The sequence below is a fragment of the Histomonas meleagridis genome (genome assembly GCF_020186115.1).
Source record: "Histomonas meleagridis strain 2922-C6/04-10x chromosome Unknown contig_145, whole genome shotgun sequence".
NCBI lineage: Eukaryota > Parabasalia > Tritrichomonadida > Dientamoebidae > Histomonas > Histomonas meleagridis.
The window spans coordinates 1-125,293 of NW_027150774.1; the positions used below are offsets into that span (position 1 = coordinate 1).

A 125,293-nucleotide genomic window follows, 5' to 3' on the forward strand; every position below is an offset into this window, starting at 1 on the left:
CATAGCGCTGTGTGTGTGTGTCAAACGTCGGAGAGTAATTATATTTTTAATTGTGAGTATTGCCATCGGTTTTGACATTAATTTTCGATACATAATCTAACGTCGGTGTTTGCTTTAACTAACTCCATTTTTTATTATCGCATGATAATTTTATTAATTTTCTTTTTTCCGCTATGACATATTTACAATCAAATGATTATTTTCTACTATATCTAAACATAAAACTAACGCTTGTATTAATAAGTCTTTGTCGTGAATCATATTTTCGAGATTATTTAAAGTTTAATTTGTCGTTTCAATACTTCGTCTTTCAATCTCATATCCTTCAGACGTTTTTTGATATTGCATCCGTACTCCTTTAACAACAACATTAATGTTTTGGCTTTGACTTTGTTTCGGAGAATTTAAATTTGTTCCAACTCTTCAAAGACATCCTCGATTGAAAGATTAAACACTACTTTTAGTAACTGACATTTTTTAAGTGATATAAAATAATATTCACTGTTATTGAATGAAAGTATTACTGATTACTTTAAATATTTTCGATTACATCAAACATCTAAAACTTACAAAAAAGAACAACAAAACAATTGTTTACCGTTCATATAAAATCTTTATTTCTACATTAATGATTGAGTAATATATAAATATGTGATTGCTGTACGTCAAGAGATGTTTGGTTTAAAATCATTATATAATGTTTATTGTCAAGTGTTTAAAATAACCTAAAAGTGAACAGTTACGAATAGGTTGACTTTAACCCTTAACATTTAGAAGTGCTTTTTCCAAAAATAATACATCAAACGAACCAATAATATTATAATCTTGCCATTCCTGCTATATTATTCAACTAGTACTGTACCTGTAATTGATATTCCACCCAAGAAGTCCTCAACTTCAGCGAACGGTAATCCAATGAAAAAATTACTGTTATCCTTTCCTTGCCATGTTCTTGTTTAAGTATTAACACCATTCTTATAATAATACGGTTGAACTGACGTTTTAATATCTTTTGCATATGAACTCAAAAGGCTTACATTGCATTTTCAGCATCAAGAAGCATATTAAGATTTTTCGAGTTGTCAACGGTTTCATTAACTTCTCGCGGATAGATTTTACCAAAAGATACTGATTTATTGAATTATTCAAATATATGAGACGTGTTATGAAATATAACTCTATTAACAGTAATTTTAAAGAAATAAATGAAGAGTTAACAAGAATATTGAATAAACACGATTTTAATAATTAGCTTTACATAAATTTCTACCTGCAACTGTATATTTATCTGTATGTAGGTGTTAAAAATATTGTTTAATTTAATTTGAACTTTATTTTTTATTAGCATAACAAAGAAACCATTAATATTATTTAAAAAAGATCATATGAAAGTAGTCTAGAATAGTAATGAAATCGTTATATCAAAAATTTTCACACTAACAAGTTTTACATTGAGATAAAGAAAATTTTTTTTACTCAAAGAAAAATGGATTAATATGTTTAAACACATTGTCCAAACCCACATATACAGAATTACCAAATTTTATTCACATATTAGCTAAAATTCCAAATTCCTTTTTTGATTTTATGTTATTTCAATTTAAAATTATGAGTAAAGTTTCTTTATTTTTAGGTGAAATATCAAGAATTAACATTATGTGAAGTTCAATAGTGCGCCTGAAATCTTCTTGGCGATGCACTTCTTATTCCGAATTTTTCCTTCCTCAGCACAGGCAGGATTCCTGTGGACATTGCCACAGATATCCTTCTGTTATCCATTGCCTTCGATCTGTCTCGTTTTATGCAGAATGTGTCGTGGAGCCATTTCGGATATCTCGCACATCTCCTCAAAAACTCAATGTCGCTTTGCATAGGGAACCTCTCGATGCTTACCTCTGCATTTTCGTTGATATACGCAACTGCAGCATCATTTTCATTATCGCAATAATTACTTGTACTAAAAATCGTAAGGCACCTTTTGCGATATGACTCTTCCTCTTCATCTTCAAAAGGCCATTCTGAACCTTCGTCACAATATTGGTGTGATCTGATTATCATTGTCAAATTATTTGAATCAAGAAATCGATTAAGAGAGTCAATCCCAAAGAGCCATCCGCATCCACGACTGTTAGATTTGAATTCGCTGACATCAGATGATGGATCACTCCATACCATATCTGAAAATACGCAATACCCCATCAAATAGTTGGGCTTAGGAAGTGGTATAAGATCTTTGACATTTCCAAGCTTGGGAGAAATGCCACCGTGGACACAAAAAATTTTGTTGTCTATAACTGCACAAAGTGGTAATTCATCAAAAACATCAATAATAGCATCTAAAGCCTTTTCACTATATTTGCCAAGGATTTCATCTGGAAAACAGTAGCTCTTGCATAAAGGAGACTCATGGTTACCTCTTAATAAATATATGGATTCTGGATATTTAACTTTAAGAGCAAATAAAAGCATTATAACTTCTGTACCATGGGATCCACGATCAATATAGTCCCCAAGAAATAAATAACGTGTTTCTGGTGGATATTTAAAACGCTCGAAAATTCTGATTAAATCTTGAATGTTGCCATGTATGTCTCCTACGACAACAATGTTTGGATCAAGAAAAAGAATTACATCCTCTTCCGTAATAATTTCGTCTAGATCTTTTACCAATTTCATTATTGCATCTTCTGGCACATGTCTTATATATTCTTTCCTTATTCCTGCATGGCTTACGATGCATTGAAAAATTATTTCGTCGAGTTGGTCATTCCGAAGCAACATGGGTATCTAAAATTAACCGTTTTTATGCCTGAAAAAGCTGTATAGAAAAACGCGCCATTCCATTTTTGTGAATTGAATTCAAATGTAATAAACGAATTATAGTGCTTTTTCAATATATGCCGTTTGTGGTTTCTGTTTTTTAAAATAATTTTATTGCATTTAATCCATCAAAAACCAAACATCTCAGAAAAAAATGTTCTTTGTCCAAATAATAAAATAAGTGTTGAAGAAAAATTGTTGGAAATCATTTCCGTTTAAACCGTCAGTCACCAAAATCAATTGGATTTAAATTGGTTTAAGACATACCGTTTAACATTATAGCCTAACAAAATAAATGTAAGTACCTCTATACTTGTTTCTTATGCATAATTTTTTTCAAAATCCAAATTCACATGTTTTCAGCTTTGGAAAAAAAATAAAATAAACAAACTTAGTGAAAATAATGTGTAAGCGTTTTTTCATCAAACAGACTTTGTCAAAACACGATACTCTCAAAAAGTGATTTTATGAAGATAAACCAATCAAAAAAATATTCTAAAATAATTTTTCTCAATTTAAAATTGAAACCAAGAATCTACAATCACAATAACACATTTCATTTTAAAAAAGTTCACAAGACAATTTTTTTGAAAATCGTCTAAATTTAACTTTGATTTACGCATAAAAAAATCAAAATAATCTGTCTTCTGGAATTTCAATGGAAGTTTGAGAAATTTCTTATATTAAAATATGAATTTCTTATTACAAAATTGATTTTTGACCTATGCATTGATTCGAATATATCACACTATTGTGGTGGGATTTATTTATATTAAAAGCTGTAAGAGAACCTCGATCTGGACACTTAAATTTTAAAATGGCTTCAAAGACAACTTATATTACATAATATAATGAAAAATCGAAAGACATAAACAATTTCTTTCCCAATAAAATGAAATAAATTTATGTTCACATTGTTAAATAAAGAGTTTATTTACAAAAATTATCTTTATTTAAAGTTGTGTCTTTCCATTTATTTTTGATGCTATAACATCCGATCTATAGCTAATCATTTGTCCATATCCCACCAAAGGACTTTCTACTTCTGTTTGTTCAAACAAAACGAATTTATTATCGTCAATTAATTGCCCATTAAATGTTAATTTTGCATTTTCGATTGGTCCAATTCCATCGATCATTCCCTTTACAATTTCAATAACTTTATCAGTGCTTAACTCGAACGTATTTGCGAGCAGATCAACCGATACATTGTCATAAAATTGGTTGGCGGTTAGTAAGACGCAGGTCATTGAAATTTGTTTTAAACTTTCAATGAAACCGTCATTTTCATTGTCATATTTCTTCAAGTCGTCTTTGAACATATTATATGCGTTTTTCCAATCACCGTTTTTAGCTTTATAAATTGCCACCGCTATTCTTTGGACGATTGCTTCAGGATGGAACACTATTGGGATTTTCTTTAACTCACGATGTAAGTTATTATCAATTAAAATATTTTCCGTCTTTAAAGTTACAGTCAAATAAGGTAAATCCAAAAGTAACACTGAAAGGTAGTTCAGTAACAAAAGATAATTTGGCTCTATAAGTAGCCATGGCGGATATATTAATGGATTTTGTCCAATATTTTTCTTGATGTAGTCAATGTTGCTAAAATTACGTAAGCATTGATAAGCCAAAAGATATTTTCCTTGTTTAAACGCTTCAATTCCAATAGTTGCAAGAACTCTATTTGCTAAGATTTGTGTTGTTGGATACTTATTATTGATATATGGAAGCCTACAATAAAGTTTGGAGGCTTCTACAGGATGATTTCGAATTGCTAAATTAATACATAAATATAATGATGATCGAATCTTCATATCAAACGCTAATTTGTTACCAAATATATCAGGCGTTGATGCAGTTTCTATTATAAAATATACCAAGTTTGTGATATCTTCATCTTTTTTGTGATACAAATGTTCGACCAATATCAAATATATTCTTGCTGCATATGGTTTGTCGTTAGATTTAATGAGACATTCTGATATCTCTTTGAGGAGTTCAATAAACTTTGGTACTATTTGATGTAATTTGCTAACTTCTGGTGTGAAAAGATGTTGTGGATTAACTGATCGTGCCCAAAAATCTTGATTAAGACGTTCAATTAATGGTAGCAAAATTTTGCCTTCATCTATCAAGTCAGGAAGATAACGGAGAACAAGTTCCCAATCATGAAGTGGAACAGGTGAAGTGGACGATAGAGGAGCGACCGTTTGGCATAGTTCTAATTGAACACTTTTTGCGAGCTCTTTGTCGACACCAATAACAGCATCATACATCTCACTAAGGTGTTGTGTAGTAGTGGAAACTTTTCCACTTTCACGCTTTTTGATAAAGACGGGAAGTTCGGCCTTAACGGTGTTGATATCAATGACTTTATTAGATTCTGCTTCAATACGTGCTTCAACAGAATCAGCAAAACTAACCTCCTTACGGCGTGCAGATTGATGTGGTTTGGCTTCTTGTTCAACTTTCTTTTTGATAGTTTCAACTTCATCATCATCAGAACTAACAAACCATCCTCCGCCACCAGACTTGCCGGTAGTTACAGATTCCTCTTCCTCCTCTTGGAATTCATCCATATTGTCAAAATCATCTTCTTGGAAATCATCAGGGTTTTTCTTATATTCCTCAAGAATGTCATCAAACGCTTTGCAAAATGCTTTAAGATCTTGTGAGAAACGTCTTAATTCTTTTTCGGTTTCTACTAATTGTTCAATTTTTGTGACAATTTCATACATTGAACGAATAAAGAAATCAGGATGACCATTTTCTTTAATTGCTTTGCTGGCTTTGTAGTAGCTCTTTTGTAATTGTTGGAAGTTTTCATATGATTTTTTGTAATTACCTAATTCAAGTTCATCTAAAACAGAATTCAAAAGGCCATGAAGTTCAATCCAACGCTTTTGTTTTTCAGACATAAATTGACGTTTTGTTTCTCTATAGATTGGGGTTGAGTCAAAAAATGATGACTTATGTTGTTTATTTTCTTCCTCAACAACTGCCTTTTCCTCTTCTTCTTCAAAATCTTCCTCGTCGTTGTCACTACTTGATTCTACAAAGAAACGGGACATGGGCCGAATGGTCAGCCCTAATAACCGTTTTTTGATCTGACTGAAATGTTATGTGAAAAATTTATCGTTAAAAATCAAGAACGATAAAATTTACACGGGTGTGTGAATCAACTAACGTGCGCATCAAATGTAAATCTCTCAAAGAAGAGGTTTTTTGTTTTTAAACTCAAAATTGCTTCTTTTTTTTTCCCTAATCTATAGAATTGTGGTATACAAAATATATATGAATCAAAAAATATTGTAGCGAATAATGTCATAATATAGAGGTAATAATCTAATTTTTCTAGAAAACCGCATGATTTGACTGTGTTTGTTTGATAAAAAAAATCACATCACACAATAAATAAAAACTAAAATATTATTATACATATATTATATTTTTTATAAATTATATAAATAAATAATTTTCCAGATCATAAATTATACAAATATATATATATATATATATATTAAACAAGAGTATTACACCTTTTTACCCAAAATTTCATACAATTTGAAAGTTCTATAGGCGAACCGATAGAAATTTAGAATTTTCTCATATAGTTTGCGATGAACAAATAATTAGTGACTAATCTTAATGCCCTCCCAAAGCAAATTAAAAAATATGTCTTATGGACGAATATATTAAGAATTTTTTTCGAAATTATATTATCTGATATCTGATTTATGATAACTTAAAATAGCCAAAATTCATTAATTAAATAACCCTCTCTCACAACATATTGTAGTAAACACATACATGCATGAAAATAAAATCAAAAATGTTTATTGAAGTTGAATTTGGTAAATTGACCAAGCTTCACATATTACATCATACTAATATGTTCCCAAGCACATATTAGAATCTGAACTGCGTGAATCATTCCGATTTTTATACCAGGATTTTCATGAATATATTTTTGAATATTTTTCTTTGCGACATTTTTGAGGCATCCAAATACTCGGCAGTCAAGTGGTTGGTATTTGTTCCTGGCATTAGCAGGGATAAAAAAACAATTCTATCTTCAATGCTTTCGCCATTTGTTTGGTTTTTTCTGTCTGGTGCACTGAGTACTGGTCGGGCATTAGGTATATCGGATCATCATCAATGTATTGTCGTGTTAAAAACTCTAAATATGTCTCGAAATTGTCTTATTCCATCCATCCTGATTTGCGACGTTATGACATATGATATGAAATGTCAATCTGTGTTCGTTCGACCAAATTAGTCGTTCCTTTAGCTATAAGGAACAATGGAAGCTTGGTACCAGCAAATGTAATCGAGGCCATACAGAGATCATAGTTTTTTCGGAATCATGAACATTGATATTCACAGCATCTGATTCAACATCTTCCCATGTCTTTAAGGAAGAAGGCAGAATATACCATGATGTTTCATCACCATTGATAATTCGATCAGCAGGTTTTGTTTGGATCAATTTTCTTACGGTTTCCATCCACTCATCAATTTCATTTTCATTAATCTTGTACCTTCTTCTATACCTTGCTTTCCTGCTGCTCAGTTTATTACGTTTTTTAAAATCAGATACAAATTTTGGGCTAAACATCACATCTGTAATTTCTTCATCTTGAATATGTTTTTTCAAAAAATCCTTGTGATCCTATATTAATAAAGTCTTAATTTTGAAAGAGAATATCATATTGAATAAAAATAGTTTGAATGAATTCTGAAATTGATTTTTCTTCGTTATCTGTGAGAATTCTATGATGTGCACCATGAATAGACCCATCATAGGGTCGCCATTTTTCATTATTTCCCCAATTGTGGTACCACTCACGAATGGTTGACTCAGGAATGTTATACTTTTTTGACATTCGAAGAATTGTTCTGATATTTATTATCGCGAATAAAAAGTATGATAATCATTATAATTTTGCAAAAAATATGATATACATCAAAAATAATTAAGATTGGACTTAAAAAATATATATTTTGAAAAAATTGATTTCGAAATATCCATTTTTAATTTGAAAACAGATTTTTACATAAGCGATGATAAGGACTTCATAAAAATCAAAAAAGGAATTGATATTAATGTTAAAGATATTTTCATTTGATAATTTGATGATTCAAAATAACATTTGGAAATTAATTTCTTTTTTTATTTTAAAATATTTGAAATATATCGGATTCACTTTTTCTATTTGAAATACGGATTGTTTCAAAAATGACGTACTTTTTATTTGAATGTATTTGATAATTAAATTCAATGTAAATAAATTTAACACATAATTAACCACCAAGTGATGTAACTCAAGTATAAATCATATATTTATTATGCTTCCAAAAATAAAAATTATTTCAGACTGTAGCTGGGTATATTATATTGGTAATGCTGATGAACTTCAACGTGACAAATCTGGTAAATGGATGTATTTTTTTAATGATAGGGAACTTGCTGAAAAGATCTGTAAAAATGCCGTTGAAGGTAATTATGTAGTAGAAGCAAAACATAGTAACCTAAGTATTGGTGTTTGTTGTTTTTATTTAAATGGTGATGACATTGAAAGACATAAAAAAATATTAAATTTTTTTATTGCAAATGGACTTGTACGCAAAACAAACACTGGAAGGTATTATAATATTTCATTTAAATATAATTACCAAACAAGAGCCAGGCAATATGGCAGAGACTTTCATGCATTGATTCATTTTTCCGATTTTTTCGATTTAAACACAGGTGAATGGATCTATGATAAATAAAATAATCCATTATTCCAACAAAATAATTTTTTGCTTTAATTTTGCTTGAAATATAAAAGGGAATGATATAATTCATTGATTACATGTAATAAAGGTAAAAAATTAGCATAAAATTTTTCAATAACATTTCACTATTCGTTAATTCTATCCTCGAGAGTATCCCAAAAAACATATTGTTGTTCAATAATTCAATTCATATTGTTGTGTTAAGCATCAAACCATGCAATTTTGCTACATATGATAACCTCAATTACGCCCACGAAATTCAACAATAGATGGAATAAAATTATTATTTATATAAAATCTCATTTATTTTGAAAATATTATATAAATAAATATATAGTCGATATTTTTTAATGGTTTTATTTAATGAAATAGTTACTGTTTATTGAATTATTCGGTTCAAAATGAAATCTTTCAGATAATCAAATTTCTTCAATGAAACATATCTAAAAATTTAAAGTTAAGACACAAAATTTAAAAAACAAATGAATTATCACTAAAGAATCAAAAATAACATTACAGTAATTGACACAATAAAACATTAAAAATAATTTAATTGGTGAAATTTTTTAAAAATTTAAGTTGATTCTCATTTCGGAAAATCATTTTTGTTATCTTGATTTCAAATGATTGCAGCAAACACCATCAAAATCATTGCATAAAACAATGATTTAGAAATATGATTTCGTATTCCTGATGATGGAATGTCAATATCTTCAATGCATTCACTTGGGAAGTCAACTTTGTAAACAGGTAAATTACCAAATGAATCATCGGCATATGACGTGGATGTAATTACTGCTTTGCATGGAACTTTGTGGAATGAAGAAGTGGACAACTTCGGACTTTGGTCGCCGAGATATATTATGCAATTCAACTTTTTACATTCAGAAAATGCAAAGTTTCCAATTTTGGTTAATGACTCTGAAAGTGTAATGTTTTCCAAACTTGAGCAATAATCAAATGCAAAACTTCCAATTGTTGTTAAAGATTCAGGTAAAATAATACTTTTAAGTTTAGTGCATTCTTGAAATGCATTCGATTCAATAGTTGAAACTGAGTTACCAAATGTAATGCTTTCTAAGTTTGTACATTGATAAAACAATTTACTAGGAATAGTTTCAAGTGAATCACCAATGATAACAGTATTTAATGAAGGTAACCCAGCAAATAAATTTGATGATAATGTTGTAACTAAATTACCAATTTCGATATATTTCAATTTATTGCACCCTTTAAATACATTTGATTCAATACTTTGAACATTATTTCCATTAATAAAATATTCTAATGATTCACATCCATTGAACAAATATTCTGGAAGTGTTTTTAACTGAATCTCCAATTGTAATATTTTTGTAAATTTAAACAATTTGAAAATGCATATTCTCCAATTGTTTGTACTTTATTAGGAATTACAATTTGTTTGATATTCGAGCAATCAGCAAATGCATAACTTCCAATTGTTGTTAAAGATTCAGGTAAAATAATACTTTTAAGTTTAGTGCATTCTTGAAATGCATTCGATTCAATAGTTGAAACTGAGTTACCAAATGTAATGCTTTCTAAGTTTGTACATTGATAAAACAATTTACTAGGAATAGTTTCAAGTGCATCGCCAATGATAACAGTATTTAATGAAGGTAACCCAGCAAATAAATTTGATGATAATGTTGTAACTAAATTACCAATTTCGATATATTTCAATTTATTGCACCCTTTAAATACATTTGATTCAATACTTTGAACATTATTTCCATTAATAAAATATTCTAATGATTCACATCCATTGAACAAATATTCTGGAAGTGTTTTAACTGAATCTCCAATTGTAATATTTTGTAAATTTAAACAATTTGAAAATGCATATTCTCCAATTGTTTGTACTTTATTAGGAATTACAATTTGTTTGATATTCGAGCAATCAGCAAATGCATCATTTTCAATTGTTTCGAGTGAATTTGGTAATGTTATTTTTTCAAGATTTGTACATTCAGAAAACGCATATCTTGAAATTGTTGTTAGACTTATTGAAAATATTATGGTATTTAATTTAATACAATGTTCAAATGCATAAGATTCAATAGTTGTAACTGATTTTCCAAATGTAACTTTCTCCAAATTTTCACAATAAGAAAACAACTTACTAGGAATAGTTTCAAGTGAATCACCAATGATAACAGTATTTAATGTTGTTGATTTCGAAAAATAAATTAACATCAATAGATGTAACTTTGTTACCAATTACAAAGTATGTTAATGAACTACAAACTTCAAAGTTTTGTTTCGTAAGAGTTTCAATAGAATCGCCAATAACAACATATGATAACAATGAACAGCCTTGGAAAAATCCTGAAGGAATTTCAGGAACTGAATTACCAATAATAATTTTTGATAACTTTGAACATGAACGGAACATATAACCACCAACAGAATTAACATTATCAGGAATTGTAATTTCAACAAGACTTTGACATTGCTCGAAAGCATAATCACCGATTGATGTTAATGATTCAGGAAGTGTAACTTCAGCTAAACTTTTACAATATCGAAATGCGTAATCAGCAATTGTTGTTAAAGTTGTAGAAAATTTAATGGAATTTAATTTGGCGCAATGTTCAAATGCTCTTGTTTCAATAGTTGAAACTGAGTTACCAAATGTAATGCTTTCTAAGTTTGTACATTGATAAAACAATTTACTAGGAATAGTTTCAAGTGAATCACCAATGATAACAGTATTTAATGAAGGTAACCCAGCAAATAAATTTGATGATAATGTTGTAACTAAATTACCAATTTCGATATATTTCAATTTATTGCACCCTTTAAATACATTTGATTCAATACTTTGAACATTATTTCCATTAATAAAATATTCTAATGATTCACATCCATTGAACAAATATTCTGGAAGTGTTTTAACTGAATCTCCAATTGTAATATTTTGTAAATTTAAACAATTTGAAAATGCATATTCTCCAATTGTTTGTACTTTATTAGGAATTACAATTTGTTTGATATTCGAGCAATCAGCAAATGCATAACTTCCAATTGTTGTTAAAGATTCAGGTAAAATAATACTTTTAAGTTTAGTGCATTCTTGAAATGCATTCGATTCAATAGTTGAAACTGAGTTACCAAATGTAATGCTTTCTAAGTTTGTACATTGATAAAACAATTTACTAGGAATAGTTTCAAGTGCATCGCCAATGATAACAGTATTTAATGAAGGTAACCCAGCAAATAAATTTGATGATAATGTTGTAACTAAATTACCAATTTCGATATATTTCAATTTATTGCACCCTTTAAATACATTTGATTCAATACTTTGAACATTATTTCCATTAATAAAATATTCTAATGATTCACATCCATTGAACAAATATTCTGGAAGTGTTTTAACTGAATCTCCAATTGTAATATTTTGTAAATTTAAACAATTTGAAAATGCATATTCTCCAATTGTTTGTACTTTATTAGGAATTACAATTTGTTTGATATTCGAGCAATCAGCAAATGCATAACTTCCAATTGTTGTTAAAGATTCAGGTAAAATAATACTTTTTAAGTTTAGTGCATTCTTGAAATGCATTCGATTCAATAGTTGAAACTGAGTTACCAAATGTAATGCTTTCTAAGTTTGTACATTGATAAAACAATTTACTAGGAATAGTTTCAAGTGCATCGCCAATGATAACAGTATTTAATGAAAGTAATTCAGTAAATAAATTTGATGATAATGTTGTAACTAAATTACCAATTTCGATATATTTCAATTTATTGCACCCTTTAAATACATTTGATTCAATACTTTGAACATTATTTCCATTAATAAAATATTCTAATGATTCACATCCATTGAACAAATATTCTGGAAGTGTTTTAACTGAATCTCCAATTGTAATATTTTGTAAATTTAAACAATTTGAAAATGCATATTCTCCAATTGTTTGTACTTTATTAGGAATTACAATTTGTTTGATATTCGAGCAATCAGCAAATGCATAACTTCCAATTGTTGTTAAAGATTCAGGTAAAATAATACTTTTAAGTTTAGTGCATTCTTGAAATGCATTCGATTCAATAGTTGTAACTGATTTTCCAATTGTAACTTTCTCCAAATTTTCACAATAATAAAATAATTTACTAGGAATAGTTTCAAGTGCATCGCCAATGATAACAGTATTTAATGAAAGTAACCCAGCAAATAAATTTGATGATAATGTTGTAACTAAATTACCAATTTCGATATATTTCAATTTATTGCACCCTTTAAATACATTTGATTCAATACTTTGAACATTATTTCCATTAATAAAATATTCTAATGATTCACATCCATTGAACAAATATTCTGGAAGTGTTTTAACTGAATCTCCAATTGTAATATTTTGTAAATTTAAACAATTTGAAAATGCATATTCTCCAATTGTTTCAAGTGAATTTGGTAATGTTATTTCTTCAAAACCTGAACAAGCAGAAAATGCATAACTTGAAATTGTTATTAAAGATTCAGGTAAAATAATACTTTTAAGTTTGATACAATGTTCAAATGCATAAGATTCAATAGTTGTAACTGATTTTCCAAATGTAACTTTCTCCAAATTTTCACAATAAGAAAACAACTTACTAGGAATAGTTTCAAGTGAATCACCAATGATAACAGTATTTAATGTTGTTGATTTCGAAAATAAATTAACATCAATAGATGTAACTTTGTTACCAATTACAAAGTATGTTAATGAACTACAAACTTCAAAGTTTTGTTTCGTAAGAGTTTCAATAGAATCGCCAATAACAACATATGATAACAATGAACAGCCTTGGAAAAATCCTGAAGGAATTTCAGGAACTGAATTACCAATAATAATTTTTGATAACTTTGAACATGAACGGAACATATAACCACCAACAGAATTAACATTATCAGGAATTGTAATTTCAACAAGACTTTGACATTGCTCGAAAGCATAATCACCGATTGATGTTAATGATTCAGGAAGTGTAACTTCAGCTAAACTTTTACAATATCGAAATGCTGCATTTCCTATTGAGATTAAACCTTCTGAAAGAGTTACATAAGTTAATTGACTACAAAGATCAAATGCACCCTCGCCAATTGATTGAATAGGAGCATCGAATGTTACATTACTTAAACCATAACAACCAATGAATAAACCTCCAGTAAGTTCTTTAAGATTTTGACATAAAAACACAACTGTTTTAAGGTTTTGATGATATCCAAAAACAGAACTATGTATTGATGTAACAGATTTTCCAACAACAACATATGATAATGCTGTACATCCATCAAAAATCGCTTGACCAAGAACTTGAACACCATTACCAATAATAACATCTTGTAATTTCTTACAAGCTTGGAAAAATCCGAATTCAATTTCAGAAACTGAATTTCCAATAACAGCTTTAATTAATTCCACACATGAACGGAATACACATTCACCACATGAATTAACATTATCAGGAATTTTAATTTCTAAAAGGCTCGAACATTCTTCAAATGCATAATCTCCAATAGTTTTTAATGATTGTGGAAGTGCAAATGATGTCATATTTGAGCAATATTTAAAGGCTTCATGTCCAATATCTGTTAAGGCTTCCTTAAATTCAATATCAGTCAAACTGATACAAAACAAAAATGCATCAGAGCCAATTACTTCTAATGATTCAGAAAGTATAATACTTTTCAATCCTCGACAATTCATAAATGCTTCTGCATAAATCAATCTAACTGAATCAGAAAGAATTACAGAAGGTAAAGCTAAACAATTTTCAAATGCATTATAACCAATTATTTCAATCGATTTTCCAAATGTAATACTAGTAAGACTTTTACAATAGAAGAAAAGTCCATCAGAAATATTTATCAGTGCATCCCCTAATATAACTGTTTTCAATTCATAAAAATCATGGAATGTATATTCATAAATAGTTTTACAGGCATTGCCTATCTTACAATATTCTAATGCTGTACATCCTTCGAAAAATCCATATGGAATATTTGGAACTGAATTACCAATAATAGCTTCTTGTAATTTTTCACATTTACGAAATACACATTCACCAACCGAATTGACATTATCTGGAATTGTAATTTCAACAAGATTTATACATTGTTCAAATCCATAATTTCCGATAGTTTTTAATGATTGTGGAAGTGTAACTGTTGCTAAACGATCACAATAACGAAATGCTGCATTTCCGATAGAGATTAAACCTTCTGAAAATGAAATTTGTGATAATTCTGAACAATGTTCAAATGCAGTATCTGCAATTCTTTCAATAGATGAACATAATGTAAGACTACTCAAACCATAACATTCAATGAACATACCTTCACTAATTTCTTTAAGATTTTCACATTTAAATATAACAGTTTGAAGACTTCGATGACGACTAAAAGCTGTAATATGTATTGATGTAACTGATTTTCCTACAACTACATATGATAATGATGAGCATCCATCAAAAACACTTTGGCCAATACTTTGAACAGAATCACCAATAATCACTTCTGTTAAGCTGATGCATCCAATGAAAGTTTGTAATTCGAGATTTTGAACATTATTTGGGATGGTGATTTTTAATAGATTTTCACATTTTTGAAATGCTACAGCACCAATGGTTTGAAGTGGATTTCCAAGTGTTATACTTTTTAGATTTAAACATTGACCAAATGCATATTGACCAATTGATTGAATTACATTGAGCGTTAAGCTTGTTAATTGTGTGCATAACTCGAATGTTTTATCACCAATCTGTGTGACACTATTTTTAATAGTTACAGTTTTTAGTTTTTGGCAATTATAGAATGCATATTGATCAATTAAACCTATAGAACTACCAATTGTAATTTCTTGTAAAGAGCTCCAATAGCTAAAAGCACCATTTCCGATTGTTTTAACATCATCGCCAATAATGATGCATTCATCTTTTCCTTCCGATTTCTCAATAGTTTCAACCCCAGTAATTGTTCTACAATCTAGGCAAGAAATAAATTTGCCTGAAAATATCGCAAAAAGAAAGGCCACCAACATTTTAATTGTGAAAAGGATTTTTAAAAAAATGCCAATCAAAAGAAATTTGGAAGGATGTTAAGTTCCATAAACCAATCAAACCCAAATTCCAACAAATATATTCAGAAGGAAGTATTGAATTTTGATGGTTCAAGTATTCAAATCCCTGGTTATTCAAAAAAAGGTGGCCTTAGTCAGCCCTGACTGAATCAGCGCGATTCTTTCAGAAAAATTTTCTCACGTACTAAAGACCAAAGAAATTTTGTCTTTTAATCAAATTCTAAAAATCAAAGAATCATCATGATTTTTTCCGACCTTCAATAATTATCTCTATGAAAAAAAAATTATTTATAAAGATTTTTAAAATCTGAGATGGTTTTCACTATAATTCATAATTAATGATATTATTTTCATTTTATAGCTAAAACTGATTGATTTCATATCATGATATATTTTATAATGTATTGATTTCTAAACAATAATGAGCAATAAAAATGGTAAGGTGTAATTCATTGTATGGTTTTAATTCATTGTATTGATGCTCATATTGAAAAGTTAAAATAATTTTTATTTTTTTAATACTTTTACTTAAACTCAGAATTTTGGACAAAAATCAAATACATGAACATTCCTCTATCAAGTTAAGAGGAATCCAATGTGTATCTATCTTTTGCAATAGGGGATTAAATTGGTTAAATTGGCGGTTATGGAATTATTTGGTACACCCCAAAACTGTTTCTAAGTAGTTTACAAAAAGTATCAGTGCATGAAAGCAGAAGCCAATGATTATATAGAGCAAATATTTTCATTTGCAAAGATCATAAACAAGGATGCTTCCAAGTGCTGTGTATTTTCTTACACTGTAAATGAATTTGATAAACAAATTCATCAATTTGCAATGTGTTTAAAAATCTATACTTTAAATCCAAGCCTAACAGCAAATATTAATGCTTATTCATCAACCTTTTCTAAAATTGCAGATATTTTAAAAGATTTTTCAGTTTTAATACAAGATTTTACCCAAAGAAACTGGTTTGAAAAAGTAGTCAAAGAGTATTCCGAAGATCTAACACGTCCAATTATGAATATATATGAAATACGAAAACGTTTTAAAGAAGAAATTGATAAATCTCTTATAAAATTAGAAAAAAAATTCAAGATAAAAATTGATCCAGAGCAAGATGATATCAGTCAGTGTTATAATTACTGTCAACTATTTAAATTAACCAATGACATTTCGGTTGATCCATCAGATCTCCCTTTTAAAGAAAAAGCACTTTCATTTATCTTTTCTAACAATCTCTTTCTCACCAAGAAGCAAAGGGTCAACACAGAAAAATTTCTTTCAAATCTCCAAAAAGTTAAATCAGATATTTTCATTAAAAATGACAATGAAATTATTATACTTGAAACTACTGGAACAGGTGCGTTCGGCGTTGTTTACAAAGGCATATTTAAGAAAACAGCTGAAATTGTTGCAGTTAAAGAAATGCGAATTGCAAGAGATGGATATTTGGTCAATATCTTCAATTCCTTTTGTACTGAAATTCTTGCAATGGACAAAGTAAGAAGTATACACTCAGCTAAACTTGTTGGTGCACATATTTCATATCCTTTTCGAATTTTAACAAGATATTATTCAGGAGGATCTCTTTTTGACAGACTTCACTCTGGCAACTCAACTCCTCTTACTTCTACTGAACTCACAAAAATAGCATACCAAGTAGCATCAGGAATGGATTGTCTCCACAAAAACAATTTTGTTCATCGTGACCTCAAAACTTTGAATATTTTACTTGACAGTTATAATAATGCCAAAATTTCAGATTTCGGTTTATGCCGCAGAATTAAAAGTGACGATGTAATCAATAGAAAAGTTGGGACACCCCAATACATGGCGCCAGAAATTTTTGCAGGTTTAAATTATGAACGAAAAGTTGATGTTTATTCATATGCAATAGTATTATGGGAGATGCTACGTAAAAAGCTACCATTTGAAAACAAGAATCGTGAACAAATATATGAATATGTTGTCACATGTAATTGGAGATTAGAACTTAATAAAGAATGTCCTAAAGGATTAAAGAAGTTAATAACACGATGTTGGAGTAAAAATCCAGATGAAAGGCCAACATTTGAAGAGATTGTTAAAATGTTTCGAAATAACCAAATATATTTTCCAGATTCCGAACGAATCGACTGGGATTCTGTTGAAAACGAACATCATTGTCCACTTTTAAGCGCAGATTACCTGTTAACCGTATTACGAAATCCAAATGATGAGTATTTCAATAGTGTCACCAATTTTATAATCAATCATAAAGATGACAATTTGATTGAATTATTATCCAAAGAGAAGATCATTTTCAACTTATCCAAATCAAAGACCAATATTCCATCCATATTATTATTAGCTAGTGAATTTTTATTAAGTGATGAAGAGTTTAGTCAATTTTTAGATTCCGGCGGAATGCAAATGTTTATCTCTGCATTAGAAATGCAAAAGAAAGATTCATATGTTGCAGCCTTATCATTTGCTACAAAAATTTCTAATCAATTATTAACAACACGTTCACTTGATTACTTACCACAAATCATTGATTTACTTGGTGATCATGATCAAACACCCAATAAATATATCTTACAATTTATTGATAAATTTGGAGATAACTTATTACAAAATCATTTAGAGAAAATATCAAATGCGTTACCCACAGTTTTATCTACTGATGTTGATGATCAACGTACATTTGATTCTATTTCACATTTAACATTATTATGTCAACATATATTATCTAATTTTGATGTTACGAAACTTCGCGTATTTGCGGAGTTTATTTCACCGAATTATTATATTAATCAAAATTATATTGATTGTATCTTTAATTTGATTGGTAATAGTATTGATATTCAACCAATATTAGTTATAAATATTCTTCAAGCGATACCATTAAATTTAAATTTATCGGATAAATATCAAAAGTTCTTATTAAAAATCGATCAAAACAATAAACAAGATCATATATTTGAGAAAGTATTAAAAGATAATACAATATTAAATATATTATCGAATTATTTACGGAAAGATAAACCACAAATTATTACTTCATCATTATTCTTATTATTTTGTTTATCAAAATTAGATATATCACCAAAAATTATATCACAACATGAAGTCCTTCAATCATTATTAGAAATGAATGGTTATATAGCTTCTCGATTACAAATACTTGTAGCGCTTACTGATTCTTCTGAGTTTTGTTTAAACACAAAATATATGGATGGAATCATTCACATTTTGGCTTCTTCTTTCTCTGGTGAACAAACGGTATTAAATGCTGCTGTTCGTTTAATGTTTTCGATGTCATTCCATTCAATCGGATGTAAAATATTATCCGAAAATGGAATATTTGATATGTTTGTACAAATGTTTGTATCTTCTTCTTTAATCGATACGAATTCTTCTTATACAATTCTAAGAAATGCTATGAAATTCCAAATAGAAATTCCACAAATTCCTTTAATCGCTTCTTGTTTATTACATTCGTTGTTATATGAATATACTTTAAAAGAGAAAATTTTGGATACTTTGGTCGCATTAGTAAAGAAAAATCCCGGATGTGTACAAGTCCGAGATTTACAAATATATATCTTAAAGTTAACAATGCAAGACGTCCCATTGATAGTATTACAATCATTTCGTTTACTTGCAGCTGTTGATGATGCGAAATTAGCTCAAATCCCAAAGGATTTATTGGCGGCTATAAACCAAGTTTTATGTGACGAAAATTATCAACACCCGAAAATTATTAAGGCTGCAATAATGATCTTGAACTCACTAAGGAAACATGTCGACTTGTCAAGCTTCATTCAGGCAACTGAACTATTGCCATATCTGAACAGAGTCTGTGAAATGCTCCCAAAGGATGACAAAAGAGCCGTCGAAATTCAGAAGTTTATACAGATAAATACAAAAAGATTAAATTTACAAATGAAAGGAAATATATGAAAATAATAATAATAAATGTGTTTGTGTTTGTATACAAAAAAATGGTTTTCAATAAAGTTTTATTATTTTATTGTGAAATGTTTTTATGATTTGTAATTTTATGTGAAAAAAAAAAGAAAAAAATTTAGAGAAATTTATTGGAAGATTTCCTTGTGTTGTTCCATTAGTTGGACCATTTGATTCCAGGCATCATTATCAATGGTTGATGTTATTGGGACTGACATAACTTCAACAATGGCTCCATCTGCTTGAACCCTTCCTGTGACTTCAACATATTCAGCTGTAAATCCATTAGATGATCCATTTGGATGTATTAAAACAATTTGTCCATCTGTCGTTCTGATTTTTTTAGGTGAACCGTTTCCATCAACTACAGCCCCAACAATCCTTACAACTTCTCCTTCATATTTGCGATATGTTTGGCCATTAACACGCGGTGTTGCCATTTTGTGTTTTTTCTAACGTCTTTTGGAGTGACTTCACGTTGCAAACGGTTATTTTCCGTTTAGGAAATTTTAGAGATGGAAGATGAATATGCAAAAAAGATACAAAAATGGTGGAGAAAAATCAACACGTACCAAAAGATTGTCTTAAAGACAAGAAATGAATTTGAAAAATTATGTGAAGAAATTGGAGATCAAAAACCAGAATGGAAATCAGAAAATTTCTGTCTTCCTTCATTTCAAGAAATTCCTAAAGAAGTCGATGTGTTTTGGACAGAAGCTTCTATCTCACATCGCATCTCAATCCTTAAATATCAAAGTTCCTTAAAATGAAATTATTACATTTTCATAACATTAAAATCCTTGTTTGCTTATTGATAATTTGTATTTATTTTTTGTGTGTCATAAAGTGTTTACTCAAATTTTTTTCTTGAAATTATAAAATCAATATCATGTTAATTTCTAAACTCATACTAACATACTTTCTAATATTTAATTTTTATTAATGCATTAATATAGCCACAAAGTTAAGACAACACAAAGATAACTTTATTAATTTCCGAAATTCTTGAACGCTCAAATTTAATTGAAAAATTGAAAGGGAATTCAATATAAGCCAAATGGAATTTGTCCATCATTTTTTTGACTTCACTTATGACTTCTGATTGCTCTGATCCTGAAATTATGCAAGCCTACGAAGAAGTTCGTAGCGACAAATCCCCAATTAATTGGATGCTCATAACATACAAAGATGGATCTAACCAAACTGTTTGGACACTCCATGGAAAGGGTGAAGGTGGTCTTGATGAAATGAAGGCTGCAATTGATGATAAGTTCATTGGTTATGGTTACCTTCGTGTAACTACAGGTGATGAATTATCTATACGTTCTAAATTTGTTTTCATTAAATACATCGCTAAAGGAACACGTATGAACACAAAGGCAAAGATGAACCTTCACAGAGGTGATGTTGAAAAGGTCATCAACCAAATATCAATTGCAATTGATGCTGATTCACTTGATGAATTAGATGAGCAAGAAATCAATGCTCGTGTTTACAAAGCCGGTGGTACAAGGTAAGCAACCATGAAAGATGGACTTAAACATTCCATTAATTTTTTTTACATTTTTTAATCAAATATTTGTGTGATTTTCTTGAAAATTTCAGTCAAGAAAATGTAGGGTGGATGTGACGCGCGTTTTATACAGCTGTGAGATTCCTTGTTAAAATATGTTGTTTCCATCAATCCATCAAAAAGATGAAATGAAAAAAGTGGCAAAAATGCCTTACTATTATTTGAATAGTTTATTTGATTGATAGCAGCGGTTATGGCCATGATAATTTGGTAATGCCACAAGTCAAAAAGAAGTGGACAAAGACTACAAACAAGGAAAAGAGGGATTGGGCAACAGTCCTTCTTTCAGAAGTTGCTGAAGAAATAGAAAAGGCTGTCCCACGCAGCAAACTCATCACACCATCCAAACTTGCAGATCGTTATAAGATTTCCCTTACAGTTGCTCGTCAAGTTTTGAAGCAACTCGAAGCTGACGGCAAGATTGTTTGCTTGATCAAGCATTCAAAGCTTGTTGCTTATGGACGTCCTGCCGGTGCAAAAGAAGAAGTAGTTGAAGAAGCCCCAAAGGCAGAAGCTGCACCAAAAGGTAGGAAAGGTAAGAAATAAATATTTTTTCTATAATATTTTCAACTTTATATAACTTTCATCATTTTTTTATTTACTTCTTTAACATTTTAACTTCTGTTTGGAATTAAAAATGGCTTTCATCATTTATTAATTAATATCATTTACTTATATATTTTTATTATGGGATTTGTTGGGATGTACATTTCTTTAAAATAATCTCAGGAGCTACTGCACCTTTTTGATATTCATCTGCGCCCTTTGACCAGTCATATCCAATAGCTACAGCATAAACACTATTTGAATAAGCAAAAGCAGCAGCTGTGATCGGCTTCATTTGACCTGGTACGATAGACTGTTCGACGGTTTTGACAGCGCTCGTTTGGAGGTTGAAAAACTGAAGACACCCATCACCGCCTGCAGAGAGCCCGCCTTTCTTCTCATGCGAGATAGCAATGCAATTCGATGGGTAAACCTCTTTGGCTTGCTCTTTTCTGTGACAATTAAGAACATTATATGTTGTACCATTATGATGTTCAACACATCCATCAACTGTTCCTGCTAAATATCCATTTCCTGCAACACCAATTGATGTTAAAGCTGTGGTAAGTTTTGATTTCTTCTTTTGTAACGTTGGATTCTTAACATCAATCCAACCAACTTGATCAAGCATTGCAACTGCAATAAAATCACCTTTAGTATCCAAAGAAACGCATTTCTCTGGGAGGTCGATGGTGTTCGTTGCTTTATTAGGTGATTTTGGATCCCAAAAACATAATTTATAATCTGTTGAACCTGAAACTACAATATTTTTGTTATCATTGAACCTAAGACCTGTTACAACTCCTACGTGGTGTCCAATAAGAGTACCAGTGGTTTCTCCTGCTTTAACCATTTTAATATCCCCATGTGCCATTCCATAATATAAATCAGAAGAACGGCTAAAGCTACAACGTAAGGTTGCATCCTTTGATTGTTCTTGGATAACTAAAACATTTTTTGACTGAGTTCCATTTGGTTGAACTTCCCAAACACGAATTGAATTGTCCCAGCTTGTGGCAGCCAATAAGTGCGGTGATCTTTCGCAAAAAGAAAGATCAGAAACTGTGTCTCCAGGTAAATTTTCCATGATTTTCACATTTCCAGCCATCTGTAAACTAACAAAGTATTTTTTAACAGACCTTGTGAAAATAAACTGGAGTACGTTAAACAGATTTGAATTGAATTGGCGGTTGATAGCGGGCTATCGGTGTTGGCTACGTCACTTTTTATTTCATGTCTAGCGAAAGAGAATTGTTGTTTTACATGGCTCGTGTTGCGGATCAAGCTGAGCGCTATAAAGATGTTTTAAAGTATATCAATAAAATTATTGATATTGATCCAAATTTGAACGCTGATGAACGAAATCTTTTATCAGTTGCCTACAAAGCCCTTACTGGTTCATGCCGTTCTACCCTCCGTACTGTCAATGCATTTCTTGATGATGAAATGGTGAAAACAATTCCAGAACGTGTTGAAAAACTTACAGCACTTAAAGAATCTCTTGAAAAAGAACTTGATCAATATTGCGATGACGTTATAAGTTTAACAGATAGCAAGCTCATTGGTGCTGCTACAAATGCCACAGCAAAGGTCTTTTATGAAAAATTAAAAGCAGATTATTATCGATACTCCGTCGAATTTAAGAGCGAGGCAGATCGAAAAGAAAAGGCGCAAAAAGCTAAAGAGTGTTATGAGAAGGCTCTTGATATAGCTAAAGAAGAATTGAAGAAATCTGATCCAACATTCCTCGGATTAGCTCTCAATTACTCAGTTTTCCTCTACGAAATTCTCGGTAAGAAACAAGAGGCAATTGACTATGCAGATACTACATTTAAGGAAGCTGTTGATATCCTTGACATTCTTGACGAGGATGAATACTCTGAAGCAACACTTATACTTCAGCTCCTTAAGGACAACGTATCATTGTGGAGTGACGAACAAGCAGAACAATAAAAAAGAACAGATAATTATCATTTTATGAATAATGTTGATATCGAAATCAGTTCTTCTTCCCTAAATATGTAAAAGAAAAAATGCGATATTCAAATGAATGAATGATAATCATTAAATACTATAATCTAAATGGAAAATTTTCATCATTAACAAAATCTAAATAAAATCGATTTGTAATATTTGGTAGCTGTTTTAGTCTATAGTTAAGGTGGACCTTGTGTCATTTCAAAAGCTCTTTTGTCATGTAAAAAATGATCAATATATCATTTGGCTAATTCCAGGGAAGCTATAGCTTTTCGATAACAAAGTTCGGATAATTGGACTGTTTTAGATCGAGTAATTACAACAAATGAGAGTATGTCACTCGGTGCAACCACTTAAATACATAAGATTCTTTAATGAAATGGTATTAGAAGAAAAGAAGTTTCGATTTATGCATTTCAAAAGGTGATATACATCTTGGCAGTGAAGACTTTGATAATAGTATGGATAATTATTCTACAGATCGTTTTCAAAATAAGTTCAAATGTGACTTAAAACGATCCCAAAGTGCATTACGTCATTATGAACATTATCCACCGGTGGTCATATCTGCATCAATTGTGATCATTATTTGAAGGCTACGATTTTATTGATAACAATTCACGTACTATGTTCCAGAACTTAAATGATGAATTATTCAGATCGACAATTACTCCAGTTACACTAGTTTTAAGAGATGCGAACATGTCTAAGTCAGACGTCACCTATATAATGTTAATAGGAGCTCAGTTACAATCAAAGTTTCTGAAAGAGAACGTGTACAAACATGTAACAACAACCTCCTTGACATATTTGATTTAAAAGGCAACAAGACACGTGAAAGAGACTAAGAATGAGAAAGGATGTTACTCACAAGCAGACACAGATAGAAATGGTTGCAGAAGCAGAGAAGTACAAGGCACAAAATGAAGAAATAAGTAAGAAAGTCGAAGCAGAAAATGCACTCTAAAGATACTGCTTCGGCGTATGTAACTCATTAAGTCAAGAACAGTTCGTTAACTCATTAACACAATCAGATAAAGATACAAACAACAAGGAAATCAATGACACACTCGCATGGATCCAATCAAACAATACGTAGATGTTGCTACATTCGAAGCTCAGCCATTACACAAGCAACTTATCATTATGCAGCAGTCGGCGCACAAGTCGGAATGCCAGGCGCTAACACTCAAGGAAGAAATGACCATCAGCAAGTAGTGGACATTCATCAGTACCACGTGTTGAAGAATTCGAATAAATGAATAAAATGTAATACAATGAATAATTTTGTTTGGTAATTCAAATAAAAAAAATTGTAACATAATTTAAATTAAATATTTAAACAAAAATTATGTAATGTGATCACATTCGTTATCATTAACAAATTATTAAATTAAAACCTTTTAAACTCTGCTGTTTTATTCACAAATATTATTTTTGCCTTCATCATTTATTCTCATTTGCTTTCTTCTTTTCATTATATTTCTCTTCTAAGAACCTAAATGTCGACAAAAACTGTACCAGGCTGTATTCCTCCGCATGGTCAACTGGCGAGTTGCCAGAGAGCAGTGGCGAGATGAATTCCGCAATGAAATTTCCGGTCGATGCGAGACCTAATGGATTTGCATAAACTGTCGCAAGCAGTGCAAAAGGTACAATTTGGTCAGCGCCTATCTCACCTATGTCCTGAAGGCGCAGAAGTCCGCCCAAAATTTCATAGGCTGAATGGATATGTGAAATACGTTCAAATGGTTGAGCACATTCAAAAGCAAGTTTGAACTCACTGTTGAACATTTCGAGCTTTGATTTGTCTTCTTTGTAGATATCGAGAAAATCTAGTTGATGATAACATAAAAGTGATTCGGATTCTTCAGAAACAAAACGTTGGATTTCTTTGTCATACTCAACAAGAGAGGGTTGCGAAATAAAGGTCTCCCATGCTTTAGTGTCATACATGAGAACATAAAATAAATTCTTGATCTTTCGACTCGAGATTTTCTTCTTCTCAATTTCGCTGAATTTTTCAGAGCATTCACAGAAAAAGTTGACGAACGTTTGCGGATTTTGAATGATTTCATCTGTTGATGGGCGATGTTCCCTGATCTCACTAAGAAGCTCAAAGTATACACGGTACATGTAGTAGAAATCATAGGTATTGCTAGCGCATTTTCGGATTTTAGCTGCAATTTCTTGAAGTCCTTTGATGTATTGTGATTGTTGACTATATTCAGAAAGAGTATTAAGTGTTTGTTCACCAGGATTGGTTTCATTCGCCATCTCATGTTCAATGTTTTTAGAAATTTCAGAAATTGTGGTTGGAGAACTTGAAAGTTCATCTAAAAGATCGTAATAACATTCTTCAAGTTCTGGATTAACTTCAAATGAAGAAAACGAAGCAATGTCCTGGAAATAATTAGAAACATTATCATAAGTTCGATCGAGTTTAACAAGATATGAATGAAGAAGAAATTCTCGAACTAAAGAATTTAATGTATCTTGTTTCTTTGTTACAGATACAGTTTCCTTTTGTGTTTCGTTGTTGTCGAGAATAAGTTGAAACAATGAAGTTGAGATAATTGGTTTTTGAATCACTCCTTCAGTTGCTTCGAAAGACTTCAGATTAAAAACAGTCATACGCTTGAATTCTGGGTATACATAAAACAACAAATTCTCACTTGGAAGAGTTGATACTGAGTCTTGACAAGAAATAATTTCTGTAATTAAACGGTCACCATCTTCACTTGAAAAAAACGTTTTTAAACGGTCAACAAAAGCATTTGATTTTTCAGCATAGAAAAGAATAAAATCTGGATTAGTAAGGCCAAAAATAAATGGTGCCGTAACAAAAGGATGGAGAATTCTTTCAAAAAATATCTGGCCATTTTTTTCATTTTCGGTATTGAGAATCTCTTTAAGAAAACTAGGGAATAATGGTGCATATTTTCTCATACTAAGCTTTAAATCTTCCAGTAGCTCTTCAACATTCATGCTATGGAAATGGTAGTATACATTTTTAAGGCAATTTTTAGAATAGATAATTGTTAATGGATGAATTGTGAAGCAGAAATAATACATCTGTCTTTTCGCTAAATCTGTTGTTTGAAGAAATTTGAGAAATGTATTGATGTGCTCAGCAGACCATAAAAATTGAAAGTTAGATAACGTAAGCAAAAATAGTTCGTACGAAATGTGATTATCATTTTCATGATGAGTAGTTTTCAGCTTATTCCCAACACTCTTGAATTTGTCCATGTATTCTAGCATTTCATCTGTTTTGTTTAGAATAGGAATATCTTTTTTCAAAGTTATCTCGTTTTTTAATACTGCTGATGGCTGTTTAAAAGAAAATTGCCAAATAGAGCAAGCTGCATGATATAAGGAAAGTAAAAATTGATGAATTTGAGTTTCATATGAAACTTGAATTCTTTTTGCTTCATCACTTGATCTTTGCATATTCATGTTTTTGCGTTGAATATGGAGTTGGAGATCATACAATATTTCGTTCTCTTTTTTGCTCATATGTAATTTTCTTTGAATTTAACCGGTTTTGTCATTTTTTCATAATTCTTTTAAATTGTGATATGTCACGTGAAATGAAATGATCCAAGAAATCAGAATCAAGATTAAAAACACAGGGAAAAATGCATATATACAAATATATAAAGATGACACTATTAAAACTTTAAAAGAAGAATTTTATGAAATATTTAAGAAAGAAAAAAATGATGATTTGAAGTGGACATTAAACGGAAAATTTTTATCTGATGATAACATAATACGATCTTTAAATATTAAAGATGACGATGCAATTGAATTAGTATATGAAGAGAATAAAAAAGAATCTACAAAAAGTTTATTTAAGGAATTTCATCAAAAAACAAACAAAAATTTAGGAGATAAAGACTGCATTGTTGTAGAATGAAACTGTTGTGGTCTTGCAAAAAAAGAATTTCTAAAGATTTTACACAAAATGAATTCGAAAAACATAGCAATGTATTCCCAACAGGAACTAATTATAAAACAATGAAACAATGCTTTTGTAAGTTCTTGTAGACTTCTCTTTAATTACGTTTAATTTAGAAATTTGAAATCAAAAATGTTTTTCCTTTTTATTAATTTCTAAACTCACCCCGATGTATGATTTTTGATCCCATGGTACTCAGGGATGCCATCAAATTCTTGGCTACAAATAAAATCAATGAAAGTATTATTATCTTTTGTTGATGCTTTGTTTTTAGACCAAAATTGTACCTCAAAGAAATCTATGGTGACCCTTCCATCGTTACTTTTGATGGTTTTCCTTGTAATGATCACTCCATTCAATTCAATTTTGTCTTTAAAAGACCCTCCAATTAAATAGACGAGTATCTTTTCCCAAATTTCATCTACTTTTTGTGGTGCTATTCTGAAAATAAATTCGCATCCGTTTTGATTTTCTGGATCTTCCCATGCTGGTTTAATTTTTCCACGGAATAATGCTATGCTTATTCTCTTTGTTTCTGTGCATTTTATTTCGCTTACTTTAGGAAGACTGTAGAAATAACGGAAAAAATTCTCGGCCGAGCTGACTGCAACAATTTCTTCAATCTGATACAAAGCCCCACTGTTTCTAGTTGGTTTTGTGTTCATTACGAACCAAAATCTCCAATCTGAAGGTAGCTGGAAAATTACGCTATCAGACATTTTGGGTGGTCCCTTAGTCGAAAAGTGACGGAATTAAGTCACAACCGCTCAACCTGTCTATATTTCGCATCACATGTCAAATTTTTTTTGCTAAAAAATGATGTTCAGAATTCCTCATGAATCACATTTATGTCATATAGTGATCTCCCATATGAATACATATTTTTTCTTATGAATCTTTATCTGATGATGAATAGTTATTAATTATGAATCCCATATTTCTGGTGATAATCACGATTTTAAGTTTCGATGTTATCATCCGGCTAAATCTAAAATCAACATAATTATTAAATATTTTATTTTTAAAGAAAGAAATTTTTAAAACAAATTATATATATTTTACTTAGAAATTAATAATTTTAAATTTGGTCTTAACAAGTGCTTTTGTATGTTATTATTAGTTAATGTTGCTTCTTTTGCTTGCAACTGTTGAATAAATCCTTGATTCACTGATATCGATGGCCTTTTTTCTTTTATACATTTAAACGCACTTTCGAAAGACATTTTTTGTTCGCGCATTAAATATGCAATACATAATGCAGCAGAACGTGACCGACCTTTTCTACAATGGACGAGGACTTTCCCGCCTCGTTGTATTGCCTCTTTAATGAATGTTATTCCGTTCCAAAAGTCTTTATTGAACTCTTCGAAGACAAAATCGCCCAATTTAATCCGAAAATATGTGAAACAATCAAATCGACTTGAAAATTCATTTTCATTAAGGGAAACAATATCTGTGATTTCAATGGATTTAAGAAGCTTTAAGTTGTTAGCAACGTTTTCATTACCGATATATAAGTTATCAGTGATTTTGTCATAATCATTTTCTTTTTCTTTGCGTTCAATTTCTGTTTGTAATGGACTCGAATTGGTGGCAAATGTGGTCTTGAGTGACGTAGTTTGATAAGATCTTCTGTATTTTAAATTTGTTGTTATTGGATTTGAATTTGTAGGCAAAGAATATCTGAAATTATTTGAGGAACGTAACGCTAAATGAACCGATTTGACGTTTTCGCAATCATAAAATAATGACGTGGGATCAATTCCCGTTTTACAATAATAATTATCAAATGGATAACTTCTTGATATCGAAACCAAATCTGACCTTGTTGCTTGTGAAATCATTGGAGATGTGATAAACCATAAACGATATGTTTTGAATTGGTATGGACATATTTCGAAATTAGAGTTAATGAAATGAACAGTATCAGATAATGATTGTTTTTGGATATATGGTTCATTGTAGTTCGGCTGAGGTCCATCAAACCTTTCAATCATTGCCAATGGGTGACTTTGAAAAGAAATTGGAGCATTAAGAAAATCAAGGAAGGAGATTGGTTTGAGTGAATCATTTTCGAAAACGAACAAAACTAATGCTTTGGGAGGGTTTCCAGTTGCATTTAATTCGTATTCAACACTCAAAGGTTGCCCCATCTGAAGAAGAATGAAATAACGTGTTTGACACTTTTTAAAGCTTTCAAAGTTTTTGGGTAATCTCACATCACCTTCATAAAAAAACACAAAAACTTCAAATTTTTTAATTTAAACATTTATGTCTACACGACATGAAACTATTTTATTTCGATTTTCATAATAAATTATAGGAATTATTTCTTAACATGTTTGATCAGACATCTAATTGCTCTGTATGTCATTCAATGATTATCATTTTTGTATTAGCTATTAATCATTAAAAACTCTTCCAAAGTAATATTTGATAAAAAGGAAAAGATTAATGTTTGAACCAGAAATAATTTTTGGAGATATTTAAGTCTTGATGTTATTTACATAATGTACACTATGTAAAAATTCATATAGAAATTCATTTTCAAAGTAAGAAGAAGTTTTTCATTAATTTAATCAAAATTCTTAATATTTAAATCATTATATGTTCATTATTCACAATTTTTGCGTTTACTTCAATTTCATATCATAAATTGAAATCATTCTTTATATTAAATTATATTTCTTTTTAATTCCATTATAAAGTTTTTACATTTAGTTAAAAATTATATATTTCCACAATCCCTTTAATTAATGAATTTAATTTCTTATTTTTAAGAATATATTTATACACAATGAATGAATATTAATCAGTTGATAAGCTGTAGATTTTGAACTTTTATTTTTTTTCATTCGGAATTTATGTTTCTGATTTTGGTGGTTTTTTACAAGAGTTTCTTTCCCATAACTCCTTTCTGTCACGAAGTACTAATGCTTCTCGATAAAAAGGAGATGCTTGAACTTGAACTGTTTTTGTTCTTCTTGGAGCTCTTTCGGATTTTCTATTTCTAAGCACAGTATACCATCTGTTTTTTACTGAACATGATGTTCTTCCTGGCAACTTTGTTGCAATTTGTGTCCATCTATTTCCAAGGTTAACTCTTTCATTGATTATTAATGCATCTTCCCATGGTTGAAATGGTGATTTATTAACATCTGGATGTAATCGGAATTGCCATCTTTCGCGACATTGTTTTGCCGATCTCCCAGGAATTCTTTTTGAAAGTTCTTCCCAACAAATATGTCCTGTGAATGATGCCATCGCTTCTAATAAAATTTTATCTTCTGCAATTGTCCATTGTCCTTTTCCAGGAGTAGTAATCTTACTATTTTGCCTTTGTTTTGTTATCTCAACAAATAAAGGAATTCTATTTTGAAACATATTTTCAACTGATGGAGGAAGAGGCAATTCAGTAATAGAAGGAAAGTGAATTTGATGAGTTAACATTAAATCAACAAAAATTAGAATGAATTTTTGAATCAATCTCTTATTTTATTTTTGCAAATCACTTTGAATAAAGTGTTTGCATACAATGTTAGATAACGTTTGAAAATGTTAACCCTCAAATCTAAGAAAATTATAACATTTTTTGAATCAAGGAGATAAATCAAAAAAGATCACATTTTTATAAAGGGATTTTAGTAATTTATTATGACGCAGATATTTAGTAAAGCTATTAATAAGAATCATTAATTCTTTCTTGTGATTTCTTGCCATGTTTTTGAGAATGTAAATCTAACTCAATTCCAAAAGCAATTATTCGTAAACATCTTTTAATTGGTTCAATTTTGATAAGAGTGTTGAAAAAACACTCATTCAAAAATGAACAATTATTTTTAACATTCGATCGGGAAAACTGTGAAATTATTTTTTTTTAAAATGTTAAGAAAGTTAAAAAAACAATTTTTGAATTCATTATACAAAATACCCAAAATGTTGCCAATTTTGCCATTTTTCAATCATCTTCTTTTATGTTTTCAAAGAATATCTAACAACATTTTTATACAAGAAAATATAAGTTCAATTTTAATAAAACAAACTTCTCTTTTCTATTATTGTATAATTTTATCTAAATATTCATTTTATTAAATTAAAAAAAAATCCAAATCTTCTATAGTTTAGAAGGTAGAAATGCTGTCTTTAATATATATTACATATGTACAAATATCGTTAAATAGAAAATTATAAAAATTAATATAATTTCATAAACTTAACTTTAAATCAATTCTTTATGTTTAACAATTTCATTACGACCTTATAATTGCGCACTTTAAGCGCTGATTAAAATGTTTTATATAAATTTCAACATTTTTTTATATTTAAAATTTAGAAATTAAATCATAAAACTAATAAAGATATATTTTTAGCATTTATATCAATTGTTTTTTGTTTAAGAAGAACTTCTCCTCTTTCAGCTGCATCTGTATGTCCATACATTAATGGTGTCCAAAACAATTTGAATTTTCTTCTTGCAATTTCATTAATAATATCTTCATTAACAGTCATTCCTTCTTTTAATAAAAACATTTCATAATTATAATACTTAATACATTTCTTTTCTAATTCTCTATAGATATATTTTTTTCAATTTTGTTTTTAAATAAATAATAAAAGATATTATTTCGATGAAATTGCAGTTTCGCATGGTTTGTAAAAGCATGAATAATTTCTTCGTTTCCACATATTAAATTAGAGACATTCATAAGCAAATTTTTAAAACATTTTATTGATACAAAAAATGCTGCATAATCAATAAATGGATCATTTTCTTGATTAATAAATAAATATCTTTCATAAAGTGATGGGATAATCTCTTGATTAAAATCAAAATTTGTATGTGTTGATATATCTTGAAGTTTTTCTATTTCATCATTTCGAATTATTTTTGATATTTCATCTGGATTATTTCCTTCTTTAATATATTTCAAATGAAGTTCCCAATCATTCTTTGAAAGCTTTTGATAATTATGGATAAAAAGGATCATTCGGATTACTCATAATATTTTATATCTCTGATTTATAATGCCCAAAAAATGGCGTTGTTTTGTTTTTACATATCTTTGAATCAATTAATTTATATTCAACCATTTTGCTGAGAAGTTAATTTAATTCTTGTGTATTAAAGAAACATTATTCATCAAAACCTTTTAAAACAAAATGCGAATAAACAATCCAACAAATAATGTGATTGAATGAATATGGGAATTCTCTGAAAAAGTAAGCAAAGGAAGGCTTTAAAAATTTGTCTATATTATTTTCATTTAAACTAAAAATAATTTGAACAAGTAATTTTTTGGTTATGTTAATTTCATACTTATATAAGTAAATATATAAACAATTCAATCTGTAAAAGTGATTAAAATTCCGTTTATATAATTAATAAACGGCCTTAAATGATTGAAGAGGAAGAAAGGCTAATTTTAACAAAAATAGAATTAAATAATTTCAAAACATACTTTGGAAAGAAGACAATTGGCCCATTTCATCCACAGTTCACATGTGTTGTCGGACCTAATGGTTCAGGAAAATCAAATTTAATAGATTCTTTACTTTTTGTTTTTGGCTTTAGAGCCCAACGAATTCGTCAACCAAAACTTATAGATTTAATTCATAAAAGTTCAATGCATCCAAATGTTGGGCATGCTTCAGTTAAAGTTCATTTTGCCAAAGTAGATAAAAACAACAATATTATTGAAGGTAAAGAATATAACATTAAGCGAGATATAAGTGCGTCTGGTTCAAATTATTATATAAATGACCAAAAATCTTCAAATGAAGATGTCACAGATTTTCTTCGACAAGAAGGAATTGATCTAGATCACAACAGGTTTTTAATTCTCCAGGGTGAAGTTGGTCAAATTTCTTATATGAAACCTAAAGGTCGAAATAAAAAGCAAACCGGGTTATTAGAATACATTGAAGATATCATTGGCTCTGATGAGTTTATCCCAAAAATAGAATCTACAGAAGCTCTTCTTAATCAGATCAATCAAGATCGTGAGATCATTGCAGATAAATTATCAGCAAGTCGAAAAGATCGTGATTCTCTTGAATCTGCCAAAGATGAAGCATTACATTATCTTAGTCTTAAAGAGAAACTTAAGCTTGTCGATGCCAAACGTCTCTTTATTACTAAAGAAGAAGAAGAAGCAAAACTTCGTGAAGTCATCAGTGAAGTTGAAACGATGAGACAACAAATTGTAGCGAACATTGAAAAGTACAATAATTTAGTTATAACAATCGAAGAACTCAAGAAAAACAATGAAAGCCAAACAATTATACTTAAAAAGTTTCGTAAAAGTCGCGACAAAATGCAAAAAGATATAAACAAAGAGAAAAACTTTATCTTTAGTAATAAAATGCGAAATAAACATTTACAAGAAGTAATTGAAGAAACAAATAAACAAAACGAAAATCTTACAACAGCAATTCAAGCTGCAAATATTACATTAACTAAATATAATCAAAAAATATCTGACAACAAAATAAAAATTGAAGAACTTGAAAGTAAATTACCAGAAGAAAAATCGAAACTTAATGAACTTGAATCTGAAGTCAAGAAAGAAAATGAAGAAATTCAAATGGAACTTGAAGAAGTTAAAAATGAATTATCACTTAAGAATAATGAATTTCGTGAAATAAACTCACGAATTACACAAGCAGAGAATGAAATATCGACAATAAAACAAAAATCAATTGATGCAGAACGACGAAAGAATGAGAAATTACAAGAATTAGAACAAACTCAAACAATTGTTAATACATTAACAACAGAAATTAATAATATAACAATTGAAATTGATCAAAGTAAAATCGATATCGATCGCTTAACACAAGAAATTGAAATAAAAGAACAAGAAACACAAAATCTACAAATACAAGCTCGAGAAAAAGCGCGAAAAGTTAATGAAATGCGACGAATGATGGATAAACAATTAGGGAAAAGTAATGTAATTAAATGTATAATGGAACTTAAAAGAAGAGAAAATATTAATGGAATATATGGACGATTAGGAGACTTAGGCACAGTTAAAGAAGAATATGATGTAGCTATAAGTACAGCAGCAGGTAATCGACTTGATTCAGTAGTTTGTGATACGACAGAAACAGCAGAAAGATGTGTCGAAGAAGTTAAACGATGTAAAGCAGGAATAGTCACATGTATCATCTTAAATAAGATACCTAGAGTTCAATTACCTAAAAGGATACCAAAGAAATCGAAAATATTATTGAATGAATTAGAGCCAAAAGATCCGATATTTTTACCAGCATTTTTTTATGCTATTCGAGATACATTAGTTACAGCAAATATTGATGATGCTAAAAATGCAGCATTAGATTCAGGTGAAAGACATCGAGTTGTAACAATTGATGGTAAATTAATTGAAGTATCAGGTACATTCTCTGGAGGTGGTAATTATATTAAAAGAGGAGGAATGAAAATTGTTGATGAAGATGAATATAATTTAATATTAGAAGAATCTAAAAAGGTTGATGAAGAATTAAAAAGAAGCAAAGATTATTTGTTTAATCTTAAATCTCAACTTTCAGGTATTAATATCGAGAAATTAGAAATGAATTTAAGGAAAATGGAAATGGATTATGATAGTAAAACAAAATTATTAAAAACAATTGAAGAACAAATTAATGAAATGGAAGAATTTAAAGAAGATGAAGAAGATATACGAAAAGTTGATGAATTAGAACAATTTATATTCGAAAATAAACCAATTCTAGAAGAAAAGAAAACAATTGTCGATACATTAACAAATAATAGTAAATTATTAGAAAATAAAATTCGAGAATTATTCGAAATTAGAATGAAACCTCAAACAGATATAATACAATCAATCGAAAAAGAAATTGCGAAACTTAATGGAACACAAAATGTTCTTCAAGTAAAAATTAATACTTCTGAACGTTCAATTACTAAAAACACAACACAAAAAGAAGAAAATGAAAAAATAATTGAAAAAAGTAAAAGAGAAATTGAACCACTTGAAGATTTAATTAAACAATCACAAGAAAAAAAACGAAAATTAAAAACAGATATCAAAGAATTAATCGAAAAAATTGAAAATTTAGAAGAATCACATCAAAAACAAGATGAACAACTTCGTACATCAAAATCAGAAATTAATGAATTAACTGTATCGATTGCAGAAGCTAAACAAGATGTAAAGAAACGTGAAACAGATCGGAAAGAAATTCAAGCAAATATTTTTGGTATATGTAAACAATTCGAAAGATTAGGTATCAAAGAAGATCAATTTGATCAAATTCAAGAACGTACAGATGAAGAACTTGAATTAGAAAAAGCATTAATCGAGAAACAATTAAATGAACTTGATCCTAATCTATCATCTATACAAGAATATGAAGAAAAAGATAAAATATATCAATCGAATATGGAAGAGTTCAAAGAAATTGATATGAAAAGAGGTGAAATTATCGAAAATTGTAATGAATTAAAACAAAATAGATTAAATATGTTCATGGAAGGATTCGAAAAAATAGCCGCAAAACTTAAAGAAACATATCAATTATTAACACTTGGAGGTGATGCAGAATTAGAATTCGTTGATCGATTTGATCCTTTTAGTGGAGGTATTAAATTCTCTGTTAGACCACCTGAGAAAAGTTGGAAAAATATCTCCAATTTAAGTGGCGGTGAAAGAACTATTTCATCTTTGGCACTTGTTTTCTCATTACATCATTTTAAACCAACGCCATTTTATATTATGGATGAAATTGACGCAGCTTTGGACTTTAGAAATATTTCAATCATTGCAAATTATTTAAGAGAAAGAACAACAAACGCACAGTTCATTGTGGTGTCGCATAGAAATAATATGTTCGAAATGGCTGATAGATTAATCGGAATATTTAAGACAGAGGATTGTACGTCAACTTTGGCAATAAATACAGAACATAGAGAAAGGAAAATAGAGGATGAAAATAACGATGTCGAAAATTGAATTGTATTTTCTTAACAATAAATTTTGAATAATTAATTAAACTTTTTGTATCGTAAAATGACACCGCAACTGCAATTTGGTGATTTGATTTCGAAAAATTGGAAAATAAAATTAAAAATCAATAAATATATTTAAATATGATAAATTTTTGTGATTTTATGACTAAATCTCTTAAATTAGCTGAAATTAATGAATTTAAAAAAGTAACCGGAATTTCGGTTGGGTGAAAGCAATTTTGAATAAGCTTTGAAATTTCTGCTGAAATTATTGTTAAGTTGTGAAAAATCTCGGTTTTTTGAACGTGAAAAAAGATGGAATCAAGCCAATCTTCCACACAAAGCTCTTACGAAGAAACTAGTAGCAGTAGCAGCAGTAATAATTATACAAGCGATAAAAGTGGTGACGATTATACAGAAACATTAACAGAAAGTAATAATAGTAATAATAATTCGAGTGAAAAAAGCAGTGATAATAATAGTGAAACATCAACAGACAGCAGTACCAGTGATAACCAAACAAGTGAAAAAAGTAGTGATGATAGTATAGAAACATTAACTGAAATTAGTGATTCTAAAAAGAAGTTTATTTCATATGTGATAACAAATAAAGAATATTATAGTTTAATTGGATTGATAAAGTATAAGCGTGGGCAGATGGAAGTAATTTATGAAGGTGTAAATTTCACATTATCATATGATAAATCACTTAATCGAATAATAGCCCAAAGTTCTGAGAATACAGATGAAGAAGTAACGTCAACATTAAATAAGCTCTTAAATCGTGAATATATTCAACTTGATGTATCAGATGAAATAAAAAAAGAAGAAAACATATCACAATATATTCCATCGTATTATAAAGTTCTACAAGATAGTCATAACAAATCCTATACAAGCAAAGCTGTAAAATGGGTATTAACAATTCTTCAAATCTTTCGAATTTTTTCTTCATTTTCCAAATTTTTATTTATATTTTATAACTTTGCCCAATGCATAATCTTTTTCTGTATGTTTATGATGATATGGATTGAGTTTTCTACTATTGGAATTTATGAGAATCTTGAAGAATTTACAGTTGGGTATTATATTTTATCATTAATTGCTATATTATATAGTATCTATTTCATTAATTTACTTTTATTACCATTTCGGAATGCTTTTACGTTTTCCTCATTTTCTAAACTTTCGACGATATATCGCATCATAAATTCATTTATGATATTAATTAATTTTAGTAAAAGTATTTTAACTGGGAAAATATTCTATAAAATATCGACTCGATTTAAACTCATTTGTCATTATATTAATGAAGTAATCCATGTTATTTTAGGCGGAATTACATTAATAAGTCTTTTTTTATTTTTAACTGATTCAAGTTTACGAACATTTTTACCGAATTATTTAATGATCTCTGGGATATATATTCCATTTGCATTAATAATTCTTCAATATGTATTATATTTCTTTCATGGAATTGTTTCGATATTTATAGATGAGAATACTCTTATTGAATATCATGATTTTGATGATGAGTTTTTAAATTGTATTTATTTAAATCATACGAATCAATTTATTCAATCATTCTTTAAGAATCCTAAAGAAATGTTAAAAAAGTCTTCTAAATGGACAATATTTTCTAATTTATTTTATTTAATAGTAACAATTTTATTTATAATAATTTTAATTGTTTTCATTGCTAAAGGCTTTATAACTGCTTTAGGTTTTATTCTTTTAATAATAATAACAATTCTTTCAATGTTTATACATTTTCCTTCAGTAATATTCACAAGAATTAAACGTAATAAGAAAATTAATGAAGAAACATTAAAAATGAAAATGTATTCTTCATCAACACGTGAAGAATTACGAATTTCATTTCGTAAATATTTAATGTGGGGAACCAAATATCGAATCTTTCGTTGGGTCCGATTCACAGCATTTTTCTTAGCAATTGGAATATTTTTTGTATTATTTTATATCTTTGTATCACTTCGAGAACCTGAAGTTAAATTATCAACAATTTATTCACAAAATAATAATTTAACTAATAGTAATAATGATATTAATACAATAATTGGAAATTCATTAAATATAAATATAAATCCAAATTATACAACGAATTTCGAATATAAAAATTTAGTTCAACCTTCAATATGTTATAATAAAATTAAAGGTTTAGATGTGATGCAAGCAGTTTATTTCGCACAATTAACTTATCAAGATGATGAAGAAATTGAAGAATATCTTTTATCAGAAAGAAGTGTCTTTTTGGGTGATTTAGTCCATGTCCAAGAAGAATATGTTAATGGTACATTTATTATTAGTTGTAACACAACTAATTCTGAAGTTTGTACATATGTTCATTATAATGATCGAAGGTTTAATCGGAATTGTGAAGAAGTTATATTAGAAGGAACATGTGAAAATCAATTAAATATATATAAAGCGCAAATTGTTGAAGATTATCAATGTTTAAATGTACAACAAAACAAAGACTTATATTATATCGAATGTAAATCAACCACAAATGAAACTTTAATCTATAATTATACAACAGAAATCCAAAATTATGTTATGGATAATGATTTTCCGAATCGTTCATTTTATGGTCGTTATATGCGACGATTTCGTGTACCAAGTTTAAACTTAACTATTTTTGGGTTTAGAGGCACAACTGCTAATGTTGATATAATCACTGATGTTGAGTTATGGTTACCATCAGTTTTCATACGATTTTTCGATTATTTGTTTCCATTTGTATTGTTTTCAAGTGAAGAAAACATTGGGAAAATCGGAGATTTGATGTTATTTCCTAAGACATTATTTACTACTTCAATAATTGATCGATATATCAATGATTTCTCGAATTATATTGACAAGAATATAAATGAAATTAAAGATTTGGGTGATGACGTATTATGTGTGGGACATTCTTTAGGAGGTGGTTTAGCGAAATTAGTTGCAATTAAATTCGGTTTCGCTGTGTTGGCTATGAGTGGTGGAGGTGTTGCAGCATTACAGAACAAATATAAAATGAAAAATCAAAACGTGCAATTGATATCAATCGTTGATATAGTGCCTCAAAGAGATTTAATTCCTCAAATCGATTTTCAATCTGGTTCAGTATATCGAATTCAATGCGACGAGGGATATTTCGTATGCCATTCTTTGAGAAGAAATCTTTGTCAAATGGTGGCTTCTTGCGGTGAAAAAGACAATCTAAGATTAATTAATTATTGTAATAATTATTTGATGGAAAATGAAAATTATAATTTGTCACATTTGATAAAACCTTATCAAATATTCTCTGATTTGTAAATATATATAAATAAATAAATAAAATTGGTTTTATGTATTAATAATTTGTCGTTGTTTCTATTGAACATTTAAAGTGTGGAATTTGTTGTAATAATATGTTTTTGCGAATTAAAGGTTTATATGAACTATTTTTGACAATTTTTGATGAAGAAGGATCTAGAATATAAATTTGTTCTTTTCAATAGAGAAGAAATGAGGATTGAAAGAAGATTGTGAACTAAAATTTAAGTATCACTGGCACATACTTACAAGGCACATCTGCCACATTGTTTCAATGCACATATTATTTATATTTTCACATTTATTTATTTGTTTATGAAGCAATATTTTTGCATTTGTATATTTGAGAGTTACAATAATTACATTTAATATGCTTACCAACAATAATTTATTATTATAAATTTTATCAGAATATAAATGACTGAAACAAAGATTGAATTAGAAAATACCGATTTCAGATAATATTACTTTGAAAAATTTATATTACAAAGATTGTAATAAATATATATATAAAACAATCTTATGGTTAATAAAACAAATAATTAACATATAATTGATGTAGTTTCTAAAAATAATATGTATAATGAAATTAGATTAAACTTTATTAATGATAAGTTCTAAGAAGAATGTGTCTTCCATTAACATATGTATATTAACATATGTTTGGCTATATTATCGAAATATTCAGGATGTGTGGTTGATGTTTGAAGAAAATATTCATAAGAAGTTGGGGTTTCAAAGCCAGCAGGTATGGGTGCTTGAACGAAATAAATTGGCAATTGTGAGGATACCCAAAATTCAAATGGTTACAAAAAATATCTTCATGTTGGCTTTGAATGTGCTACAAATGTGTCAATGTACTTGGTTAGCAATATTGTGGATAGAGCGAATTATTGCAAGTCCATTACTTGAGATCATGGAAATGAATTCAAATAATGAAGAAAATGCATTTTTAAGTGTGCCAGGTGTGATGATTGAAGAGCACATTGTATGTTGAAAAGTGGCTCAAAGATTGGTTTTTTATGAAACCCATTTCTAAAAGCTGTTGGAATTTTTAAAATGAAGCGGTCAAACACTTTCCAATAATTTCCATGAATTTTCTCAAGAAGTATGTATACTGAGAGTTGACTTTTAATTAACTAAATTACTTTTAGAATTAGTAAAAGTATTTATATTTTGAAAGAAGAAAATTTTAATTCAACAATTAAACAAATAATTAAATTGTTTGATTTAAATTTTAAAATTTTCACTGCTCTTGATAAAAGCAATTTGATTTATTTTGTACTTTTTTTCACAAAAGAATGTGAACATTCGCCAAATGTAGCACAATTTTCAAAGTCTGTTTCAGTGAACTGTATACAGTCTGCGGATGCTTGTTTACGATAAGCATTTTCTGTGTAAATCTATCGTTTTGCAGTCATCTGACAAAAAGTGTTATAAATTGATTAAAACCGTCACATATAAGATGGAATTTTGCTATGCTGCAGTTATGCGCAATGATGTTCCTTTAGTTCAACACTGTCCTAGGCCAGGTAACTTTGATTTGTTTTTCCAAAAATATTCAGAAAAAAACAAAATTTCTGTTGGAAAAACAATCGTGATCTCTGAAGACTTTTACTGGGGAATATTAGCTATGGAAGGAGGCCTCACATTTTTGTGTGTTGTTCGTGGTGTTAGTGATCAAGAAATTCTTGACAAAGCACTTGAAGATCTCAAAAATCGTTTTCTCAGAGTTCATGGAAATGAATGGAAAAATGCCCGTCCATTTGCATTCCAAACTAGTTTTGAACAACAGCTTGTGTCAGTTAAGAAATCCCTTCTTGCTATTTCCCAGGTTAAGGAATCAATGAACAATTCAAAGAACCAACAAGTTGAGCCATCTCTCTTAATGCAAGAATTTGATTCTATGAATCTAAGCGAGGTTCCTCTTGAAAATGTTGGTCAGAACAAATTCAAAACTGTTTTCCTCATTATTGCAATTGTTATTGTTGCATCCCTTTTCATTGTTGCAGTTGTCATTGCCATTCGCAATTAATTATTAATATTAAGCTTAACATTATTATGTAAAATAACCATTTCATCATTTTTGAAATTAGAATAAAAAATTTAATATAAAGTCAAATTTCAATAACTAATTTATTTGAAGCTTTAAGGAATCAAAGATTTTTAATGTAATCCTCGGATGGTGGCGACACAACTCACACTTTTTATGGGCTATATATGCATAAATTAAACTATGTATTAACTGTGCAAAGGCTTAAGAAAAATATGATGGACAATTTTGAGATACCAAAATGGGTGATTTAACCTTCTTCATTCCATTAACGGTCGTTCAAGATTTACTATCGTTCATAATTCTAGAATTCTATTTGAATGAGAACATCAAAGATAAATTCCCTTTCAGACTTAATTGCACTCACAGAAATAATTTATTACATAAATATAGACAATATTGATACATCTATTTCATCATTATGCAAATTTTATGATAATTCACAAACATATTCATTCAACTTGATTATCTGCCGTTTCATTTATACTTTATTTGTAGCAAAACTGAAAGACATAGATATAATTATTAAGTTTTTGAATTTAATTGAACGAGATATTAATAAAAATCAAATTAAAATACTTGACATCTTTTCTCAATTCCTTCGGGCAAATAGCTATTGTGAGCTCACAAGAATCTAATTATCTTATCGGAAAGTTGATAGAAAAAGGTTTAGTTAACTCATCAATTACAAAAAATATGAAAAGTTTATTTTTCTCACATTTTAAAGCACATTTCGTTTTAAAACATAGTTATCAATTTTCTGAATATTTCTCCGAAAACCTTGAAAAATTTAAAGCGAATGATTGGGAATTACATAAGAAATTAATTAAAGAAGGACATAATCCGAATGAAATTGCAAAAATAATTCGAAATGATGAAATAGAAAAACTTCAAGAAATATCATCACAAACAAATTTTGATTTTAATCAAAGAATAAAATCATCACTTTATGAAAGATGTTCATTTGTTAATGATTATAATGTTACATTAATTGATTACGCAGCATTTTTTGGATCAGTTAAATGTTTTAAATATTTACTTATGAATAGTACAAATGTAGAAAACACAGGTAAATATGCAATTGCAGGTGGAAATGAAGAAATCATTCATTTATGTGAGCAGAATCATTCATCATTTGAAGATGCATGTGAAACAGCAATTATGTTTCATCATAATGATATCTTTAAATATTTTTATGAAAATAAATTAAAAGGTGTTAATGGTTTAGAAAAATTAGGAAAGCTTTGTATTTTATATCATAATTATGAAATATTTTCATTTTTAGTTAAAGAAGGAATGAAAATCAATGATAACATTATTAATGAAGCAGTAATTGTTGGTAATATTATTTTAGTTTTATGTTTTCTTAAAGAGCATTCAATTCCACATGATATATTGGTATTTTCATCTGGATCAGGAAATATCGAACTTGTTGAATACGTTTTAAAGCAAAAAATTGATATTAATGCTAAAAATTTTAATTTGTTGTATTTTATATTTATTTTAATGATTTTATATTTCAAAATAATATTTGGAAATTATTTAAATTATTTTATACAGCACTTATGTTTGCATCTTGGAATGGTCATACTATAATAGTTAAATTACTTCTTGAACAAGAAGAAATTGATATTAATGCTAAAGGTATTTATTTGTTTTATTTATAATTTATTTTAATAATTTGATATTTCAAAATAATATTTGGAAATTATTTAAATTATTTGATACAGCACTTATTTTAGCTTCTTCCAAAAATTATACAGAAATAGTAAAATTACTTCTTGAACAAGAAGAAATTGATATTAATGCCAAAAATTTATTTTATTAACTTCTTATTTAAAAACAACATGAAATTTATTTACGACCAGTTGTAAAAAATCAGTAGCATTCAATATACTGACACACATAGTGAATTTTTTCTGTATTAAAATTTTACAGTTTTTCTATTCTTGAATTATAAACCGTTTTCAAATGGAAGCTAAAAAGCGTATTGATGAAGCGATTCAAAGAATGCATGAGAAATGGTAAACAAATTAGACATGAAAGAGGCCTCTTTCTCAAATATGAAATTACATATTAATTAATATTATTTTTGTTCAAAAATCAGAAGCATGTAAAAATCATTTTGGCACTTTTCGTCTGAAATGGCACCTTCATCTTGCAGGATACAAAATCCCTATAGTTTTACATTAAAATTCATACTTTTGAACAATTGTTTATTTTTCCTCCTTTTCAATGTTACCCATTATTTGAGGAGAATTACCTCGTAAATAACTTGGTATAATATCTTTATAAATTTTTTGACTAGGAACTTTAAACAATACTTTATATCTATTAGAAGTTTTAACATAACCAAATATTTTACTAATTTCTCCATTATTTTTACCTGGTATGATATTTGTCGTATTTAGGTTTATGTTGATAAGTGTTATTTGCAATAACTTATGCCAATGTCTTGCCATAACAGTCCCGTCTCTAGCAATTAATACAGGGGGGTGAAAAAGTACCCGACCCACCCCTGTAATTCTTTATTAGATATGAATTAAAACATAAAATGGTATTTATATATAAGTATTAACTCTTGTGTATTTAAGTATATAAAAATTTTTAAAAAATATAAATTCAGTAAAAAGTTATATACGTTCAAATTTTCGAACGTTTAAAATAATTGGTATTATGTCTATTGAGCAAAGGTATGTCATTCATTTTTTAATGCTACAAGGCAAAGGTTGCAGGAAAATCAAAAAGCAATTAGATGAAACGTATAAGGAGGAAGCATACTCTGAAACTTAAATAAAATATTGGATTAAAAGCTGGAAGGTCGGTAGAACCACAGGCGAAGATCTCCCAAAAAGTGGAAGGCCAAAAATCGATATTAAGGAATTAATTTTAAATTTTCTCAATGATGAACCTTATGCATCAACCAAGGTAATGGCAAAAGCTCTCCACGTTGATAAATTTGTTGTTAAGGAAAAATTATTAGAAATAAATTATAAGAAATATTCAAAAAAGTTGATTCCTCATTTACTCACTAATGAACAAAAATTAAAAGAGGTCCAAAAATCAGAAGAACTTTTAAAGATATCTTCTAAGGCAGATGAACCAAACAATTTTGCCAATATTATTACTGGTGATGAAAGTTGGTTTAATATGCACAATGATCATGCCTTTCAATGGGCACCAAATTTAGATTCTGTTAAACCAAGGTTGAGACGAAGTATCTATACAAAAATACGGATGGTTACAATATTCGTTACTGGTGTTGGCCTTGTAACAGTTAAGATTTTGGATCCAAGTTTAAAATTTAATTCAACACATTTTTGTGGATGCATTTTATCCAGCATCGTCATATATGGACGAATTGGTACTAGAAAGAAAAAAGTTAAGGGCATGTTTATTCATATGGACAACTGTCGCATTCATAATTCAAAAGTGACCACTGATTGTATAAAAAAAAGCGGACTAATAAGAGCACCCCATCCGCCATATTCCCCCGATATTGCACCAAGTGACTTCTGGTTTTTCGGATACTCGAAAAACAAGTTCGCAGGTAAATCATTTCACGATGAAAAAGAGTCAAAAAGTGCCATCAGAGAAATATGGGACAATCTTACTTTCGAAGACCTTCAAAATGTGTTCCATGAATGGATTAACCGATTGGAAGATGTCATTAGAAACAATGGTTAATACATTGATTAAAAACATTAACTAAATTAATTGATATCAATATTTGAGCATTTTTGAGGGGTGGGTTGGGTACTTTTTCACCCCCCTGTATATTCATATTTCCTTTTTCATTAAAAATGGAATATCGTGTTCAAGTCAAATAACATCATAATAAGATATACATATTTGATTCATTGCATCGAATATTTATCTAATTTTCACATAAATATTTTTTTATATGATCTGATACTAATATAAACATATATCAACTTCGGTATTACATATGCGATCAAGTGCTGGTTCTTAACAAAATTACGTTTTTACTATTTTGTATTAAATTTATCAAATTTTAAAACATATCAAAGTTTAATGATGAATACAACGATACGAATTGTTGATTAAAAATTGAATTAATTCAATACCAAAATGTGCTTGAATTCAATTTAAATATTTATAGAAAATACCTTTTCAATGTTGAGCTATTGAAAATTGTATGAGTATTAAAAAAGTTTCTTTACTCAAGTTTTGTTTAAATATTCATCGATTTCCACTCAAGAACCTAAGGAATACCTGTAACTGTTCTTGTGTCAACTCTATATCATCCACTTCTGCTTGTTTTGGTAACTCTCCTCCATAGCTTGAATCTGCAATTTCGCATATGCTTTCAAATTTCATTTTTGCAATTTCGCTAAGTTTTTCATCCACATTATATTCTTCTTCCTTTGCTGTTCGTAATGTATTCCATGCAAATGCCCTTTGTTCAACTGTAGCGTTTTCATCAGTAATCATTTCATCTGCAAGTGGTATAAACTCTTCGTAGAAACTATTACGCAATGATTCGACACTAAATGTTTGTTTGTGGAATGACAAGATCGCTAAATGTGCATTAGAATGCTTTGGAAATTCACGAACTAATTTCACAAGTTTGTTGCAAAAGCCGCTGCCGATAAGGCGATCGGATATTGCGGGAACGTGAGCAGAAACGCGCGCCAAAATCAGCAAAATAAATTCATGATATGACATAAACGGTTTCTGTGGAAGTTTTTCGAGGAATTCAAGAAGACGTGTTACATGTGTCGCAGCGACGTCAAAAAGAGTGGGGTCAGTAAGTGATGAATAAATTGCGGAGAATTGAGAGGTAAGAAGGGAATCTGATGGATCTTTAAAATCACGAAACATGATTTCGACTTCGGATTCGGTTATAGACTTTTGGAGAACAGATGATTGTTTGATGTGAGGAATAAGCTTAAAAAGATTCGTGATAATTAAAGAATTTTGATCAACAGTTAAATCATCTGGAATATCTTTGATAATATTAGCAAGGGCAGGAGTGAAGTTATTTTCATTAAGATACTCTTGGAGTTGAATTAATGATTGGTTCGAATCATTATCGATTATTGAAACAAAAAGATCAAAGACTGATCGATTATAAGCAAAATTAAGAAGTTCAAAAAGATATTGAGAAATGTCTGTACCAGAATGTTTTCCTTGAGATATAATCATTTGGATGATCATAGCAAATCGATTAACTTGAATGGGATCCTTAGAAATAAGAACCTTTTCAAAGTTATCGTGAAGAATTTCAGCATTGTTTTCGAGAATTGCATCTACAAGATCTTCGTTACTTGTTGTTAATAAAGTGAAACATTTTGCTGATATTTGATGATTTTCTTCAGTAACATTTAAAGCATATTCAAACATTTGCTTAATATTTTCGGACAAACTGATGTTAGAAAAAAAAGATACTATTCTATTAAAGGCTTGTGATTAGCACGAAATGCACGAAGGCAAGATGGGTCCAATACGATGTCAGTGAAAACCCGTGTTTCTGCATTTAATTTATCTGCGAGTTCGGGGGAAACTGGGGAAAAGAAGAAGTTGAACATGGAACAGAAGGGCAAACGTTTTGGGGTACCCTTTAAAATTAGCAAAACTTTTGTATTTACATTTTTTTCAACACTTGGTGTGAGCTTTGGAAATTGTAATTGTATTTGTTCTTTTCTCATAGATGAATTCAATAAAAATGATTGCAATTTTTCTATTTTTATCATAATGATTACAATTTTTCATTTCTTTTTTCTCAGAATGACCAAATTTTTTCTTTTTCATATTCATTAAAATGTTTAAATTTTTCATATTCATTAAAATGTTTAAATTTTTTATTTTTCATTAAAATGTTTAAATTTTTTATTTTTCATTTAAATGTTTAAATTTTTCATATTCATTTAAATGTTTAAATTTTTCTTATTCATTAAAATGTTTAAATTTTTTATTTTTCATTAAAATGTTTAAATTTTTTATTTTTCATTTAAATGTTTAAATTTTTTCATATTCATTTAAATGTTTAAATTTTTATTTTTCATTTCACACCACTGAAACAGTACATTAGATATAATGTTTTAATGATTATTTCCTTTGTTGTTGGCTAGTTTCGGTTTGCACGTTATATGGTAAACTCTGCTGTCTGGTGCCACTGCCACCCACCCGTCTCCGACTGGTCTCTGGCAGTTTTGGCATACAGTCGTGTGCTGTATTTCTACGTTTCTTATTTGCGCCTTCGTCAGTTTATAGTCAGCGTCCATTTTCATTGATTTTGCAATGTTCACTTTTTGCAGCATCATTCTTTGCTTTTGTATCAAATAATTATCTGCTGTCTTCAACAAATTCTCCACCTGAGCCAGCGACGCGTTTTCAGGTATCCAATCCAACATTTCTTCATAGTTTACCCATTGTAAGTTTCTAATTAAGAAGTCGATATAAGCCAAATCGAATTTGTTTTTGATCATTCGATTAAATGCTACAGAAAAAGCCTTTTCACAATTTGGTGAATTTCGACAAAACTCTTGTAAATCCGTATAATTCACTGGCGTCATACTGAATATCAATTTGATTGCTTCTTTATACATTTCTCCGATTTGATAAAACTCGAATAATAACTTCAAATGTTTCGTTTCTTTCACTATTTTGACATAAGGATGTAAATCAATTTGTTGTTTCGCGACATATGTCCGAATGATATTTGATATCTTTTCTTCGCATTCTTGCCCTAATTGATCGAGCATCTCTGGATGTGGACCTGGTTTCGCTGCAACTGCATTCATATTATATGTAACTACACGGACATTAAAGTCCGGCTTCTCCAAATCTTTAAGTAACTTACAAAATGCCATTAATGCTTCTTCTACAAGTGGTGTCTTTGGTGGTGGATTAGTTTGTTGGACCATATAATCATAAAACTTGATCATATAAGTGGGACAATTCTTCTTGATCCATTCTGTAGCATATTGTGTATCGACATTAGGATGTAATAATGCATTAACTGCATGTGAAACATTCTTCTTTTTAATCCACGCAAGGTTTTCATCTAATATATTCTTTTGACTAATCTCTTGTAATGTATATGAAGCTTCTAATGCCCATCGATCACTTTTATCGGCGTTACTTAATGTTTCCCAATAACTTAAAGCTTTGACTTGTTTCTCAGTACGTGTATAAAAGATAGCTAATGCTGGATATAAATGCATAGGCTTAAGATTTTGTGCAAAGTATTGACTAACAAGTTGAATATCAATGGAATTTTGATCTCGCATAAATGCATCAAGTTCACGTGTTTGATGAAATGCTGCATAAAATTGGAAAATGGCAGTATCGACTGTGGACAATTGTGATATTAATGAATTATCATCACTAACTTTATAATTCTCACTTGTAAATAATAAGAATTTGCCTAATTCTTGTAATAACTCTTTGCTTGGATTTTCAATCGGCTGTAAACCTGTCAATATGACCCGGTTTTCTAATGGTATTGATAACATGATAAATGGAAACAATGATAATACTTCACGAATATCCATACGCCATAAAACATTAGATAATAATTGGATTGCTAATATTTTCCCTGTTTCAGTCTTTTGTGTTTTATCTTTCGGTACACGAACCCATAAATCTCGAAACATATCAACAATTACATCATTTTGATCTTGTATTTTCTTAATCTTTTGGATAGCTACGGATGGTATAGCTATGCCTGATTTAAGTGCTTTGTCTGCTAAGCGAACACCTGGACTAACACCTCCAATTGTATACATTTCATCATCAGTCATAATTAATAAGTCATCTAATTCATAACGCTTACAAAATAAGCGAACTTTAGATATTGGTATACTCTTAAATGGAACATGTGGCTTGTTATATGACATATCAGGTGCAACTAATGTCATGGCATTATGGAATTGAAACACTTTCTCTTTGTAGTATAATAATGAGCGTGGCCTTTCAGCTGGGACATATTTGGCATATCCTTTGTTATAAGGAATGGAGGATGATGGCTTTTTGCCAACTTCACCGGTGATAATCATCGTTCCTGTGTTACCTATCAAAAAGTTGACGGGTGAAATTGGTAATGCAAATGGTTTCGGAACATAGGCTGATGATACTTCAACAAAACTACCTGTTTCAATCCAATAGGTTCGATACTTACCATTGGAATATATTGCAACTGCATTTTTGTTGATTGCAATTGTTTCAATATTACCACCAGCTTCTTTGGTAGCTACAAGATTAAAGTAGTCAAGTGGACTTTTAGGTTCTTTAACATCATCTTTAATTTTGTAGATAGAAAATTTCTTTTGTACTGCTACGACTAAATTTGGATAATTATCTTCATAGCTTAGTGAAAACATATTGCACTTTGGTACAAGAACCTCAGATTTATTAGGAATAGTTTTTTCATTGAAAATTAAAAGCTTATCAGGTTCATTTTTTGCACCAATACAACTGATGAACAATAAACGAGGTGTTAAAATCGAAGTCATGGCCTGAATTGTACAGCCTGGGTTTGGTTTGTATGTCTGGAAATTATCTGGAAATGAATAAGGCGCTCCTGTAGAGTCAGGATTATATGCTAAATAAAAGATATCTCCGGTACTATAGGCAATCCATATTTTCCCGGCAAGCTCACACATGCCGACACAGTTCGTGTTAACGATTCCTTCGGGGCATTGGATGCTGTGGGGAGTGAGATCTGTCATAAAAAATGTTTTGGATCAAAAGTGACGTATACTTTTCATATGAATAACGATCAGGTTTACAAAAAGTTTAACAAGGGAAATAATTCAATGGCAAATTCACAACTGAACGATAGCAAATTTAGGGTGCTCTAAATGCTTGAACGCTAAAGCTATCAAATCGCCGAACAAGCCTTTTACAGGATCAAATGAAACATGCTTTGATTATATAAAAATGTAAATTTGTTTATGCGTTTTCTCTCACCTACAAAAAACTGAAATAATTTTTAATTATCAAATATTATTGTCGTAAAAGTTTTCTTGGGAATTTTATGGAAATGGATCTGTTTCTATATGATCAGGGATATCATATGGAGAAGAAATAACATTATTTGTTTTTTGAGAGTTAACTTCGTTATAAAATCATAAATAAACACTAACTAAGCTTCTTATTTAATTTTAATATATCTTTTTGAGAAAATAATACTTTTCGTTTGTTATCTTAATCATTTTAAAGTTGTGCATTATTGATGTGCACACTTAATGAACAAGAGATATTAATAAATTTTCAAAAAAGCCTTTGCCCATTCGGTAGTGAAGAAAGGTCTGAAGCAGAATTTTGGGTTAAAGATTTAATCTCGCAACAAATTCGATTATTTGATTTAATTCAAATTTTATTTTCAAATCCTCTAGATCCGGATTGTCAGCTTTTTATTGTTTCGCTTATTAAGAAATTTGTTAAAGTATTTCAGCATGAATTAACATTATCATCATTATTTACATTTTTAATAAATTTTCCTCGAGACAAGATAACAGAAGAGCCAGTACAACAAAAACTAGCAGACGTTATTGGGCTTATTGTATTTTATGTTTATCAAAATGATGGCAATCTAATTTTACCATTAGATTCTACAAATTTATCAGTAATGGGTCATTTTGAACTATGTATTGTTTATAATTTTTTATGTCGTTCTTCACAATCGCAAAGTAGAAATATTCAAGAAACACAAATTATTGATCTTTTTAATTCATCTCTTTATTCCATTTCTGACAATGGCGAAATGTCAATTAATATGATGTTGTGTTGTTGTAAATATATGGGGAATCACAAACAATTTCCTTTTGTTCTTTTTCAAGATGAAGATTTATATGCCAACATATATCAAACTGTGATTAATTATTCGCATCCAATATCATCTGGAGCAATATTAATTATCCAACAAATAGTAGATAATATAACGCATATGGGAATTTCACAAGATGAAAAGGAAAAGTTATCATTTTTTTCGTTTAAATTTTTAAATTCTCTCATTCAAAACATCGAAATATTTCATGATGAAGAAAATTCTAAAAATTTTTCTTTATTGATTAAATCACTTTCATGTTTTCCAAATATATTAAGTGAGCATATTATTAATATTTCTAATTTGATTTTTAATCTTTTGGATCAAAATTTCCCAAATTCCCTTTTCATAATTTGTGAATTTTCTAATTTTCTTTCTGATCAAAAGCAAACATATAATTCATCATTAATTTTAACCAAATTTATTAAATCATCATTTGAATTAATTAATAATAATTCTGAAATTGGATATAATGTTCTTTTAACTGATTATAAATTTATTCAAAAAATTATTGAAAATCTTTCAAAAATATCCAAATCAAAAATTTCCGAAATTTTTGCTGAAATATCACAAAACATATTAAATTTAGCAAATGAAATCGATGTTAATACTAAAATTGGATTTATTTATGTAGCAACAATTCCTTTAATGAAAGTTTGGCAAAAATATGAATTAATACCCAAAATTTTTGAATTAATGCAATCGACAGAAGAATCCGAAAATTTTGTTCTTTTGTTTTTGAATTTTTTCATAAAAACTTTTCTTCAAAAGAATTCAATTTCACAAATTCCTGTTATGAATTCTTTTGATGAGTTTTATTCATTAATTTCATTTGTTTTTAATCGAATTTGGAATGATTTAAAAGAAGAACTTTATGAACTTGCAAAGAAATCATTAAAATCATTTATATCAAATCAAGATAATATTTCATATTTAGGTAAAACAAATACACCACAAACAATAATTGAAACAATAACAAATCTTCCGAATAATTCTTTTGTGTATTTTGTTGCTCTTAGAATTCTATTTCATTTTTCTAATCTTCGAAAATTATTTTTTGAAAAACTTAAAACGAATTCTGAAATAATTTCATTTAACTTATTAAAAGGAATATTTCGGAATTGTATTAATAATAGTCAACTTTGGATTAAATCTTATTTATTTTTTGATGAAAATTTCAGTAATTTTTGCTTATATAATACAAATGAAAAAAATGAATTGTTATCATTTACAAAAACTTTTATTAAATCATTTCCGACTGAAAATCCTTTTTATTCATATCAAAAACATCAATTTCATATTTGTAATTTTACGATTCAATTACTTTTAAATATGATATCGAAAGAAAATATGTTAATTGAAACAGAGAAATATTATACTTATCATTTTGATAAATTGATTCCGTTATCAGAATTCGATTTAAAGAATAAAAATGAATTCGCTATTATTATTGAACTTACGAATAAACTTTTACATTCGCCATTTCCGAATTTTGGTATAATGGAAATTTTTAATGATAATTCTTTGTTCGTATTATTCGATAAAATAATTTCTTTTCTTCCAGAAAACAATTTTTGTTATTTAGACGCAAATTTAATTTATCAAATTTTGCAATTAATTGAAATATTTTTAATTCACTTTCCAAATGTTATTAAAAACAGTGAAAAATTTTGGAATTTTTGTTTTTGTTTTACATATTATTCGATTGATTGTTATATAAAAGAAATCTTTTTAATTTTAACAAGTTTACTAAATAAAATGTTTGGCTTAATGAATGAAGTTGATATGTTTAGGAAACATTTTATTAAATTATTAAATGTTTGTATTTCAACAAACGAAGTAAATCTTTTCGTTATATCTTTCATTTTAAAGGAGTCTGAAATCGCAATTGATGTTTTCTCAAATATTGAGGAAGAAATTGGTAATGTGGAACAAAGAAATATATTCCATAACGCGTTCTTGGAATTGATACTTAATGTGAAATCAAATTCGAATAAAGAAAAAATGGAAATCTTCAAAAAGTTTCTTAATGAAATTAGAAACATCGATATAAGATTTAATAATTGAATATAAATATACATTTTAGCGTTATAATTTACTAAAACAATAATGTTCATATTTTTTACATTTTTAATTGGTGTATTACTTGGTTCTAAAATTCTGTGAATAAAATATTTTTTTATTTTGATATTTGTTACTACAAAAAATATTCTAATTTATACGACAAGTATTTTATTTGAAAAATACACCGCCGAATTAAAATCATTTAAAACAAATATATTTGAAAAATACAATGAGACAAATCTGATGCTGTAAGAATTCTGTTTATGATATATTATCATAAATTATGTACTAAAACATTAAAGTTTGATAATTAACGAAATAAAACAGGTTTTTAACTCTATAATATTTTATTTAATTTATCTTCGCTTGTATATACATGGTTTAAGCTTTATTTCAGTTGTAATATTTGTAGGATCACAAACTGTAAATTCAACACATACAAAATAATTCGTTAAATCCTTTTTGCTTGCCAAGTGGAATCCACGCTCCTCAACTGATTTAACAAAGGTGTCCAAGTCATCAATTCTAGAAGTAACTTCGATTATTAATAATCGACCACTTTTTTTGATGATTCGTCGAGCTTCCTGAATAAACTCCCCTAAGTTAGTGCCCATAAGAGAAAGCACAAAGACGACAACATCGACACTTTCGTTTTCAAGAGGAGTATGTGACATATCGCATTCTATTACTTTATCGTTTTTAGCTTTAAAATCAAAAGAATAAACTTTATTTGGTACGCTAGCGCTAATTTTTGCTTCACCACATCCCATGTCAGCAATGATTTCAGGTGGATGATGATTTGTTTGAATCCATTTTATAACATAATCAACAGGAACAATGGGCCATGTTGTTGCTTGGTTAGTAAACCCACGATGCATTATATCAAAATATTCTGGGTGTTCATCAAACATTTGTTTAGCTTTATCACTTGTAGTAGTGTATAATTTTTCATTAAGAATTCGAAACTTAGAGCCTTCTAGTCTTTCTTTTTCTGTTAATGTTGGTGGGCGTTTCTTTTGTTTTTTGAATTTGTTTTGTTTCATTTCCAAGACCAGCAAATTAGGGCACCCTAAAGCTCTATCTTCACTAAAACATAATGCAATACAAAGGGGAAATTAAAAAGCCAAAAACTATAAGAAATTATATCTCTTTCCCATCAAATATTTCTACTGATTCAAAAGAAATTAAAGGTTCTCCACCTTTAAGTCAATTAATTTCAAATTTCGAAATATCTAATAAAACTGAAGATGAATTATTTTCCATCCTGCAAAAAATTAATTGGAACCTTATATATTGTTCTGATTACGAAAATCAAAATGATTCTGAAAAAATTTTTTTGCCTATCAATGAAATTATCTTTTTAATTATATCTCCTGATGTTTCACTACGAAACAAAATAGAATGCATAGATATATTATATCATAGTATCTTACATGGTTCTATTGAATCTCATCCAGAAATTTACGAGAATATTTTTAAAGAACAATTTTTGGAAGCATTACTTAACAACCTTAATGATATGCAATCAAAGCTTAAAGAATCGACATTAAAACTTATCGGAAATATTATCCTTGAATCACAGATCTCTCTTGAATTTTATGTTAATCACGGGATATTAAACATAATTGAACAAAATCTATTTTCCACTTCTGGTTCATTTGCTTTCCAATGTTCATTACGCTATTTGCCAATTGATTTTATTGATTTCATAAATCATCAAATCCAAAAACTATTAACATTTACATCAGATGAAATTATTCATTGCACGGGGATGAATTGTTTATTCATATTATTTCAACGCCAAGATATCCAATATGAAGCAATTGATTTAACGACATTTTATAATGTTGTTCGAACATTTCTTTCACCTACTAATCCGAAACGCTTAACAAAAGCATTAAAAGTATGTAAATATTTAATGACACCTCCGAATATTTTGGATAAATTAATTGAATTTGCACAATATGAATTTTATGATTATAAGTGGCATATACATACTTTTGCTTGTTTAGTCCATTTTAGTGAATTTTGGAGAGGAAAAATACCAAATCAAACGATAATCGATTTAATTGATATTATTAAAACACATATTTTCGAAGTGAAAGAAATTGGAATTTTTTTTGTAGAAAAATATTATATCATAGATGAAAATTTAGAAAATAACGAAATAGTTTTTGACCTCTACACAGATTCTTTAATGTGTGATGGAGATTTACAAATAATTTGCTTAAAAGGAATGATCGAAATTGTTCAGTTTTATTTAACAAAATTTGGTGATTTGAGTACTTTACAGCAAAAGTTGGACGATGTTTATGATCCAGTTGTCAATATAACAACCACAGAAGATGCACCAGAAAATGTCATAGAATTATGTAACCATTATTTGTCTCTTTTAAGTGGTGAAAATTGATGGAAATAAATCTTCAATTGATTCCCTTAACAAATAATTGGATTGTTCATATTGTGGGAAAAAGCGTTCAAAGATATCATTTATGTCAAAGTGTTTCCCTTCTTCATTAAATAGCCATCTATCACCATGTTTTCTTTCGCAATCGTTCTGAAAACGAATTTGAAAGTTTTCGTCTCTGAATTCAAACAAACCGTTTTCTTCCAGATTAACCGTTTTATAACCGCCGTTAAACCGCCATCCACGAGTCAAAACGGATGAGAACATCATTGAAATTTTGAATGGTATGGACTGTATCGGCCCAAAATGGGTGTAAATAAAACAATATGAGTGAACATCAAGGACATCAGAATTAATGAGGAATGAAATTAAATGTTGAGTTTTAATCCAACCACTCTTTTTTGAACCACAAAAAAGTATAAAATCTTGAACAGTTTTTTCTGGATTCAAATTACTAAATCTTTCCCAATGAAGTAACATAGGAATTTCTTCTTCTTTTAGTGGAACTTCTGGCTGTATTGCGTTGTGTAATGAAATAATTGTGTCTTTTTTTTGTTTTGTAAATAAAGCACATTTTTCACTTTTTTGAAATTTAGTTTGTCTATATCCAGCACGTGTAAAGTAGCTCGTAAGGGAACGTTCCTTTACAGAAAAATGAGCAGATAACTTTCCAATATCAACTAAGTAATCATTATTTGGAAGTTTATATAATCCAAGATAATTACTTTTTTCTTCATTGCCTTTACACCATTCTGATAACACCTTTAATTTACCTTCAAAATCATGAATATTGCGAACATTAGGAATTTGCATCATCAGAAAAATTCATATGAAGTACGTTTAAAAATTCATCCAGATTATGAATCTAACTATTCTCACATCTCTAGCAATTTCTGCTTCTACAAACCCATCACCATTATTTTCAAGTACACTCAGGTATAATTATAATACATACATATTTAAAAATTTGTATCTTACAAATTTTTTTGGGAATGCATTCTTTGCAAATTCATTAAAAAAGCTTGATTTAAGCTATTCGTTTTTTAAACATTTTGTATCAACACCAATTCTTTTTGAATCGGTATCTCAATGCAGTCAAACAATTAATTATAATTACAACAATGTACATTTAACTGGTCCTTGTTTCAATCTTTATTCATGTACATTTATATCATGTTCTTGCTCATCAAGTGAAGTAAATCCATCTGGTGGCGCAATAAAAATTGTTGCTGATTCCTCATCACTAGAAAACACTTATTTCTCTGCCGAACTTTGCAACTTCACTGATTGCTCTTCTTTTCTTCATGGTGGTGCTCTTTATATTACATCCAACTCTGATGTGATTATAACTAAAACTAATTTCACATCATGTTTAACAAGGGTAAACACACAAGCTCCAACAACTAGTGAATCTTTAGGAGGTGCTATTTATTGTCAAACCTCAGGTTCTTTAAATTTAGAAGGATCCCATTTTTCAAATTGTCAAATAAGTACAACAGGAAAGGGTGGTGCTGTTTATTCTACTGTTTTAGAAATGAATATCAATTACACAAGCTTTCAACGTTGCACAATTAGTAATTTAACGGAATCATGTGGTGGGGCCGTTTATTTTAGCGGTTATTTACAAGGCGCTCAACGAACTCTTTCTCTTTACTCTGTTAAGTTTTCTGATTGTAAGGCTTCACAAGGATCTTCACTTTACGTTTCTGACTTTGATTTGATTATGAATTATGTAAGTATTAATCAAATTGATACTTCATCAATTTTATCTTTTTTTTACGTAAATTCATCTGTTGGAGCCCAAATGTTCATCAACAACATTGTTTTGTATAATGATTTAAGTACATACACCCAAAAAGTAATTCAATGTAGTCACACTGAATCAAGATACACAAACGCTTTTACCGCAACTCAAAGAGGAACAATATATTGCACAGCACTTGATGGAAATATAAATTTCTATCCAACACTGCCATTGAATACAGGTGCAATAATCTTACAGATGCTTGAAATGGCACCTGCGTTTCCAATTCTGGTGGACCCAACATCGAGTTCTCAGCCTCAACCATTGACTTCTACACCAACAGCTCAAACTCCTCCACCCCAAACATCTCAATCTTCTACAAACTCAACACAGCCAGAATCCACAGGCCTTTCGGATGCTGCAATTGCTGTTATTGTAGTTTTTTGTATTTTGATAATAGCAATAATTATTGTTGTAATTGTGATTTTACTTAGGAGAGGTTGTTGGAATAATGGTGATATAGAATTGTCTGATCTCGGGCATCAATCAAAACCTGTAAAGAAAACATATTTTTAATAAAAGTTCATGTGTGTTATTTTGGGGCGCCCCGTTTTTGCGGCTATTTGAAATGAATGAATATGAAAAATTGGTTCATTCCTTGATAAATGCACCAATGACATCCGGCTTCAGAACTACTGGATTAAAAAGCATGTGTATTTCTCATTTTGCTGAGTCTTTCTTTGGAGGAGTGATAACAATCCCTTCAATTATTGTTGCAGGAACAAAAGGCAAAGGATCCACATGTGCTGTTGCCGAATCAGTTTTACGTGAAAGTGGACTAAGGACTGGATTATTCACGTCTCCACATCTTGTTACGCCAAGAGAAAGAATTTGGATTAATGGAAGCCCAATAAGTGAAGAACTTTATTTGCAAACGTACAAAATGCTCATTGAAAAACTGGAAAAATTGAATTTGTCAAAACCTCCTTTTTTTGCACTTCACACTTTTCTTGCTGGACTTTTATTCAACACTAAAAACATTGATTGTGCAGTCATTGAATGCGGCATTGGCGGGCGATTTGATTGGACAAAAATATTTCAGCCCACTGTTGCAGGGATAACACATCTGGAATTTGATCATACCAAAATTCTTGGTTCCACACCATTTTCCATTTCATGGAATAAATTTGGGATTTTTACAAAATCTTCGAAAAATTTCTCAGTTCCACAATCATTGCATTTTCAAAATTCTCTCAACATATTATCCAAACAAACAGGAATTAAATTTACGACTATTCCACCAAATTGGCATCATAAAACTGGTATAACAGGTCCATGTGCTAATGAAAACACTACTCTTGGTGTAGTTCTTGCAAAAGAATTATGTAAATCTATGAATTACAAAAAGTTTGAACCTATAAAAGGTGCTGAAAATGCAAAAATATTCGGAAGGTTTCAAGAATATGACAAAGATGGAATCAAATGGTTACTTGATGGCGCACATACAACAGATAGTATAACCAAATGTAATCAGTGGTATGAAACAAAAAAGAGTCCAAATGACGTTTTATTATGTGCAACAACTAAAGAAAGAAATCCAAATGAATTACTGAAAATATTACTCAAAAGAAAATGGAAACAAATTATTTATGTAGAACGCTATAATAAAAATTTTAAAATGAAAAATAATTGTTATAACGCAAAAACTCTAAAAGAAGCTATCGAAAAAGCAATGCAAATGAACCCCACGTCAATATTGGTGACTGGAAGCCTCCATTTGGTTGGAGACGTAATGAAAGAAATAAAATGTTTCCCATTTTAAGTATATTATTATATAATGCTCCATTTGGTGTTCTATGGAAAATAATAAATAAATAAAAATAGAAAAAAAAATTCTTAAAAGTAAAATTAGAATAGAGCTTGTTATTTTTTGATGTGTTTTCACAAAAGATAATTACAAATTAAATTTGATATATTAAAAAAAAATTTAGAGTATATATATAGAAAAAAATCATTATATTACCATATTTTTCAATTACATCAAAGAGTTGTAAATTGTTAAAATATTTTTAAAGATATCTTTGATTTAATTGAAGTTTGTTTTTTTTTGATATTTTTAGTAAATTAATTTAAAACATTTGAAATAATGTTAAAAAAGTGTTCCTTAACAATTGTGGAATAATAAGTGCTGTATTAATGAATATTAATACATATACACACACATATATATATTTAAATTTGAAATTAATACATCACATTTACAATTTTATTAAGAGCAATATTGATTAAATAACATGTTGTTTTCCCTTAATCAATATAACAATCATCATCATTTTATAATATTTTATTTCTTATTAATTATAAATTATACCAATTACAAAAACAATTGCCTTTACAAGAATTATTATTTAATCGAAAACTTTGCTATATATTGCTATATATTTTTTATATCTTTCTTAAATGTTTATTTTTACAAAATATCATATTCACCTAATAGAAATGATATTCACTCAAAAACTTTACAATAAAAAAATTATATTTAAACCAATTTACTTAATTTGTAGCAGACACAATATAAGACAAATAATAATTCAGCGAAGGCAGCGCTTCCACAATAGCGCTATGAGCTTCATCTGACGTCTGACTTTTAATTTGTTCGCTCAATTCCTGTGTTGCCTTAAACATTTGCTTTATCACCTCTTTCTTATTTACCACGATATCCGACAACTCTTGTTGCAGCTGTTCTTGTAGCTGTGCGTTTTGTTTCTTTGCCACTTCGACTTTACTTTTAAGTTGCTGTGGGTTGTCTAAGTATTCCTTTAAAGCCTCCAAATATGCGTTAACTTGTTCGCAATCTTTTTCTGCGTCGCTTAAATACTTTTTCCAATTATCCAAATCTTCTTGTAACGCAGCGACTTTTGCGAATTTTTTGGTTAATTTTTTACTTAAATGATTCACAACTTCGATATATCTGAGTTGATTCTTTTCAATTTTTGTGATTTTCTCATTTAATAATTGCGATTCACATAATAATCGCTGATATTCACGTAATTGCATCCCATAATATAACGTTAATGCATATCCTCTTTCCTTAGCTTTTAATGTCTCCGAAAATTCTTCAAATGTCGAAAAATTCGATGTGTCAATGTTCGGAAGTTTCGTTATATCATATTTACATTGCGTTTCAAGTCGTTTAAGTTGTGACTTATATATTTCGATTTCCATTTCTCGTTCTGCTTTTAATGTTTCCATTCTTTTCGAGTCTTGTTTTTCCTTAAGGGATAACATCATTGATAATGTTCGTACTTTAGGCTTAGCTAATATCGATTCGACTTTAATTGCTGATGGTAAATTATTTATAATATCTTTGGTATTCGCTGAGAGTTGTAATCGAACTTGTTTTGTTTGCGTTTGTATTTGATTTCGTCGTTCTTCACTAAACATATTAACAACGTCATCAATTTCTTTCGTTCGTTTTTTGTCTTTAGAATATTGTTCAAGTGCTTCGCATTGCGTTTTTAATGTTAATGATTGTTCATGAAGTTCTTGTAATGTTTTTTCGTCTTGAATCGATTGCTCAGTATAAACCCGTTGCTTTAATCGTAACTTGTTAAATAATATGTCAAGACCAGCAAAAGGTGATCGTTCTTTGGCTAATGTTAATGTGTTAGAGATTTCACAGAGACCAAATGTGCTGCGATAAATCGGGTACTCTGATTCGAATATCATAGTTTGTTCCCAACGATCTTTAGAATATTTCCAAATGTCATTAAGTGGAAAACCTTTGTCGTTAAAGCCGCCGGCTATGAATAAATCGCCTTTCTCGGCCCATGAGATATGACAATCACGTGCTGGTGGAAATGCGGGATGATTTATCCATCGAGGTTGACTATCAAAGATTGAATGATCCATCTCCCAAAGGTCATTAAGCTTGTTACTGTTCATGCCTGTGCCTCCAAATACCCAAATTGTGTTTTGCATGGTAATCATCGTGGAAAAATATCGTGGACATGGCCATCCTTTACCATGCTCAATGTTTTCATATGTATAGCCTGTGCTATTAAGTGTGATGATGATTAAAGAATGACAAACTTCAATACCACGGATTCCGCCAAATATATAAAGAACAGATTTTGGATTTTGTGGTGAAAAAGCAACAGAATGCCCATAACGGCGTTTAATGGGAGTATCTGACATGTTTTCGAGAAGCGTCCATTCATTTGCTTTAACATTAAATTTCCAGATTTCAAATTCATTAATTGTTTCGCTGTCACCACCAAGAAGGAGAAAATGTGATTTTCCACTTGGAATGCAGGCATACTTATATCTGTTTGTCGGAACATCACCATTTGTTTCAACTGGTGAAAATTCTGAATCAAGAGTTGCAGAAAATAAACTGAGATAACCATCAGAACCATCGATGATTTTGTATATTTTTTCGCCGACTTGAATTATTCCTTCGTTGAGTAAACAGTTGTTCTTTGTCATTTCGTTATTTAAACGAAAAACGGTTTTTCGACCCCCCTCATTTTACAAAGCACCTTTAGATATTTTTAGTGTTTAATTATTTATTAAAAGACAGACAATTGAGCAAAACGAACTTGTATATTTTAATCTAATAGAAAATATATGATCCAAAAGTAGTAAAGGAATAACAATGAGAAATGATATATTTGTTTCAATAATTTACGACTCATTATTATATTATCCGAAACATCACCTTGCTAATTAGTTAACACATTGATACGCCTAATGAAAAATTCAAAAATTACTTCAATTAATTATATGACAAAAAATTTTATATTAGCATAGTCATGTATTTATATTGAACATAGAGTGGCACTAAAATTTTAACAATGAAAATATTAAAATTACTTACATTATTTATTTTTATAGTAATTGCAACAGAATTTAAAGCAATTCATTAATATTTACAAAAATATTTAAACCATCTAAAGTTTTTTAATTTAATTACCATTTTGTAATCGAACTAACCTATTGATGAAATATAAAAATCAACAATTTTATATTGTTCTAATTTACCTAGTAGGTGAATTCGCAACCTTTTAAAATTTATTGTGCGGCAATTCACAAACTGTATTTGACGATATTATAAAAAACTTTATAACCAACCTAAAATTGAATGATATTCTGAATAATTCACAAATTTTTTTTATCGTATAAACTTTTTAAACAAAAAACGAACACAACAACATTCAAATTTCGAAATAAACCACAGAAAACAAAAAATCAAAAATTTTTCAAACGTTTTCAAAAAGGCGACCATCTGAAAGTGACAATTGCAATCGATAGAAACTTTTTAAATGCTTTCTTCAGCGTTCAAACCGCCATGATAGCATTAGCCTCATTCAAATAGAAATTTGTCACTTCACCGTTTAAATGCTTTCTTCTTTTTCGAGAAGAATCTCAATGTCCATAGACAGTAGCACAAATGGGATTTTTATTGATCCCTCCAAGTGCATTGGATGTTCCCAATGTGTTAAAGCTTGCACCAATGTTGCTGGACAAAGCATACTCAAGTTATACAATGTTAATGGAAAGAAAGTTGTAGGAACTGTATCAGGAAAACTACTACAAGATACACATTGCATTAAATGTGGTCAATGTACTCTTGTTTGCCCAACAGCAGCTATTCGAGAAAAAGATTCAATAGAAGAGATGGAATCAATTTTCAAGAATCCACAAGGCAGGGTAACCATTTGTCAAACAGCTCCAGCTATTCGTATTAGTCTTAGTGATGCACTTGGTTTACCATTTGGAACAATTAGTACCGGAAAAATGGTTACTGCAATGAAGCGCCTTGGGTTCCAATATGTGTTTGACACAAACTATGGCGCAGATCAAACAATTGTTGAAGAAGCTGCAGAATTTGTTAATCGACTTACAAAAGGAACAGGACCACTTCCAATGCTTACATCCTGTTGCCCTGCATGGGTTAACTATGTCGAACAAAGTGCTCCAGAATTCATTCCAAATCTTTCTACATGTAGATCTCCAGCTGGAATGCTCAGTTCTGCTATCATTAATGACTTTGTAAAGAATAAAGGTCTTCCACGAAAGAGCGTTGTTAATGTTGCCATAATGCCATGTACAGCCAAGAAAGATGAAATACGTCGTCCACAATTAAATGGCGAAACAGACATTGTTCTTACAACACGCGAAATCATGAAAATGATCAAGAAGCATAAGATTGATTTCAAGAATCTTCCTGATACTCCATTTGATGATCCATATTCAGAATGCACAGGAGCTGGCGCTATTTTCTGTGCATCTGGTGGTGTTATGGAAGCGGCAATTCGTTCTGCTTATAAATATGCAACCAAGACTGAAATGCCAGATGTTCATGTGAAATCTGTCAGAGGTTTTGAGAATGGCATTAAGATTAGTCCTGTTAACATCAATGGTGAAGAAGTCGGCGTTGCGGTGGCACAAGGAATCCTTAACGCAATGAAATTGTTAGAAAAAGTTAAATCGAAATCACCTGACGTGGCGAACGTTAAGTTCATTGAAGTTATGGCGTGCCCCGGCGGTTGTATCTGTGGCGGTGGTTCAACACGAGCTAAGACTAAGAAACAAATTGGAAGTCGCGTTGAAGCTGTTTATAAGATTGATGAGTCGTTAACTGGCAAATGTTCTCATCAAAACCGACAAATTAAGGAATTATATCAAAGAATGAACTTAGGAGAGCCGGGCAGTCATGAAGCACACAAATATTTACATACACATTTTACTGATAGGTCTATGAACGTAGTCTAAAACTTCATAATGAAACATTTTTTTTTGCATCACTTAATTTTGTGGGGAATTGAATTCAAATTCAAAATTGTGTCAGATAATTTTAGTAATTCAATTTTCTATGTCATTGTTGAAAACCAAAAAATGAATTTTTTGTAATAAATAATTTAAATATTTAATTATAATTTATTTTTAATATAAAAATTAAAATGTTTATTATAGTAACAAATCCAATAAATCAAATTATTGGTTTTATTGCAATGTATTCATATTCGAAAAATTAAATCCCAGCAGATCAAAAAAGTGCCAGCTCATGCTTGACAAAACCCAAAACACTGAAGAGCTTCTTACCCCAGATAAAATATGTATTAGGTTATTGTCAACAATGTTTACATGTAAAAAGCAAATTCTTACACTTTTTCAGGATGTTGATCTAAATTCAATTCCATATAGTTCAAAACAAGAGATCAGTATTATTTCCAAAGAAATCAATAAAGACAACTATCTTTCTGTTCTAAGAGAACATAAATATTCATTTCCATTTCAACCTAAAAAAATAAATTCGTTAGATTATAATCAAACTCCTGCTTTTTATAATTGTATCTACTTATTAAATTCTTGGATTGCGTGGAATCTACAATACAAAAAAAATGAAGCTATTGAATATATTCCACTTTTGTTAAATGCATTTATTATTGCCTGCACACAAATTAATGATACTAATTCAAAAGATACACGCGATACAAAAAATTTAAAAGAAACAAGAGCTTTATATCAAATGATTATTTCAGCTTTTGTATCAGTTTTCTCCGAAATTTTAAAAAATCCAACTGAAACCATTCCATTTTCCGAACTATTAAGTCCACTGACAGCCTTTTATCTTAACAATTCGACACTTCCTAATTCCACTTTCAATATTTTTATTCAATTCTTTAATCAGTTTTTAGCTAATTCCAAAGAAATCATTATTGAACAAGAAAACATCATAAAAAAGATAGAAGAAAATTATAAATCAGATGTAGAACATCTTAATATAGATCAAAATTATCAAGATGCAAAAAATGCTATTAATGATCAACAGCAAAGATTTGTATCATTTATTCTATCATTGATTCAAATATTAGAACATTCACAAAATGAATCAATGAATCATTCGACTTATAATTTACCAGAAAAATTTATTGATGAAGTACTTAAAATAATTACTGATATATTAAGTAGACGTGATATTATTGCAGATTCGACATATCAATCGAAAGAAATGATACAATTTTTCCAACTTTTATCCGATCAAATTAAATCAGATGCATTAGATCCGCCATTATTTGAAATGATTATATATTATTTATTTAATTCATGTTCTATGACGAAATTTTTAAGTTTTGAATCAAACAATGAACCAATTGAATTAGATATTGATTATAAAATCGAAGATTATTTCTATATTGGAAATAAGAATTATCAATTTGATAATGAAAGTAAAAGTATACAAATTCCAACAAAAAAGAAATTCAAAGAATTATTTTCAGAGAAAATATATGATGAATTAAGGAAAGTTAAAGAAGTTATATTAAAAAATATTGAAAATGTTGCATCATTATTTTCTACATCATTATCACAAATTAATTTGTTGAAATTTGATAAAAATGATTCTGTATATGATATATTAGCGATTATCTTATATTTTATTAAAGTCATTAAAAAAAAATATCCAAATATTAACTTCCGATTCGATTTAATATGTAATGATTTTATCTTTGATCCTAAATTTACAATTTTTGATAAAAATGATGAAGAAAATTTTAAATATTTAAATACATTACGATATTATTCATTAAATATTGTATTAAGAGATCAACCATTTTTTATTATGAAAGTATTAAATGATATGACTAAATATCCATATTTATATATTGAAACTGTACAACGATTATTTACGATTGATAATGATTTAATATCAACAAGACTTGAAAATATAACTTTAGGATTATTAACAACAATGATTTTATATCGGAAATGTGATCTTGAAATAATTAATATTGCACAAAAAACAATTTTAAGTTTTTTAGTTGAAGTCATTTTTAAGTTTGAAGATCAATCATTTTTATTTAATGATAAATTAATTGATTTATTTTTAATGTTATTATATGAAAGAGATATTCGTAAAGAAATATTACCACATTTAACATATATTTTACGAAGTTATGATATTGGAAATGAATCGACACAAAAGAAATTCATAAATTATATTCAAGATTTAATCATTTCTTCATGTAAAGAACCAAAAGAAATATCAAATGATATCATTTTAGACATTTTAATCACATTTAATAATTCTTTATTATATAAAAAGATTTTTTTTATGAAACAATTAATTCCAACATTTTGTAAAAATATATTAGAATTAAAATTATCGGAAGATGTATTAATGAATTTAGTTACATTTATTGCATGTAATTCTACTGATCATACTATTATTGGAACTGAGTTAATTTCAGTTGAAACAGCAATTATGGAAATGTATAAAGATAATCCTAAAAGTAAAGTGATGGAGAAATTAATTGAAGTTTTAGCAGGACAAGGATTATCAGTTACATTACCAAATTTTATTATATATCAACCACAAGTATTATGTTCTTTTTCACGAATATTTATTAATTCTAAATCATTTAATGAAGCATTTGATTTCATTTCTAATTTATGTAAATTTTCAACAGATAATTGTATTAAATGTCATGAAGGTGAACTTGATTTGTTTATAGTTGATAGAATTGATGAATGGAGACAATTAGAAGAAATTGATTCTGAAATCACTAATAAAGTTGAAAAATTCTTGAAAATTTATGTACAAATTTCTTCTGTTGTATCATCAGTTGCATCTGTACAAAGATTTGTCTCTTTATTATGTCCAATTAAACTTAATTTTTTAAGTCCTTTTCATGAATTAATATTAAAATCATTTAATTCAATATTAATTAATTCACGTAATATTCCTTCAGCTTCAATTCCTTTATTACCAAAACGTTCAATCGAAATTAAAGGTATAACAAATAATTCGATAATTGATGGATTTAGTTTTTCATTTTGGTTATATTTAACCCAAAATGATTCAAACTTTAAACATAATATTTTATATATGAATGATAATCAAAAAAATTCATTTTCTATTTCAATATTTGGAGTAGTATTACATGTACAAGTTGAAACAAGTAAAGATTCATTCTTTGGTAATTTTGATTTACAAAGCATTAAAAAAGTTTGGAGTTTTATAACTATAACTTATAAACAAAATGGCTCTAATAGTATCGTTAGTGTATATATTAATGGAACAATACTTAAGAAAGTAACTAAATTTAGTGGTTTTATACCATCTAATTCTATCCAATGTTTTATGAATTCTCCATTTCCTGATTCTAAATTACCTGAATCACCACCAAATATTGGAGTATTTATATTAAGTGAACAATTAATTGATGATGAAATTTCTTCATTTTATGATTATGGACCTCGACCTTCATTAACATCTATAAAGAAGAATATTATATTTGCTTATGAGCCTCAAGATATTGGTGATCATTTAGCGTTTCGACCATTATTTCATGATGAATCAATTACAATTCAACATAATAATATAGTCACAAAGAAAGGAAGTTCATTTTATGATTTATTACTTAACTTTTGTAAGTTAAATATAATATTACCAATTTTTGGACAATTTGATACACCTTTAATTGATGGGAAATTATTAACTTTTTTACCTGATTATTCAATACAATTATTAAATAATTTATTTTCATTAAGTGAAAAACCTCAAATAGCATTTTATAATATTGATGGATTTGCAATGATATCATTTTTATTAAGTGAATCAGGTAAATCATCAATTAATTTTAATCTTTATTCACATTTTTTTAATTTAATGGATGTGATTATAATAAATTCATTACAATTACAATTAATTGATAATATTTTAATGAATATTGATTTATGGATGTTAGCTGATTCTAAGTCACATATTAAAATATTAAAACATTGGTCTCGAACATTATTTCCTTCATATAATAATTTGATAATCAAAAATAAAACATTTCAATGGTTTTTATATATAATTTATAATTATTATAATAAAAACTTTATCATTAATAATAATAAAGTTGACTTAAATATTAATGAATGTAGGAAATATTTAATCGAAATATTAATATCAATAACACATATTAATTTTACTAATGAAGATTTCATTGCATTAATTCAATATATATTAATTGATGTCGATAAAGATGTTAAAGAAATTGATATTGATCAAAAAATTGATTTATTAAAATTTTTAGAAAATTTATTAGTGAATAAGATAATTATTAATTATCATGACTTTGGTGGATATTTTCATTTATTATGTCATTTAACAAGAATTCCGGATGAAAAAATTACATATCAATTAATACGATGTTTTATAATAGCAAAAAGTTTAGATTATAATATCATATTTCATATATCATATTATTTAGATATAATAATTAAATATACAACTGATATTTCATTAACATTAATTCATTTCGAATCATTAATTGAAATGATGAATAAAGATATGCCACATTTATTACCTATATTATCTTATATAGCTATTAAGCAAGGTATTGAATCGATTTTATTTTTAATCAGAAAAGCTGAAAAGAAACAAAGTTATTTTATCAAGAATTCATCAGTAATATATCCAGTAATGATGTTATATCAAATTAATCATGAAAATCAAAAAGAAGTTATCGAATTTTTAATAAGTGCATTTTATTCTAATTGGCAAGATTTATATTATGCTATTTGTATAATAGGTAAAGTCATGTCAATAGATACTGAACAAATTCAACATCAAGTTTTAATAAGAATGTGTCAATGTAAAGAAATTCCACGATTTTCTTGGGTAATATTAATACGAATGTTACAACAATTTATATTCTTTAGACCTTCAGAAACTTACATACCAAAGATAATTAATGTATATAAATTTAAAAGTCCTTTTGGTATATATGAAAATGATTATATGAATAATAATGAAGAATTTAATGATAATATATCTTTCGATAATGTCGAACTTTCACCACGAAGTTCAAACTTTAGTTTCGATTCAAGTAATTCTTCATTCCAAAATTCTTCTTCATTTTCATTTGATAAGAATAATTTTCATCCTTTAACTTTTGATTTAAAGGATTTCCAAAGAAATAGTGTATTAATATCATCAGAAGAAACTTTTATTGATCAAAGTATACCTGAAATTGAAACATCTATTAATGAAGAAAATTATAATACAAAATTCGAAATTGAAACACTTGATAAAAAATTAGAAGATTTATTAAATTGTCAAACTTTATATATCTTTAGCTTACGAATTACTGATGATAATATTTGGTTAGATTTAGATTTAGCTAAACATACAATTCGATTAATATTTAAATATAAGTTACAACAATATTCTGATTTATCTTATTGTTTAGCAGCATTTATATGGAAAGCAGATCCGAAATATATGAAAGATCATTCGAAAAATTTGAATTATTTTAAAGATTTTGGACAAATTAATGCAAAACATTTTTATTATAAATATACAAAATCAAAACATTATAATGCATTAAATGCATTTGATTTTATTCAATCATTTGCTAAAAATGTTGACGTTTTATTAATCGATGATTATAAGAAATTTTTGCAGTCGATTATAAAGAAAAATGCTTTACCTGATTATCCAATTAATTTAATACAAGAATTAAGAAATAATATAAACATTCGTAATCAAATCTCAATCCAAAACTCTAAAAAGAATATACGTAAATGGAATCATTTATCAAGTTTATTAACTATCGATAGAGCTCCATGGAATAAATTATTAGAAAAGAAGAAATTCGGTTACGTTCGATATAATTCATATTGTTCATCATTTTGTCCATTTAAAATTATTAAGAAATATCAACTCGATAAACATTTAAGTGCTTCATTACTGAGAGATTGTGGTGATTCTCGATTAACAGCACAACAATTAATTGAAATACAAAATAATTCACCGAAGGAAACACCTTTAGCGATATTATTTTCAAGAAATAAAAACAATAACAAAGAAGAAAATGAAGAAAATGATGAAAAACTTAATAATTTAGAAGGAAATCAATTTTTAGAATGTGAAATAGTAAAAATTAAAAAGAATATTCCCGGAATCATACAATTTGGTAAAGATAAATTAATTATCTGTTATAATGGTCATGCAAAAATTATCCCATCATCAGATATTGATTATGTATTATATCGAACTCATTATCATAAATGGCAAGGATTCGAAATATTTACCAAAACGAATGACTCGATATATATACGTTTTCAAGGCAATAAATTTAGAACAATTACACAACAAATTAATAAGATGAAAAACATTAATCAATTACATTTACAACAATATATGTTTCCACGATTTTTTGATGAACAAAATTTAACATATAAATGGGTACATGGGAAAATATCAAATTTCGAATATTTAATGTATATTAATATATTTAGTGGACGTTCTTTTAATGATGCATCACAATATCCAATCTTTCCTTGGGTATTAAGTGATTATACATCGACTGAATTAGATTTAAATAACCCGAAAATTTATAGAGATTTATCAAAACCTATAGGTGCTATTAATCCTGAAAGATTAAATGAATTAAAAGAAAAAGCATACGAATTACAAAAAATTGGAGGTGAACCATTTCTATATTCTTGTGGTCCTGTAAACCCTTTAACAGTATATCTATGGTTAATTCGACTTGAGCCTTTTACAACTCAACATATTAAAATACAAAGTGGAAGATTCGATCATGCGGCAAGATTATTTAGATCGTTTAAGGATTCATTCGATTTCGTAACTTCGAATATTAATGATTATAGAGAACTAATTCCAGAATTTTATTTCGAGCCTGAAGTTTTAATAAATATTAATTCATTCGATTTAGGAAGAACTGAAGAAGGGAATGTAGAAAATGTTTTATTACCTCCTTGGGCTGGTGATCCTTCAGTAGCACCCGAAAACTTTATATATATACATCGAAAGGCGTTAGAATCAGATTATGTCTCTCAAAATATTAACAATTGGATTGATTTACTTTGGGGATATAAGCAAAAACCGCCGGAGTCCGTTAAGGCAGATAACGTTTACAAGTCAGAAATGTACGAGACCGTTTGGGAAAAACCGCTCGACGATACACCTCAAGAAGGAATTGAAAGTCTATTAGAAAATGTGGGACAAATTCCTCCACAATTATTCTTTGGGAAACCACATCCAAAAAGAGATCCTAATTACAAACAAAATGTTTCATTAATTAATGAACAAGTGAATATTACTTATAACGATTGTGCGGAGGTTTGTTCGGTTAACGTATTGAAAAAAGAGACAAAATTCCAAATTTCGGTTTTGGAGGTTAACGGTTTGTTTAGGACAGTAACGGTCGACTCATCGGTGTTTAAAAATTTTAACCAAATTCATGTAAATACACAAAAATCACCAATGAAACTTAAGTCAAGTAATGCTGACAATGTATGCTCTCTTTTTGATAAGCAATGTCAAGTGTTTTCAAAAGGTTCTGCTGATTTAGATATTCCACCAATTATTACTGAAAATAATAACGTAATTTATATCGATAACAATCATACTGATGTGATTATAAAGCAAAATGAAAGTATTAGGGATGTTATATCTTCATTATTAGATATTGTAACAATATCATATCATGAAAAATGGTTTGCAATATCAGCGAAAGATGCTGCGGTAGCAGTATACAAGAATGGCGTGTATAGTTATTCGGTTTCTTCGTTCAGAGAATCAATTCAATGCGTTTCATTATCAACAATTTTCGATGCACTAATTTGTGGAACGAGAGATAACTCACTTCTGTTTTGCCAGCTAAGTAAGCCAAATATATTCGAAACCAGAGAACTTGATGGAAGTCCATCGCTAATGTGCATTACGCAATCATTCGGATTTGTCGTCGTCCAAATCATGATTTATAGGACAGAAGTTGAACACCGACTGAATTTGTTCAATATCAACGGGAAACTTCTTAAAACGAAAGAAGTGAAGTCAAGAATTGTATCGATGACAACATTCAAAAGATTATACGATGGAATCGATTTCGTTGTCTTCGCTGACGAGGATGGATTTGTTTATTTGTTTGAGGCGTTCGACCTGGAAATTGGCAAACCAATTAATGAGACAAAATTAGATTCAGAAGTAATCGATCTGAGAGTATTCGTTGAGGAATCATTGATCTTCGCTTTTTGTAAGAACGGGAAAATTGTTATTTTCCCAATTAAATATTCTGAATAAGACACATTTTTATTATTTGTAAAAATGATTTAAAATTTTCTTTTATAATTGAGAAATTGAAGCTTTAGAATTAGAATTGCATCAAATTTCAACAAAATTTTTATTTGCATTCTTCAATAAAAAAAAATGTTAATAACAATATATTTAGTTGAATAAGTAGAGTTGGAAATAGAGAAAATATTTGTGATATCTGAAAAATCACTTATTCTACCTACATTGCTAATATTGCTTGAGCTCAAGCATAAGTTGCTTGAAACATATTTTCATAAAATTTTATTTAACATTCTATTAATTCCTTTTTGTTTAAGAAGTAGTTAAACTAATTCTTTCTGATCTTTTTCAGATGCCATAATAAGTGATTTTTTGGATAATTGATTTCGATATTTTACTTTGAAATATAAAATGATTTGAATAAATTCTAAATAAAACAAATGAAGATATTTATTTTTGGCATTAGTATTAATTCTATTTCGTTCACGAAGAGATTTAACTATTTCTGTATAACCATCACAGGATGCCCACATAAGTACTGTTCGAGATATTTTAAATAATTTTTAAATATTATTTTTGAATTAAAAATTATTATCGAAATAAATATGAAACAGCAATTATGATGCATCTATAAATGTTAAATGATTTTGTTCACATGCTTGAATAATTTCAAGATTTCCACATGCAATTGCATAAATACAAAATAAATCGAATTGTTTATCATTATTGAATTAAATGTATATGGAAAGTTTGAATCGAATAATTTCATTGTTTGTTCAATTATTAAGTTAATGTTTTCATCGTTTTTTTGCTACAGACAGACATTGCCAATTTTAGTAGCTGACTGAGTCAGTCTAATAGTTTTATATAAAACTATTATTTTTATAATAATTAGTTGAAATATTAAATTAATGTTTTTCTAGTGATAGAAGACCTAAAATCATTATCATACCATTGATTCAGATTTTCCGAAAATAAATTGATGGTAATCATTTTACAACAATATTCAAAAACAGATGCAAATCAACGATAAGAAATCAAGTTGTGTTCATTTTGCCACATTTTTATCGCCCATTCATTCAATTTTTCAGAGCTCTGGCAGTGTGTTGTCAAAATGTATAAACGCATATAATGCGATTTTCGAAACACCAATAGATAAACACAGGCATGTCCAGCTTTTTTGTTAATAATTAATTCTTATATGATAAATTTGATTACAATTTCGAATTACAATTCGATGTTTTGGCTCCGTTTATTGAAAGCCGATACAACTGTAAATGATAAAATGTCACTTTTTAATCCAGAAAAATGTCTCCTCTTTCTATCACCATTTTATATTAGCTCAATTTTTTATTTATAATCATATGCCATTCATTTTTATATGATTTAATGCATATAGTTTTTTATGATATATCCTTTATTTGCTACATTAAATCTATTTTTTCTTTTTTTCTGATAGCCCGATAAACCAACTATCGCTCGTTCAATTATCCTCCTTTTCACACTTTTTGATAATATAGTTTTTAAAACCATCAAAATTCAATTAATCGGTTATCAACTTTGATGTTTAGCCTTCTATTAACACTTGGTAGCGCTGGAACGTCTTTACCCATTGATCGTGGGCTTTCAAGGGTCACTATTAAAGATCGGTATTGGAATTTAACCTCGGCCACAGGTAAGCTTTACACATATAAAAATAAAAACCAGGATACTTTTTATATTCACTTTGCCGAAGCAGTTCCAGCTGACGAACTTCCCTCATACTACACAAGTACCGGAGTTAAGTTAGGCTCAAACTCATTTAAATGTAATGACAATGATCAAAAATGTATACCTTTAGCAAGCTTTTATGACTTCGACTGGAAGCCTATTCTTGATAACAACCTTGATGCCGGTGTTATAAACTATGCAGATGGTGAACCATTTGCACTTAATGCAGAAACTTACGATGACTGGGAAACTTTCTTCGAGTTCCGTTGCACTCCTGGAGTAACAGAAGCAGAGCCCGAGTTCATTGTTGATGTTGTTTCCGAACAATTCCAAAGAATTCATATTCGATTCCTTGATGAAAGAGGTTGTCCAAGCGTTGTAACAGTTAACACACCATCACCTACACCAGCCTTCGAGACTGATACTTTGGTTACTTTCCGTCATCCAGAAGATACAGATTTGGCAATATTATTTGATTTGAAAGAAGTTAATGGCGGACCTCTCGGTTTGATGACACCTGCAAAATTAAGCAATGGCAAGTGTGGTTACATTTTCATAGCTCCTGCTGATCAAATTCTTCAATGTCCATGGGGTGCTACATGTGGATCTGAAACTTCTTCATCTGCTTGGCTTTGTGATGAAAATGTTAAAGAATGTGAGTCGTATGGTCTTCTTGGTAATACTGCAATTTCAGAACTTGATGATGATCTTATTGATGATAATGATATTTTCAGTGGATTTTATGTTCGTTACCACCATCCAAAAATATCTGGGAAATATGCTCAGTTGAACTTGACTTGTAATCGAAATCTTCCTGCTGGTCATATTGTATTTTTAGGAGCTGATTATACAAACAACAAAGGTAATGTAATAGAAGTAGCTGGTGAATCAATATATGCTTGTCCAACTCCAAATCCTGTTCCAGTGCCAGCTGAAGGTTTATGTAAATTTGAGTATATACAACCAGGTTCAGATTATAGTGTATCAATGGATCTTGAAATTTATAACAAAGAAGGCGGTCTTAAATCAGAAGTTAAAAATGTTGCAGATCGTGTTTTTTATGATCTATACTACCAACCATGTGGAGCTATGACATGTCCACCCGGAGCAGATTGTGATGATGAAGATGCTACTGTTTATGCATGCACTCGGTCTGATGGCACTACTCAACCAGAATGTCATGCATATGGTTTGATGCGAAATAATTTAACCGCAACGATAAACGGCGGTTATGTGTTCAATGGCGTAACGGTCACCTACACTGGAGACGTTAAGCGACATGCCGAAGTCGATTTCATTTGTAATGAAAACTTAGCAGATGGTGAAATTAAGTTAGCAGAAACAATTTTAACCAAAGATCGTACACTTTATTTCACTGTCCAAACTAAAAGTGCATGTGCATCAGGTTCTGGACCTACACCTACACCACCACCACGTATTTATCCACAAAAGCCAGTCAAAGGGCCAACACCTACACCAACACCAGTTATATCACCAAATCCATTTTTCTTATATCATAATGATACACATTATGTCTTTGTTGATCTGGAAGAAATTGAAGAAGATGTCCTTAAAGAAGATATGGTCTTATATGAGCGTGGTCGTAAGTCCTCAATCCATACAGAATTTTCATCATGGTCATTAATTTCATGTCCATTAGGATGGGATTGTGAAGAGTTTACAGAAGCAAACTTATGGCAATGTTGGTATGATGATGATTACAAACCATATTGTCATCCTGCTGGTGACAAACGATTACCAGGTCTTAAGTCCATGTTAATAGATCAAAATTCATTAGACAATGGTTTAATCATTAACTATGAAGGCCATTATGGAGTCAGAATGGAGATTCGTGCATATTGTGATCCAGCATCTAAGAATGTTGACACATTACCAATTGACAATTCGATTGTTGTATATCATCAAAGTACAACAGGCACTGAATTTTCATATGAAGCAGTCTCACGATACATATGTCCATCTAAATTCGAGACGCCAGTAGCACCATCTGGTGTTACGCCAACACCAGAGCCATCGCCACATACCATTAATTATGTCTTTGAGACATATTCATCTGGTCAACATATCAAATTAGATTTGTCTAAGTTACAAAGTGATTTAGAACCAGTCGTTTTAGGCTTTGGTAAGAATCATCACAAAGCAGAAATCGATTATACGCCAAGTCAACTTACATCATGTCCACAAGGTTACACATGTCCATCCGATGTCAAACAAGGAAACATTTGGAAGTGCATTAACAATTATTACTGTTGGCCAATTGGTGACGCGCGTTATGGACTTCATATGTCATTAGTGAATGAGTCAGAGCCACTCGAAGGTGTCGCAGTGAACTATGATGGAGGATATGGTAAGTACGAGACACATATGATATTCCAATGTAATCAGTCCGTACCTGAGCATACAATTCACTTCGATGAAGTAGGTGTCCAAACTCGTCAGAACTCTATAGTTTTGTTCGCTCATACACCAGACGTATGCCCAATCAGCTCAAGCAATATGACGCCTGGAGCAGTGTTCTTGTTGATTGTGATATTGTTCATAGTGTCGTACTTCGGTATAGGCACTTTGATAATGTTCGCTGTGAAGGGAGTCGTGGAAGTACCTTTCCAGGCATTTTGGACTGACGTATGTAACTCAATAGAAGCAACAGTGACATTCGTTGTAACATGTGGAAAAGGCACAAATAACTATAACGCCATCTAAAAAATACCCAAATAACAAAACGTTTTTGATGAATGTAATGAAATTGTTGCGGTGATAATTTGGAACTGTTTAATGTTATTAATGCTCATTCTGAAGAAAAGTTATCCCAAAACAGTTAAAGTTCGCTGTGATAATGCATTATAAAAAGTGTTTAAAGTTATCAGTTATTTAAATTAGATAAATTTTTTGTTTTTTTTACTGGAAGTGTTAGTAATTATAAAATATTTGTAAATATACTCAATAAAAATATATATTTCAAGATAAAAATATTTTAAATTAAAAAAAAGAAAAAAAAATAAAAAAATTTGGGTGAACCGTGAATCGAACACGGATCTATTGAGCCACAATCAACAATACTAACCACTATACCATTCACCCCCTGAATATTTTCAATTAGATATAGTATAGATTATATATTATATTGATGTTGTTATATTAATGTTGTTTTTAAAACCATCAATGTTTTATTTCATGAATTTCTGGGATATCACATTTGAACAACAAAAATATCTTAATTGAAATATTTTTTATGACACATATGTATTTAAAATTTTTATTTATGAATTTCGTTGAGATATACAGTTTTATAAATTTATTATAAATTTAAAAATATCAATTGTTTCTATATCGAATAGATCCAACATACCCTACAACAAAATTATTTAATTGATATTTATATAATTATACTATATCTAATTGAAAATATTCAGGGGGTGAATGGTATAGTGGTTAGTATTGTTGATTGTGGCTCAATAGATCCGTGTTCGATTCACGGTTCACCCAAATTTTTTTATTTTTTTTTCTTTTTTTTAATTTAAAATATTTTTTTCTTTAAATATATATTTTTATTGAGTATATTTACAAATATTTTATAATTACTAACACTTCCAGTAAAAAAAACAAAAAATTTATCTAATTTAAATAACTGATAACTTTAAACACTTTTTATAATGCATTATCACAGCGAACTTTAACTGTTTTGGGATAACTTTTCTTCAGAATGAGCATTAATAACATTAAACAGTTCGTCATCACATTGTCCATATTTGAAATCTCAAAACAGTTTTTGGAGGTTTTAACGGTTTGGTCGTTCCTTTTGGAAGATGCGTGGTAAATGGTTGAAGAAACGTATGCGGAGACTTAAGAGGAAGAGGAGGCAAATGAGAGCAAAGGCTCGGTAAATAAATTCCTCATAATTACATATGGTTTTTGAATAAAGCACATGCTCATCATTTATTTGTTATTTACAACCTTATGAAAATTTTCAAAAAAGTCAAATAATTATGTTCTTATCATGCCTCTGTTTGAGAATTTAAGTAAATAGTTACTTGCCACAATAATTAATTGCCAATATATCTCAAAAAATAAATGATTTGTTCTAAATAAGCCAATTCACATTAGTGTTAAAACAGAAGAAGAAATTTCGATTATAATTTACATATATAAAACAATATAATTGTCATTCTTGATCAATCAATTTTCTTATTTCATCAATTTTATTAGCCAAGTTGCCAAACTTTTCCACATTTTGAAGTTTTTTTAAAAACGTTTTAAAGTGTTCAATTTGATTTGGTGTCAAAAGTGGAAACTTCTCATTCTTTGTACTTTGGAGTAACTTTATTGCATTTTCAATAATCGATGCAATATCGCAATCTATTCCAAGTTCGATCATAAGATTTAATGCGCTAATGTAAATTCTAAATTGCTCAACGAAAGAAGGAACTGCCTTATCAAGGCTAAGCATTTTTTTCATACCAATTAATTCCAAATCCATTGAACCATTTTGTTTTGCAAGAAAACAGAAATGTATCAAAAGTTCTTTTGTATTACATTTTTCGAGCAAATGTTGCAGTAAACTTTCCCTAACGTTTTGCTTTGAGAAATGACTCATAAGAACTTTTAGCTTCAGATCATTTAAGCGTTGGAAAGATGGATTTCGTTCAGTCAATTTTTGAATGAGTTCGTCAGCAAAACCGTTGTAAACGTTTTCGTCTTTGATGTAATCCAAAACAGTGCACTGAAGCCAAAAAGTGTTAATTTCTGGCTTTGTTCGTCTAATGAAATCTAGAACTACTAAAGGAGAAACACCAGATCTAAGAGAACCTTGAGTTACGAAGTTAATCATATCAGGTTGTTGGAAAACGAATGGTTCAGCAAAAACAATTTCGTAGAACTCTTTTGGAAACTTATGGACTGCAATCAAATATTTTGTTATCGCGGCCTCAGATCCTGATTTATTTCGGTCAGATAATTCTGATTTCAAAAAATTTCGAATGAGGTATGGTGATGTGTTAGGGTCAATTTGAGATAAAAACTGTATTGGTACCTTAGATCCTTTTGGAATTTCTGGTACAATTCCAGTAAATAACTCGATATTTTTTTTAAGACAAAAACCTAAAATTAACAAAAAAACGTCTTCTATCGGCCATTGAATCGCACACTTTTTGAGAATGTCGATCGAATTATGCTCAATTGCAATTTTTGTAATTTCAGGTGCCATTTCGGGTGCGAACTCTGTTTGTGTGATGAAATCATATGCCTTGGATGAGTCGTTAAAGCCACGACAACACTTAAGTGAGAATTTCTTTAAGGATTCATATACTTTATCACTCAAGTTCTTTGGCTCGATAATTGCTGATTTTTCTTTTTTGGGAAGACCATGTTGAATAAATTCAAGAATCTGAGGAATGAGCTCGCATAGAAGAGATGGCTTTAAAAGATTGTTATTAATAAGTCTCTCGATTAATGTAATTCCAATTTGGAAATACGCTTCATAGCTTTCCCCTTGATATTGGTCTCTTGTGTCTAAGAATTCCTCGACATACTTTGTAAGTTCTTCTGTTTGTGAAACTTTGATATTAAAATATAGAAATTCAATTGCTTGGGAAAGATGATCAGGATGGTTAACAACAAAGTTAGGCATTTGCTTGATCATTTCTTTATGGTTAACAAGTAAAAAAGGTGAATCTGAAAATTTTTCTTCTCCACATACAACTGCAACATGACGCAATAGAATGTTCTTAGCTGATACAGCTAATGAAGGGATCATATCAAATACTATTCTAATGTATTCATCCTTTTTAGAAACAAAGGCAATGATTAAAGAAATAAAAAGTCGTGGGAACAAATATTGATAGTCTAATGTAAACCAAAACCATCTGGCGAGTTCCCCTGCCGAAATATCTGAGTTTGCGAGATTATTTTTCAATTTCATCAGAAAACTTATTAAAATATCTGGATCATCTAAATATTGCATGAAATTTTTGAACTCAGATAATTGCTTGAAGTAATAGATACTTTCATAGATCATGGATTTTATGTCGTCTGGGTTCAAATCAGGTGGAGTGGGAAGGTTCTCCATATTTGCTGGACAAGTGATGTAAAAAATTGAATTCTTGGTTGTTAACGTTCTCATGTGATTTAAACGTTCTTCTTAGGAAATACATTGTTAACGCTCTCATGTCACCAAAGTCTCAACTCGATGAATTAATAAGATATTAAATTTGTTTTAATACCATTTTGTACTAACAAAAATTTTCTATTGAACTATATAAACAAAATTATGTTTCATTAATTATTCATAAAAATCTCCATATTAATGCATTTCGTCAGATTTTTCTTTACTAAGAAAACTCATCATATATTTAATATTTTAAAAAATCCTTTTGTAAAAAATTTTTTTATTTTTTTCACAGATTATGTAGATAATTTTGGATTAATTGAAGATATTGATGTAAATCTTTAATGGAAAAAAATGATGATTGTTTCACTTTTTCATAGATGAATGTTCTAAAAATTGAATAAAGCTCACAAAAAATTTATTATTATCATATCATCTCTTATCAGAGATAGGGGTATCCCTTATGACTAACATTATATTTTTTACATGACATAGAATACACCTAATAACTTAAACAAAATATTATAAATTTATTTTCATAAAAATGCTTCTAAATTTAAAATCGATATAACTTTAAATATTCATCATATCTCAATAAACCTTATGTGAAAAGTTTCAAATATTTATCTATGGTAAAATAATCTAATCAAAATTAGACAAATCTATTCTGTTGCTGTGATTTTTTTCATTCTTTGCCATCTAACTAACTTTTTTAATATTAATAAATGATGAATTATTATTATTATTATTATTATTATTATTATTATTATTATTATTATTATTATTATTATTATTATTATTATTATTATTATTATTATTATTATTATTATTATTATTATTATTATTATTATTATTATTATTATTATTATTATTATTATTATTATTATTATTATTATTATTATTATTATTATTATTATGTATGTATGTATTATGTATTATTATTATTATTATTATTATTATTATTATTATTATTATTATGTATGTATTATTATTATTATTATTATTATTATTATTATTATTATTATTATTATTATTATTATTATTATTATTATTATTATTATTATTATTATTATTATTATTATTATTATTATTATGTATTATTATTATTATTATTATTATTATTATTATTATGTATTATTATTATTATTATTATTATTATTATTATTATTATTATTATTATTATTATTATTATTATTATTATTATTATTATTATTATTATTATTATTATTATTATTATTATTATTATTATTATTATTATTATTATTATTATTATTATTATTATTATTATTATTATTATTATTATTATTATTATTATTATTATTATTATTATTATTATTATTATTATTATTATTAAACAATAATAATTCAAATTCTTCTATTTATATTCTTAGAAAGTTAGAAAGGAATGATTTTTAGGGAATATTCAAAATATCCTATTTATAATAACTATTAAAGCCTACTTTTCATTTTATATAATACAAGAATGCGCTTCACGCTGTTTGCGATATATAATTATAAAAAAGAAAAAAGTATAATAGAAAAATATTGGGAGCCTCTTAATAAATGGAAGATAATTAGATATATTTTGAAATACAATCAACATATAGATGATATTTTAATAGAAAATAAAATGAATTTTATTAGAAAAATGCGTATAAAAATAGAATTTCCAAAGATACATAAAAAGATCAAAAACATGAGGTGAGCGGGTCGTTTTAAAACTTAACAATTTGTAAACCATTCAATTGTGTTTGATTGATTTATATTACTATCGTAAATTTTCAATCAAAACAACACGGTTTTGTATCAAAAAGCTCAACTTTTTGTGCCTTGGTTGTAAAAAAACCGGTATCGATTGTTCTTTCTCTGGCGGTTACCAAAAAAATTCATGACTTTATTTTAGTGAGCCAAAAGTTTTTGTGTGGCGATTTACTATTTCACATGACATGTCATAATTAAGTGATCGATATCTCTCAAAAAATGATTTCTGATTTTGATGATTCCTCTGATCTCTCAGAAGCATTCACAGGACCAATAATTGATTCAATTTCCTGTTTATCAAAAGAGGATCGTGATGAATATGAGCGTCTTCGAAATTCTTTTAATATTGTCCAATCAAAAGACCGCCATACTGCAACATTTCAACAAGAAATCAGCAAAATTATAGCTTTTGTAAACAGATCGCCAAAAGATAGAGAACAGAGGGCTATTGCTGCTGGTTTACTATATACAGGAAATTACTTCTGTGTAAACACGCAGCAACTCATCAAACTCATTTGCAGATGCAAATCAAGTATAAATAATGGATTTCACCAATTAGGATATACTACAATTAAGATTAAGGCAAGAGTTTGCTTATGCCTTAAAAATGCACTCCCATCAATTGCAAGCAATCCACAGCTATGTCGCCAATGGACTGTCAGAGCATATCTTTCTGGCATTATGGCTCAACAATTTATGGAAATTAATAATTCCAAAAAACCATTACAGAGACCACCAAAAGGACAAATATTTGTTGAATACACACAGCCTATTGAAGCACTGTCGATTCCACACTTAAATTTACCATCATCAGCTCCTTTGAAGAAAAGCAATACAACTGAATTTTCTCCAAAAGCACTGGACAGAGATTTAAGTACCAATTTCGATATATTCGAAGATAATGGAGATGATTATTCCTTTGAATCACCTGATGATTTTAATCTGAAATTTTGGTAATTTTGATTCCACAGAAAATGTTAGTTTGGAAATAAAGTGGACTATCTATTCTTGTTTTTTATAAAAGAAAGTTATCATTTCTTACATTTTTATTTTAAATGAAAATTGAGTATGTATAATTTTCTATAAGAAATGAATAACGTTTGTGGGAAGAAACCGTTTAATTTGTAAACATATCAAATAGTCCATCGTTTTTTTTCATTTCGAGTATCTTTATCTTAATAAATAAAAATTAAATGAGAAAAAGCAAGACATAAAATGTACATATTTTGGTTATATTTATAAAATATCAAAAAAAAGTTTTAATACAATTCGAATTTAAATAGAAATTTTTTAAATATTAATAAAGACAAAAATTATCAAGATACTTACTCACGTTGTTGAACCTTATATTGTGGTCATTCTCTATTTTCATTGTTTAAATAAAATTATTCACCCATATATAACGAGTGTTTTTTCGTCGTCCAAGAGAAAAAAAAGAAAATGATTTTTATTTTTATTTATATAATAAATAAATATATTATTCAAAACTTGACAAAACAGTGTTATTTGGTCGAGGTTTATGTAAATCCGACGAATACGAATTGTGCCAAATCTGATAGAGGGATGTGGCCGCATGTTTGGTGTGGTGGTGGTTCTAATTATTCGAAATGCGATGCATCTCGGTGATTTGATGATAGGTATAAACAGAGGTACTGTCACATAACATCGATAGCTTTGTCATACCTGTATGCTGTGACATGCGACTAGACAGAGCGGTATGGCTTCGAGGAGATCATTTTGCACTCGTTCTTTAATGAATTTGATTTCGAAGAGCCATTCTCGAACACACCGCCTTAAGGCAAATTAATTTGCTACATATATAAAACAATTATTAATCACCAATTTGTTGCAATGTTATTCTGTATTTGTGCGAATAATTATTATTTGATTTATGAAAATATTAAGTTAATAAAAAGAAATTTAAAATAGTTTTTATATCATGCTTAAAATAATTGATGTAATATTCTTTTGTTTATCGCTTATAAATTTAATTTAACTTATTTCATATAGAATTAAAATTTAAATTCATATAAAGTTTAGTTTAATCAAATGTCACATTGCATCCATCATTTGGACACTTATGAGTTTCATTTTTACATTTCTCACACAAAACCAACTGTTTACATTCAGGGCAAACAACAAAAGCTTCGTTTTGTTGGCATTTTTTGCATTTATGCTCAGTATGACTTATTTGTGATTGCTTTAACATCTCTTCAATTCTAAACCTCGACAAAAGTACATTTCGTACTTCACATGGTGATGAAGGAAAATAAGTTCCAGAGATCGATGGCCATTTCCATTTCTCTTCGGGCGAAAAGTTCGTGTAGTCAATACTTGAAATGATTCCAGGAATGTGATGCATTTTTGTGAAGAAAGATTGAACTCGATCATTGACCAATCCATATAATTCAGACTTCTGTGATTTTAGAAACTCACTTTGGCTTCTAGCACCTTTGGTTATCGAGTCTTTAAAAACAGTTGAGAATTGACATGGATAAAATGAAGAATTATTACAATTGTCAATGGCTTCAACTTTGATCATTGAATCAAGGAGAGAACATTCTGAAAAATGAATTGCAAACAAAAGAGTATGAGATGCTTTTTGGGAAGCCTTAGAAACAGGACCTGATTCGATTGCTTTTGCGATTTCATCAGCTTCGATGATAGAAGATTTGAATGCAGCAGAATTGTTTTGAATTTTTTCATCGATGCCATTGAATTCTTCTGAAAATAACCGGAACATTTCAGTGGTTTTTTCAGTTTGATCTTCAAGAAAAAGTTGAAGAGAAGAAAAAACAAATGAAGCGAAAATGTAATAAAACTTATTAATAAAACTTTCTTTTTGATCTTGAATACATGTATCTTTTATCATGTTTATAACATTTGTTGCATTTTCTTTGTTTTTGTCATTTAAAAATGGATTGATATATGAATTAATAATTTTTTGTGAAGATTCTTTGATTTCTTTAATTTGCTCTTTGAGAAAATTAATTTTTTCTATTATAGATTGGTATTGTTTACTTGGCTCATCTAAGTTTTTAAGGATATAATTTTCGATTTCATTGACTTTGCTTGTAAATTGACTTTTGAACCTGTCAATGCTCGTTTTGTCATTTGCGTTGGATAACATTTTGATTGTGACTTTGGCTGCGTTGGAAAGTTCATTAATTCTTTGACCAAACGCTGAAGAAGTCAATTTTTGCTTTGAATCTCCAAAATTTTGTAATTCATTATTAATGTTTTGGAGTTGATTTTCAATATCCTTGCTTATTATTTTGTAAGTTATTGTGTTTTCTGAACTTTCTAAAAGACTTTTTATGAGTTGATTATCATTAAAAATTTCTTGATTTCCGCCTTTAAGAAGATATGGCATAATAACAAGCATTACTGCATTGATATTGGTTGGATTTATTTTATTGTTGTTTTCGATTATTGAAGAAAATTCTTCTCCATTGATTATTGAATAAAGAATCATTGAATAAAATTCATTGTTAATATCGCTAGCACTTTCCAAAATGGAGGAAATCATTGGTATAAAGTTTTCTGATGTGATTTTATTTTGGAGAAGAAATTTTGCTTTATCAAACAATTTAAAACGAAGTGCAAGATCTAAATATTCTGATTTAAGTTCAGCTTTTTCGTTAATAATTTTTTCTATAAATTCATTTGCTTGTGTAGCATTCATTTCGCTCGACGATGTTTCATCGGTCATTTTCCATCTAAACAAACCTCAGTCAATTTGGACGAACGTTAAAGTAAATCATCTAACCGTTTTTTTTTTTTGGGAATGAGCAATAAAATGCAAAAGAGTTTCTTTGTAAATCTTAAAGATATTGTACCTTTCGGTAGTACAGATGATTCAAATGATTCTTTGTGTTTTAATGAAGAAGAGGAAGAAGATGATAAGCCAAATATTTATTCTAAAACCATTCAACAAAATTTAAATCTTTTCAAAATCCAGGATTTTTTAACAACACATCCAATAGAATCACCAGATATTGATGATTATCAGTATGATATTTTAGAAAATAATGATTCACATTTACAAACAAAAAAATACAAAACTAACATAAAGTGTGTATTGACAATGGTATCTTCAGTTAGCAGTTCAAGAAATACATCAAGTTCTCCCATTTTCATGTGGGAAAATGTTTCAAGTATTCCTCCATTAAAATACAACAATTTTGCTAAAAACTACATGAATGAAAATTATTCACGCCTTTCCACAAAAATCCGTTCTTCTCGTCATATGGTAAATCCCAATATTGAAAGCATCAAAAACTTAGCAAAAGTTAATGGGCGCGATGTGCCAAGTGACTGTATTCTTTTTCATTACATTGGTTATGGGTTTCCACCTCATGACCAAAGTTCAATTCCTTGTTTAGATCCCACGGGAATCTTTAAAAATTATCCAATTCGAACATTATTTGAATCTATTAAGACTCCCTCTTTCTATATATTTGATTGTTCTAATGCAGGAGCAGCATTACGAGCACTTCAAGTCGCATCAAATAGTCAACATCCAATTCCTCGCATGTCACTTTTTCAGAACAATGTCACATCACATAACACTGAATATGACTGGAAAGATTATTTTTGTTTATGTTCAACAGATATTGAAGAAACGTTACCAGAAGACCCACATTTACCACGTGATTTTTTGACATCATGTATTTTTACACCTGTTAAGTTAGCAATTATTTGTCATGTTATTCAATATTATCGAACGACAATAGTCACTGATAAATTTCCAATGAAAAAGTTCATTGATATTAATATTGAAGGTCTTGAAGAAACACTTCAAGCAATTATTGATTCAATTGCATCAGATGTTTTATCTATTGAAGAATATCGCCGATTATTTCGTAGCAATGAATTAATTTCATATCTTTTTCGACAATTTTTACTATGCCAATTTTTACTTAAGTATTTTCAAGTCCATCCAATATCATATCCAGAATTGCCAGATTTAAGCACACATCAATTATGGGGCAATTGGCAAACAATAGCAGACTTTGTCATTACAAAAATCACGACAGAATCATTTGGGTTTATTACTAATATATTTAATCAAACGATCAATTCCGTTGAAATGTATTTAAAAAACGAATGTAAACAAAATGACATTCCGACGTCATTAATTACATTATTATTTAACATACCTGAGAAATCAGAAGAACTTTTACATAATTCTTTCATATTATTATCTAAATATGCATCAATATCACAAAACGCACGAAACAAATTAACGAAAACGACAATTTTTCCCAAATTATTTAAAATACTAATTAAAAATAATAATAACAATTCCATTGACTTCAAAATGTGGAAACATTCACTTTGTTATTTATGTATATCAATATTACAAACAGATGAAAGTTTAATCAATAATATCAATTTAAATGATGACATTCATACATTTAAAGAAAAGTTATTTGATCCAAAAATTCCGATAATAACCAAATCGATGATCTCTGCGATATTATCATTTATTATACCATATAATGAATCATTACAATTTACATTTTCATCTAAACAATTTATTAGTAAAATAAGTAATTTATTAAACACATATAATGATTCATTATTTATATTATGGACATTAGTATTAATATCCAAAATATTTGATTCATATGGAATTGATTCGAAAATTATATATGAATTAGGTTTACATATACAAATCGCTTCATTTTGTTTCCATAATTCTTATGAAATTAGATCGATATCATTATCAATATTATCATATTTAATACAAACAGAAGATAAAGTTAATGTTCAATTGTTTTGTTTAGCACTTAAATCAATTTTTGATATTTCATATTTAGTTCGATATAATTATTTAATATTTTTAGGGAACTTTTTAACTAATTATCAATTAGAATCAAAAGATTTATATACTAAAATTAACTTAACCAAAAATTCCATTAAAAATATTATTAACAATTATTTAAATGTTAATGAAATTTCATTTGAAGAACATTCGAAAGATTTCAAAAAACTTTGTTCATTTACAGATATATTTACTGAAACAGAAAACTCATTACAAAAATGTATTAAGTTATCAATAGAATTAATAAATATATTACAAAATGATACGAATAATATAATTAGAAATATATCGAAACAAATATTAACGACATTTAATTATACCGAAAAAAGTAATGAAAAATGTTTTAATATATTTATAAAACAAATGATATCATTTAAATATTGGGAAATAAAAGAAGAAACAAAAGTTATTTCAACACCTATAACATTACCTCAGCCAACATTAACAAATATACCAACAACAAAACTTGTTAAAACATTTAAATATAAATTTAATAATTCCGAAATTCCTAATAACATTAAATATGATCATAAAACTTTATCAATAACTGTGTCTACTACTAAAAATAACATTTATTATTTTGATGAAAAATATTTAAATATTAAAAAGTTATTTATCGGTTCAAAAATTTCTGCAATTAATATTAGTGATTGGGATTACAATAATTCATTGATATTCATCGGATCTGAAAATGGTTTCGTTAATGTTTGGAATCCGAACAATTTAAATCCTAAAATTTCATTTTTCGCTGATTTATCAGATAATTCGAATACAAATTTTCCTTTAGTTTTAACTTTAATTAATACTAAAAAACAATTTATCACTGCTAGAGGTAATACAGGTATTATAAATTTATGGGATATCGAATACCAAAAATTAATTTCTTCTTTCAAAACAAATAAAAATAATGAAATTATTACAACGATCAATATGAACCCAATTTCGGAGAACGTTTGCGTGGCCGGTTATGACAGCGGTTTAATCACATCAATGGATTTACGATCAAATGACATTCAAAATATTGAAGAACAAAAAATTAAAAATGATAAAATTATGAAAATTATTGGGTGCTTAGGGAATAATAATAAGACTAAATTCTTCGCTGGCACTTATGGTGGTAAATGTGTAAGTTGGGAAAATATTGATGATATATCTGTTATCGAATTTGATAATACTAATTCGATGCTAAATGATTTTGACGTGCATACTTTGTCCCCATTTATGTCATTGGCACCAACAAAGTCTTTCCCAGTAATCACAGATTGGAATGGAAATGTGATTCATACATTGAAAGATATTGGAACGAATGCGCTCTGTTCTTTCCATCCAGTGTTACCACATATTATGTGGGGTACATCCGATGGGAAATTAGTGGAATCGAAATTAACAACTGTGTAAATAAAATATAGAGATTGTTTCTTGCGTTTTATTGTGTATTGAAATTTGCAAAAGAAAAATTCTTAAATGTGAATTTAAAATATTAATAATCATAAAGCCGACTCAATCATGTTCGACCATGAAAATAACTCAATATATAATAATGGTATGGGAAGGGAAAAAATTTTACTTATCTGAAAATTTTCTCTAAACTAAAAATACTGCATGAATGATATTCTATAAAGTGTATGTAAAATAGAAATTAAATAGAAATTTTTTCATCACATGTATAATCGAATTTCGTTTTTGATACTAAAAGGTACATTTTATTCATTTCAATGTTTTTTCGTGTTTTGATGATATTAAAAAATCATTTTAATTCATGTGTAACATTCACCCAACATTTGAAAGTAATTGTTGTTAAATGAAACATATTCAAGTGAAACAGTTGGAGAATTAAATATAAAAAAAGGAGTAATTGATGCATGTCTTTCTTCAACACAAACTTTTACTAAACCTGATTTATATATATCTCATTCATTTATATTGGCGAAATTTTATGCATAACAGAAACAAAATCATTTTATAAAGCACTTTCAACAAATTCATTTTTTATTTCATATATTAATTCACCATTTACTTACCCTATTATGAATTTTATTTATTATAAATTTATCTGTGTTATATTCCACTTATTATCAAATTTATAGTAATTTCTTTACATTAATGAATAATGATAATGGAAAATCACAAAATAAAATATTGACTACAGATCTCATTTGTATTAAACCGCCGAAAAAAACTTGTAGACCTTAATATAATTTAAGCTAATAATGTGGTATTATTCATAGAGAACATATTTAATTATATATTTATTAATTTTTTTCGATTTAAATTTGTAATTTTTGCAATGTTCCTATTTTTTGCTCACTTCTCGATTTTCTTTTCAAATATTAATTTTTTGGGATTTCTAACAAACTATACACAAATTTATGATAAATTTAAGTTTTTGTTGTCTGTCTAAAGGTTTTTCACGGCATTATATACGTTTTTCTATTAAAATAATTTTAATAATTGTTGGAATTATCATCTTTTTAAAAACAGAAGAACAAAGGAATGATAAAATCATCAATGAGTACCTCAATCAATAAAGAAACGGAAGATAAAGAAGAAATTAATCGCCAAGAAATAGAAAATTATGCAACGAATGAAAATGATCAATAGATTTAAACGAAAACAGAAAGCAAATGATCTTTTTGAATTTGGATACCCTAATAATTATATCATTCTTTACAAAAAAGTACTTTGGAACCAAAGCACTTAACGGTCACATGACAGTGAGCTGATCCACTTTTTGTTAGTCACATTTCAATGCTGACGAGCTTGAGCACAACTTCTTCATTTTCTCTGAGAAATGCAATAGTAACTGTAAATGGACGCAAGCTAGAGGCTAAGAAAGGAGAAACAATTTTAGAATTATGTGACAGAAACAATATTAAAATTCCAAGACTTTGTCATCATCCAAATCTTCCGCAACGTGCTTCTTGTCGTGTTTGCCTTGTTGAATGTAACAATTCATGGCTTGCACCAGCATGTGTCACTCCAATATATGATGGACTTACAGTAAATACAAAATCAACCAAAGTTCAAGAAGCAGTCAGTGCCAATCTTGAAATGCTTCTTGCTTCTCATGATGAACGTTGCACCTCATGTATTGCAAATAATCGATGTACTTTCCGTGATATTATTTATGAATTTAATGTTCATGAAAAAGAACGTCACAAACCAGCGCCCGAAGCTGTTGATTCATCCACTTACAGTATACGATTTGATCCAGCCAAATGTGTTTTATGTGGACGTTGTGTTCGAGCATGCGAATCAATTGTTGGGCAAAAATCCATTCACTTTGCCAACCGCGGAGACCATATGTTAGTACAACCAACTTCAGGTGTCACGTTGGAAAAGAGCACCTGCGTCAAATGTGGACAATGCACATTATATTGCCCATGTGGTGCGATGACAGAAAACAGTCAAGCACGCGAAGTGTTATCTGAGCTTCGTAAGCCATCACAAAGAGTCACAGTATGTACAATCGACCCGTCAGTTTTTGTAGATATATCTGAAGCATTTGGTTATCCCGCTGGAACATTATCTGGTGGAAAAGTCATTACCGCACTACGACAACTCGGCTTTAAATATATCTTTGACGGTTCAATAGGTAATGATATATTAATAAATCTTGAAGCTGAGCAACTAGCTAAAAAGTTGCGAGACCCAAAGGCAAAGTTTCCATTATTCTCATCAAATTGTCCAGCATTTGTTAATTTTGTTGAACAAAGTAAAAATGGAATAATGAAACAACTTAGCAATTCAAGATCTACAGCTACAATGATTTCTGGCTTACTTAAGAACTCTAAAACCAAGCCAAGAGAATTACCCAATGCTAATGAACAAATATATACTGTATATATTGGTTCTTGTACTGCTAAAAAAGATGAAATTGAACGTGGTAATTTCGTCACAAACGGAATCAAAGACACTGATGTCGCTCTAACTACTAGAGAATTAGTTCAAATGTTAAAGACAGCCGGAATTTCAATCATAAAATTGAAGGACTCAAAATTTGATAAGCTTTTCGGTGAAAGTACTGGTGATGCTGCACTCGTTTATGCTTCTGGAGGCTTAGCAGAAGCTGTAGCTAAGGCAACATACCAAAAAGTGACAGGAAAGAACATTGAAAAAGTCGATTTCGGAAACATCAGAGGTTATAAAACGATTAGGGTGGCCCAAATTAACATTGATGGGAAACCGTTTAAGTTTGCAGCTGTTGATCAATTACATGAAGCACAAAACTTAATGGAAAGAATAGAAAAGAATGATCCTGAGGTAGCTGGAATTAAATATATTGAGGTAACAGCTTGCCCAGGAGGATGTGTTTGTGGTGGCGGTAGTCCATATCCAGAAAATGAACAAACCATGAAAAATAGAATTAATGCGATATATAAAATGAAAGAAAGAGCAAAGATTCAATCTGCTGTCGATGCTCCTGCAACAAAAGTTATTACTCCAGATGTTGAAAAGATACTTCATACAGTATTTAGAGCAAGACCAAAGAAGTAAAAAACGAATAACGAATATTTGCTTGGAATCATTAACTTGTTTTTAAAAATGATTTAAATGAAAGTTTTTGCATTTTATGTTTTGATGAACGTTTACTTTTTAAATTCGTTTTTTTTTTTTTATGGAGATCATTACTCCAGATGAAATACAATATTTTTTGGAGAGCTTAGACAAAGAAGTTAATGAACTCATTGAGTTAAAGAAAAGTAACCAATCATTTTCTTTTTCTGATTCAAATGAAATTATGCAAAATTATTCAAATGAAAATTCACAAATATCAGATGCTGACCAACAAAGCCAAGATAATATTTTTAATATTGATACAATTGAAAAAAATAATGAAAAGAATTTGGATTTAAGCGAAGAACATTCATTAGAAGACACTAATGATTGGTGTGAAAAATCACTTTTACAATTAGAGGAAGCAATGAATCATTTAGAGCAATCCATAGAAAGTGATTTATTGAATCTTAAGAAACAACAACAAATCCTAGATAAATGTAAATATCAACTATCCAAAATCAAGGCTTGAATCTTGTTATATTATATGATTTTTGTTATATAAACCAATTATTGTGTTGATAAGAAATCCAAATAAAAAATTTTGTGCCACATTAAAACGGTTTTGTGTTCATTTAAAACTTTTTGTATAGGGTATATAAAACATAAGTTTTCATGATTCTCTCGTTTTTGATTACATATAAAGTGATAGTTACCCAAGAGAACTGTCAAGAATTTGTTCAAAATAGCACATTTATTCCAAGTTTTATACTATTTTATGCAGATTATTGTGGTTTTTGCAAACAAGTGCTCCCAGCATGGGCAGAACTAATGGATCTCTATGAGAACGATACTTCTGTTGCAGTGGGCCAAATAGAATGTGAATCAAATCCATATTATCGTGCGATATATCAAGCTCCATCATTTCCCTCATTTGTCACATTTTTACGAGGAAAACCAAATCGTCTTCGGCCAAAGAGGGATTTAGAAACATTTATTAATCTTACTGAAGAATTAAAGAAAGTTGATCTCAACATCCCATGTTTCAAATATCCTATTGAATTTACAAGTGAATATCCAGCTTTTGCATTTTCCTCTCAACGAAATTATCGTGACCAATGTTTATTTGTTCGCGATATTCAAGAAAGGATACCATTCCTCAAAAACCGAATTTACTTCGGAGAGAGCACTGCCAAGCCAACGTTGATTGCATACCTCAACAAGAACGTATCCGTTGAATATACTGGTGATTTTAATCCACAGGCAATTAGCAAATTTGTTGATGAATATTCATTGTCATCATTAGGTAATTGGAATCTTAGTGCAGCAGAAAAGTCAACACGTAAATTCATGTTCATTATCCATAACTATCCACAAATATATGAAAAATTCCGAAATGAGATCGAGCTAATCGAAAACACGACGCTCTTTGGTCAGATCGAATTTAAGGTGTTCAACGAAACATATCCGCAGTATAATGTTGTGCCGCCTGCTATAGCCATTGCGAGCGAAGACAAAAGCAGTTTTCACATTGAACATAACACAACGCAAATTCCACAACTGAAAGAAATATTCGAAAAGTTCGAAAACGGAGAATACAAAGAAAACACAAACATAAAAATACCAAAGTTCTTCAATTACAAAGGAACAACGAATGAGAGAAAAAAGAGATGGTGGGAACTGTAAGGGCTTATCTGTAGATTGAAATAAACTGAATTTTTGTTTTAATTCTTAAAAGATTTTAATGAAAACACTTTCACATTACTAATTAGATACTGAAATTTTGTATTTATTGACAATGTAATTTTCAAAATGACAAAAGGTATTGGCTGTTTATTGAAGGAAAGAAAATCTTTTGCAAGGGGTACAATCATATTTTATAAGTGAAACTCTGATGGTTTAAAATAATTTTTCATTTTTATTGTGATTATCAAAAATATGTCTAACACAAAAAATAAACGAAAAGCTGTAGAGCAAAAATATTTATACATGTATTAATTTATGTGTTTAGTTTTGATATATCCAAAGTGTTTATTAAAACATATAAACTTTATATAATTAAAAAATATTTATTTAGAAGAAATAACCAAAAATTTTCTGCATCTCCTTTTTCAGAAGCTTTAATAAGTGCTGTTTCAAATATCTTATATATAATTTCCAAATAATAATTTAAAATATCAATTTAACAATTAATATAAAACTATATAAATATAAATCTTTGATAATAACATTAATTCCTTCTTGTTCAATAAGCAATTTAAATATTTTCATATTTCCAATATTAACTGCACACGTAATTGCTGTTCAAATTAACTTAAATAATTTCCGAATATTACATGTAACTAATTAGTAATTACTTTTTTTTATAACATTTTATCCAAAAATAATTTGAAAAATATTTCTCACTGAACAACCATAATCAAATCAAATAATACCCCAAAACAATAACGACATTATTTACTTTGCTTGGCCTGAGTTCAGTTTGTTCACAATTTGAATAGTTTTAGTTGGCGAAGAAATTATCCATTTTTCAGTGTACGGGAGAAGTTACTATCCTTCCATTTGTATTTTTATGTTGCCATCATTATATACAATCATAAGTGCTTTGTACAAAATAATTTAAATAATTTTCAAATCTGACTTTAAAACATCAAAATAAAACAATTAAATTTTCATTAATTTCTATTAGCTTTTGTTCTGCCAAAAAGTTAAACAGTTCAATGTTTATTGATACATTTTTAGTTAACTGAATACTAAATTTTACTGAAGAAACTTTAACAATTTTATTTTCACAAAGAGATTTCGAGAACATTTTTCATATCACAATTCCTTAAGAAATACAAAAGTGCTAATTTTTTTTAGAGAATCAACGAATTTATTTCCATATTAAATTTGAACATGTTCAATTTCCACCTGCAACTTCATTGTTTACATGTTTTTTCTAAAAATACAAATAAAAGGATAGTGGCTACGTTTGCACCTTAAATAATAAATATTTAAAACATTTAACAGAACCAAAAAACGCTGCAAAATCAATTAATGTAACATTCTCTTGATTAGTAAGTGAATACTTTTCATAAATTGATGGTTTACAATCAATAAGCAAAATTTGGTTATTATCAAAATTTGTTTGTGATGATATTTCTTGGAGTTTATCTATTTCTTCATTTCGAATTATTTTTGAAATTCATTGGGATCAACTCCATCGTTAAATAATTTTTTATAAATATCCTAGAAGATTCATTCGTAATATAACATATTTTTTGATACCTTCACTTAAATCAAGAGTTGTTTCATCAAATCGAATCGATTTGAATAGTTACTTTTTGAACTCGAAAACCGGTTTATTTATGAAACTGCTTGACAAAAATTATCAGAAAAAATTGAGAAGATACTTTTAATACTCTTGTATTTGTATCAAAAAGTGGTTTAACACATGTGTTGTAAAACAAAAACTTCAGGTGAAAGTTACAACTCTCGATGCTTCTTTTATTCTGGGTATTATCAGGAGAAATAATACTTGAAGGATATGTAAATCCGACTCTATCAGGAGGGAAAGGAGGTGTTCACCTTCAATGGGGAAATAACTCAAAAATCGATCACATATATTATAAAATATTTCAAAAGTCTTGTGAAAATGATGAATGGGATGCAGTAAGCACCCACAAAGAAGGTAAACTCATTAATGTTTTAGGAATTTACCCTTCGTCTAGCACTAAAGGTCAAATACGGTACGACCAAGCTAGCTTTAGTACCTACAATGTTGCAATGAGCTTTAATACTGATCCGGATGGAAATTCATACATATATCCTAAGTCTGCATCTCTTAAGGCATGGATGGAAGGTGGGATTATTAACGATATAGAAACGCAAGCCTTTGGCATTGGATCTAATGAAGAAGTGATAATGAATGTAACACTTAATTCTATAGATGAATTTGAGAATTCTGTTCATGAAAACTCATCTTGGCTATATCAATTCGATGTAACTGTATTTGGGTTCTGGGATTCCAGTGCCGGATTTCTTTTATCTACTGACAGTTCCCAAACTATAGTTAAAGATTATATTAATCGAGGCTATGGATTTATCATAGGACATGACACAATATCATATGCCTTTCTCAAGGAAGGATCTCTTCCGGAGGCGACTGGCTTAGTAACAATCCGTGATTTATTTGGGATTAAGTTGGAAATAATTGATGAAGGCACATTTCATGATTTTCTATTTTCCACAAATATTAAATTAGAAAAGAAAGGTCATATACTTGAATATCCATGGGAAATCAATGGTGATATCAATTCTACATATGATATATATTCAACTCATACTACACGTCATGCAGCATTAGGTGATGTTTGGTTTTCATTAGGTGAACATAGTCTTCTTTTTGATGGAGAACTTATTCATAATTTTTATCTTACAACTTATGGTAATACTGCAATGATCCAAATCGGTCATAGTGAATGTAATGCATATGATATTGAAAAGAAAATATTAGCTAACACAATATTTTACCTTAAACAAAGAATAGTCGAAGAAGAATTTGATGTTTCTCTTTTTTCTAATGATTTATCACCTCCAAAAATAGAAAATGTTACTTTTGATAGTAACAATTACTTAATTAAAATTAATGCAATAGATTTAGGTCCTCAACAAACTTATAAAGTTTGCGCATATAATGAAAATGGTAATTTAATTGATGAATCAAATCATTTAACAATTAATGTTGCAACAGGTATAAAGAAATATATATATTCGATAAATGAAATTAGTGAATGTTATGATGAGTCTGAGCTTGTTAAAGAAACATTTAATAATTATATTCAATTAACAATTGAAGAAATTGTTAAGGAAATGTACGTTCACATTGCACCTGTTGATGAGGCTGAGAATGTGGGCGAAATAATAACAATTAAAATTCCATTTATTCAAACAAAATCATTTACAAGCACATGCACATATACTGAATCGAATACATTTTCACAATCGAATACATTTACACAAACAAAAAGTTTTTCGCAATCGAATACATTTACACAATCGAATACATTTACACAATCGAATACTATAACGCAATCGAATAAATTTACACAATCAAATAGTTTTATTGCTTCAAGTACATTTTTATATTCGGAATCATTATTTGAGGCGACATTTTCTTATAGTTATATTTTGTCATATGTAAATACATTTTCTCATTATTCCTTTACTTCAGGCACTTACATTAACACAATCATTGCATCTGAATCTACATATTTGTATACACACTTTATATTTTATAATTACACAATAGTTTTTTACACAACATATTATAACTCTTATATTAAATTCTTTACGAATAATCAAATTGTTTCATCGACTATTTCTAATACAAATACAGTCACTATAATTGTTATTGTATGTGTAGTTGTCGCTGTTGTTATTATTGTCGTTATACTTGTTGTAGTAATTGTTCATATAAAGAATAAAAAGCAAATTACTGAAAGTGATATCGAACTTGAAAAAGAAAAAGCAAATAAAGTTCTTCATGACTTCAATAACAGTTTCACAGTTGAAGAAAAAGATCCATTTGCAATAGATTTCATAGAAGACAATAAAATCCCGCATTTGTAAGTAAATATTTTTATATTTTTTAAATTTTTGACTTAATGAGAATGAAAAATGAATTCCTTTAAACCAAATGAAAAATTTGTATACTTATCGTTGTGCTCGTTTTGAATACTTTATGAAGCAACTGCCCTCGGATGGAAACAAAGAAACAATTATTATCTGATCTCAAGTCTTTAATTTCATCCGAAACAAGGGCAGCTGCAAAGGATGCAATTAACTCAATAATTTCGATGCTTCAGTCAAAGACAACATTAGAAATTTCTGAATCAAATCCATTTTTATTATTATTCCAAGAATTAGTAAATTCACAAAAAAAATCTAATAACATACTTTCTTGGATCTCTGTTATCCGAAAATTAATAGAAATTAATTCATTTTCTGCTTCAGCCATTTCTTTCATTTTAGAGAATATTGAAAAATTATTACCAATCCAAAATGAAACAATTTCCTTAAAAATCCTCCAACTCACATTATCAGTATTTTTATCCAAAAGCAATTTTATAGACCCAAGAATCAAAACTTCGAAATGGGTTTTTTCAATGATCTATTCATCCTCTGTTTTAGTTCAGCAAGTTGCAGAAGCAACTTCTTATCAAATAACAGATGCACTTTACACGCAAATTACTGGTAGAACAATACAAAATTCAATTAAAAGCGAAAGAATTCAAAATTTTGATGATACAAATTCAAGTTCATCATCGCATCAAATGAATGCGCAAGACTTTCAGATTGTTCCAGAAGATCATTGGGCAGTTAAATATTTTTTCATTTTAGTCAATGATATTTTATTTTATTTAAATAATCTTGAAACAAAAGAATTTACATTTAAAGACACCAAATTTCCTTCATCACTCCTTAAACACATTCTTGATTACTATTTTGATTTACTTTCAAGATATGAAGAATTCGCCAAAACAGAAAATTTACTTTATAAATACGTTAATTTGCAAACGGCTTTCGAACTGTTGTCACTTTTTTCAGTTCACCTAATTATTCATTTTACTCAAACTGATCAAACTGAAGCAAAACAACTTTTTTTAAAACTAATGAATTATTTAGGGAAGACACCTTTAGTTTTAGATGCGATAGCAGCAATTGTTTCGAGTAATCCATATCTTCAACATTTACTATTTACCAAAGAACAAATGTTACAAATATCACAAAATTCGATTTCATATTTTTTATCCAATTTTAAAGGGAATTTAACAGAAGAAATCAAACTTTATCATAACAATGGAATTTATTTAAAGTCATTTGATCCATATAATCCAAATCAAAACAGAACAATTATTTCATGTATAGTTATTATATATTTCCAAATTCTTCAAATTGATTTTTTTATTGAAAGTTTTCATGATTTTTATAATAATTTTGAGTTTATATGGCAACGTGTTATACATTCTACAAATAATTATGTAACACTTAATTCATCATTAGAAGTATCATTACAATGTATTACTTCATCATTAAAGATTAATGACATTGATCCAGCAAATCGCATTTTTGCATCCATTTGTGGATTAGCAGTACCTGAAAGTGCAGCATATCCACTTGAGCCGAAAGGTTTTATAGCGTTAAAATATTTAATACGAATAACTAAAACTGATGGAGCAAAATTATGTAAATTTTGGCCATTAATATTCGAAACTATATCGAAATGTTATCATACAGCGTCACATAAAAGAAGTAACGCTGATATAAAAGCATTAGGTTTAATACAGCCTTCGTTAATATCTTTTTCTTCTAATTTGGAAAATGAGAAATTTATTGATTTGTTTAATATAATATTAACCTTGTGTAAAAATGATCTAAAAATTATTTCCGAAAATAAAAGTACAGTACCAAATCATTGGCCAATTAAAACGTTATGTTACGTGTTCTTAAATAATATCCAAAGAACAAATTTAATCGAAAATGATTTTTTTGATTTTTTCGACCAAAACTTTCAATGTGAATCAACTGATTGTAGATTACAAGCAGTAAATTCATTATTTGAGATATCAAAAGCTGTGCTAAACTCTAAAGAAGCACCTGAATCTTGTCGAAGATATGTTTATGATACAATTTTTATTGCAACAAATTCTTCGTATCGTGATGTTTCGGTTACGACCGTTTCTTATCTTCCATCGTTTTTAGCCGAAATATCAATTGAAAATATGAGTAATGATTGGATCAAAATCCTCACAATTTTGAAGGTTGTTTGGACCACCCCATTTCCTGAGAACATTCAAAATGGATTTCGTGCTTTAACTTATATTTGTAATGATTGTATAATGAATTTACAGACGACAGATTTAGAAGTATGTTTATCTACTATATCAACATATATTTCACAAGATAAAGAGATTAATATTGCATTAGGATCAATTGGATTATTATGGAATATTGGAACCACTTTATTAACGAATGGAAATAGTGCCACATGGAAATATTTATTTAAGACTATCATGAGGTTTTTTAATGATACACGAATAAATATTCAAGAATCATCATTACAAACGTTTTTTAATTTAGTTAATACATTTTATCAACAATTTAATGAAGACTTACTAAACTTCATAATAAATATGATACTTCATCCCCTTATCTTTAATATCTCTCAAATCGAATCATCGCTTATGGTCATTCAAGGCATTATCCAATGTTGTCAATGCATTGGAGGCTATGACGAACTTATTGATGACTTATTATTAGTTATTTATGATTTATCGATGAATAATAAATCGAATTCTTCAATTAAAGCTGGAGAAATAACTCGTTCATTTATAACATTATTATTATGTGATAACATTGAAGTTATTTCTAAATCTACAAACATATACTTAAAAATTGTTGAAAATTATGTGAAAAATCCAAACAAATTCGATTTACATGGATGTTCAACAGTTTTATCTGAAACATTTCCGAAAATCGCAGATAAAATTGATTCGTCATTGTTTAATATATGGATAAAAATCATGTTTTTGTTTTGTACTTTCCAACTTGATAAACCTTTTCTTCATGTTGCAACGCATTCAGTTTTTAATGCAATTTCGAATTTAAGAATTTTAAATGTTTCAAAGTTATTGGAATTAATTGATTTCTTATTAAATCTATTGGAATATAAAATTTTAATAACAAAATCAATTGATTCGATTTTATCACTTTATTCCAATTCTTTTGTTGAAGAAAATCGCTGTTTTTGTTTAAAGAAAATTTTATGTTATTTCGATCGATTTGATATAAATTATATACAAAAATTTTTCGAATTTCCTATTTCATTGGATATGTTTTTAAATGATTCATTGTTAATAAAAGATTTAATAGTTACAGGAAGAAATTATAATGTATTGAAAAATAAAATTATACAAATAATAGAACCGAAAATGAATTTGTTGAATTTGTTCGATTTGAATTTGTTCGTTTTGTTTGGTTTACAAAAACCGGTTTTCTATACGTTATTTTTTAAATGCTTTTGTCAAGAAAACAATAAAAAAGAATTGATTTCATTTGCATTTAGTAATTTAGAAATGATACAAAAAGGATTTGATAAAATGATAATGAAATTAATTAATGAAGAAAAAATAATTCGATCTGTTCTTGATGAGAAAAAATATATAGATTTTATCGAAATGATAAAAGAAATGTTAGAAATAGAAATAGACCCACAGATTATTTTGGAATGTGATGATTTTATTCAAACATTATTAAAATTATGCACAACAAAAAATGAAACATTAAGCCAAGAAACAATCAAACTTGTGCAAAAAATAACTCAAAAACGCAAAATTTGAAAATAAAATCATGTTTTTTGTATTAAATAAAACTTTTATATATCTTTATTTTTTAATGCGAAGAAAGCTTATTTCTGAGTTTTTCTAACCTTTCATTCATTTTGTTCGTTGTGGTGTCAAGGTGTGCAAGAGATTTGTAATGGAAATTTGCAATAGCTGATATTTTTTCGATGTCATCATTTGCTTCACTTTGCTGCTTTTGATCCCTCATTTTTTGGAATATTTCTGAGAGTTTCTTTGACATTGATAATAATTCTGTGTGGAGATCTTCTGCTAATTGATATAATTCAAGTCTTCTATCTATAATGGATCCACTCTTTTGGGGTGGCGTTTTGTCATTGTCTAAACCTTTTATAAATTGTTTTTGTTCTTCTTGCAATTTTTTTAAATCTTCATTTAATTGTTCAAAAATTTGTTCGATTTTTTTGGTTTGATCATTAAGGTGGGCCAATACCTCTAAGCACTCAAATATTTTTCTATCTGTTCTGAGCACAAAACGAGATGTTTTTAGATATTTATTTTCTTGTTTCTCCAATTTTGTTTCAAAATATTCTAAAACTTCTTGTACTGTTTTCCCAGTGAATTGTTGCTTAAATTCGTTTCTTTGGTCATCGGTAACTTGATCAGTGTTTGTTGTGTAGCCAAACCCACCAAAGTTCATCACAGTATTTTGTTATTAAAAAGTGACAATGACTGAACTCAATGACCGTTTAAAATTAAAATCCATTTTGGCGACATGACAGAGTATAAGAAATCTGTTGTATTTGATGGATTTATCAAACCTGACTTCGATTTTGATGAATGCGACCCTGTTTTCCCAACAACTACACCATCAAATGTAACATATAAATTTGATTTAAATTCTCACTACTTCCAATTTAAAGAATCATTAAATTCTTCGGATGCTGTTTTGATTACTCGCCAACTTGCTTTCTTAAAAGCAGCTTTAATTAATAATTCAACTCAAGTTAATGAAATAATTTCAATTGAAGAAATTTCCAGAATTTTATTTAATTTAATCAATCCTAAACAAAACAATCTTATACTTTATGAAGCTTTATGTACTGCTGTTGCCTTAACAGGGATTGTTAGTGAATCTTCCGAATATTTTGAAAACCAAGAATTCATCAATTTTTTAATTCGTATCACAATAATTTCATTATCTGATCCAAACTTTGATGGCAATAGATCTATAGGTACAGCTTCACTTGCATTTCTCCGAAATCTTCTATATAATTCCAATGAATGTCGTGTATTTTTCATTATGGCCAATGGCGTAGATCTTATTTCCACCCTATACTTCGAAATATTTGATCACAATCACGATCATATGATATGGGTATTGATCAACATGTTATCAGTCGATCCTACCCCAACAATTGAAATGCTTTTTCCGATTTGTAATTTGCTTAAAAACATTTTAGGTTATTCATTACCATCAGCTGAGAGTACCGAAATTATCTTATGTATCAAATATGTAACACTTAGTCCCGAAATTGCTTTAAATTTTCTAAAAGAATTTGATTTAAAGTATATTTCCTCGTCGTTCCATAAGACTTCTGAAGCAACTCAAGTACAATTATTAGAATTGTTTAAACTTTTGATCTTATGTCCACATGAACTTGTAAGTGAACAATCATTCCATAACATCAAATGGAATACATTTCTTATCAAAATTCCAAAAATTGGCGATAAAAAAGTTGAACTAAAATTATGTGAAATGTCATGTGAAATATTCCAATCGGATTCGAAAATTGTACAAAAAATCTTAGAAACAGAATTACTTTTAGTTTTAATGAAGCTTGTCAATAACGCGCGTTATGTAGTTAAGGTGAAAGCATTAACAGCGTTAAATTGTACATTACATTCTAATCAACCGTTCATCACAATGTTAATTTGTGGGCCAAAAATGATCAAAGAAATTGTACATTTTTTGGATTCTGATTGGGCAGAATGTATTCATTTTGGAGTTGAAACACTTTTGTTAATTCTCGAATTTGCATTAAATGGCAAAATGAAAAAAGAAGTTCTTAAAGAATGCGTCGAATATGAACTCGAGGAAGCAGTGAATGAGCAACTTGACAAGGAACTGCCCGAGGAACTGTTGGAAATGTGCGAAGTGCTGCGAACGCGTCTGAGTGAACTGACTGAAATTTGCGAATACAGCGAAATGGAACACGAAGAAAGCGAAGGCGAAGAAGAAGAACATGCGCAAGCGAATGAAGAGTTCGAGGAGTATGAAGTTGTTAATGAGGAAGAAGAAGAAGTTGAATGGATTGAAGCTGATACATATGAAGATGAAATGTATGCATGGTAATGCGTAACTGTATGTAAAATAGAAATTAATTTGTATTCATCGGATGTAATAATCTTGAAAAAGTGTTTTTTGGTGAAGTTAAGTGAATATTTAATGTATAATAACTTTATATAGGTTACAATTTCAAGTAAAGTTTCTTCAATATTATCGTGTTTATTAATTCCTTGTAATAATCTTCGATATATAAATATTTCGAAAGAAAATTCATATTTTTCTGATTAGAAATGAAGGAGTTTTATATGATAAACACATCATATAACTGATTTGTTATCGAATAAAATATTCGAAGTTCCAAATTCAGTTACATTAATGGATCATTTGCATTTCAATTAAATTCCAACTTATTAACTATTTAATCTGGAAATAATGTCAATGTAATTAAAAATTCTACATATCAATCATGTTCATTTACAAGAATCTAATGCATTTTCTCAATGCAAGCAATTTGAAAGACTAAATATTGGAGCAAATTTTATGGAGAAGTTCCCCAGCATTTGGAAGTATTTGTTACACCAATTTTTTTCGTAATAACTGTTTGACAGAAACAATTTTAAATGAAATATTTGAACCAAAGATGAATATCTTCATATAACACAAGCAATTACTAAATCAGATACATTTTCTAAGTCAAATAGTCTGCACAGTAATATATAATTGACATATGGTAAAATTGTATATTAAAACCAACCAAAAGTTCAACTCTAGATTCTTCTTATTATCAACATATTTGTTACAGGGGTTAGGTTTTCATTATCCCTGTAGAATTGGGGAAAATTGGTATCATTCGTTACAACTCAACATTGCAAATAACTATGTGCATAAAAAATAGCATCCAACACCCGAATGTTAATATTTCTTTACTATTAACCAAAAGATATATATATATATATAATATTATGTTTAGATATAAAAACATTATTTTGGTGTTTTTGTTGTTCCGATAGCGTGTAACAAATTTCTTGTACTAAACACAATTCTATTTGTATAAGAATTTTTTGTCTGAAACTTTCTTAAAGGCTCTGCAGCGCTTGCTGAAGTACTACAAAGTGTGCTCATTTCCCACAAATGAATTTCTCCATCTTGACCAGTTGATGCCAATATTGTACCTTCTTGGCTAATTGTCAAATCTCTCACCTGTCCTTTATGAGCTCTAATTGTACCTATTTTTCTTCCTTCACCTATATCCCAAGTAGATAATTTTCCACCAGAATCACCACAAATCACAATTCTTCCATTTCTTGTAAACTCGATACACCTTGGAATGTCTATACTTTCTGCGAACATTCTTGCACAAGAAGATGTCGGATTTTTATCGCTTGATTGTGTTCGAATGTCCCATAACATCACAGACCGATCATACGAGGCGGTTGCTATCGTTGATGCGTTGGGGTGGTACCGAATGGCGGTTATCGGCTCTTGATGGTTAACGAACATCCTCAGAGGCTTCGACCGATCGATTGTCCAAAGCATCGCTATACAATCGTCAGAACCAGTAACAAAATGGTAACCATAAGGTGACCAATCTACACACCATATGATACAAGAAGGAGAAGATATCATTGCAAATCCTGTAGACGTTTCACAACTCCATAATTGTATGGTGTTAGCTTGCCCACATAATAATAGACGAGAATCTGGAGAAAAACGAATCGAATATGTTTTCGGAACTGTTATCGTTCGCATGAAAGGAAACTCGTAGCCTTGTCCATTAGAAGGACGTGGTACCATTGATGCTTGCCGAGAGTTGATTTGTTTAAGTGGCAAATTGTCATCAAGATCAATAAATGCATTTGTCGACAAAAGTTTGATGTAATTACGGTCTGTAACAACGGCTATGAGAACTCCTGTGTTGTTGATGTCATATGCAACGTTTTCTTGTTGGAAAGTGAAATATGCGCATGATGGCAAATGATTCTTAGAAAGTGAATCAAGGCTCATAAGGTCACTAGCAATTGAGAGGATTCGATCGTGTGAAGCTTCTGGTAAAGGAAACCCACAATCTATTGGATTATGATCATCATCAAATATTTCGAAATTACATTTCTCACCAAGATATTTTTTTGCTTGCTGAATAGGATCAATGGAAAGAAGTCCGGTGATAGGTGTGGCAAGATGCTCAGGTTGATCTGTGGAATGAAAAATAAATCCGGGAATTAAATCTGGTCGTGAAGTAAAATGATCAATTGGAACATGTGTCACATTAAGCCTCTTACTAAGGATGTAAAGAAAGCGTGTGAATGACCTGTCCATGAGGAAACATACAAGGGCTTGATATGTAGTTTCTGTTAAAGATGTCGCAAAAGTTGTAACTGAAAGAGGTGATACTTTAGATAAGGATGTTGCTTTTAAATACTGTTCGAGTTTTTTAATATCTGGGTCATGTATTGAATGAAAAGCTTTACTTCCATCTTCTAAGTATCTATTTTTTTCAAAAAATCTTATAGCAAGATCAACCTCTTTAGCGTCAAAAAGGCTTACTGCTGTATGGTAAAAGAAAGCGAATAATAATGGCTTCAACTGTAATTTTTGAATAATAGGAACTTGTTCAATAAAGTCAACCAATTCCTTATACATTTCAGGCATTTCACGTACGTCTTCGAGCATTGCCTCTTGTTGTATTAAAAAGTCCAGTGCGCTCTGTTTTAAAAATAACTGTCTACTATTAATTTGGCCAAAAGAATTCAGCTCAACGTCCTGACCAAGTTGATATCCATGTGACGCAAAGAACTCGCGCAAAGAGTTCTGTAAGTTTTCCCTCAGTTCCCTTTCCCTCTGCGCCATTCTGTTGCTCAAAGACATCGCAGCTGAGTTAGAGAACGTTTAATATATACATATAACGGTTTCCAACCAACATCAAAAATTTCAATACCCCGATACGTATTGTCCACACAAAAAATAAAATCATAATTCAAAATTTGCGAAGTTTACATTTCTTCATCTTCTTCTTCTTCGCCATCTTCAACTGATTCAGAAGCAACTTCGTCATAATCCTTTTCAAGGAGTGCAAGATCTTCACGTGCTTCAGGGAATTCAGCTTCTTCCATACCTTCACCAACGTACCAATGAACGAAAGCTCTTTTAGCGTACATAAGGTCGAACTTATGGTCAAGTCTACTCCAAGCTTCAGCAATAGCAGTGGTGTTGGCTAACATGCAAACAGCGCGTTGAACCTTGGCAAGATCACCTCCAGGAACAACAGTTGGTGGTTGATAGTTGATACCCATCTTGAAACCAGTTGGACACCAATCGACGAATTGGATTGTACGCTTTGTCTTGATTGTAGCAACAGCAGCAGATACATCCTTAGGTACAACATCACCACGGTACAATAATGTGCATGCCATATACTTACCATGACGTGGATCACATTTAACCATCATGTTTGCTGGCTCGAAAAGTGAGTTAGTGATTTCAGCAACTGATAATTGTTCGTGATATGCTTTTTCGGCGGAAATGACTGGTGCATATGAACAGATTGGGAAGTGGATACGTGCGTATGGAACAAGGTTAGTTTGGAATTCGTTGAAATCGACATTGAGTGCACCATCGAAACGAAGAGATGCAGTAAGAGAAGAAACAACTTGACCAATAAGACGATTCAAGTTGGTGTAGGTTGGACGTTCGATATCAAGAGCACGACGGCAGATATCATAAAGTGCTTCGTTATCGACCATGAATGCACAATCAGAATGATCAATCATAGCATGGGTGGCGAGAATGGAGTTGTATGGTTCGACAACTGCTGTTGAAACTTGTGGTGCTGGATAAACAGTGAATTCGAGCTTCGATTTCTTACCATAATCAACAGAGAGACGTTCAAGAAGAAGTGAACCAAAACCTGAGCCAGTACCACCACCGAAGGAGTGGAAGATAAGGAAACCTTGAAGACCAGTACATTGATCTGCAAGTTTACGGATACGATCAAGGGTAAGATCAATGATTTCTTTACCAACTGTATAGTGACCACGAGCATAGTTGTTGGCAGCATCTTCCTTACCATTGATAAGTTGATCTGGGTGGAAAAGTTGGCGGTATGTACCAGTACGAACTTCATCCATACAGGTAGGTTCAAGATCTACAAATACAGCACGTGGAACATGTTTGCCTGATCCTGTTTCAGAGAAGAAGGTGTTGAAGGCATCATCACAAACACCGATGGTCTTATCTGATGGCATTTGACCATCTGGTTGGATACCGTGTTCAAGGCAATAGAGTTCCCAGCATCCGTTACCGATTTGGACGCCGCATTGACCAACATGGATTGAAATAACTTCACGCATATTGAAGAGTGAGCTGAAATGTCCGTTATTATTTATTGGGCGGTTAACATGTGAAATTTGAATTAAAAATTTGTGGCTGTGCAAAAGTGAAGGAAAATAACGTGTTTCTCACAAAAATTGGATGGCCATAGAAATTAAATGGTTTATGTCTATTGCTTTTTGGGGTGCATCATCTGAAGTCGGTTTTAAATTTTTAAAAAGTAGAAATACTAAATTAAGAGATTCTGATAAGAATATATATAATATTAAATATTAAGTGAAGAACATTGATAAAATGCATAATTTTGAATTGCTATAACGTTTTCACAAATGTTAATATTGTCTAAGTCATAGCAATACGCGAATGCATAACTTCTAATTGATGTAACTGATTTTATAAAAGCATTAATTTACGAATCCCTCAACACCACTTTCAACTATTTGACGTTTATATGCGTCTCTCCTGAACTCACTTGAAGAAGAAATAGTTGGTGTTAAAGTTGTTGAAATAAATGTTTCAAACGATTGTACAAAAAAGAAAATAAATCATAAATAATATTTTACATGAGATCAATTTTCATTATTAAACAGTTCAAATATAAGCATTATTTTTTGTTGAAGAATTTCATCTTCTGTCCTTATTGAATTCAATGTGTCCAAAAGATTAAGTTCAACACATATTTCTTGGAATCTTAATATATCAATTTTAATTATTTTATATATAGCTGAAATGATCCAACCTGCTTCATTATCATTGTCACTTGATAACAACAGAATTAATGCTTCTAATGCTCCTCTTTCAGATATGTTGATGATATTATTTTCATCAATATTATCTATAATTTTTGTGAGACAAAATGTTGATCCGATCTTACTGTTATAACAGCCATTTAAGCTAAAGTCAATTAATATTGGTATAAGTTCTTCAAATAAAAAGATGGGAAAATTATTCAAAAAAGGCTGAGCTAAAAGGGAAAAAAATATGAAAAGAGAATAAAAGTCTTTGTCCAATGCTTGTTCTATCATTTCTTTCGATGATATTAATAAAGGTTCTGATATAAACGGATCAATTATTCCAACATCCACAAGAAGGTCGGCGGTTTCGTAAATCTCAGAAAAATACGTTTTTTTTGAATTTGATTCAGTTATGCAACGTGCAACTGCAACGGGAACCTGATACTCAACACATAGTGGGATGTAATTATTGTCTGTTAGAATATGATTCAAGCAAATGGAAGATAAAACACGAATTTCAGGATTGATGTGCATTAAGTGATAACGGAAAACTGGAATGAGATTATTGATAAAATCAAAATCGTCAAAATTAAAGAGAAATATGTTGTTGACAAGTCTAAAACCTGCCTTGAGATCCTCACTGCAGGTGTGGCTCTTGAGAAAACCAAGTAATGAACCATAGATAATGTGTAATAAAAGATCTCTGGCTTCAACAGAAATAGCACTGAAATTGGCAAATGCAAAAAATGCGTAAGGACTGAGATTGACAGCTAAGGGAGATTGACAGCAACTTTGGTAAACAGCTTTAACAATTTTTTCTGATGTAAACACGTTTCCAAAATCTTTTAGATAATACCATATGTTCCCAATAACACGTGCCGCAAGTATGCTTGTTGGAAGATTATAATTAAGAAGAAAAATTAGAGCTTGAACAAAATCTTCATCAAAAAAAATTGGAAGAAGAGAAAAATTAGAATGACCAAAAAGCTTATAAATTTGTTCAGCAGAACTTTGCACTTGAGCTCGATTCTTGAGGTTTTGGAGAATAGTAGGAAATTGTGACAATAAATTTTGGTAATCTTCATTTGTGGTAATAATTCGATCTTTAGCAGCAAAGAAGTGTATTATTTGATGGTGCCTAGTTTGAAAATGTTTAAGGTTTGTTTTTTTAAAGTTAATATTCGTTTTGCAAAAGGATTTCTATCGTTCAAAAAAGAAATTTAGCCAAAAAAATCAAAGAACTTATATGAAATTTCCTTTCTTCTTTTGATTATATTGCTTGAAATATAAAATAAACGAAAATGATTTCATATGAGAGAATATTTTTGAATTTAAATTCAAATATCTCATTTAGATGCATCATATAGAAGGAAGAAACATATCTTCCTTATTTCCTCAAATATTTCTTTAGGTTCTATTTTCAAGAAATTTAAAATCCAGTTAATTTAGATATTTTCTTCTTTACTCAAGACTTCAATAGTAAATAAAAAATTTAAAGACCTTACCCCCATCTGTGCACAACAAAATTATCTTCTTTAAAATCTTTTGCAAATGGGTCTTCTTCAATATATATCAGAATAATCAATGGTAAAATTATTCATTTCTTTTTCACCTTTCGGGAAAATATAGTTTTAAAAAAAAATAAAAAATATACCAATGAAAATAATAAATAATCACTGTCAATATTGATTTGTTTCAATAGAATCTTAGCAATTTCATTAAGTCCATTGATACATGCATATAAAAAGCCTGTAAAAAATAAATTAATATCTTTTAAATTACTTGTAATAGCATACGAAGATGAAATTATTTTGGTGTAAAACACAAAAATAAATAAGGTTATAAAAAAACAAAATTTTAAATTTATATGGAATAAATTGTAAAACATTTAAATATATATAAAAAATGGGATAAACATTTTCTCACATGAAAAGAAATGAATTGTTTGCTTTAAAACGTTTACTTTTAGTATTAAATAACATTTTTTTAAATAAATTGCCAGATCAATTTTATTTATCCAAGAAAAGCATAATTATTTTCTTTGGAATCATTTGCAACTGGATCTTCAACATTATTTATTTTGTTTTCTTTATTATTGTTTGATAATTCATTATTTATTTGTTTGTTTCGAATGTAAATTATCAAAATAATAATTAAAGAAACAAGAACAATTACTCCAATTGTAGCTCCTACAGCAATATAAGTTTGAGTTTTATTGTCGCTTTTTGTTCCCTTATTATCATCAACATATAAATCTGAATAATATGTGAAATATTGGGAATAAATAGTAGCTGAATAATCATAATATAGAATTGATGTTAAAATATATATAAATGTTGAATCAATTTTTGAAGCAATATATGAATTGGTATAAAAACTATACATACTGAATGAAAATGTAAATGATAAAATATGCGATATGACAAATGAATGTGTTGAAGCTAAATCAGATGAATCGACTTTTGTGAATGTATTTGATTTAGAAAATGAATTTGACTCTGTGAATGTATTTGAATTAGAAAATGTTTGTGTAACAGGAAGACATTTATCAATTGTTTCGTTGGTTGTTTTTAATTCTCCGAATGTTTGACTTGAATAATTTTTATTTACCATAACAGTTGTTGCTAAAACTTTATAAAAACAATCATTTCCAAAATTTGGAGAAGTTTCACCATAAAAATAAATGCACCTGAGTATAATACAATCTGAAAATGCATAACTTCCAACGTTATTCACATTTGCCCCAATGACAAGTCTTTCTAATTGTTTACAATGAGAAAATGCATGTGATTCTATGTCTGTAACGCTATTTGGAATTATAAAGCTTGTGAATATACATGAATCAAATACAGAGCTTTCAATTGTAGATACATTATTTCCTAATGAAATTGTTAATAAGTTATAACTTGTAGTAAATGCAAATGATTGAATTAAAGTAACTGAATCTGGAAATTTGAATATTTTTCTGAAATTTCCAATTGGATAACAAATAAGTTTTGTAATGTTTTTATTATATAAAACTCCATCATTTTTATAATCAGAAAAATGTTTATTTTCTTTCGAAATATTTATGAATTGAAGGCCGCTACAACGAATAAATGGATTTGATAATATTGAAGAAACAGTACTTGAAATTGTAACATTTGAAATATTATGACAATCTTGAAACATAAAAGATCCGATCGTTTGAACACCTTCTCCTAAAAATACTGATTTTATACCAGTACAACTAACGAATACATTTGACCCAACTGATGTAAGAGGACTTATTATTTTAACATCATTTAATGAAGAGCAGTAGCCAAACGCATATAGTCCAATATCTTTTATACCATTTCCAAATGAAACTTGCTCTAAATTAGAACAACTAAAAAATGCATGACCACCAATTAAAGTGACAGAATTATCAATCACTGCTGTAATTAATGATGACCATTCATAAAAAGCTTTACTTGGAATAGCATCTATTGGATTTGAAATGATAACATGTTTTGTAATGTTTTTATAATCATTTTTAAATTCATCTTTATTTGTTACGTTTAGTGTTAATGTTTTATTATCAAATATTTGTAATGCATGAGAAAAAAAGAGAAGAAAAATCACTGAAGCAAATTTGGTCAACATTAAAATATAAACTGTGATTTAGACAATAATGAAAAACTTATAGACATAAATAATTATTTTTGAAACATAAGGAATACTAAAACTTTAATTTTATTTTAAATTACAAAGAAGATGTCCAATATTTTTTTACCACTGTTTTCATAAGAAATTTCCAAATTCATTTTCGAACAATTTTTAACTCTAAATGAAATTTTTTATCATAATCTTCGCCAAATCATATGACAACTAAAAAAAAAAATTCATTTATAAAATGTTTTTACTCAAATAACATTATCTTTGGCTCATTATATGAACTATCCACGTCATAAAATATCACGTCGATATGTTTTGTCTTTGGTATTTTATTTTCGAATCTGAGGACGAAATACGGCGCTCCCATTGGTAAGTAGTAAGCCTCTGTGAAGAATATTTCATCTTTTTTTGGCTCGTGAAACACAATAATCAATGAGTTGACACCTGCCAATTCCCTCATTATCAAACCTTTTACCATTTTTTCATTTTTCATTGTTAATTTGAATGTTTGATTATTATTTCCTTGTACTTGTTTACATTTAACTTCTTTAATTTGTTCTTGTTTTACTTTACTAATTTGCATATTCTGTGGTTGAATTAGTTGATGCTTTCGAATTCCTTGTAATACCAACTTATTTAATGTTCCATTATTAACTCCCAAATAAAACATGTTACCTTCAAGATCGCAATTTATGGACTTCGAAACTTTAGCTTCGATATTTAATAATTTACTTTGACTTTCATCTGCTATTGTCATTCGTAAATCATTTGATGATTCGATATCAATTTTAATGATTCGCATTGTTAATCCTAATGACAAAACTAAGTTTTTACCAGAAGAATCAATTTCACCACCTTCATTAGTTAATACTAAATTATAATATGAATTTCGTGTGCTTTGGAAAAACGCATAAGGAAATTGCGTAGGATCATATTGGACAACATTTAATTTATACGCACTTAAGAATGCTAATGTTTCTTGTTCTTCTAATGGTATTGGATCAGTACGATAATAATCGAAATTTAAAGCCATTAAATCAGAATATGAAGCGCGAACCTTTTGATAATAATTATCACATTGATTACATATGAAACCTTTTCCTTCAAAGAAGAAATCAGGTAATACCTCAATACTAATTACACATTCATGACAAAACTCACGTTCACATATCATACAAACAAAATCAGCTTTATGATGACATTTACAACATATCTTCTCGGAAATGTCATCTGTGATAGGTTTAAATCGTAAATTCTTAATGTTACAATCTAATGGCTTTAAATTTGCATTATATAATGGTATTTTCGAATATAATTCTAAATGACTAAGTCGATTCTTAATACGTAATGATTCAATTTGTATCACCTTTTCATTATCAACGCCTTGAATACTTTGTAAATATGATTCAAGATTTTTCTTTTCCATTATATGAGTAGTAATTTTACTGTCATTTTCATTAGGTATAGGTAAGTTAGCAAATGTTTCTGGATAAGCCTTTTGGAAATATATTGGTTTTTTATATCCAAAGACATATATATTTGATAAAGTAATCATTGGATTTTTAGTATGGAATTGTATAATAAGATAACGAGCTAAGATTGGAGCTGTTGAATAATCAGGTGGTATTAATATACTAATTGGTGTAGGTGTATTAACTTGTGGTATTGCTATGTTTTTAACTAATTCTATCTTATGTTCAAATTGATCATTTAATGATTGATATAATGATATAGATGAAGGTGGAAATGGAGGTATTAAATTCATTACTATTTGTGTAATATAACAATAATCATTTAACATAATACGTATTGCATGCATAGGTTCAATACTATCAATATCAGATTTAATATTTAAATGTTTTAAATCCGAAATTTGTATTGTGCTTAAACGATCACTTAATAAACATTCTAAATTAATATTCTTATTAATAATTTTTGGAAATATATGAGCTGTATCCCCACTAACTAACATTGGTATTGGTGTAGTATCTATTGATGGTAAATAAGTATCAAATAATCGGCCATTAAATAATGCAAATAATTTGTTACGTTTTCGATCAGTTACCATGTTATGATATCTTCGTTGGACACTAATACCTGAATCACTTTCAGTCTTTTCTTTAATTCCTCCAATTTCTAATAACACATCAGTCATACAAGCATTAGTATTCGTATATATTAATGAAATACAATCACCAATACTTATAAATGCTCGTGCCATAAATTGTCGTACTTTCATTGGCATTGCAAATAATTTATGGACTGGATATTCTTTAGTAATCGGTTCACATATTCTTAATTCATGTAATATTATGGATAAACATTTCATCGCATAAAAGAAACATCCAATGTTTGTACGATCTAATGAATCTAAACAATTTAAGCGATAAACTATTTTTTGCTTGTTTTCTTCAATGAAATTGTTCCCTGATTTAATACATCCATTTTCATTACCAAATAAAAATGATGGAATTTTATCACTTCGTTCTGGTGGTGGAGGGAAATCATTTTTATCTGAATCAGATTTAGGAAATGAAAATGAATAATCTGGTTCAAAGATATTTAACAATTCTTTAGTTGCTTCAGGAATCGTCTTTTCTTTAACTTTACTATGCCAATCATAACTTATATGTGAAACTTTATCAATTTTAGCAACAGTCGTTGCAAATGAATTATGAATTTCATATTCATCATGACTCGCTTGTAATGTGTTATGTAATAAGTCAACACATATTATTTCATTAAATTCTTCCTTAAGACGATCGAAATATGTTGACGTGTATTGAGAATAAAATGAAGATTTGTCAACAACATGTGATACTGATGGTAAGTTCTTACCGATGATTGAACGCCAGATGATTGGCGCCGTGCCTCTTCGCCATACTGTTGACCATACTCGACCATCACATGTCTCGACAATTAATTCACATTGAACTTCATTGCCGGCATAACCATTCTTATCAACTCCACGTGCAAAATATCGCGTTCCACCATTGGCTGCTTCACGAATCGTGATAAGTGTGATCTTGAATGACTTGCCATTACTATCAACAGGTGGTTCAGTACTTTCTTTGTCAATGGAATTAAGTGGAGAGCTCTCAGGACTATTGCTGGAGCTGTTGTTTTGGTTGATTCGTGGTACTAATATGTCAGATGGGAAAATTGTGATGACTTCGCTAGAAACAGTACCTTGTAAAAGATTAACACAAACATCACGTTGATGTACAGCTTCAAATGGTTTGACCCAAAACTCATTCCAGACAAAAGATGTATGATGTTTATCGGACCATATTGGAGATGTAAAATCATGGTTTTCACAATAAAAATGGAGATCCGTAAAGGGATAACCGGTCATGCGATTAACGCGACGCTCTTCTGGGCCTTGAAGTGCTGGATGAAAAGGTAATTTGAAAGAATAAAAGTATACATCTTTGATAGTGTAAATTGCACACTTATTAAGAACCATAGCAGTAAGAGAAACTTTGGTAACAATGGGGATATAAACAATTGGACCAAACTTGGCAATACCAATTAAAGCAATGCCTCGTTTCTTTTCATTCTTACGGAGTTTATAGTTTTTTTCCATGAATGCTAATGCTTCTTTGGTGCTTGTAAACATGGAAATACCAGACGTATGAGTGAAAGATTCAATTGAACCAGTAAATTTATTAACTGTAAAAAGATAATTAGAAATAGCAGTAGACTTCTTGAGAAGAATTAATACAACGTTGTCATCTGTCGGATAAATTTCAACAAATGAACCAGGGTCGTCAAAGTCCGATGCATTCGAATGCATTATTGTAAAAATTGAAAGGTTTACTGTATGATACCAAATTGCTTGAAAAAGTTATTATTTTTTATCACTTTTTCTAATGATGTCAATCCTATCGGCATTACTTTTTATAGTGTAATTTATTTTGGGAAAGTCTGAATTATTTGATATATTTTCATGAACACCTTGTTTTTTGTAATTTAACTATTTCTGTAGGACCATATTGAGATGCATACATAAGTGCTACAACAAATTGATAAGAAGAAAAATGTCTTTTGTAATCCAACGTGGATTAAATCAGTGCAAGTCCGCTTGGAAAATATTATTGAAGACATGAAAAGACAAGCAGAGCTACAAGCTGCATTGCTACCGAGATTATAAGAAATCGAATCAATGAATAATTTGTTTGTATAACAAAAACTCCCAGACAAAGCCTATGGAAATTTTTGATTTTAATTTATTAAATCAGATTATACATGATATGTTTTCATATTTTGTTGCATCATTAACTTATTCATATCACATTTCACATCGTACGTTTATGAAATGAGTTAAATGGAACAACCTTCTGATCAGCCAATAGAGTTCAGTACAAAATTTATTGAAGAACACCTGAAAGAACTTGAACAATCACTTGTTGATGATGAAGAATTCCTTATTGATGAAGTATCACCTAAATTAAATGTTAAGTACAAAACTAAAATATGCAAAAATTTAACACCAATTGAAGTAATGCCACCAAAGCCAAGATCACAGATTAAAAGAAAACCACCTGAAAATACACAAAAATATGAACCTGAAAAAGGATATGAATTTGAATTAAATTTCATTCCCACAAGACTTGAAGCGCCACCAATGGAAATACCTCAAGACTATGGGTATGAATATATGACAGATCAATTAGTTGATCTTGTATATCAACTTACACGATTATCAGTTCCATCTTTTTCTGACGACGAATAATAATTTTTATATATTGTAATAATTTTACTATTAAAAATACTTTCATTTTATTTATTTATTATTTATTGAGCAATCGTCATCATCTAATGGTGGCAATCGATGCTCAGATGTATAATAATCAGGCAATAAATCTCTATTTTCCACCAAGAATTGCATTGATTCTGTTTTAATTTGATTTTATACTTCATAACTTGCAGAATAATCTTTTAATTTTATCCAAATGCTATTTTCACAATGCAAGAAATAAATTGAACAAAGATAACACAGCTAATTACTATAAACATTAAAACAGTAGATAATTTACCCAAAGTTATCGAAGATTTATCAGAATGGAAAATTATACATTTTCTTGATTTTATTCGCGACTTCTCTCCAAATGATCCAAAATTCGCCAAATCTGTTATAGAAAAAATTTTCCACAACTTTTCCGTGTAAATCCAGGAATAATTACATCTGCTTTTTTCTGTTGTTACAAGCCATTATAAATGACTCTCTTTTTTGAGCAGAGACCTTTATATCCATTCTTAGCTTACTTCGTTCGAAAAAAGAAGTTCAATTTACTGTTTTAAAAAACATCAAATTAATGCTTCCACAACTACGCCAATATCTTCTTGAATATTTTCCCTTATCGTCCTCACAACCGAAGAGAGAATTCAATTGAAATAATTTCAGAGCTTGAGTCGTACGTTAAGGACGGTTGCAAGGTGAAGTGTTTCTCTGGGAAAAAACCGATCGCCAAAATGATTTCTGTAATTTACATCCTAATTTTTCTGAATTGGTTTTGACTTCTAAATTGAATGAAAATCTTAGCAGAGTTAATCATAACTTTTTCATGGCTCGGTGCATTCCTCATCAAACTAGAAATGCAAGACAGCCTGTCACCGAATGGTGCCCAACTAAAACAACAGAAAATGTCCAACTTAAAATGACTTCAATGTTCATTAATTTTTCAAATGCTGAAACCCTTCGAATTCCTAAAATGTATTCTATTCAAGAAATTATAAGCTTTCGCCACAATCTAAAAATTACAGGAAAGGAATTCGAAATAATGCAAAATGCTTTCCAAAATTATCGTAAAAGCTTTTTCCCGAAAATGCGCAGAGTAATAACAGAAGCAGAACAACGAACAATCAAGACTGAAATCACGCTAAGTCTCAACAAACTTACTTTCCCAAAATTTGATTTTTTTCTAGATGAATTTGCACGGCTTTATAAGATAGATGATTTTTCGGACACATACGCTTCTGCGATCACGAAAGTAGCTTTTGGTCAGTGGGCTTTTGCACCTTTATATGCTTTTTTCACATGTGCATTAAATCTTAAATACTACTTGCCAAATGACCTAATAGACAAAATAAAGCAGATTTGTTTTGATCCACAAAATGAAGTCACTCCTGGACAAGCACTTTTTATTGGTTTTCTATGTAATTTAAGATTAACTTCTGTGGATCAAACCTTTGATTTTCTCACGCGCCAATTTGATCTAGGAACTGTGCGTTCTCTTGAGGCCGTATTCAATATCGCAATTGCTTGTGGAAAACTTATTGATAATCATCCGAAGGGAAATGAATTCTTTAACAAGCTCAAAGCAATTCCCAGGACATTACCATCTCATCTTAGGTTCAAAATTCTTGATCTTTTAGAAGCTAGGGAGAAAAATTGGATGACATCAAAATTACTTCCTCAAATCCCCCATTTTGAGTTTCCTTCGGTTGGCGGTGATCGTGTTATCCATGAGTTTAATACCACAGGATATATTTGTCCATATTGGTCAAATCGAATGACTCGTGATTATCTAATTTCTCTTTTAAAGACAGACGACATGTTCAACGAAGGGTGTGACCTGATTCATCAGCTTAATGAATTGAAATATATCAACAAAACAGATATAATGCAAATAATTCTTGATGTATTTGCAGCGACCGTTAATAACTCTGACTTTTTGAATGAACATTCAGACGTAAAGGAGCGGTTTGGAGCGGTTTTTATGGAGTTTATCGTTGAGGGACTTTGCAGTTTCGAAGATTTTGGGTCACCAAATGGAATCCCTTATAACTACGAAATTCTTTTAGGTATACTAAGAGAGGCCGTTAAAACAGATAATGAACATCTTGTTCATAGCTCATCATGGATGATTCATATGAAATTTAGGCCGACTTTCTATAGCCATCTTGAGATAAGCTATGCTATTGACGAAGCTGGAATGATTGATTGCTGGCCAATATATGATGCTATGGCATCTGTTACTTGTTACATAAATAATGATGAATCACCAGAATCTCTCAGAGACCTAATCGAGAATCAAATCGAAAAGCCAATAACGCAGTCCATTGAATTTGCCGAGTTCGTAACAGAAACTTTGGTAATATTCAAACCTGAAAAATATGTTCTAGAATTACACAAATACGTGTTAAGGAACATGCAACACTGTCTTGAATTTATAGAGCAGATTGGAATGTACTACAATTGGTCTCCTGAAATGATTGCAGGTGAAATAAGCGGAATATCAAAAATCTTAAATTATAGCTTGACAAGGTGGAAAAGGTCAAAGTTAAGAAATGAAGTGCATAGAGAAGTTGTGAAGTTTCTCTAGTGCTGTATAACATGTTTTTACATAAAACCAATAGCATTTTCATTCTACTTTTAATTTGGTTTAAATCATAAAATTATGGATGTGCATGAGGAGGATGAGTGGGTTTGCTGAAAACTTTTAAATCATTTGGAATAATAATGAGAATGAAGTTATAAATTGAAGTGGCTACCGAAAGTTCACTATTTTTTATCCTGGAATTTAAAAAAGAATCGAATTTGAATTTAGATACATATGATTTTTTGGGAAATTTAATTTTTATTTATGATGAGAAGCACGTTTACAATTTTCAATTGAAATTAATTCACATACGATGTTAATTTTTTAAGGGAAGAAAGACAGAATGGAAAAATTACGAAATATAGGGAATTCACCATTAGTCCCAATTCCATTTCCAGATGGACGAAATATTACATTACAAGAGGTTAATCAATTTTTACGAGGAAGAAGTCCATTTTTACCCACAGTTATTTTTTTATTTCGTCAAACAGTTGAATTTCCTAATCCATGTCCTATTGAGTATAAAATTATTTATCTTCCTAAAGGACGTCTTCCAGATGGTATTGAGTTTTCATTATTTAAACGTTTTATATCAGAAAGTTTAGATAAGTCACCTACACAATTTATTGGAGTTTGTACACGTCGAAACAGTGATTTATGTTATTATTTTATTATTCGATGGTTAATTGAAGAACTTTCATATTCTCTTTCAGAAAGTCTTTCAGTTATTCAAGAATATTATTCTCAAGGTATTACTAAAACTAAATATCTTCAATCATTAAAAGATATTTATTTAGATATTACAGAAGATGGACGACTAATGAATAAAATTGTTAATAAATCAAATAAATCAAATAATAATAACAAAAACAAAACGATTTTATCACGTAATAATAATAACAATGAAATTATAAATATTGAAATAACGAAAGAAATAATTGAAGGAGAAGAAGAAGGTAAAACAAATTATAAAGAAGAAAAACAAGATGAAACAGTATTCTATAATATTGGCCGAAATGTTGATTATCGAAACAAAGAAAACATCCGTAATTCATTACGAATATTATTAGAAGTTCCAGAAGAAAGTATTATATTTTCACGATATTATCAATTTAATTCACGTATTGTTAATCATATTAATAATGATATTACACATCATTATATTTGCATGCCAGAGCCACCTGGCAAACGATGTTTATTATTTCTTCGGGGTCCAGAACGCTATTTAATCAGTGACAATGATAATTTTACACGTGAAGTTAATATTTATTTACCTGAAAATAATAATCGCACACAATGTTTAACATCTACTATATTAGAAGGTATATTAACATATTCACCAACTAATACACGACATAAATATTATTATATTACTGATATTTATCGATATGAAGGCGAAGATTTACAACATAAAACGTATGATTCACGAATGGGTTATGCGTTTAAAGTTATTCAATCACGGAAACATCAAGAACGACATAAATTATTTGTTGAAGAATTTCAAAATGATGACTTTAGTATTGAATTACGTCCATATTTACGTTTGAAATATCTTGATACATTACTTAATAATCCACATCAATTTTTACCTATTGACCCCATTGGAATTGTATTTTGTAATAAAGATATAAATAATGAGAAATATACTAAATTTTATATTTGGACAGAACATTCACAAGATCCGATTACAGTTCAAATTACTAATGATTATACACATAACGAAAGTTTTGGTAGTGTAGTTTCAGGTTCAGAGATGACACCGATTTTTTAGTTTTGGACGAATTACTGAAACATTAGAAAAAATACGATGGACAATTTGTTGATGTTGAAATGACTGATGTTAAACAGCGAACATGGCGCGTTTGCGGCTTATCAGAAGAATATACCGCGACGACACTCCGAAACTTTCAACGAATTTTACAACGCGCACAAGGCACATTATATAGCAAAGAAGACTTACAACGAGATATTCAACAAACGATTCAACTTCCTCAATATGTTGATGAAGAACGTGCGATTCAATCACGAAAAAAATAAATGTTATTTTATTAATAAATTTCTTTTATATGTTCTTTTTATTTTATTATGTAAATTTATGAAATTTTATATTTGAAAATATATCTAATAAACTCATTTGCTATTGGGTTTTTATATTTTTTGAGGCAATAATTATTCTTATATTGAAGATGATGATCTAAAATCTCTCATAAGTCAAGTAAACCTTCATTTTGATTTTTTTAATGATATATTTAAGTATTGGTTCTATAAAAAAATGAAAATATTATTATATCATATATTTTAATTTATTCTAAAATAAATATTCGTAATATTTCATTTAAAATTTTTTTCTCATGCTATCAAATTATGCTATCAAATGTCTTGATCATGACACACCAACATTGAATATAAAGAAATCAAATGAAAATACAAATGATTAATAAGCGATACAAAGGATGTAATCATTTCGAATGAAATAACAATTATCTTATTAATAATATGATGTTTTTTATGAATGGAAATACTAATAACACATTCAAAGTTCCAAATTCAGACACATCAATTGAATCATTTGCATTTCAATCAACTTATTAACAATTTCATTAAAAAATAATGTAAATATAATGAAAAGTTCGTTGCTATGCTACATTTGTTTCATGTTCACTCGCAAGTTTCATAATTCCAAATTGCATAATTGGAATCAAATGCATTTTTAATATGAAAACAATTATAAAGCCTTATCACTGGAGCAAATGTGATAACCATTGAAAATCATATATTTTCTTATTGTGCTTCACTAAATATATATATATCTATATATATATCTATATATCTTCTCCATTATTTGGGCATGATTGCTTTACTGATGCTTTAGCTACAAATGTTATGGTATCAGAAGCATATTCAAGTGAAACATTTGGTGAATTAAATATCACCAAAGAAACGTATAATGAATCTTTTTTTCCAACTCAAACATTTTCTAAATGGAATACATTAAAAATGATTTAAAAGAAAAAATTAATAAAAAAAATATCAACAATTTGAAAAATCATAAGAAAATTTCCAAGTTTGAGTTATTGAAAAATATTCAAAGAAATATAGTATTTGAATTTATTTTCAAATATAAAATTTCATAAATTTACATAATAAAATAAAAAGAACATATAAAAGAAATTTATTAATAAAATAACATTTATTTTTTTCGTGATTGAATCGCACGTTCTTCATCAACATATTGAGGAAGTTGAATCGTTTGTTGAATATCTCGTTGTAAGTCTTCTTTGCTATATAATGTGCCTTGTGCGCGTTGTAAAATTCGTTGAAAGTTTCGGAGTGTCGTCGCGGTATATTCTTCTGATAAGCCGCAAACGCGCCATGTTCGCTGTTTAACATCAGTCATTTCAACATCAACAAATTGTCCATCGTATTTTTCTAATGTTTCAGTAATTCGTCCAAAACTAAAAATCGGTGTCATCTCTGAACCTGAAACTACACTACCAAAACTTTCGTTATGTGTATAATCATTAGTAATTTGAACTGTAATCGGATCTTGTGAATGTTCTGTCCAAATATAAAATTTAGTATATTTCTCATTATTTATATCTTTATTACAAAATACAATTCCAATGGGGTCAATAGGTAAAAATTGATGTGGATTATTAAGTAATGTATCAAGATATTTCAAACGTAAATATGGACGTAATTCAATACTAAAGTCATCATTTTGAAATTCTTCAACAAATAATTTATGTCGTTCTTGATGTTTCCGTGATTGAATAACTTTAAACGCATAACCCATTCGTGAATCATACGTTTTATGTTGTAAATCTTCGCCTTCATATCGATAAATATCAGTAATATAATAATATTTATAGTCGTGTATTAGTTGGTGAATATGTTAATATACCTTCTAATATAGTAGATGTTAAACATTGTGTGCGATTATTATTTTCAGGTAAATAAATATTAACTTCACGTGTAAAATTATCATTGTCACTGATTAAATAGCGTTCTGGACCCCGAAGAAATAATAAACATCGTTTGCCAGGTGGCTCTGGCATGCAAATATAATGATGTGTAATATCATTATTAATATGATTAACAATACGTGAATTAAATTGATAATATCGTGAAAATATAATACTTTCTTCTGGAACTTCTAATAATATTCGTAATGAATTACGGATGTTTTCTTTGTTTCGATAATCAACATTTCGGCCAATATTATAGAATACTGTTTCATCTTGTTTTTCTTCTTTATAATTTGTTTTACCTTCTTCTTCTCCTTCAATTATTTCTTTCGTTATTTCAATATTTATAATTTCATTGTTATTATTATTACGTGATAAAATCGTTTTGTTTTTGTTATTATTATTTGATTTATTTGATTTATTAACAATTTTATTCATTAGTCGTCCATCTTCTGTAATATCTAAATAAATATCTTTTAATGATTGAAGATATTTAGTTTTAGTAATACCTTGAGAATAATATTCTTGAATAACTGAAAGACTTTCTGAAAGAGAATATGAAAGTTCTTC

The 125,293-nt window shown here is 29.0% G+C and overlaps 32 protein-coding genes across 32 annotated transcripts; 16 read left to right on the forward strand and 16 right to left on the reverse strand.

The window, feature by feature from the left end:
* Positions 1-1,665: 1,665 nt before the first annotated feature.
* Positions 1,666-2,676, reverse strand: GO595_001491 (Ser/Thr protein phosphatase; the record flags this gene model as incomplete). Its single annotated transcript, XM_067914295.1, has 1 exon — positions 1,666-2,676. The coding sequence occupies one exon, from the start codon at positions 2,674-2,676 to the stop codon at positions 1,666-1,668; it is 1,011 nt and encodes a 336-aa protein (XP_067778281.1).
* Positions 2,677-3,773: 1,097 nt separating this feature from the next.
* Positions 3,774-5,897, reverse strand: GO595_001492 (eukaryotic translation initiation factor 3 subunit 8 N-terminus-domain-containing protein; the record flags this gene model as incomplete). Its single annotated transcript, XM_067914296.1, has 1 exon — positions 3,774-5,897. One exon carries the CDS (start codon positions 5,895-5,897, stop codon positions 3,774-3,776), a length of 2,124 nt encoding a protein of 707 aa, XP_067778282.1.
* Positions 5,898-10,771: 4,874 nt separating this feature from the next.
* On the reverse strand, positions 10,772-15,665 carry GO595_001493 (leucine-rich repeat domain-containing protein; the record flags this gene model as incomplete). The annotated part of the gene is made up of 2 exons (XM_067914297.1): positions 10,772-11,871; positions 12,902-15,665. The coding sequence occupies 2 exons, from the start codon at positions 15,663-15,665 to the stop codon at positions 10,772-10,774; spliced, it is 3,864 nt and encodes a 1,287-aa protein (XP_067778283.1).
* A 4,122-nt stretch (positions 15,666-19,787) lies between these two features.
* GO595_001494 (replication factor A protein 3) lies at positions 19,788-20,099 on the reverse strand (the record flags this gene model as incomplete). The annotated part of the gene is made up of 1 exon (XM_067914298.1): positions 19,788-20,099. The coding sequence occupies one exon, from the start codon at positions 20,097-20,099 to the stop codon at positions 19,788-19,790; it is 312 nt and encodes a 103-aa protein (XP_067778284.1).
* Positions 20,100-20,780: 681 nt separating this feature from the next.
* GO595_001495 (cofilin/tropomyosin-type actin-binding protein) lies at positions 20,781-21,176 on the forward strand (the record flags this gene model as incomplete). The annotated part of the gene is made up of 1 exon (XM_067914299.1): positions 20,781-21,176. One exon carries the CDS (start codon positions 20,781-20,783, stop codon positions 21,174-21,176), a length of 396 nt encoding a protein of 131 aa, XP_067778285.1.
* Positions 21,177-21,445: 269 nt separating this feature from the next.
* On the forward strand, positions 21,446-21,778 carry GO595_001496 (40S ribosomal protein S25; the record flags this gene model as incomplete). The annotated part of the gene is made up of 1 exon (XM_067914300.1): positions 21,446-21,778. One exon carries the CDS (start codon positions 21,446-21,448, stop codon positions 21,776-21,778), a length of 333 nt encoding a protein of 110 aa, XP_067778286.1.
* Positions 21,779-21,917: 139 nt separating this feature from the next.
* On the reverse strand, positions 21,918-22,886 carry GO595_001497 (WD40-repeat-containing domain protein; the record flags this gene model as incomplete). Its single annotated transcript, XM_067914301.1, has 1 exon — positions 21,918-22,886. One exon carries the CDS (start codon positions 22,884-22,886, stop codon positions 21,918-21,920), a length of 969 nt encoding a protein of 322 aa, XP_067778287.1.
* Positions 22,887-23,011: 125 nt separating this feature from the next.
* Positions 23,012-23,731, forward strand: GO595_001498 (14-3-3 protein; the record flags this gene model as incomplete). The annotated part of the gene is made up of 1 exon (XM_067914304.1): positions 23,012-23,731. The coding sequence occupies one exon, from the start codon at positions 23,012-23,014 to the stop codon at positions 23,729-23,731; it is 720 nt and encodes a 239-aa protein (XP_067778288.1).
* Positions 23,732-25,201: 1,470 nt separating this feature from the next.
* GO595_001499 (uncharacterized protein) lies at positions 25,202-26,389 on the reverse strand (the record flags this gene model as incomplete). Its single annotated transcript, XM_067914305.1, has 1 exon — positions 25,202-26,389. The coding sequence occupies one exon, from the start codon at positions 26,387-26,389 to the stop codon at positions 25,202-25,204; it is 1,188 nt and encodes a 395-aa protein (XP_067778289.1).
* A 2,388-nt stretch (positions 26,390-28,777) lies between these two features.
* GO595_001500 (Dual specificity phosphatase, catalytic domain containing protein) lies at positions 28,778-29,872 on the reverse strand (the record flags this gene model as incomplete). The annotated part of the gene is made up of 1 exon (XM_067914306.1): positions 28,778-29,872. One exon carries the CDS (start codon positions 29,870-29,872, stop codon positions 28,778-28,780), a length of 1,095 nt encoding a protein of 364 aa, XP_067778290.1.
* A 3,717-nt stretch (positions 29,873-33,589) lies between these two features.
* GO595_001501 (Structural maintenance of chromosomes protein 4) lies at positions 33,590-36,700 on the forward strand (the record flags this gene model as incomplete). Its single annotated transcript, XM_067914307.1, has 1 exon — positions 33,590-36,700. One exon carries the CDS (start codon positions 33,590-33,592, stop codon positions 36,698-36,700), a length of 3,111 nt encoding a protein of 1,036 aa, XP_067778291.1.
* A 4,782-nt stretch (positions 36,701-41,482) lies between these two features.
* On the forward strand, positions 41,483-42,052 carry GO595_001502 (vesicle-associated membrane; the record flags this gene model as incomplete). The annotated part of the gene is made up of 1 exon (XM_067914308.1): positions 41,483-42,052. The coding sequence occupies one exon, from the start codon at positions 41,483-41,485 to the stop codon at positions 42,050-42,052; it is 570 nt and encodes a 189-aa protein (XP_067778292.1).
* Positions 42,053-46,273: 4,221 nt separating this feature from the next.
* Positions 46,274-50,766, reverse strand: GO595_001503 (uncharacterized protein; the record flags this gene model as incomplete). Its single annotated transcript, XM_067914309.1, has 2 exons — positions 46,274-47,459; positions 48,221-50,766. 2 exons carry the CDS (start codon positions 50,764-50,766, stop codon positions 46,274-46,276), a joined length of 3,732 nt encoding a protein of 1,243 aa, XP_067778293.1.
* A 3,520-nt stretch (positions 50,767-54,286) lies between these two features.
* Positions 54,287-54,973, reverse strand: GO595_001504 (ribosomal RNA-processing protein 8; the record flags this gene model as incomplete). Its single annotated transcript, XM_067914310.1, has 1 exon — positions 54,287-54,973. One exon carries the CDS (start codon positions 54,971-54,973, stop codon positions 54,287-54,289), a length of 687 nt encoding a protein of 228 aa, XP_067778294.1.
* Positions 54,974-58,141: 3,168 nt separating this feature from the next.
* Positions 58,142-58,657, forward strand: GO595_001505 (uncharacterized protein; the record flags this gene model as incomplete). The annotated part of the gene is made up of 1 exon (XM_067914311.1): positions 58,142-58,657. The coding sequence occupies one exon, from the start codon at positions 58,142-58,144 to the stop codon at positions 58,655-58,657; it is 516 nt and encodes a 171-aa protein (XP_067778295.1).
* A 1,977-nt stretch (positions 58,658-60,634) lies between these two features.
* GO595_001506 (leucine-zipper-like transcriptional regulator 1-like) lies at positions 60,635-62,569 on the reverse strand (the record flags this gene model as incomplete). Its single annotated transcript, XM_067914312.1, has 1 exon — positions 60,635-62,569. The coding sequence occupies one exon, from the start codon at positions 62,567-62,569 to the stop codon at positions 60,635-60,637; it is 1,935 nt and encodes a 644-aa protein (XP_067778296.1).
* A 912-nt stretch (positions 62,570-63,481) lies between these two features.
* Positions 63,482-64,858, forward strand: GO595_001507 (iron hydrogenase; the record flags this gene model as incomplete). Its single annotated transcript, XM_067914313.1, has 1 exon — positions 63,482-64,858. One exon carries the CDS (start codon positions 63,482-63,484, stop codon positions 64,856-64,858), a length of 1,377 nt encoding a protein of 458 aa, XP_067778297.1.
* Positions 64,859-71,357: 6,499 nt separating this feature from the next.
* On the forward strand, positions 71,358-73,187 carry GO595_001508 (Beige/BEACH domain containing protein; the record flags this gene model as incomplete). The annotated part of the gene is made up of 1 exon (XM_067914315.1): positions 71,358-73,187. One exon carries the CDS (start codon positions 71,358-71,360, stop codon positions 73,185-73,187), a length of 1,830 nt encoding a protein of 609 aa, XP_067778298.1.
* Positions 73,188-74,741: 1,554 nt separating this feature from the next.
* GO595_001509 (uncharacterized protein) lies at positions 74,742-77,612 on the forward strand (the record flags this gene model as incomplete). Its single annotated transcript, XM_067914316.1, has 1 exon — positions 74,742-77,612. One exon carries the CDS (start codon positions 74,742-74,744, stop codon positions 77,610-77,612), a length of 2,871 nt encoding a protein of 956 aa, XP_067778299.1.
* Positions 77,613-79,071: 1,459 nt separating this feature from the next.
* GO595_001510 (uncharacterized protein) lies at positions 79,072-80,973 on the reverse strand (the record flags this gene model as incomplete). Its single annotated transcript, XM_067914317.1, has 1 exon — positions 79,072-80,973. The coding sequence occupies one exon, from the start codon at positions 80,971-80,973 to the stop codon at positions 79,072-79,074; it is 1,902 nt and encodes a 633-aa protein (XP_067778300.1).
* A 2,019-nt stretch (positions 80,974-82,992) lies between these two features.
* GO595_001511 (uncharacterized protein) lies at positions 82,993-83,730 on the forward strand (the record flags this gene model as incomplete). Its single annotated transcript, XM_067914318.1, has 1 exon — positions 82,993-83,730. One exon carries the CDS (start codon positions 82,993-82,995, stop codon positions 83,728-83,730), a length of 738 nt encoding a protein of 245 aa, XP_067778301.1.
* Positions 83,731-84,814: 1,084 nt separating this feature from the next.
* Positions 84,815-85,516, reverse strand: GO595_001512 (uncharacterized protein; the record flags this gene model as incomplete). The annotated part of the gene is made up of 1 exon (XM_067914319.1): positions 84,815-85,516. The coding sequence occupies one exon, from the start codon at positions 85,514-85,516 to the stop codon at positions 84,815-84,817; it is 702 nt and encodes a 233-aa protein (XP_067778302.1).
* Positions 85,517-91,351: 5,835 nt separating this feature from the next.
* GO595_001513 (2Fe-2S iron-sulfur cluster binding domain-containing protein) lies at positions 91,352-93,100 on the forward strand (the record flags this gene model as incomplete). Its single annotated transcript, XM_067914320.1, has 1 exon — positions 91,352-93,100. The coding sequence occupies one exon, from the start codon at positions 91,352-91,354 to the stop codon at positions 93,098-93,100; it is 1,749 nt and encodes a 582-aa protein (XP_067778303.1).
* Positions 93,101-93,775: 675 nt separating this feature from the next.
* On the forward strand, positions 93,776-94,786 carry GO595_001514 (Thioredoxin family protein; the record flags this gene model as incomplete). The annotated part of the gene is made up of 1 exon (XM_067914321.1): positions 93,776-94,786. One exon carries the CDS (start codon positions 93,776-93,778, stop codon positions 94,784-94,786), a length of 1,011 nt encoding a protein of 336 aa, XP_067778304.1.
* A 1,794-nt stretch (positions 94,787-96,580) lies between these two features.
* GO595_001515 (TPR-repeat-containing protein) lies at positions 96,581-98,713 on the forward strand (the record flags this gene model as incomplete). The annotated part of the gene is made up of 1 exon (XM_067914322.1): positions 96,581-98,713. The coding sequence occupies one exon, from the start codon at positions 96,581-96,583 to the stop codon at positions 98,711-98,713; it is 2,133 nt and encodes a 710-aa protein (XP_067778305.1).
* A 4,506-nt stretch (positions 98,714-103,219) lies between these two features.
* GO595_001516 (uncharacterized protein) lies at positions 103,220-104,800 on the forward strand (the record flags this gene model as incomplete). The annotated part of the gene is made up of 1 exon (XM_067914323.1): positions 103,220-104,800. One exon carries the CDS (start codon positions 103,220-103,222, stop codon positions 104,798-104,800), a length of 1,581 nt encoding a protein of 526 aa, XP_067778306.1.
* Positions 104,801-105,715: 915 nt separating this feature from the next.
* Positions 105,716-107,581, reverse strand: GO595_001517 (transcription initiation factor TFIID subunit 5; the record flags this gene model as incomplete). The annotated part of the gene is made up of 1 exon (XM_067914324.1): positions 105,716-107,581. The coding sequence occupies one exon, from the start codon at positions 107,579-107,581 to the stop codon at positions 105,716-105,718; it is 1,866 nt and encodes a 621-aa protein (XP_067778307.1).
* A 143-nt stretch (positions 107,582-107,724) lies between these two features.
* GO595_001518 (alpha-tubulin 1) lies at positions 107,725-109,080 on the reverse strand (the record flags this gene model as incomplete). The annotated part of the gene is made up of 1 exon (XM_067914326.1): positions 107,725-109,080. One exon carries the CDS (start codon positions 109,078-109,080, stop codon positions 107,725-107,727), a length of 1,356 nt encoding a protein of 451 aa, XP_067778308.1.
* Positions 109,081-113,674: 4,594 nt separating this feature from the next.
* Positions 113,675-117,226, reverse strand: GO595_001519 (SacI-like domain containing protein; the record flags this gene model as incomplete). The annotated part of the gene is made up of 1 exon (XM_067914327.1): positions 113,675-117,226. One exon carries the CDS (start codon positions 117,224-117,226, stop codon positions 113,675-113,677), a length of 3,552 nt encoding a protein of 1,183 aa, XP_067778309.1.
* A 531-nt stretch (positions 117,227-117,757) lies between these two features.
* On the forward strand, positions 117,758-118,165 carry GO595_001520 (uncharacterized protein; the record flags this gene model as incomplete). Its single annotated transcript, XM_067914328.1, has 1 exon — positions 117,758-118,165. The coding sequence occupies one exon, from the start codon at positions 117,758-117,760 to the stop codon at positions 118,163-118,165; it is 408 nt and encodes a 135-aa protein (XP_067778310.1).
* Positions 118,166-118,997: 832 nt separating this feature from the next.
* GO595_001521 (MIF4G domain containing protein) lies at positions 118,998-120,758 on the forward strand (the record flags this gene model as incomplete). The annotated part of the gene is made up of 1 exon (XM_067914329.1): positions 118,998-120,758. The coding sequence occupies one exon, from the start codon at positions 118,998-119,000 to the stop codon at positions 120,756-120,758; it is 1,761 nt and encodes a 586-aa protein (XP_067778311.1).
* A 3,187-nt stretch (positions 120,759-123,945) lies between these two features.
* On the reverse strand, positions 123,946-124,227 carry GO595_001522 (uncharacterized protein; the record flags this gene model as incomplete). The annotated part of the gene is made up of 1 exon (XM_067914330.1): positions 123,946-124,227. The coding sequence occupies one exon, from the start codon at positions 124,225-124,227 to the stop codon at positions 123,946-123,948; it is 282 nt and encodes a 93-aa protein (XP_067778312.1).
* Between the last annotated feature and the right edge of the window lie 1,066 nt (positions 124,228-125,293).